The sequence below is a fragment of the Ascaphus truei genome, chromosome 5 (genome assembly GCF_040206685.1).
Source record: "Ascaphus truei isolate aAscTru1 chromosome 5, aAscTru1.hap1, whole genome shotgun sequence".
NCBI classification, from domain to species: Eukaryota; Metazoa; Chordata; class Amphibia; order Anura; family Ascaphidae; genus Ascaphus; species Ascaphus truei.
Window position 1 is genome coordinate 136,739,586 of NC_134487.1, and position 144,179 is coordinate 136,883,764.

Here is a 144,179-nt window from a genome sequence, read left to right on the forward strand (position 1 = left end):
GCCAAATTTTCTCAGCCTCTTTGTCTTTTCCTCCACCGGCAGCACAAATTACAGGAACTACTTTCTGTAAGGGTGCGGCCGGTTCACCAGCTCCTTGCTCAGCTGAATCCGTTCCCACTGGGCATAATTGGAAACCACTCCCCCTGGTTGATATTAGGGGGAGGTCCCACAGATTAATCGGGTGACCCAGCACTGGGGCTGAGTTAGTCATTGTCCATGAGGGCGTGGCCTCAGGTTTCACGCCATACCCCCCAGCAGGATGGGGTTTTCCAGTTGGCGCCACTCCTGGCCAACTTTCTGTAAGTCCAGGATCTGAAGAATTTTCTGCACTTGCTCCACGCGGTCTCCCAGGGAAGCGGGAGCCGCCATTTTGATTCGCACTGTCAGTCTCTTTGAACGTTGAGGTAGCGTTTAACTGTTTGTATGCCGACTGACAGGCAACTTCATCATATTCCCCACATATCACAGTAATGTCCTCCTCAATGTCCTCAGGGGCAGTACCCCTTGGTCCTAGGCAGGACCAAAACGGCGAAGCCACAGCTTTTGCGCCACTCCACAACAGGCTTGCCAAAGTCACATCAGTAGCTTGCTCTTCAGCGGAACGCACACTACATGCGCTCCCTCCATCTGCCTCCGTCCGCCATTTTGGACCTTCCGCACCGCGCGGATCCTCCATTCCTGCGGTCGCCATTTGGTTGCTGTTTTTACTGTGATTGTACATAGAGCTCCTCTCTGCGGGGCAGCCACCATACCGGTACAATAAAGATTGCCTTGATGCACCACCTTGTGTACCTAATGTAGGTCTGACTCGTGTTTGCACTACCTCAGGCTAGGCTCACTCTCTCTGTGTATGCTGTGTCTCCTTCCTCCCAGTCTGTGCTCCCTTCAGTAAGTGGTCTGGAATGGGCTAAAGTACTCTGGCTCCTCCATGCAGTACTTGGGCGTCTACCTACTGTTGGCTAGCCTAGGCAAGACCCTTTCCAGAATTCCTGACCACGTTAACAGGCTATCCCTCCAGGCATCCTACTACTAGCACTACCTCAAGGTGACTAGGACAGCTATAGCCAGGCTCCAAACCTCCAACTCCTTTCAGGCCCCTAGGTCGTCCCTGTGAGCTGACAATACTCCATCAGCCCCCTGACTACCCCTAGGCTCCGTCCCAACACAGCACAAAGTGGCAGCATACACTCTCCTGTAATATAGATACGGAAGTTAAAATCAAACATACTGATTTTAAAACCCAATCCAAGTTTTATCCCGCACATTCCAAGGGTCATCATATTGATACATTTTTTAATATGGTCATCAATGATTTTAACATTTTATCTAGTAATTTTAAGTCAGGTGATATTAAACACAACCTCAGTGCAAGTGAGTCCTTAGCCCTTAAAACTTTGCGTGATGACGAAAGCCTCATTATAAGACAGGCAGATAAAGGTGGGGGCGTAGAAGTCCAAAATAGGTGTGACTACGAAAAAGAAGCTCTAAGGCGTCTCAACGATACAACGTCCTATGTAAAATTACCTAAGGACCCTACAGCTGAATATCTAAGGGTGCTTAAAGCACTATTAGACAACGCAGTAGCCCTGTCCGTCATCAACACAACAGAGTTTGCTTTTCTATTTTCTGAATTTCCTAGGATACCCATATTCTAACACCTGCCGAAAATTCATAAGGCTCTGGTTGACCCACCTGGACGCCCAATTGTGTCAGGTATACAATCTATGTCAGCCAACCTTAGTCAATATGTGGATTTTTTTCTCCAACCGTATGTTGGAAAATTAACCTCTTATTTGAAGGACTCTACAGCAGTTCTAAACTTATTTAAAGATTTTGAATGGAAAAGTTCATATGTATGGATTACATGTGACATAAAATCCCTGTATACTAATATACCTCACCAGAAAGGGTTGGATGCTGTTAATTCCTTTCTGGAATCAGACTCTGATCTGCATCCATTAAATAGGGAATTTATTCTAGAGTCTATCAGTTTTATATTGAAACATAATTATTTTCTGTTTCTCTCCACTTTCTACCTACAGGTTTGCGGAACTGCAATGGGTACTAGGTTTGCCCCCAGCTTCGCAAACCTGTACGTGGGAAGGTGGGAGTCTCAGTTTATCATGCCCGACCAACCATACCACAGGAATGTCGTTGTGTGGAGACGCTACATAGACGACATCCTGTGTGTGTGGGATGGTGATTACGATTCAGCAAGTGCATTTGCAGCCAACCTTAATAGGAATGACTACAACCTTGAGTTCACACACAAGGTGGATGCCACCCAGATAGATTTTTTGGACTTAAGATTAACTTCCAAAATGGATGGCACCGTGGAGACTGAGACCTTCTTTAAGGAGGTGGATACCAGCAATGTGCTGATGGCGAATAGTAATCACAAAAAGACATGGATAAACAACATACCAGGGGGGCAATTTGTGAGACTCAGACGTAACTGTAGTAGTTTAGAGGTTTTCAACCAACAGGCTAACAAATTATTTTGGAGATTTAGAGAGAGGGGATATCCTAAGGAACTTCTAGAAAGAGAGATCATAAGGGTACGTAATATGGATCGTAAGGATATGTTAGTTCAAAATAGATCCACGATTAAAAATAAAGAAGGTCAAAACACAAAAAAGGACACTCTTAATGTGGCTTTCATTACAGACTTTAATTCGGTTCATAGAGACATTGAAAAGGTTTTTAACAAACACTGGGGTATATTGTGCAATGATCCCATTTTGGGATCACATCTTGACGTTAAACCACGGTTTATTTACAGGAGAGCAAAAAATATCAAAAACTTGTTAGCTCCTAGTGATGTTTTTATAAGTAAGAGCAATACTACATCGAAAAAGAACTGGCTAGGGCCTAAACCAAAAGGCAACTATATCTGTGGTAATTGCACGATTTGTAAATACCAACATCCTGACAAATACACTTTTTATTCACAAGTAACGAAGGAAGTTTTTAATATTGATGACTTTATTCTATGTACCTCTACACATATTGTATACCTATTGGAATGTGCGTGTGGGTATCAATATGTAGGCAGAACCAAACGCAGCCTTAAAGTTCGGATTCAGGAACATGTCAGAAATATTAAAAATGGTTTTGAAAAACATAGTGTATCTAGACACTTCCTGATACACCATAATAAAGATCCGTCAAGTCTCACTTTTAAGGGGATTCAGTTGATTCCTATAAATAGAAGAGGAGGGGACAGAGTTAAAACATTGTCTTCTAAAGAGACATATTGGATACATAAGTTAGATACTATGTCCCCTAAGGGGTTAAATGAGGATGTGGATATTTGGGCACTTTATTGAATCTTTAGCTCACCACCCCTCTGTACCTAGGGGATGTATCATTTATCTCTGTATCTCTGTTTTCCTTTCTTTATCCTACGCTTTTTTCTAGTTACATCTTTTTATGCAAGTAATGATGGTGTCTATTTTAAGTCGACTAATATTGTGTTTCTTTTATTCCAGCATGTTTTTAATTATTTATGCTAGATTTTGTCTATATGTAAGTTTATATTAAATAGGTATTGTTTTGTTTTTGTTTTCTTGTTAATAAAGTTGTTGTTTTAAAAGTAAACTACACATCTTCCCTATCACGCAGACCATTACCTATTATAGATGATTGGTCTATCCCTAATTGGTTGACCAATAAGGTATCTATGTGAGGTATTTAAGACCTCTGGGTAATGGCCTAATTATTCCCTGAAGAAGTAGTTAATTCTACGAAACTAGTTGGATGTAACATTCTATTGCCTTATATCTGCTTACATTGGCCTTTGTCTATGTGTTGGCCTGTCCTGTTTTTATTTCATCCTGTGTGCTGTTTTGGACACTTGTGAGAGACTCTGTAAGACTGTTCAAACTTCCCTATTGAATCCACCACTGCTGTGAAGACAGCAGCAAGCTGCGTTTTAACCTCTCTGCAGAGGATACACCTGCCAAGGTACAGGAGCAGCTTCATATCGGCTAGGAAGCAGGAGCGATTTCACCGAGCCCCAGTACCAGCTGCTGAACCTGGCTGCATGAAGGGAAATCCCCTTGGGAGTGAAAAGACTGACGTCCTGCCCCAGAATCAACTGAGCTGCAGCAGCAGAGGGAAGCAAGCACCTGAATCTACAGCTAACAGCCGAGTGGTAAACAGTGTGATACACACTACATGCCTTTTACCAACCTTTTTTATGTACGCAGATATATTACCCCCTTTTTAAATCTATAATATATTGTTGAATTTGCTTCACTATTTGGCGTTGTGCGCTGTTTTCTTTTGTTTCCCTTCTCTTAGTGTGTGTGGGGTGCTGAGCCACCCCTGCGTTTACAGCTGCAGACGCCATTATCCCCAACACGGTTATGTGGCACTTATTATTTAATGTTTAACTACCTCACTGTGGGAGTTGTGGTTTAATTTTTTATACATTTTTTATCACTAAATTGATGGTATAGTCACTGCACTGTATATATTTATACATTTAAACTTTATAGGTAGTTAGGTAGTAGCGCACAGTTTTGTTTTTTGTGTTTACTCTCCTGTTTCCCAGTGTGCCTAGCAAAAGCCTGTCCTGTTGACAGGTATATCTCAGCAGCGCCTCCAAATGTAACGGATTTTCTGGCCTAGCCTGACCCACCCAATCTCACATTGGCCCCTGTGGTCTAACCAGTCCCCATTACATGGTCGTGTCTGGTGGTGCACCTGTTGGCAACAGGATTCCTGATTCTCCCGCATGATGGTGTATGGGGATTGTCAACCCAGACAGGCAGCTGAGGTAGTGTGGCGACGTGGTGATCAAAGGGAAGTGCAAACATGTGGAGATATAAAAAATAAAATTGATGGTGCAGTATTGTGACAAATAAGTATGTATTCTTCTTCAAGTCTGCTGTTATTTATACTCACAAGTGTGAGGATGATACTGTGTACGTAAAGGTATCTTTGGGTACAGTATATGTCTGCAGTGATGATAAACTGGCTGGAACCTCGGTGTGGGAATGTATTCCTTAAATGGTTAAACACAGAAAAGCCAATATAGCACGATCTGTTTAAAAACTGTATTCAAGTGGTTAAAAATATAACAATACACTCACATGATGTATGCTATTTAAAAGCATTTAGATACGCAATGGATCTCGTCTCCGGTGTCTTAGTGCAGTTTTTCCTTCCCTCTTCTCGGCGTGCGTCTCACTCCTGCGTTCCAGCAGGGCGGATGTGATGTCAGTGAGACTTCGGGAGTTCCGGTTTGGCGGGCTGGCTGTGAATCACCTCAGGAGGCGGGCACATCTCTGATGTCACTAATGGTGGACTCAGAGTAGGTAGCCACTCCCATCCACACATAGGGCACCTCACCAGGGTGTGAGGGCAAATCTCCATGATTACTACTGGCATTCCCATCACTTACCAGGCCTTACTGCCAGCAGAAGAGGAAACTACAGTCCATTTTACAGCATGGCTACATATGTAACCATTCAATGTACAATGACATAGATACTATGTATCATTTACTGCTATATATCTGTAGTAAACCACGTTCCCCACATAGACTCTTGGCTATAATGCGTTATACAGTAACATAATCTAGACAGCATAAGTAATACAATTTCACTTCACCAAAGTGTCATGCCCAGCAATATGTTAGCCCTGGTCACAGCGGACCTCTATAGGTGTCAAGACTTCCGTAGTAAGTCTATTCCATCTGGGATCCTGGGTAGCATGTATATACCACCTCTGCTTATATGATGGTCTCGGCGGACTCAATGGTGCAGTGATAATAAGTTGCGCAAATTCAAAGGGTAAGAAAGCGATGGCCACGGCGGACCAGTAAACAGGTAAGTGCTCTGTCTAATCACGCTGGTATACAAGCCGTATTTCCGTGGTGTTTGAGATGTCTTCTCCTGATGACGTCAGACTCGACGTCCGATGACGCGTTTCATGTGTCACCACGCTTCTTTAGATGGGAGGAGTCTGGGTTCCTAATCCTGCATCTGACTTCTGTATCATTTGGAGTAGGTGTGTCTATCTGTCTGCCAATTAGCACGGATATTCATTAACGAATCAATATGGTTAAAGGTTCCTATCTTGTATCATTATGAGGTGCCTCGTATTTAACGTATTATGTTATAAGAAGTTCATGACGCCTAGGTTAAACCTATATAAAGCTTAATCTTTGTTTGAGATTATGACTTAAATGAGTTTTTGAACAGCAAAGTGTGAATGTATACATAGGGGACACATGTATATTCTTGCTAAGATTGTATTGTAAATGTATTGTAAATCCGAATTAAGGTCTACTATAATAAGAGAAAAAGAAGCACAAGAGCCAACCGAGTCAAGAAGGTATGTATTACAAAGGTAAGTAAACAAGCAATTAGTTACTTACATATAGATAAAATGCAGTTCGTTCAAATGGTCGGGGCTTGACAATGTTACGGTAAGCTGCTAGGATAAGGGGAAGGAGTCTCTCGGTCAGAGTGATGTGTCCCGCGCGCTGGGACTGAACACTCAGTAACTCCGAAGTTCCTGTACTTCCGGGTAGTCGTGTCACTGCGGGACCCGTATGAAACCGACCCCCCTCTCTGTCTATGCAGCCTTCGTAGCAAAACTCTCCCTCACAGACGGATCAATAAATCAGTAAATGGGATCAACAGACAATAGTCCAATATAGACCTTAAGCCCAAGAGCGCAAGTAAAACCCAAACAACCACAAAAAACTCTGCTACGCATTTCGCATAATAAATATGCTTCTTCAGGCATAATGGTTGGACACCTACTGTACAAGGGGCCTTATATAGCACTACTAATTACGCCAGTAAGTGATGGGTATGGTTGAGAAATATTGCTCCCAGCTGATTAAAATGTAATTGAATCTTAATAGCTCCCCTCAACAAATTATAGTTGTGGGCTGCTCCTATATATCCAACTAATATATCAGACAATTTCGTATTGGAGCATCTGAGTGCAATAGGCCCATATTAGTAGGTTATCCAACCATATAAGGCAAAAAAATGAAATATTACATAAGCATAAAAACAAATATAAGTGTAATATACACCATAATAATCATCAATATACATAAGAACAAAACAGTAAAAATCTACCCAAATATAGAAAAGAAGGGAGGGGGGGGGAGGAGAGGAGAAAAAAATAAGAAAGAAGAAAATAAGAAAGAGGGGGGGGAGAAAAGTGAAGGAAATTAAGGGGGCGGTGAATATACGATTGGGCAAACAATACAATACATAAATGAATTGGGTGAATTCAAGACACGAACAAACCAACAAACAAACAAAAATGACAAATATACAAACAGAGAGAGAGGATGAAATCCTATTAGTGAGCCCATAAGGATAAATAAATAAATATATATAGAGAAAACAACCCCATTGGAATTTATCTCAAAAAGGGTGTGAGCTCAACATGATCATTGAGCCCCCCTGGGTACTTAGTTTGAAGGGTAAATATCCAAAACTGTTCCCTTCTAGCAATGTGTAGATCACGATCTCCAGCTCTCACATTAGATAGAATACGCTCAATTCCCATATAACGTACCCCCACTGTGCTACATCCGTGTACATCTCTAAAATGAGTCAAAAGATGAGTAAGGGGTTTGGAAGTCCCTTCTAACTTGGTTATATTGGTAATATTTCTCAAATGCTCCATGATGCGTACCTTTAATTGACGTTTTGTTCGGCCCACGTATTGTAGTCCACACTCACATTGTAAGATGTAGACCACATACGTGGATAGACAATCAATATATTTCCCTAAATTGTATTCTAAACCTGTCACATGTGAAGTTAAGGTTTTTTGTGTAAGCATACGTGGGCAAATTTTGCATCTGTTACACCTGTGATTCCCTTTTATATCCAATGTATCTCTAAGATCATTGGTTTTAGTTATGTTGGTACCCTTTAAGAAGCTTGGGGCGAGAATGGTTTTTAGATTCCTTGATTTGGTGAAAACTATGGGAGGTCTTTTGGACAAAAATGTGGTTAATATTGGATCCATGTGTAAAATGTGCCAATGTTTGGCTAGGATTTTCCTTATCAAATGATGTGAATTATTGACTTGTGTCACAAAATAAAGAGTTGTATTTTTTAAAACAGAAGTTGGAGAATGAGTTCCTATATTTTCATCTTTACTTACGTTAACACCTCTATTGGGTCCTTCTTGCTCCCTGATTGGTTTTGGCGTTGCCCTTTTTCGGATAGTTTTTTTTATTAAATGCACTCTTAATTAAATGTTCATCATACCCTTTTTGTTTGAAGAGTTCACTTAGCAGTTCTGACTGTTTCTTGAAAGTGTCTATGTCTGCGCAGCTGCGTCTAATCCGTAAGAATTGACTGAAAGGAATGTTATTAATACACTTCCTTTCATGTGCGCTGTCAAGGTGAAGAAAATAATTAACATTGGTTTTTTTTTAAATGTGTCCGGGTAAGGACCTTGTCATTTTGAATGTATGTTTCAAGGTCCAAAAAATTGATACTTCTACTATTTATTTCACTGGTGAATTTGAGATTGAACTCATTAACATTGATCCTAGAAACAAAGGCATCAAATGAGTTATTATCACCATCCCAGATGACCAAAATGTCATCGATATATCTCCTCCACAGCATCAGCTGTGGAGGATATATATCGTCACCCCATATGTGCAATGATTCCCACCATCCCATGTAAAGATTTGCAAAGGAAGGTGCAAAACGAGTGCCCATAGAAGTCCCACAGAGTTGTACATAAAACTCGTGATTGAAAAGAAAATAATTGTGAGTGAGAATGAATTGAATAGAATCGTGAATAAATCGCTGCTGGGAGAGTGGTAAAGTGCCATGCAGAGCTAAATAATAGTCAACAGTATCAAGGCCCCCAATGTTTGGTATAGAAGGATAAAGTGATTGAACATCTAACATGGCTAACTTATAAGTGCTTACCCAAGAAACGTCAGTAAGAAGGGTAAGTACAGAGGTGGTATCAAGCAAATATGATGGTAAAGTGGAAACCATGGGTTGTAAAAAGGAATCAACATAAAGTGAAAGATTGGCAGTGAGTGAATTAATTCCTGAAATAATAGGTCTCCCTGGTGGATTAGTAAGTGACTTGTGTATTTTAGGGAGATGACAAAGAATAGGGATGGTGGGAGCAGCACAATAAAGGTAGTCAAATTCTGACTTGGTAAGAACTCCAGTCTCACATGCTGACTTCAACAGTTTCTTGAGGTCTATTTGATATTGTGCGGTGGGGTCTCTAGATAGTTTGCAATAACAAACGGGATCTGACAGCAATCTTGTTGCCTCCTGACAGTAGTTTGTTAGATCTTGAAGTACGACCCCCCCCACCCTTGTCAGCCTCCCGTATTATTAATTCCATATTGGAATTGAGTAACCTCAAACTGTGTTTTTCTTGAGCTGTGAGATTGTCATTATTAATGGTTCTGGCATCATTGGGATGGCAAAGATCCCTGAAATCCTTTTCTACTAATTTGTTGAAAATCTCAATGTGATGACCTCTTGAATGGTAAGGGTAAAAAAACTGATTTAGGTTTAAGTTGGGAATGTGAGGTTTCTCCTCTTGAATATTGGTATTGCCCTCATCAAATAGTGACATTAAATCAGTAATCGCAGTTTGTTCCTTTACCGAAAGGGACTCAACATTAGTATTTACATGTATAACCTTGTTCGTTCAGTGACAAAATGTCTGCTAAGTGAAAGCTTTCTGCTGAATTTCTGAAGATCTATATACAGATCGAAATTGTTGGCTCTGCGTGTGGGTGCAAATGAAAAACCTCTTCCCAACAGATTCATACGTGTATGGTCTATTGGGAATGAGGACAAATTGAAGATTCCCTTGGAAACTAATGTTGTGTTATCGGGATAGGTTTCTTGGAGGGGTGAGGTTCTTTTTCCTCCCCCTCTTCCTCCTCCTCTTTATCCTGCCTTTTTCTTATAGCTTTGTTGGTAATCTCTACTATTGGGGGGTGATTTGAATCCCAAGTGGATATTGTCTGCCTCATTTTCTCCAACCTGTTTAAAAAATCCTCATTCTCCAATTCCTCATTTTTATTTTGTAAAACTTCAAACTTGTTTTGGAGTGGGATGGTAGAGATCTCTTTATTTTTATTTTCACATTGGGGCTCATACTGTCTATATGGCCCCTTGTGTTGCCCCTTGTAATTGTTTTGATTTCTATTACCCTGTTTATTTTGATATTGATAATGTTTTTTTTTTGTTCCAATTTGTTGATCTACAGTATCCGGGTATTCCCCTCACCTAGATTTATCTACACCATCATTTGTATAGTGTTTTGGCGTAAATCTGGTGTGTTTATCATGAAAACGTTGAGGTTTCGTGTGGTAACCAGAATCCTTAGGTGTTCTAGGTGTATTTCTGTTGGGATAAAGAACTGAGTGTTGATGAACCTTCGTCCTATCTTGTTTGTTTGTAACAATTGGAGTTTGTAATCCAGATGTTTTTTGATTTATATCCTCATTAGTCTAATTTTCATTTACAACATCCCATGATATTTGTTTATTCATGAGGTAGTCTAATTTATCCCTTAAAAAATTTTTATTTACCATTATTTGTTTTTCAGTTTTCCTCAGTTTAAAGTTCATATCTTTAGTTAACTTAGGTAATTGATCCAAACATGGTATCTCTAATATCTCATTTTTAATTAAAGTGATCTTGGTGTCTATTTTGATCACTTCTAAACATTGGCACATTTTACACATGGATCCAATATTAACCAAATTTTTGTCCAAAAGACCTCCTATAGTTTTCACCAAATCAAGGAATCTAAAAACCATTCTCGCCCCAAGCCTCATAAAGGGTACCAACATAACTAAAACCAAGGTCTTAGAGATACTTTGGATATAAAAGGGAATCACAGGTGTAACAGATGCAAAATTTGCCCACGTATGCTTACACAAAAAACCTTAACTTCACATGTGACAGGTTTAGAATACAATATAGGGAAATATATTGATTGTCTATCAACGTATGTGGTCTACATCTTACAATGTGAGTGGGGACTACAATACGTGGGCCGAACAAAACACCAATTAAAGGTACGCATCATGGAACATTTGAGAAATATTACCAATATAACCAAGTTAGAAGGGACTTCCAAACCCCTTACTCATCTTTTGACTAATTTTAGAGATGTACACAGATGTAGCACAGTGGGGGTACGTTATATGGGAATTGAGCGTATTCTATCTAATGTGAGAGCTGGAGATCGTGATCTACACATTGCTAGAAGGGAACAGTTTTGGATATTTACCCTTCAAACTAAGTACCCAGGGGGGCTCAATGATCATGTTGAGCTCACACCCTTTTTGAGATAAATTCCAATGGGGTTGTTTTCTCTATATATTCATTTTTTTTGCCTTACATGGTTTGATAACCTACTAATATGGGCCTATTGCACTCAGATGCTCCAATACGAAATTGTCTGATATATTAGTTGGATATATAGGAGCAGCCCACAACTATAATTTGTTGATGGGAGCTATTAAGATTCAATTATATTTTAATCAGCTGGGAGCAATATTTCTCAACCATACCCATCACTTACAGGCGTCATTAGTAGTGCTATATAAGGTCCCTTGTAGGTGTCCAACCATAGTGCCTGAAGAAGCATATTTATTATGCGAAATACGTAGCGGAGTTTTTTGTGGTTGTTTGGGCTTAAGGTCTATATTGGACTATTGTCTGTTGATCCCACGGACTGATTTATTGATCTGTTTGTGAGGGAGAGTTTTGCTACGAAGGCTGCATAGAGAGAGAGGGGGGTCGGCTTCACACGGTTCCCGCAGTGACTCGACTACCCGGAAGTACAGGAACGTCGGAGTTACTGAGTGTTCAGTCCCAGCGCGTGGGACGCATCACTCTGACCGAGAGACTCCTTCCCCTTCTCCCTACAAGCTTACTATCACATTGTCAAGCCCTGACCATTCGAACGGACTGCATTTTATCTATATGTAAGTAACTAATTGCTTGTTTGCTTACCTTTATAATACATACTTTCTTGACATCGGTGCACTCTTGTGCTTCTTTTTTCTGTTGTTTGGTCCGCTGCTGGAGGTTCCGTCGGTGGACGTTTGTGGAGCAGGGGTGCGTCTCCACGCACGAGCAGCAAGAGGATATAGAAGTTCCACAACAGGATTTTACTTAGGAAGCATGAGCGCGGATTGAACACCATTTGTCTACTATAATAAGGGATATATCCACTCAGCCCATCTCTATTTATACCTTTGAAATAAGTGTGTTAAGTGTAGGAGTGTTTATTGTCTCTATTGATCTGCCCCTACCGGTCAATATAGATCAAGTATTAAACTATATACCTTTCCCTCTATTTCCCAATGTATTGTATACTTCTTCTATTTAATGAGGTAAGTTGATCTTATCCATATCTATTGTGTAATATGTGTATATACTGTGTAGGAGTGATGAATATCTATCTGTAGATATGTCTTACAAATAAATCTGTGATAAATTCCTCAGTGAAATATAATAACTTAAGTGGTAAATAATAAATGGTTAACATTAGACTTAATAATCGTGTATTGTGATATGATTTTATATTTATAGATAGGCTGAATAAATAAAACCTTCATTTAGACCTTCTGGATAAAGTATATTTAGCTGGAATATCCAGCGACATTCTTTTTGTAGCAAACGTTTGTCCCAGTCTCCCCCTCATGGGCCTGGAACAATATGTTCAATACCCACAAAACGGATGATTTTGATATTACCATCATGGATTTCGTTAACATGTTTTGCCACTGGTTTGTCACGGTCATGTCGTATGTCTCCGATGTGTTGCAAGATCCTAGTTTTAAATTGTCTCCTTGTCTTCCCTATATACATTTTACCACATTTGCATACAATCTGATAGATTACGCCCATAGTTTCACAGTTTGAGACTTTTGATGTTATATGTCACTGTTTTTGAAGAGTCCATGAAAGTTTTGGTTTTGACCAAGGAATTGCATGCTTTGCATCTAGTGCAAGGGCATGATCCTACTGGCTTATTTCCTACTGGTCCGCCGTGGCCATCACTGTTTTACCCTTTGAATTTACGCAATTTATTATCACTGCACCATTGAGTCCGCCGAGACCATAATATAGGCAGAGGTGGTATATACATGCTACCCAGGATCCCCAGATGGAATAGACTTACTAAGGAAGTCTTGACACCTACAGTATAGAGGTCCGCTGTGACCAGGGCTACCATATTGCTGGGCATGACACTTTGGTGAAGTGAAATTGTATTACTTATGCTGTCTAGATCATGTTACTGTATAACGCATTATAGCCAAGAGTCTATGTGGGGAACGCGCCTTACTACAGATATATAGCAGTAAATGATACATAGTATCTATGTCATTGTACATTGAATGGTTACATATACTGCACCGACACACTTTATTCGAGCAAATACCCGGTATGTACCTGGCAGATACCTGGAATGCGCCGCTCCTCACCTCTGACAAGCCCCGTTGCGTTTGCCTTCCCAGCCTGGGTTCATGCCTGGCTGATGGGCGGCTGATCTGTTAAATGATAATGATTAGGATTTAATAGGCTGCAATGCTTCGCGTGTCTACCAGATGGCATAAATTCATGAATTGTAATGCAGTACATATATATATATACTGTGCAGTATTGCAGCCAGCGGGAAAAAAGTGCTTCAATCCCTGCCGGAAAATAACTCAATGCACTCGGGCAGAAAACAGTCACAAACCTCAATACACCCGGGTATACCCGAATTCGTGGGACTAGCCGAGCTCGAATAAAGTGTGTCGCCAGTGTAAATACTCTGTAGCCGATTTACTCTGAACGTTGACCTTAGACAGCACAGTCATCTGAAAGACACAATCTGTGGATTATCAACAAGGTGATATCAAGAGTGTATAGATACAGGATAGAGAAGTTACATGTATACATATACACTCTTTACACATAGATATACCTACCTTAGTTTGAGACATCTGTGTAGACATTTATAATCTTACTTTAGACACACATATTCATGTGGTAACAAGTCTAAACTATACTGTTTGAAGATTGATGTCTATATACTGTACTCCAATGTGGATTTTAAACAATATACACTGTAAATAAAAGCACAGAGTCACTTATAAATTGATGTAATACAATTTTATTGTTATCATTTTAAATTATGGGTTTCTGATCTAGTATCACTAGTAAGCCATTTGCATATTATTGGGAATATGCTATAACAAATAGATCAAACAGATACCTAAAAGAAACATAGAGTGCAATTATTGGAGGATTCTTTTGGATCTTCTTTTTGATCTTACCTTGTACCGTATATCAACTATTTATCCTCATGCACCATGTCACTTACAAAAAATGATTAGAATTAGGATGAGCGGTTTATTTTCAAATAAGTTATGTGTAGTCATACCTTAAATGGAATGAAGGATTTCACATTCTTCTTGAATAATAAGAATTTTCAGTTTGGATTTACATTAACTGTAGAGATAGGTGAATTTTTAGGGCGGATTTGGAACCGCAGTGTATCGGCCGGTTCCTTTGGTCTGTGGATTTCAGCGGATCAATCTCAAAATGGGCGATTCGCGGTTTGCAAATTTTTTAAATTATTATTGCCAATACACTCCACAGATTCCGCAATCCGTTGATGGATTTTTAAGAATCTGCAAACAAGTTGCTGATTAGATTCTACAAATCCGTACACGGATTGTATCCAATGGCAGTTTTTTCATGAATCCGTGCAGATTAAAACCGACCAAATCCGTTTACCGATTTTACACTGCAAAAGGGATTTTGGAGGGAAAATGTGAAAAAATTTGGAAAACTGATTTTGGCAGATTCGTCCATCTCTAATTAACTATAATTAACTGTAGCACTGAATTTGTAGTTTATATCTTAGTTTGTGGATTATAGTACTGCTGCGGCAGCTTTTATTCTAACAAATCGACGTTTTTTCACTAGCTTTTTCCTGGAATGCGACGCTCTTCACCTGGCGCATGCCACGTTCATTTTGCATTCCCAGCCATGAGTCATGCACGGCTGACGCGCTGTTGATGCGTTTATTGAGAATGGTTCGGATTTAATAGGTTGCAATTCTTCGCGTGTCTGCCAGATGGCAGATATTCATGAATTGTATTGCGCATGCGCTTCAGTAATGTGTCGACTTGCAGGTGTTTCGTTTAAAAAAGATACCACAGTGTGCTATTGTAACTTGGCCTTGAGACTGAAGGAAGAGGTTGCAAAAATGTATCAATTTAGGCTTTTCATATTAAAGAAAGACAAAGACCAGTTTCGGTTACAGTATTCTCCAGAAAACCGCCCGCCATTAGTGTTCAAGTGCAGCCCGCTTTCCAAAAACCCGACAGAAGTTACGCGTATTTGATATGGGCCGTGATTAATGCAACAGAGGATAAGATGGCAACAGTTGTTCAAATTTATCAGTATTTTATCGAAAACTATGACTTTTACAAATTTTCGCCAACTCCTCATACGTGGAAGCGTGCAATAAGGAAAAGATTATGTAGCGATCCCTGTTTTTATCGTATTGAGCCACAATTTGTTGGAGGGTATTGGTGTGTATCACCGGCTTTTTCCTGTATCTATGATCATGATGACGGCAAAAGGCGAAGGGTCGTGTTAAAACCAACTAAGAAACGACAGTCGCTGTCAAGCAATTCAGCAGCACCGGCTTCCAATGACGGTCCCGCCGTCAGTGACAACCCTGAGCCTGAGCCGGATTTCGCGTGCAGTTTCGATCAAGCTTGCATGTACCTAAGCAATATCCAGCCTCATCAGCTGACTACAGGTGGACTAGTCCCGCTGCAAACTATCGACGTGGATGATCTAAAATGCTGGACTGCCAGTGGACCGGCGCCGGCGCCAGCTGAATGGGAAATACTATGGTGAATATTGTTGCCGTATTATTTTCTGTGTTTTTTTATTTTGACAATACAGTATCAATATCGGTGCGATTGAAAAGTCAAGCGATTCTCCTGTAAGCAATATCATTGGCTGAGCGGCTTCTACAGTACTGCAGATACTGAACAATTTGTGGAACGCTAGGCGCATGCGCATTGGAGCCTTCTTGAAACGCATATTTATATTTATATATAAATTTTATATTGCTGCATATTAATAAAACAATATATTTTCTTTACATTGTAGGGAGACAACTCTACTGGTGGACAAAATAAGTGAGGAGAATGATGAGAAGAGTGCATTAGGGTCAAAAACACTCTGCAGGAAAAGCACAATCTGACTGTATGCGAGAGCAGCATAAAGAAGGTGAGACGCAGCATTGGATGGAAATATGGACATGTGAGGTTAGTACTGGACAGTACAGGAGATAAAAGTGTTGTTTAGGAAACTGTACTGTACCGCTAAAATTATTTATTCCTTGTCATTACAGAGCGTACCCCATGATACGGGACGCAAACAACATCAAAAGAGTGGTCCAGGCCCAGGCATGGATCGACAGTAGGGAGACTTTCCAGGATTGCATCTTCACTGATGAGTCTACTGTGTCGCTGAAGAGATTTGCAAGCTTTGCATTCCACAAAAAAGGCTGCATATCTTTGTAGCCACGGCCAAAACACCCCGTGAAGCTGCATGTGTGGGGTGCCATCTCTAGGCATGGAGCAGGATGCATTGTCATCTTTGAAGGTAAAATATATCAAATATAATGTAGCCTTATGCGCTGTACTTTACTAGTGTAACCTTACTGTATGCACTGTACTGTACTATTGTGCAGTTTTTTGAGCACTTTTCTTTTCTTGCTATAGGAATAATGAATAAAGCTTTCTTCCAAGACAACATTGTCCCTGCAGGCGCAGTGAGGCGATTGACGCTCGGCTAGGGACGGATTAAAAACACAATGACTAACTTCAGAAAATGAATGACTCTGTGGAGGTGTCTGTCGAATTACTCTGTGGAGAGGGGGTGTTGGGTGACTCATGCACAGTAAGCAGCTAGCTCCCATCTCAAAGAGGATTAGAGTACATGCAGGCGCAGTGAGGCGACTGATGCTCGGCTAGGGACGGATTAAAAACACAATGACTAACTTCAGAAAATTAATGACTCTGTGGAGGTGTCTGTCGAAAATAGTTTGTGTGTGCGTGGGGGAGGGATGAAGGATTAGTTGTGCTGCAGTTCAAAGAAATTACATACTTTAGAGTAGAGTACAGTAATTTCAAAAGTTAGTTCATCATAATAATTTGATCAATAAACCCCCAAATACAACCCCCAAATACAACCCCCAAATACAGTACATAAAAAGCAAGTCACTTTATCTCCCTGTGCCTCAGGCACCAAAAACATACAGTAGATTGTGAGCTCCATGGGACAGGGAGGGACCTGTGCCTGCAAAATGTCTCTGCAAAGCGCTACGTATACTGTAACTAACAGCGCTATACAAAAACATGCTATTAATATTATTATAATATCAAGGTGATGCTCTGTGCAAATCAAATTCGAGAAGGGATTTTCCAAAACGTTGCCGTAAACAAAGCCTGAAAGCTCCCGTCTCAAAGAGAATTACACACAGGCGCAGTGAAGCTTTGTACTGTAGCTCGGCTATGGACGGATTAAGAACACAATGGCAAGATTTACAAAATTAACGACTCTGTGGAGAGGGGGGGTTGGGTGACTCATGCGCAGTAAGCAGCTAAGCAGCTAAATAGCTCCCATCTGAAAAAGGATCACACGCAGGCGCAGTGAGGCGATTGATGCTCGGCTAGGGACGGATTAAAAACACAATGACTAACTTCAGAAAATGAATGACTCTTTGGAGGTGTCTGTCGAATGACTCTGTGGAGAGGGGGGGTTGGGTGACTCATGCGCAGTAAGCAGCTAACTCCCATCTCAGGCGCAGTGAGGCTTTCAAGCTCGGCTATGGACGGATTCAAAACACAATGGCAAGATTCCAAAAATTTAAGACAGGCGCATGAAGTTCAAAGCTAAAGACATAATTTAATTTCAAAAGGCAGTTCATCATAATAATACACCCCCAAATACAGTACGTAATAAGCACACAAATCAACCATGTGCAGTCAAACGCACAAGGTCACAGTCAAAAGCTACTGTACAGCACAGATTGAATATTGTAATACAGTAAGATGGTTTTTGCAGGCTTGTGGAGAAAAAAAAAAAAATTACAATCATTTTTTTTTAAAATTTTTAATTTTTTTTTTGGTCACTCACTCAGGCAAACAAGCAGTGGTGGGCGAAGTTACAGGCGCATGCGCAGTAAATTCCTGCTGACAAGCAGGAATGTGATTCAAACCAGACACACATTTAAAGGAATGGTGTGGGAGAGATGTACTGCATTGCACAGAAGATAAAAAGTTGAAATACCCTGCAGTGCAGTTAATTATCCTGAGCGAGGGGAGAGCGCTGTATATGCCGAAATGTGACACTGTTACAGTACTGTACACGCCTATGCGTTTCAGCAATTTTCAAATGAGACATACCGTACAGCAACACAGCACTGCAAATGCATGTATACTTTAAATATGCAAATTTACAATTACTGCGCGCACACACAGACTGTGTACTGCCGTAGGTTGAACCGCGAAGGTATTAGACTTCCAAGACAACAGCTCGCAAACGCCCCCCTGAGTTTTTACACAGCATTGCAGTATTGCAGACAGCGAGAATAAAATGCTAATATCACGAGCGCGAAAATAACGCAGTTCACTCCGGGCGAAAACGACACAAAACCGCACATAACCGGGATAATCTGAAAATCGCGGATCTAGCCGATTTAGACTAAAGGCGGACGCCACTGTATATAAGGTGTACTACACGGCCTTTGAATGCCTAGTTCATTGTTTTACAACCTTTTTTTGGTTAAGGAACCCTATCTGAAATTCGAAGGAACCCCAACCCTCTCTAATAGTGTGTCTGAGATCAGATGCATTACAAGGAACCCCTGTGACAGTTAACCAGGCTATACAATAAAGGTTTAAGCCCATCTGGTTACCCATGACACCATGGGGTCCCGGGCAGCTACTTAGCCCCATAAGCCAGGGACCAGGAATAATACATGTGAAAAATAAAGTGACCCTGCTTTTTTCTGTTTTCATGTTCCCTTGGCCCTAGAACTGTGACATTTCTTATGTCTAAGTTTTAGGTGGGGTATTTGGGTACAATTGCAATTATTTTGTTTGCATGAGTTCGGGGGCTGAGGTTTACCGTAGTCCATTAATTCTCCCAACCGAGCAGGCATGATTTGCCGGTATGTGGGGTGAATTACGCCAGAGCTACCCAGTATCCCCCAGATTCCTGATTTTTGAGCCCAAATATCCCAAACCAATTTCCCTTATGAATATAAGGTTCCCCAAAGTCCATACTTTATTAAAGTATACTTTGTAATGTTTTGTGCATTTACTATAAATGTCTATTCAGCCAGCCCAGGCATATACAAAGGTGCCGGGATGTCTGGATAGACATCGTAGTTCAAAGAATAGACGGGATGTTGAGAGGTGTGGGGGTGTTAAGTGACCGGGGCAGGGAGGAGTACTGGGTCCGGAGAACTGAGACCCCTGCGGGGAGGACCCTTTGGTCTGCCAGGCTCAGTGGAGCCTGCCCAGTAGGTGGCAATGGGTTGACTGGGAGAAGCGGCAGAATGTCGGCGCATTTCCCATTGGTCAATCCATATGTCCCGCCCATGGGGCATCCCGAGGCGGCTTTGCACGCCCCCTCTTCTGACATCAGCCAAACAACGAGCCCCTATTCCTATTGGCTGACAGGGAGTAATTCCCACTCTCTGATTGGTCACTCCACGTTCCTCCATGCTGAAGATAGCTTAGCGGAGGGTATGTAAGCCCCAGTCAGAGAACCAGGCCATCTTGTGACTTGTGTCAATGAAGCTAGGGCAGGCTTTTCAAAGTTGCTCTGTTGTAAATAGCAGAGCAATCGGCTTCATTTTGAAGCGATGAAAAGTCTGCCTCGCAGAGACTAAGTCCCGTCTTTTCGGCCCAACTTCTACAAATCGAACGTACAGTAGTGGTCGTGGTCAGGATTTCTTGCTGAAATCAGTTTCAGGACCATCAGGACGAGGTCCCTGTCAGGATTTTCTGCGGAATTTAATTCCAGAATACCCAGGACAAGGTCCTGATCAGGGTAAGCCCTGTCAAGTGTGCGCCCTGCACCTAGGAAAGGCTAGATTTCAACCCCCAGACTCCAGTAAGTGTGTATAGTTCTGTCATTTGTATTTCTGTTGTGTTTCCGAGGTTTACAACCAAATAAACCCCATTTTATTTCACCCACTTGTTTTGCCTATTGAATGATCCCAGTATAAATTTGGTCTCCCGTGAAAACCCCAACCCTCTCTAATAGTGGGTCTGCGATCAGATGCAAGGAACCCCAAGCCTCTCTAATAGTGTGTCTGTGATCAAATGCATTGTAAGTAACCTCAATCCTCTCTAATAGAGCGTATGAGAACAGATGCATTGTAAGGAACCCCAACCCTCTCTAATAGTGTGCCTGAGATCAGATGCATTGTAAGGAACCCCAACCCTCTCTAATAGTGCGCCTGAGATCAGATGCATTGTAAGGAACCCCAACCCTCTCTAATAGCGCGCCTGAGATCAGATACATTGTAAATTCTTTTGTATTTGGTACAATTTTAAAATTACCTGAAAATTACAGGGAACCCTATCGGGATGCCCGGGGAACTCAACGGTTCCTAGGAACCCAGGTTGAAAAACACTGGACTAGATTTATGCAACACAAACATAATATATCTAATAGCTTTCAGTCACATGGTGTCTAAACATTTTTTGAAGTGCCACCATAGGATCCTAGGTGTCTTAGAGTTATGAGTCTTGAGCGTGTGCCACTAACTGTTTGTAGAGGGGACAGATTCAGGACTCTGTGTAAATTAGAGACATATTGAATTTTTTAAATGAGCACTTTGGTGCCTGGTGGCTTGAATGAATGTAACGGCATTCTCATCAGCGACTGTCTGTGTCAGTATGTGTAACAGAATATATACTATATAGTATGTGTAACAGATACACACTATCTGGACATGCACACACTTACTGCTGCGGCCGAGTTTATTCGAGCATTTGCCCGTTCTCGGCCACAGCAGTAACCTGGCGCGCGCCAGAGGGTGCCGGACGCGCGCCGAAGACACGGAGTGCCCTCCGATCGGGGCTTTCTCTCTCCCGCTGCCGGGTCCGCCGGGTCCTCCGGAACCCCCTGCCGCCGTCCCCCACATCGCGGGACACCAGGACTCCCTCGGGAGCCCTGGACACGCGTGCAGGGGGCGCAGGCACCCAATGACGCGTGACCACACGTCGATGACGCGCGGCACGCCGAGGGAGTGCGGCTAGCATGCCGGGGCATCCCCAGGCTTGCGGAGCTAGCCGCACTCAAATAAAATGTGCCGCCTCTGTATATTGAAACATTTATATGTGTATATAAAATATATACATACATACAGATGTAGTAAGATTTACTGCTGGCATGGGCGCAAGGAGGTGCGGCGTGACACCTGTGTGAACACTTTGTTGTCCACACTTCGTCTGAGGCTCGGTTATGGTCAGCTGGAATAATTATTTGTGTGGTTATTTATGTTATTGCAGTTCAATACATGGCTGGTAGGTGGCGCACTGAATATCTTTGCCTTTGATAATCGGTAGCCATTGGGAGTCCAAAGAATCTGTGCCCTTGAATGCTACAGCAGGAACCCCACTGGTTTCTCAATACAAGATACAATGTAGATATGTTTTCCTTTAGACGCTGCCTTTCTTTGTTTAGTGACTTAGTGTTATGGTGAGGGGGTAAGTATTATGCCCGGCTGGATACGTCTGAGCCATATAGTGGGGTTTAGAGTGTCAACTTTTGGACCCCTATGTCGTACATGAAATGTATGTGATTGTGTGACCCCAAAAATGTACCCGGGAATCAGGACGGATTCTCGGATACATTGAGGCACATTGCTCCGGCAAAATCTCCCCTTGAAAACGCTTGCGCGACTCACCGCTAGGACTCCCTGCTTCAGCACAGGCCAGAAAGGTAAGCGGGGCATAGGGGTGTAAAGTATCCCCAGAATGGTACCGGGGTCCCCCCCAGTAACAGAGGGATCCCCAGTTCAATGCCCGGTTACCCAGAACCTGTGTAGAGGTGCTGGGGGTACTCCAGCCGTTTGTAAGGTTGCAAGGGTTTTTATGAAACCTAAGTCCAGTTTCCAAAGGAAAGGAGATACAGCCCTGAGAATGAACTTAAGCGGTTTTTAATTCTACCTTGGGACTTAGAAAAAATATTTTGTTTCATAGTGTTTAATAGTACATATGCTTGTGTACGGTATTATGAGCTTGGGACTTCCAGGTCCATGGTTCCAAGAGACCAATGTAACGCTTGCGCGAGCCCACAAACAAGACCTGACCCCGGCACTGAGGTGGGAAGGACTGTGCCACACACCCACAGCAGCGGGGCCGAGCCCAGAAGGTGTTTTGCAGCGTTGCTGGGTCTGGGTATGTAGAAAGGGTTAATCCAATACTTGCCGGGGTCCGTGGGTTGGAGAGATACACGTAGTTGGAGTCCGTAAGGCTGTGGTCTGGGTTGGAGAGGTATTCGTTGTCGTTATCCGTAAGCCAGGGGTAAAGAGCCAGAGAGAATCCAAATGCAAAGCCAGGTCGGTACACGAGAGGTTAACTGCAGAGAACAAGACAAGACTGGGCTGGACAAGACAGGCACACGCAAAGGCTACACAAGGTTATGTTCAGCAAGGTATGACAGGAAGAGGAAGTTTCTTATAGGAGACAGGAACCAGCAGGAGAGGGGGCGGAGTGGAGGCGGAGCCTCTGCAGATGCAAAGGATAGGCTGCAGGAGACAAGGGCTCACAGCAATCTTGACTCGCAGCTGGGGCTCGTTGCGCGACGTCACGCGTGCACGCCGCGCGCAGCGGAGGTGCGATGTGACTGAGAGGGCGGAGCTAAGGTCTGTGACCTGGTAGAAGAGGAGCGGGTGCGCACGCGCTCTGTAAACAGAGCGGGGGTGCGCGCACCAGCGGGGGGCAGATCGGAGGCAGCAGCCGCTGCAGTACTTTTATGTAAAGAGGAGGAACCGCGCCGCAAGGGACGCAATCCCCGAATCCTCACAGTACCCCCCCCCCTTGAGGATCGAACTCCGAACGATCCATAAATGGCTTGTCTGGGTACCTGGCGTGAAAGTGTCTGAGCAAGCCGGGAGCGTGAATCTGGTCACAGGAGACCCAAGAACGTTCTTCAGGACCGAAACCCTTCCAGTGTACAAGGAACTGCACCTTCCCTCTGGAGATTCTTGAGTCAATGACAGAGCGAATTTCAAATTCCTCTTGACCATGCACCAACACAGGAGTAGGAGGGGAAACAAGATCAGGATACCTGGAACTCTGTTTGACAGGTTTCAGAAGAGAGACATGGAATACCGATGGTATCTTCATAGAGGGAGGTAAGTCCAGGCGGTACGTCACAGGATTAACCTGTTCCAGGATCTTGAATGGTCCCAAGAATCTGGGGGCCAATTTTAAGGTAGGTGTCTTTAATCTGATGTTCCTTGATGAGAGCCATACCTTGTCTCCTGTCTTAAACCTGGGCGCCTCTAGACGAAATCGATCTGCCTGGGTCTTTTGTCTCCGAACGGATTCCTGGAGATTTCTCCGAATCTTATTCCATGACTGTTGAAGAGCATTGATTCTGGCATCAGCAGCAGGGACTCCAGAGGTATTAGAAGAAATGGGAAGAGAGTTAGGGTGGTAGCCGTAATTGACGAAGAAGGGCGACTCTTGGGTGGATTCGTTTCTAAGGGATTTATGTGCGAACTCAGCCCACGGTAAGAGATCAGCCCAATTATCTTGTGTATCCGAAACAAAACATCTTAGATATTGTTCTAATGATTGATTTACCCTTTCAGTCTGTCCATTGGTTTGCGGGTGATACCCGGAAGAAAAAAGGAGCGAGATATTGAGTCTTTGAGAAAAAGCTCGCCAAAACTTGGATACAAATTGGGATCCATGGTTGGACACAATTGAAACAGGAACCCCATGTATACGAAAGACTTCTTTGACGTAGATATCAGCTAGAGTTGCAGAGTTAGGGAGGCCCTTGAGGGGTATGAAATGGGCCTGCTTGGAGAACCTATCCACGATGACCAAGATGGTATTCATGCCATTGGAAATGGGCAGCTCTACAATAAAATCCATTGATAAATGGGACCAGGGACGTTCAGGAATGGGGAGCGGGCGTAGCAGACCAGAAGGCTTTTTTCGGACGGACTTATTACGAGCACAGATGGAACAAGATGAAACAAATTCCTTAATGTCGTTCAACATCTCTGGCCACCAGAAAGTACGTCTGATTAAATCGGTGGTTCTTCTGATCCCAGGGTGACCTGCCGACCTGGAAGCATGACCCCACTCCAGAATTTTTTGACGGAATTTGGTTGCCGCATATAGGCAGCCCTCAGGTACCTCCAGGCCCTCTGGAATCCAGGTTTGAGAGTCCAGAATCTTGTCCAAAATATCGAAGGAATTTGCTGAAATGATCAATCTTGAAGGAAGAATAGTCTCAGGAAGGTCGTCGGATCGGTCTCCGGAAATGAATTGACGGGATAAAGCATCGGCCTTCAAATTCTTTGTACCAGGAATGTAAGAGATTACATAGTTGAATCTTGAGAAAAAAAGAGCCCAGCGAGCTTGACGGGAACCAAGGCGTCGAGCACCTTCAATATACAATAAATTCTTGTGGTCAGTAAGAATAAGGATCGGTTTCTCGGTACCTTCAAGAAGGTGTCTCCACTCTTGGAGTGCAAGTTTGATAGCCAAAAGTTCTCTATTACCTACATCATAGTTGATCTCCGCGGGGGAGAATTTCTTGGAAAAGTAGCCGCATGGATGCAGGTGATCTTGAGAAGAACGTCTTTGGGAGAGCACTGCCCCGGCTCCAATATCCGAAGCATCGACCTCCAACGTGAAGGGAAGAGAGGGGTCGGGGTGATGCAAAATGGGAGCGGTGGTGAAGGCCTTCTTTAAAGACTCGAAAGCACGATCAGCCTCCGGTGGCCAGGAGGAAGGATCAGCATCTTTCTTGGTCAAAGCGGTAATAGGAGCAACCAGTGTGGAGAATTTGTGGATGAACCTACGATAATAATTGGCAAATCCAAGGAATCGCTGGATGGCTTTAAGCGACGTGGGCTGGGGCCAATCTAATACCGCCTTTAGTTTCTCAGGATCCATGGAAAATCCCTTCTCGGAGATTATATAACCCAGGAAGGAAGTAGAATTTTGGTGAAACATACACTTCTCCATCTTGGCATACAGACGATTCTGACGAAGCCGAGAGAGTACTAGCTTGGTATGCTGGATATGTTCAGGCAAGGATTTAGAAAAAATTAGTATATCATCAAGGTATACAATGACGAATAAATTGAGAACATCACGGAAAATCTCATTAACAAACTCCTGAAAAACCGCAGGGGCGTTACAGAGTCCAAACGGCATTACTAGGATAGGCTGCAGGAGACAAGGGCTCACAGCAATCTTGACTCGCAGCTGGGGCTCGTTACGCGACGTCACGCATGCACGCCGCGCGCAGCGGAGGTGCGGTGTGACTGAGAGGGTGGAGCTAAGGTCTGTGACCTGTAGAAGAGGAGCGGGTGCGCACGCACTCTGTAAACAGAGCGGGGTGCGCGCACCAGCGGGGGGCAGATCGGAGGCAGCAGCCGCTGCAGTACTTTTATGTAAAGAGGAGGAACCGCGCCGCAAGGGACGCAATCCCTGAATCCTCACAACCATGTGGCTAACAAGCTTGGTGCCACCAAGTCTGCTCGGGTCCCGGACATAAAAGCCTCAGAGGTTGCCAAGGTGTGAAAGTCATTTGGGCACCAGAGTTATGCTTAAGTACCTATGTCCTGGGATGAATGGCGGTCCCGGACCATTTGCCCTAGGCCAGACTGTGAGGAGCTCTGACTGTAACTCAGCAGGTGGTTTCTGACTGACAAGTGGCAGAGGTGCCAGGATGGAGCATGCCCTTGTCAGAATCCGAATCTGTGCTTGCCCGGCTTAGACTGGCAACTCTGATTGGCTGGTAGTATTTCACCCACGCTTGGATTGGCTGGAGTATTTCATGAATGAAGTTGAAATACTATAAGAAAGCCAGCAGCCAACCCGGTCGAGAGATCACCCAGATTCTAAGTGCCAAGACAGTAGAGGCAAATTCAAAATCACCAAAAGATGCTCTGAGAGAAATACCAGCGAGCCGGCTTCAGAAATTTCAAGGCGAGTGCCACTTTTTGGGGCCAAATTTTGAAAATAGAATGTAGCGGTCGCGGCTGAGATTGCAAGCCAAAAAGAGTACCAGGACGTTTGGTACTATCTCCCTCTTTCTTGATCTTTGGTCAAGGGATTTTGGCAGCTCCGGAGCAGATACAGCGGTGGCGTCAGGAACTTCATGCCGATTTGAGTTCCAGGACAATTCGGGACAAGTCCCCGTCATCCTAAAGACTTTGTTTTACCTCTTATTTCACCTAGGAAAATCTAAATTTGTAGCCCAGACCGCCAGTGTGTTTTTCTCTTGTATTTTGTAATCCATTGTGTGTACATCGTGTTACAATGAAACAAATGACAATTTGTTTTACGAACTTGTTTTGCTCAGTGAAGGATCCCGGTAAAAAGGTGTAATTACCTACTCTCCCGTGACACTTAGTTCTTCTCTACTGTAGAGTAACCCTTTACTCTAATCCCTATGCATTAATCAAATTTTCAAGGGATACTGCATCACTCAGGAAATCAAATGACGTAATTTCCGGTACATCTGGGGATCGGAGTCAAGGGGTATTTACAGAGGCAATTCAGGCAGCTTTAAAAAAAAATGTGTTTGTTTTAATATATGCAGCCTTTGATTGCCTTTATTGAAAATGAATTACCTAAGCTGCCAATCAATTTGTTCTCCCGTGATCGATCAGCAAAGATCCTACAGTACTTCCCAGGGTTCACTAAATGACTGCCTTTCAGTTTCAAATCAATCCTTCAGTCAGTGTACTGTAACTCAGCAGCTACAATGTATTCTTATATTACTAAGGTGACATTATCTATTGTTAAAGTTTTCAGCAGAAACTGCTGGGAATATTGGCAACAAATGATCACAAACAGGAAAGTGTTACAAAGTTCTAGCACTGCTGGAGAAGTGTTTAAAACCTTCTATAGAAATCAAAGGATTATCAGTATATTAAAACTCGTTAAAATGGCATTAAGAGTAGAATTTAAAAGAAAAATAACTGATTAATTAAAAAAAAAAAACACAGATGAAAGGATATTGCTTGAATTGCTTATTTAAACTGCAGTTTGTTAATTGAATGACCTACCTGATGAGACTGTGTACAGGCCTGAAACGTTGCTTTGGGGTGTGGTCTGTTCCTTTACCAATAAAAGCAATGTTTTCTTCATTATCCATGTATATTGTTTGAAGTGAATTTGGATATTCTTCTAAGAATCGTGAATGTTACAGATGCAGCGGCCATTATTTTAACAAATCACGCGGTGTATACCTCGGAATACCCATGTCATGGCGCAGGATTTCTTCCAACCGTACCGCCTTAAGACGCAAGTGCAGAAAATGGCATTTTAGTGTTCTGGCTTTTAAACACCTGAAATTGACACAGTAGCACAGTACTGTATACATTACAATTAATTTATTTCATTGCATTTAATTGCACACAATCCATGAAATTCAAACAAAGCAACCGCGATAAACACGTGTGCCTGGGGTGATTGGCCGCGTTCATGCCGCGTGGAGTACAGCAGCGCACACAACAACGGCGCCGTGATTTGTTAAAATAATGGCCGCTGCATCTGTACTTCATTTTGGGATTGATGGCTGTCTCTCTTTGCTTTCTACATATATTAGATAAAGAGCCCCCACAAGAATGTTGTGCATCACCAATTAATTGTAATTTACTACTCACAATTTTTTTTTTTTTTTTTTTTTTTTTTATAACTTGTATTTTATTATACATAAATGCATGATATACATAAAAAAAAAGACATCAGGTGCATATTTAGCATATCATATACAATAACAAAAGCATAATAAACTCACGTAGTTTTTCGAGCCCTACTTAACCACGTGAGTGGGAATCGTCATGTGTAAGGTACTGGGGTAAATAATAATAATAAAAAAAAAAAAAAAAAAAAAAAAAAGGGGGGTGGGGGGGGAGGAGGTAAAGGAGGGGGTGGGGGGAGAGGAGAGAGGGAAGGTGTATCCAAGGATAATAATACATCTGCCTCCGGGGAACACCTGGACAGCGTGAGGACTATGTATCAACTAGTGAGGCCTTTCGGTAGAATAAGTGATTGGGCGTAAGGAGTATGAGGTTCTAGGTGTAGGGTAGGTTCTTATGTCCCCAAAGGAGAACGCATTTATTACTATTATAGCCAAATTGTGTTACGCTCTACCCCAGGGATGTCTGTTTGGGCAAGCCAGGGGGCCCAAACTTTTAGATAATTGTCGCCAGTGTCATTAACTAAGCTCGTTAACTTTTCCATCTGGCAGATAAACCAAATACGATTCCGAATCTTTGGGATAATTGGAATATCGGGGCGTTTCCATAGTGCTGCGATCTCGCACCGCGTAGCTAGAGCAAAATGTGCAATTAGTTTATTGTGTGATTTTGATAGGCCCTTTAGGGGTCTGTTCATGAGAAACAGCCACGGGTTTGGGGGAATAGTGAGATCAAATATTCTCTGAATCCAATTTCTGATCTTTTCCCATAGTGGGTATATCAGCGGGCAAGACCACAGCATATGTAACAGGTCAGCTGTTCCTCCACACTGTTTAGGGCACAATGGGGAGGACCCTGGTACAAACTTAGATAATTTGAGTGGGGTGAGGTACCATCTCATAAGAACTTTATATGCGTTCTCCTTCAGTGTGGTGCATATAGAACTTTTTGCGGCTCCTAGGAATATAGCATTCCACTCTTCGTCGTCCAGGGTCTCCCCTAGGTCTCTTTCCCATTGGGTACGAAATGTAGGTGATTGGTGCTTTGAGATTGCAGGCTCGACTACCTCTCTGTATATCGTAGATATGAGTCCCTTTAGTGTCGGTTTCTGCCCGACAGAGCTTTTCAAAATTCGTTAATGGGGGGTATGGGGCAAATTTATTATAAAATGATCTGAGCTGGAGGTATTTATGGAATTCAGCGTGGGGAATGTCTTTTTCTAGTCTGAGATGGTCAAAAGATTTACATTTTAGATCATGACCCTCCAGATCTTTGAGTCTAGTATAGCTTTTTTGTTTCCAAATTGAGTGATTATGACCAATAAGACCCGGCGCAAAGCTAGGATTATTCCAAATGGGTGACATCAGGGAATTTGCTGAAGTAAGTGAGTTTTTTAATTTTGATGCTTCCCAAACAGATAAGGAGTTAGTCATTAAGGTAAGCGGTAGAATAGTGTTTTTCCTTGATGTTTTAGGTAGCCAAATCAAATTGTTAAGCTCTAAAGGGGAGCAAGCCGCATGTTCAAACTCTACCCATCTTTTTAATTTGGGGTCGGAATGCCATTGTATGACCTGGCTTAATTGAGCCGCTTTAAAATATGACAACAGGCAGGGTACTGCTAGGCCACCCGCTAAGGTAGGTCTCTTCATAGATAATTTATTTACTCTCGGTTTTTTACCTCCCCAGATAAAATTAGATATTCCAGACTGAAGTGAGAGTATGTCCTTCAGTTTGAGTGGCACAGGTAGTGTCTGGAAGAGGTATAGGATACGGGGAAGTAGATTCATCTTAACGCTGTGAATCCTTCCAATCCAAGAAATCTTCTTGGAAGACCATCTGATTAGGTCTTGTTTTAGAGTCCAGATCAGTTTGGGATAATTTGCTTTATAGATGCTTTTTGCATCTTTGGTGATATAGGTCCCCAGATATTTTATCGAGTTCTTTTGCCAGTTAAAATTGAAATTTAGTTTCAGTAATTTCTCTGTATGTCTAGGGAGGTTGATATTCAGAGCTTCAGATTTGGATTGGTTAATCTTGAAACCTGAGACCTTGGAGAATTTATCTAGTAGGCCAAACAGGTTAGGTAATGACGTAAGAGGTTTGGAGATGATTAATAGGATATCATCAGCATACAGGGCCGCTTTATGTGATTGGGAGTAAACGTTTAACCCTGAGATATCCGGGCTATCTCGAATTCGTGCCGCGAGGGGTTCAATACATAGGGCGAACAGGAGGGGAGATAAAGGGCATCCCTGTCTTGTGCCACTCTGGATTTGAAATGGGACCGAGGGGAAGCCCTGATGTATGACCCTGGCGGTTGGGCCTGAGTATAGTGACATAATCGCTCTACTCACCCGATTTCCGAAGCCAAATGCCGCGAGCGTCTCTTTTAAGTATGGCCAGTCTATCCTATCAAAAGCTTTTTCTGCATCCAGACTTAATAACATGCTTTGTGTGTTATTTTTGTTAGCCAATTCCAACAGATCAATAAATCGTCGGGTGTTATCCGCTGCCTGCCTCCCCTTAACAAAACCGACCTGATCTGGGTGTATTAGTCTGGGTAGGATATGACTTAATCTGTTGGCCAATAATTTCGCATATATTTTGATATCGGTATTAATTAGAGATATTGGCCTATAGCTTTTACAATTTAGCGGATCCTTGCCAGGTTTATGTATAAGTGATATAGACGCCCGCAGCATGTCCCCAGGAATAGGGGCTCCTGCTAAGATAGCATTAAACATTTGGAGCAGCCTCGGATCAAGTGATTCGGAAAATTTCTTATAGTAAAGCCCCGAAAAGCCATCAGGGCCTGGTGCCTTTGATGGCTTAAGCTCCTTGATGGCCTGCGACACTTCTTCCAATGTGAAGTCAGCGCCCATAGCTTCTCTGTCTAGCTCTGTCAATCTCTCCAGTTTTGAGCTGGCTAAGAAATCTCTTAGTGCGCTGCTCGTGTTATTATTGTGTGCCACCTTCTTACCGTCGTATAGGGAGCCATAGAATGAATCGAATTCTTCCACTATTTTTTTAGGGTTGGCCGTAAGTACACCCGATTTTAAGCGTATAGCTTGGATATTAAACTTAGATTGCCTATCCTTCAGTGCGCGCGCCAGCATCGTATCCGGCCTGTTAGCTTTTTCATAAAACTTCCTCTTAGACCAACATAGGGAGTTATCCGCCCGGGAAGTCAATAACATATTTAATTCAATTTTTGTATCTTTAAGTTCCTGTGTCGTAAGTGGATCGGGATTGATCTTATGACTCGCTGAGAGGGAATGCAATTTGGATTGGAGCGTCCGAATTTTGGAATCCCTCACTCGTTTTCTTTTAGCAGTGAGATTAATTATTATGCCCCTTAGCGTTGCTTTATGAGCCTCCCATAAAGTCATATGGGATTCCACAGAGCCTGTGTTTATCTCAAAGAATTGAGTTATTTCTTGACCTATCGTTTCGCAGGTTTCGGGTATTTTAAGAATAGATTCATTAAGTTTCCAGTTTGCGCCTGGTCTATTGGTCTGAATATTGTTGCACCTGAGCTCAATTGGTGCATGGTCAGACCATGAAATATCATGGATCATTGTTTGAGTGACCTTAGGAACCAAGTGGCACGAAACAAAGAGATAATCGATTCTGCTGTATGAGGTATGTGGGTGGGAATAGAAAGTGTAGTCCCTTGTCGTAGGGTGGAGCTCCCTCCATATATCTACTAGTTGAGTATCTTTTAGGGCACTGTGTAGGGAGTTTTGAGCTTTCTTGTTATCGGAATCACTTCCACCTGATCTGTCTAGTGAAGATTGCAGTGTGATATTGAAATCTCCTGCTAATATAATATATCCCTTAGCTACCGAGGCCAATAAGCGGAAGAATTTGTCAAAGAAGGACGCATCCTGTGTACATGGGGCGTAGAGGGAGGCCAATGTGATGGGCTGTTCATGTATGGTTCCGGTTAAAATGATATACTGACCCTCTACGTCTTTTTTGGTTGTCTGTAGCACGAATGGGATTGAGATACTAAATAAGATGGCTACTCCTCGTTTTTTGACTGATGCTGATGCTGTGTAAAATTGGGAGAAGCCCTTATCTAGGAATTTAGGGGAGTTACTATTACTAAAGTGTGTTTCCTGTAGGAATAACACATCCGCTTGTTTTCTCTTGTAATCCGTAAAGGCAAGCTTTCTTTTGATTGGGCTATTAAAGCCCTTCACATTGTGAGAGATTAATGTTAACGCCATGCTTTACGGTGCAAGAAATTATATGTGTAGTGAACTGTATGCTTACTTGTGATATCATGTCTGAGGTTTCCTTCGGTTGTGTCCATGTCCATCCCGTTGGCAAGATGTTCTGGGTGGGATCCATACGTCCTAGAGAGGGGGGGTAGGGGAGAGGGTAGGGAAAGGTAGACAAAACAGGGAAAGCGACAAGCGGGCTAAAACGGGAACGGGAAAATAATAATAAAAAGGAAGAAAATGTGAAAACCTTAAATATCTCCCGGAGTGAACCCCAGTCCATACCTGCTGTCTCCTCAGTGCCGGCTGTCTTCTCGACATACCCATCCTGTCAGCTACCGGTTTTCGCCTGGATCGGATCCGCATGCTAACTTTGAGCGGCAGCCATATTGACCCAGTCCTCCCCTGGGCAGAGCGGGAACCTCAATGGTTTTGGCGCGAAGGAGGTGACGTCATCGGCAAGCACCGTCTTCGCGCGAGACTTCAGCCGCACATTGATGACGTCAGAGTGGCTGCGATCCCAGAGCAGGAGACAGCCTCGGCATTGCCCCAGAAGCCATGAGAGGCGGAGGGGGAGGCTCGGAGACCGGGTCCCTCTCCCCACTCTGGGATCTCGGTCCACTCACCCAGAGCAGCTGAGGGGAGTGTGTTCATCCCCCGTTGATCTCCCCAAACATGCCCCTGTTCCCCATGAGATCCCCAATGTCCAATAAAGATTAACCCCTTAATAAGCGCTGCCCCACTTAGAGTGACACAAGGATTAGGAACAACATAAGCAATGAGTTAGACCTAAACAGTCCCATGCAGCTGAGCAACTTCTGGTTAAGTAAGATTAGATATGGTCAGTCTATGTACTACTATGCATGCACCCCTAATACAAAGTATACCTGACACCTGTAATATAATATAGGTAATACATGTTATATAAGATATTGTTATAATATTCATGGCATAATGTGTTATATGTATATGTGTGTGTATGTATGTGTATTTGTGTGTGTGTGTATATGTATGTATGTGTGTGTGTGTGTATGTGTATGTATGTATATATATGTATATGTATATATATATAAATCTATTGTTAGACAGGGTCTATAGGGTATTAATACGACACCCACCTTACGTCAGTTTGGGTGGCAAAGATAGGCTATAAAAGGATATTCTATATCACGGCATAATTGTCATATCAATATCAGAGACACTCCAGCACCAACACATTCATGCGGTACAGGTGGGTTGGTATATATCTACATGAAGGGTAGGGTATATAAGAGATATATGCAATACACTTCGGGTATTCTCTTTCTACGTGCTATAATTACCGTACGTTTTGTATGCATATGCTTTGGTACATAGGTTACTGAGCCCAGATACTGTAGGTCAACTCAGTTATTGATAAGGTCAATATATTTAATCCGGTACTTCATTATACCACATATAGCTGACAACAACCTAATCGGCTAAAATACATTGTTTATTTTAATTATCATATCTGTCATGAATGTTTATGCAGATAGTATACAGATACATATATACCTATTTCAATTCGGATAAGAAAGTTTGTTAAAAGTTGTTCAGATGCTGTTCACTTTAGATAAGTACACAAACATATAGGCTATTCGGCCTACGGTCACTGTTATTCCATCAATTATTCCCGTTATTATTAATGTTAACATCACTGTTTACGTTACAAATAGGAATCACTTGTCGCTATCAGTTGCACTATGTTATGATCACTGTCACGTTTGCTGTCACAGTCTACAAAATATGCATTTCCTTTACAAAAAGTGCCGGGGGAAGTACCCTCCCTCGCGCATGTGTCCCCTTTTTCGGTCCCCAGATTCGAGGGACCGATACCAAGACCCAGGGTGGGATGTCTCCAACACAGGAGACTGGTCCATCTTTAAGATGGAGTCAGATGACCCACCCTCTGGGCGCAAGGGCTACTCTCGGGGGCTCCCGAGATACGCCCTTGTTTTTTGTTCATACCTTTTCACATTTTCTTCCTTTTTATTATTATTTTCCCGTTCCCGTTTTACTCACAATATTTTTGATGTTCCTGGCTCCTTATAAATAATCTGAGGAAGTTCAGAAATATAATGTTTCAAAGCAGTATCACACATCAAAAAATTAAAGTGTTTAGATGCGTTTGATTTTCCCTGCAGACTGATTCAATTTGGTAATTAATAAATTGACAATACAGAATACAGTATTGTATAGCATTTCCTTTACAAAAAGTGCCGGGGGAAGTACCCTCCCTCGCGCATGTGTCCCCTTTTTCGGTCCCCAGATTCGAGGGACCGATACCAAGACCCAGGGTGGGATGTCTCCAACACAGGAGACTGGTCCATCTTTAAGATGGAGTCAGATGACCCACCCTCTGGGCGCAAGGGCTACTCTCGGGGGCTCCCGAGATACGCCCTTGTTTTTTGTTCATACCTTTTCACATTTTCTTCCTTTTTATTATTATTTTCCCGTTCCCGTTTTACTCACAATATTTTTGATGTTCCTGGCTCCTTATAAATAATCTGAGGAAGTTCAGAAATATAATGTTTCAAAGCAGTATCACACATCAAAAAATTAAAGTGTTTAGATGCGTTTGATTTTCCCTGCAGACTGATTCAATTTGGTAATTAATAAATTGACAATACAGAATACAGTATTGTATTGTATGTCTTTATTTATATAGCAACTTCGGATTTCTTTAGAAAAATTTATTCAGCACAAAATACAACGTTTCATCCCTCCTAGGGGACTTTATCAACTGACTGGCTTGCAGAGACTACAAAAATGTCCAGTATAAATAGCCATAAACACCCAGATGAAAACACTTAAAACACCACCAATTACCCCCCAGTAGTCACATGATTGTCAGCATCTTGATCCTCCATGCGGTGTGTGCTTCGGTCCGGTCGCGCTGACGTCATCAGATGGTTCCTACGCGTTGATGTCATCAACAGGTTCCTCTGCGTGGTGCAATCCGGCTGCCTGAACAGGCATAAGGTCTTGTTGACGTGCTCCCTCTGCTCCTCCTCTGGATGTTGTCCCTCCGTCGTCCCGTAGTCTCGCGATATTTCGGGGTTTCGGTGATGTCATCAGTGACAGGCTTAGATCTTCTCTATCTCCTTAGCTGGTGATGTCGTTTTTTCGCACATGCGCAATGCATCCGCATTTCTGTTAGGCTTTGATACCAGGGGGAAGAGAGCTTAATCTAGCTCGTGGATAAAACATCAGATCTGGGTGGAATAATGAAGAGAGGAGAGAGTTTATTCAATGTGAATACATCAATAAAGTGCCACTATACCCTAAAAGGCCCATTATTTCAGCAACTTGCTCTATCAATCAGCCATTGGCTATCTTTGTAGATCAATTTTTACAACCACTTGTAACAAAGGGCAAATCATACATAAAAGATATATATGATTTTTTGAGCAAACTCACAGCATTCCCGTTACAGGATAAAAATATTCTGCTGGTCACCATGGATGTGACCAGCCTATACACTATTATTCCCCATGAGGAAGGTGTGAATGCAGTGAGACAGGCGCTTGAAAAAGAACATACTACACGGCCACCCATAGATTTTATTCTCTTATTGTTGCATTTCATTTTGCATAAAAATTATTTTAAATATGAGGAGAAATTCTATCTTCAAATCATGGGTACTGCCATGGGCAATAATGTCACCCCCTCATATACAAATCTATACATGGCTGATTTTGAGGCTAAATACATTTATAACACCGTTTACTCTGACAAAATGATTTTTTACTGTCGTTACATAAATGATCTGTTTTTTATCTGGGATGGAACGGATGAACAGCTCATAGATTTTTTTACATACTTAGATAGGTTCCCGACCCCAGTTCGGTTCACCAACAACTGGAGTCCCACCCAGATATCATTTTTAGATGTACTCATCACTTATGATGGGCACAGTCTTAACACAGACCTTTATCGAAAACCTACAGATCGTAATGCAACACTTCACGCATCAAGCTTCCATCCAGAACCTCTTAAGGCAATGTTGCCGTTCTCTCAGAAAATAAGGGCTACTAAGATTGTTAGTAGACCTGAAACATTAAAAGAGACATTAACAGATATCAAACAGAGGTTTGTCTCACGAGGGCACAAACCGTCTGATATTGATAAAATACTTAGCAAGGAGGTTCAAGAGGTGAAACGTGATACAGGAACAGAAAGGATCAATATAGTCAGCAAGTATACTACAGCTAGTAAACAAATTAAAAACAGTATTTGTAAACATTGGAGGGTTCTTCAAGCTGATGCCCTAATAGGCCCTATATGCAGTGAGCCCCCACAATTTGCATATCAGAAAGGTCAAAATCTAAAAGACATGCTCATTACAGCAAGTGATGACAAATATCTTGCAGCACCACACTTTCTGAGTGTCAAAAATCAGGATGTTATAAGTGCTTTGGTCTGCAATAGCCTCACTACAGGAGATACATTTTGTCACCCACGGAGTGACCAAAAATACAAAATTAAAAGTAGAATTACGTGTTTTTCCACAAACATCATTAATGTCATTAAAGCTGCAGTTCAGTCAATATCCTGCATGTGTGTTTTTTTTAATAAATCAGTTCTGTAGTAAGAAAAAATACTTTTAGCATTTTCAGTTTTTAAAAAAACAACTTTGAAAGACCAATTTTCTTATATTCTATTTTAACAGCCATTTGCTAAGGCACTGCTCCTTCATGTCCTGTCACAAGCCCTGGCACACCCCTTTGTCAGCCCTGCCCTCCCTCTAGCACGTGTCAGTGCAGGATTGCTCATGAATATTCATGAGCTTCCACTGACAGAAAAGCAGATTATAAACAAATCCCAGCTTTTAATATGTCACCAAATTTCGACCTATCAATACATGGAGAACGAATTGACCTGCAGCTATACAGTTCTTTAGGTAATTAGAGATTGCACACATGAAACTATTGAAGTAAAAAAATAAATGTAAAAAAAAAAAAAAAAAGACTGAACTGCAGCTTTAAGTGCCCTTGTGGGTTGCTTTATGTAGGAAAGACAAGCCACATGCTTAAGACAAGGTTTATAGAGCATCGCAGCAAAATTAACGGTAAGAAGGAAGTGTAAGGAATCTGGTGTCTAAGCGCCGTCAGCGCGACCATTACTCACCTCCCGTCGGTACTCAGGCGTCCAAGCATCTGCAGCGCAATTCCCACATACCTCCGTTGTCTGCCACTGGCCCTCTGGCTCCTCGCCATCACAGGATTGCACCAACCGAAGAGGTGCCTGTTGAACCGCAGCCTCTGCGTGTGTCCCCAGCTCCGCGCTCTATGCGCACAAGTGCATCTGTCTCTGACCCCATGCGCATACGCGTCAGTCACCGAATCCACGCACACACGCATGCCAGCCCCAGACCTTATGTGCATGCATTCCCAGCTTACAGAACACACGCCTAACAGAGCACTTTTAACCACTGCTCCTGCAGTGAGGCGTCGCCCCCAAGCATCACACAGTTCCATTCCACTGGGAGTGGCGAGATGACCTTACCCAGAATTACTCAGCCTTCAAGACGGAATTCAGGCAAGTGTTTGATTCCCCCGCACGTCGGGAGGTGGCGTCTTCTTCTCTTTTACAGATTACTCAAGGGCGAAGACTGGTGACTGAATATGCCATAGAGTTCCGGACCCTTGCAGCAGAGACCAACTGGGAACAGGAGGCCTACGTCGCCGTATTCTGGCAAGGACTATCAGACAGCATCAAGGATGTACTTGCCCTCCAACCCAGGCCAGGTCTTTTGGAGGATCTCACCACTCTGGCGATTAGAGTGGACCAACGTATTCAGGTACGCCGCACGGAGCGCCAGCGCACTCGCTCGGTAACCTCTTCATCTCTCTCTCTCAGCACTACTACAGTCCCCAGGTCCACTTCACCGCTCCGTCCTTCCTTGGACTCATCCGAACCGATGCAGTTGGGGGTTCAACGGGTTCGCACACCAATATGGCAATTCCGCCACGCCGGGGAATTGTGCTATTATTGCGGACCCGCAAAAACATCTGACCCAAGAATGTCCTCCATCTCTGGAAAACGGGAACACCCAGTGAGTATGAAGGGGCTCTTCGTGGGTGTTATGTCTCCTCGTCCCCTTCACCAAAAAGGATTCCCTAAGAAACTCACTATACCCGTGTGCCTCTCAGGCCGTAAGTTCCGCGTCTCCACAGTAGCCTTCATAGACTCCGGAGCCGGAGGCAATTTCGTGGATCAAGAGTTCGCCAAACACTACCAGATACCGCTCGTGGAGAAAAAGATCCCCATCGCCTTGGTCGGAATTGATGGGCATCCACTCACGCCGGCATTTATCTCATTAGAGACGGTTCCGGTTGTACTTTCCTCTGATAATCACAAGGAAACCCTGACCCTCGACGTAATTCAGGCTCCGGGAACACCCATAACCCTAGGTTTGCCATGGTTACAACTACACAACCCACGGATCAATTGGACATCCACCAACCCCATCACTTGGGAACCAAGGTCAGGCGAACCACAGCGACTCCTAGCGAATACCACCGTTCCTGAGACGAACCTCCCTATGGTTTACCACCAGTTTCTGGACGTATTTTATAAGGTACAATCTGACCTTCTACCTCCACACAGGTCATATGACTGTCCTATTGACCTGATTCCTGGTTACACATTACCTAAGTCCAAGACTTATCCTCTGTCTCTCCCCGAAACTAAGGCTATGGACGAGTACATCCAGGAGAACCTGAAGAAAGGTTTTATTCGTCCATCTACTTCACCAGCTGGAGCAGGGTTCTTCTTCGTAAAGAAGAAGGATGGAACTTTAAGACCTTGTATTGATTATAGAGGGCTTAACCGCATCACCGTAAAGAATCGCTACCCACTCCCCCTTATCACTGAACTTTTTGATAGGTTGCAAGGTGCCAAAGTCTTCTCCAAGCTGGACCTCAGGGGAGCTTATAATCTTGTACGCATACATCAAGGAGACGAATGGAAAACGGCCTTCAACACGCGTAGTGGCCACTACGAATCCCTTGTGATGCCTTTCGGACTGTGTAATGCTCCGGCCGTTTTTCAAGATTTCATTAACAATGTCTTCCGTAAAGTACTCAACGACTTTGTTATAGTCTATCTGGATGATATCCTGATTTTTTCAAAGGATTTACAGGACCACATCTTTCATACATCTTACGTACTCTTTCGCCTTCGTGAACATCGCTTATATACCAAGATGGAGAAATGTACCTTCCATCAGACTTCGACCCAGTTTTTAGGCTACATTATTTCCAGCGATGGTTTCATGATGGATCCGGACAAATTAAAAGCCGTTACTAACTGGCATAGACCCGACTCTCTTAAATCCGTCCAGCGCTTCCTGGGATTTGCGAACGACTACCGCAAGTTTATCTGTTATTTCTCCAGAATTGTTGCACTTATCACAGCCCTTACGAAGAAGGGGGCCGATCCGTCGGTTTGGTCACCAGAGGCCAATACCGCCTTCAACACACTTAAGGAGGCTTTTGTGTCCGCACCGGTTCTCTATCACCCCAACACTGATCTCCCTTTCGTGTTGGAGGTGGACGCCTCTGATTCTGGCGCCGGTGCCATTCTATCCCAGAGACTTTCACCCCAAGAAAAATTGCATCCCTGCGCATTCTTTTCGAAGAAATTTACCTCAGCGGAGAGGAACTACGACGTGGGGAACAGAGAGTTACTGGCTGTTAAAATGGCACTTCAAGAATGGAGTTAACTTAACGTGACTTGTAAACGGCGCTAACACACCCAGGGGCCTATGCAGAGAGCAGCGAATTTTAAAATTGGCGAATTTATTAAAAAGTAGCTTTTTTGGAGAGTTTTAATCTCCATATGCAGAAAAGTGCGAATTCTGCTATGTTTAACATGGATGCGTGTGGCGAGTTTAAATTGGCGAGATGCGCGCTTCAGAAATGTGTTAAAACAAATTCGCGCCTTTTTTTTTCCCTTTGCAATGTCCGCGAGTGGCAGTTTTTTCTGGCGAGTCAAAACGGAGACAATCGCGCCATTTTATTGGCGCGAACAGCCGCTAGATGCCGTTCGCGCCTCTCTGCATACGGATATTTTTTAAACTGGCGAGATTGAGGTTCTCGCCAGCCGCGAGGCGAGTTTTACAAATAGAAAAGAAAAATTGGCGCGTTTTTCGGAACTCGCCATTTTCTGCTGCTTTCTGCGCGATTTTCTCCAAAAAATGGCGAATTTCGAAATAGCGCTGCTCTCTGCATAGGCCCCCCAATATGTGAATAAAAGTGCATATACTTTAAAATAAGTGAAAAGGTGATCTCTAATAAATTTCTCAACCTTCCAGGAATATGTATGAAATCCTTTCAGAGATAGCTTGTCCAGGGTAGGAAGGGAGCGACGATATCAGGGATACACCAAAAAATAAAGAACATATAATAGTGCAATAAATCAAAACAATCTGGATAGCAAGAAAACTTGGCTCTTTAGCAATGCCTACTTACAGCAGGTCAGAATTAAAACAGCATTGTCTACACAACTGGTAGAAGTGGATCAGGATCTTCCGAATCAGCACTGGTTTTCAACAGGGAATATGGTCAGATCAGCTCTCAGACGGGAGATGTTGTAAGGTGGATATCATGCAAAACAAGGGCAGACCATGGTACAGATCGAAATTAAATTTATAGTTGAAAAGCAACAAAAGGCATAAAAATCGTACCCACAATACATTACATTAGACATGTACACGTAATGTTTTACTTGAGGCAAAGGAGTGCCGGACCCGTGTGGTACAGCTATCAGCTACTCTTCTCCATTACTCGCATCAGACCGTGTGGAAGATGGCGTCTGACGTCACATCCGGTACGGCAGTGACGACGTCCGGTCCGGTCGAGGAGCTCTGGAGGCGGGCAGTGAGGGAACACGGCAACTCAGGGAGCCTTCAGTTCAAAGGCAGCTGCAACTGTGACTGGCTCTACGCGTTTCGCTGTCAATGACAGCTTCCTCAAGAAACCGAATAATATTTCGATCTGCCCTTGTTTTGCATGATATCCACCTTACAACATCTCCCGTCTGAGAGCTGATCTGACCATATTCCCTGTTGAAAACCAGTGCTGATTCGGAAGATCCTGATCCACTTCTACCAGTTGTGTAGACAATGCTGTTTTAATTCTGACCTGCTGTAAGTAGGCATTGCTAAAGAGCCAAGTTTTCTTGCTATCCAGATTGTTTTGATTTATTGCACTATTATATGTTCCTTATTTTTTGGTGTATCCCTGATATCGTCGCACCCTTTCTACCCTGGACAAACTTCAAGAATGGAAGCATCTCCTGGAAGGGTCGAGGGAACCGTTCACCATCCTCACAGACCATAAGAATTTATTATATATAGAGAACGCTCGCTGTCTGGGTCCACAGCAAGCCCGCTGGTCTTTGTTCTTTTCCAGATTTAATTTCCAACTGTCATATATTCCTGGGACTAAAAATGTCAAAGCCGATGCTCTCTCAAGACAACATTCTTCCGAAGAGAGACCAGAAGATTCCATGGAGACCATTTTACCTCACGAGAAGATTTTCGCCGCATCTTCCTTCAGAAGCTTTGACAAGATCGTCAAGTCACAAAGGCCCATTCCAAAGAACCTGAAGGTCCCCAGGGGCAAGCTCTTCGTGAGACCTAATTTCATACCCGAGGTTCTGGATTGGGGACATGCCTCGAGAGCAGCTGGTCATCCTGGCTACAAAAAGACTTTGGACCTTATACGTCGCAACTTTTGGTGGCCCAAGATGTCCAAAGACATTTTCGAATATATGCACGCTTGTCCGGTCTGTGCGCAAAACAAGACAATTCATCAAAGGCCTCACGGTCTTCTCCTTCCTCTGCCCATCCCAGAACGTCCATGGTCACACATATCAATGGATTTTATTGTGGAGTTGCCAAGGTCCAAAGGGATGAATACGATTTTAGTGGTGGTGGATCGTTTTTCTAAGATGGCTCACTTTATCCCGCTCAAAGGACTTCCCACCTCACCCACCCTTGCTGATATCTTCACTGATCACATCTTTCGCATTCATGGTATTCCTTCGTCCAACGTGTCTGACAGAGGGTCAGAGTTCGTATCCAGATTTTGGAGAACTTTTACCAAAAGACTAGGGATCTCTTCTTCTTTTTCCTCAGCTTACCATCCTCAGTCCAATGGTCAAACAGAAAGGGTCAATCAGTCCCTGGAAAAATACCTGAGGTGTTTCATTTCCAATTCTCAGGATGATTGGGCACAACTTTTGCCATGGGCCGAATATGCTTTTAACTCCGCTACCAACGAGTCCACCCGAGAGTCGCCATTTTTCATCAATTACGGTTTTCATCCCCCATGTCTTCCCGTCCCCAACATTCCTTCCGGAGTCCCGGCTGTAGACGACCGTGTCACATCTCTGCAATCAGCATGGTCCAAGATTCAGTCTGCTCTTCTTACCGCCTCTCAACGGGCCAAACATCAGGCAGATCGCCACCGCCGTCCAGCACCCAGATACAAGCCAGGGGATATGGTATGGCTGTCCTCAAGAAACATTTATTTGAAGGTACCTTCCCCAAAATTGGCGCCGAGGTTCCTGGGCCCTTTTCTGATAACTGAACAGATTAATCCAGTAGCATTCCGGCTTCAACTTCCTGACAGCATGAAGATACCAAACGTGTTTCACACATCTCTACTCAAGCCATTCGTATCCAGTCATTTCTTCCCCAACCATAACCGTAGGCCTGATCCGGTTATTACCCAGAATAGGGAATAATATGAGGTCCAGTCCCTGCTCGATTCTCGCATATCCAGGGGTCAACTGCAGTTTCTCATGCACTGGAAGGGTTTCGGCCCAGAAGAAAGGTCTTGGGTTCCACTTCGTGATATCCCCGCTCCGGTTCTTCTGAAGACTTTCAGGAAGAAGTTTCCAAACAAACCATTTAAGGACCGTCCTGAGGCCATTCCTGAAGGGGGGGGGGTACTGTAAGGTATCTGGTGTCTAAGCGCCGTCAGCGCGACCATTACTCACCTCCCGTCGGTACTCAGGCGTCCAAGCGTCTGCAGCGCAATTCCCACATACCTCCGTTGTCTGCCACTGGCACTCTGGCTCCTCGCCATCACAGGATTGCACCAACCGAAGAGGTGCCTGTTGAACCGCAGCCTCTGCGTGTGTCCCCAGCTCCACGCTCTATGCACACACGTGCATCTGTCTCTGACCCCATGCGCATACGCGCGTCAGTCACCGAATCCACACACACACGCATCCACCCGCCCCAGACCTTATGTGCATGCATTCCCAGCTTACAGAGCACACGCCTAACAGAGCACTTTTAACCACTGCTCCTGCAGTGAGGCGTCGCCCCTAAGCATCACACAGTTCCATGCAAATCAATGATTACACTCAGCTGGGCTGTAACACCTCCCTCCTATCAGGGAGGACTTCTTACAGTCCTCCAGGCCTGCCCCCTTTTCCCATTGGCCTGCCCAGCCTTATTATGCCTGTGCTTCCCATCACTCGTCGCTCGACATAGTTCTGTATGGAAGCATTTGACTACTCTCTCAGTGACTCCTCAGGTATTGACGCGGATTGGACAACTACCCCCTCTGGCTCTCGACTTCGGCTCTACTTGGACTTCGTGACTTCTGGCATCCCTGTAACACGGCTTATACCTTCGACCATCCGCAACTCTCCAATCCCTGATCTTGGCAACGGCAATAACTACTCCTCCTCTACTATCGGTACCGGCAAGTATTGTCTCCTTACTATACCTGGCCAGGCAACACTAACACCACACTCCGGACGCGCTCCCTTTGCTGCGGGTGCGTGTATCCCTACGTCCCACCTCAGCACAGGGGACGGGTCTGGTCTGCGGGCAGCACCGGCGTAACAGGAAGAGACTGTACTTATCACACATTGTACAGATCACAAATATACAGTAGGTTCATTGAAGGTTATGGGGATAGAATCAGTAGTTACATCTACTCCAGGTTCAGAGAGGGACATAGCATTACTTCAGAGAGAAGCCTTCTGGACGTGCACACTTGATACAGTCACCACTAGGGGACTTAATGACTATTTGTCCCTTAATTGCTTCCTCAATAGTCGCTAATATGTTTTTTGATCTAATGTGAATTTCTCTTCTAAAGTGTGTATTCACTCTTGCTGCTGCTGCTGTTCTTGAACAACCAAAAATCATGAAAGAAATTATCCATATTTTAAATCTTTTTTTAGGGTATAGTGGCACTTTATTGATGTATTCACATTGAATAAACTCTCTCCTCTCTTCATTATTCCACCCAGATCTGATGTTTTATCCACGAGCTAGATTAAGCTCTCTTCCCCCTGGTATCAAAGCCTAACAGAAATGCGGATGCATTGCGCATGTGCGAAAAAACAGCATCACCAGCTAAGGAGATAGAGAAGATCTAAGCCTATCACTGATGACATCACCGAAACCCTTGAAATATCGCGAGACTACGGGACGACGGAGGGACAACATCCAGAGGAGGAGCAGAGGGAGCACGTCAACAAGCCCTTATGCCTGTTCAGGCAGCCGGATCGCACCACGCAGAGGGACATGTTGATGACGTCAACGCGTAGGAACCATCTGATGACGTCAGCGCGACCGGACCGGGGCAAACACCGCATGGAGGATCAAGATGCTGACAATCCTGTGACTTCTGGGGGGTAATTGGTGGTGTTTTAAGTGTTTTCACCTGGATGTTTATGGCTATTTCTACTGGACATTTTTGTAGTCTTTGCAAGCCAGTCACTTGATAAAGTCCCCTAGGAGGGATGAAACATTGTGTTTTGTGCTGAATAAATTTTTCTAAAGAAATCCGAAGTTGCCCTGGATCATTCTACTTTCTCCATTGCTGGATGTTCTAGGCAGATATCCCTGAACCAGGAGCACCGGTCTCAGCAAGTATCTTATTTGTCATTGTGGTGTGCAGCTTTTCTTGTTATATTTATATAGCGCCATTAATGTACATAGCACTTCACAGTAGTAATACACGTGTTAATCAAATAAATAACAGGATATTATTTGTTACAATTATTTTAATAATTAATTTTATTTACAAATCTGTGGAACGGCGATGGTGACCACGTTCAGCCCAGTTATGCCCAAAATTTTATGGGATATTTGGAAAACTGTTTTGTCTAGGCCAATGGTTTTCAAATGGGGTTCCACAGAACCCCGGGTTCCGTCAGCATGTCCACTGGGTTCTTTGAGCTTTTCACTGTTTTTTTATACGGACACATCGCATGTTAATCAGGCGCATGACATCAGGCCGCAGACACCTCAATAAATTGTAGAATGTAGTTGTAGCGGAGATGCATCCACATAAATCTAAGATATTGAGCAGCAGAACTTAAAATTGATCTTTTGTACTGTTAAAATACAATGCATATAAATTATGGGAGAATAAAAAGTCACCTCTTTCAAAAGTTTGTTTGCAGATTTTATATATATACAGTATATATATATATATATATATATACCGTGTTAGCCGAGCTTACTGTAATAATCAAAAACAAATAGTCGATACTGTTCGGTGGCTAAAAGGCTTTTATTTGTGCGAGCTTTCGAGATATACTGATCTCTTCTTTGGGCGATGTTACAATTGATTAAGCCAAAAAAACTCTCTTAGAAACAAGGCAATTGGAATGTTATCTGTGGGTAAAGCCTACACCTCCCCTCTGTGTAGTATGCAATTTATGACTTAGGCTGTGGCCCCGTTGCCTGCGCTGCACGCGCGCCTGCCTCTGCATTCAGCTGCACACTGTTACTGCATTCAGAGTATACGGCTATACAGGACGTTTTGATTATTACATCCAGCGGGTTGCAACAAGCAGCGACTGAACCTGTGATGTCAGCGGTAGCTGGCGAAACTCTGGCACGTTTAATTGGCATTTGCCATCAGTGTGGAGGGACCACGCAACAGCGCTCACACCTCGGGAAGCCCATCAGACCAGGACTGACACCATTTCCAGCAGGAATCGGTTATTGGTAGAGAGGAGATCCTGGACACTTCATCTGACACAGCCCGTGGGATCAGACGCTCAATATGAGATTTTGCTCTAGATACCTGTAGAGGGAGAGGGGGATTGGCCCGGTATTAAAGGGGCTGCACCCCATATGGCCACCCCCTGACCTCATCAGGGAGGCAAGGGGGTAACTGGACTGCGGTCCAGGAATGTGGTTTACACCTTGCTATGTCATGAAAATGTATGTTCCCCTGTTCCCATGTTTCATTATAATGTCAGTGTCTGCACCACACACACTGGGATCCATCCGGGAGGGCAAGGGTTAATAGTTGTATAGTGATTATAGCCCTTTGTTTAATTTTCCCGCCTTTTCAGGCACCATTTTGCAGGGTGCCATAGGCTGCCATTGGAGCTCCATTCATTTCAATGGCGGATCTAGCTGTTTTGGACCTGTTTCCCTCAAAGACCAGCAGATGGTGTCCGAGAGGAGGAGCAGCGGTTTCCCATTGTAGGTCAATGGGCTCATTTACTTCAATGGAGATTCCTCGACGGCGCTTTCCAGGAACGAGTTGGCAGCCGTCCAAACCGCAAAACCGCAAAACGGATACATTGTCTGAAAGAGAGCTTTCATCACGGATTAGTCAAGTTCAACGTCAAGTGGCGTGGGAATCTTGGGTTCTAGGGCACCCAGAAATAAAATTCTTTTTGCGCCTAGTTCCTAGGCCTCCTCTCACTCGACCACCACCAGGTCCCAGAATCCAGGACCCCCGGAAAGGGTCATGCTGGCAGAGCGGGTCGCGCCATAGGTTCCAATGGCGGGGGCAGAAGCTGCACGAGAAAATGGCTAAGTCCGAAACCCTACAAATCATAAGCCCATATCTCCGGTTCTGGAGGGTCCAGAGGGCCATGGTTTGGGGTGCCTGTAGTCACTGCCCCGGCATGGCTGCACGGCGGATTACCATTGAAAGTCTATGGCGGCAGAGTCTGTTGTTTTCAATGGGGATTTAGTGAAAAACTGTGATTTATATTACAGCGGAGAATTTTGTGTTAAAGTATGACATGGTTTAAGTGGTATTTGTGTATCTCCGGTTCTGAAGTTCGCAGCGGGCTGAAACTTGGACCCTATAGTGTCCCAGTTCCGGCATTAATGTCTGGGAAGTTTGGACCCGCTGGACCTAACGGAACTGGATATTTTAATATGTGTGTGTTTTAACTTTAATATTGTATTCCAAAGCGGGGATAAAAACCCGTGAAGATTCCTTCACACAAAGGAATGCAAATGGTCAGGGGGGCGACCCAAAGTCTAAGAACCAAGTACTGATCAAATGACTCCGCCACTCTAACTGTTTACATGAGGGCGGAGAAGCATCAAACTGGAGTGGTTTGTATGTGTTATATCTTACACCTACAAACAATGAAGATCCTGCCAGATACTTCATCTGGTAGACTGTCCGGCGCCCCTGATTTAGATGTGGGACTACTAAAATGAGACCCTCAGAGTCCCAGTACGCATGGGCTAACTAGCTGGGGGGCATGGGTTAAACTGTGTTCCCACGTTAGATTGGATACAGATAATTGTTCACCAATAGTCTGTATTCAATGTTAAGAATAGGGTTACAAAGGTATATAAACTGTTGACAACCCTACAGTCCTAGTTCTTCTGATTACATCTTGAATGTCACCCGATTGCTGGAGAATTGCTATCTGATACTTCTTCATCCCCCAACCCTAAGTAAGTGTTACCTTATTGCCTGTTAATTGTACTATATTGCTGTGTTCACCTATTTAAGGAATAAATATACTTTATTATATCTAAGCCTCGTTCAGTTCAACCCAGATATTTGGTGTATATTATATCTTGTCATAAGTTACCGTGACAAGCATATAATAAACTGGTGGCAGCTGCGGGATTGAACTGAAACTGTATTACAGTGTACTGCGGGACCCTGTAATATAGTGGGAACTCGAGGGGAATTGCGAGTTCCTGGGACTAAAGATATTGAACACAAAGTAGTGCAACAGTTAACACAAGTTGTAACACCACCTCACTGCTGTGACCGTGAACCATGAGCGAGGCTGAAGGCTCATCCAACATCAGGACCCGAGCTCAGCTGAAAGACAAGTGCCGTGAATATGGACTGCCTTATGAGAACAAGGAGGCCGCAGACATGATAGCAGCAATCGGTGACGATGAAGCCCGGCTTGCAGAGCCTCAGGATATGGCTCAGTTTGCCCGTATACAGCCACCCGGAGGTCAGGGAAGGAACCCAGGGGAGGGAACGAGTGCACCTCCCGAGAGCAGTGCAACAGGAGAGGTACTGGTTGCTGCGGCTACCAGTCCGTTCACCCCTGAAATGTTGGCACAGATTACTGCGTGGGGTGACAGAGGGACACCGGAGGAGTGGCTGCAGTTTATCACTATGGCAGTGAACAGACCCGCTTATTGCCCCCCTGTCCAACCCAACAAAGATGAACTCAAACTGGACCAGCACAGTCTCACCAAGTTCGTGGAAGGTACTAATCAGATCGACAGTTTTTTAAAGAACTTTGAAACACAGTGCCGGCGGTACAAAATGCTTCCCCAGCATCGGGTTGCACGTTTGGACCCCTTACTATCCGGCTTGGCTAAGCAGACGATAATGGCGCTTCCAGATGAGTATGCTGATGACTATGAACACCTGAAAGAACTGTTATTGTTTCAGTACGGTTTTACCCCTGAAGCCTACCGGGGTAAATTCCGGCTGGAAGAGAGGCAGCCCCTGGAGTCCTATGTTACCTACGTGACCCGCATGGCTTTGTACGGGATACGTTCGGTGGAGGGCTATGAGGCACGGACTTACCAATGCCTGCTGGACCTCATCTTTCAGGAGCAGCTCATGCAGCAGTGCCCGCCGGCGGTGAGAGCTTGGGTGTACGACAAGAAGCCCAAGACTTACCAGGAGGCGGCGAGGCTTGCAGACGACTATGTGGCCAGCCGAGCCCTGATGCCCGCCAAAGCAGTAGCCAAGGCGGCGGTGGCGGTGGCACTGGCCAAAAAGTCTGCTAATACCCCCCAATGGACTCAGAGGCTGCCTGTGGGCAGCAGTCCACCGAAGGCGGGGGAGCTCCGGAACAAGCGCCGGTGCTACAACTGCAACCGCCCTGGTCACATCAGACCAGATTGCCCGGAACCCCTGCGTTCCGGCGGACCCCATCAGGGGCAACGCACCCCAGCTGCGAAGCCTGTAGCCCGCGTGCGGGTGGCTTCCACCAAAGACTCCGGACCAGTCATGGAAACAACTCCCAGTGAGACGTCCCATGCAATGCCTGTCCCGGTTTCATCGGTGCCTACAGCCAGGAGCAGAGGACATCTCAGCGCGGACCTGCAGCAGACGGACGGCCGGAGCAGACATCTCACCCCGGTCACAGTCGGTGACCGGCAAGCAGTCAGCTTCATGGATTCAGGAGCTGCAGTGACCCTGGTCCGACCTGATATGGTCCGGCCAGAGGAATTGCTCCCTGGCCCTGGGATACAGATCACTGTGGCCGACGGAGAACCACGTTTCCTGCAAGTGGCCAGAATCTTTTTGGATTGGAGGAGGGCCAGGGTGTGCGGGAGGTGGGGGTTTTACCCGGTTTGGATGCTGAAGTTCTTCTTGGCAACAATCTGGGACCAATGACCTGCACCTACGACCGAGTGCCCAAACCCGCTGCAGTGGCGGCGGTTACCTGGAGCCAGACAACGGCAATGCTGGCGGAGCCAGTCACCCAGGCTTTGGGACCAACGTTAGCGGAGGGCGCAGAGGAGCCCGGGGAGGTAAGCCAGGATCAGTTGCAACCACAGACTGACTTACTGCTCCCCCTCACCCTTCCCCATTCTCCGGACAATGACATGACTGGGGGGTGGCCAGAATTAGGAGCCCAGTTTATGGAGGCAGTGAAGGCAGACCCTACCCTGGCCGGCATGAGACTTCGGGCGTCCGAGTCTCAGGCAGGGGAAGGCACTGAGCCCTGCCTATGGCATAAGGGACTCCTGTATAGAGAAGGGAACCCAGGGATAGAGGAGGGATTGACCGGTAAGCGACAGCTAGTAGTGTCCCAGGGGTACCGACAGCAACTGTTATGGGTAGCTCACTCTATTCCGTTAGCGGGACATCAGGGGGTCCACAGAACGCGAGCCCGGTTATTACAGCGTTACTACTGGCCGGGGGCATCTCGAGATGTGGGCACTTTCTGCCGCTCTTGTGATGCCTGCCAGTGAGTGGGTACGGCAGGTGACCGTGTGAAGGCACCCCTGAAACCCCTACCGATAATAGGGGAACCCTTCCAGAAAGTAGCAATGGACCTTGTAGGACCCCTTATGATTCCTAGCAGGTCAGGGAAGCGCTACATCCTCACGGTGGTGGATTTTGCCACCCGGTAACCTGAGGCGGTAGCGCTTGGCACCATAAGTGCCAAGACAGTGGCAGCAGCTTTGCTGAACATTTTTTCTAGGGTAGGTTTCCCTAGTGAGATCCTAACCGATCAGGGGTCGCAGTTCATGAGTGAACTGTTACATTGTCTCTGGGATGCCTGCGGTGTACAGCACCGGCGCACTACCCCTTACCATCCCCAGACAAACGGATTATGTGAAAGGTTTAACGGTACCCTGAAGCAGATGCTTCGGACCTTTATAGAGGCGGAGGGAAAGACTGGGAGATTCATTTACAGCACCTGCTGTTTGCCTACCGAGATGTACCGCAGGAATCTACAGGTTTCTCCCCCTTCGAGCAACTATATGGCCGCAGGGTACGTGGACCTCTGGACCTATTCCGTGAGGGATGCGAAGGGGAGGCTACTGCTACTGATACTTCAGTGATCCAGTATGTAGTAGATCTCCTAGACCAGTTAGAGATGCTCATGGGGGTGACCCAGGACCACCTCAGGGCCGCTCAGACCAAGCAGAAGCAATGGTATGGCCGGAATGCCCGTAGCAGAGAATTCACCCCAGGACAGCAGGTGCTTGTTCTCAAACCCACTTGGGAGAACAAGTTGATGGCTGCCTGGTCGGGACCGTACCCGGTCACCTGAAAGGTGAATGAGTACACCTACGTTGTACAGGTAGAGCCTGAGAGGCATAAGACATATCACGTTAATATGTTGAAGGAATACAGAGCACCGAGTATGGGAGCAGTAATGGCCATTTGTAGCCCACTGCTGGAGGATCTGGCGAGCAATGCTCTGCCTGATCTCCTAGGGGAGGCTAGGCAGGGAAACACTGTGGAGCAGGTGGAGATAGGGGCACAGTTGAGTGCTAGGCAGCAGGAAGAAGCCAGGGACATGCTAGCTAAATTCAGCGTCCTCTTCACTGACATGCCAGGGACCACAAATCTCACAAAACACCCAGTGCACACAGGAGATCTGCAGCCTCTGCATAAGCACGCTTATAGTGTCAGCAGAGGTCAAGACCAGTATGGAGAGGGAGATAGAGGAGATGCTGACCCTAGGGGTAATTACTCCGACCCAGAGTCCTTGGGCAATCCCGGTAGTTCTAGTCCCTAAGAAGGACAAGACCACCCGGTTTTGTGTGGACTACCGCTTGCTCAACGCTGGGACGGTGTTAGATGCCTACCCCATGCCCCGCATAGATGAGTTACTGGATGAACTCGCGGGGGCAAAGTATCTGACCACTATGGATTTGAGCAAAGGCTATTGGTAAATCCCACTGACCCTGGAGGCTAGGGAGAAGTCAGCATTCATCACTCCAAGTGGCCTCTATGAGTTTTTAGTGATGCCATTTGGGATGAAGAATGCCCTGGCTACCTTCCAACGCCTGGTCAATAGGTTTCTGGAAGGGATGCAGAGCTATGCCCGGGCTTACTTAGATGACATTGCTGTCTTTAGTAATTCGTGGGACTCCCACTTAGGACATGTAGCTGCGGTGCTGGATAGGATCAGGGAAGCTGGGCTTACCTTGAAACCCACTAAGTGTACTGCTGCGGCCAAGTTTATTCGAGCATTTGCCCGTTCTTGGCCGCAGCAGTAGCCTGGCGCGCGCCCGAGAGTGACGGGCGCGCGCCGAAGCAGCGGAAGAGCGCCCTCCGATCGGGGCGCTCTCCCTACCGCTGCCGGGTCCGCCGGGTCCCCCGGAACCCCCTGCCGCCGTCCCGCGATCGCGGGACACCAGGGCTCCCTCGGGGAGCCCTGGACGCGCGTGCAGGGGGCGCACGCTCCCGAAGAAGCGTGACCGCGCGTCTATGACGCGCGGCACGCCGAGGGGCGGCCACTAGCAAGCCGGGAAATCTCCCGGCTTGCGGATCTGGCCGCAGTGCGATAAACTGTGTCGCCACTGTATGGTAGGGATGGCAGAGGTCCTGTACTTAGGGCACAGGGTGGGTGGCGGGCACCTCAAACTAGAGCCAGCCAAGGTAGAAGCCATAGTTCAGTGGCCTGTTCCAAAAACCAAGAAACAGGTCATGGCATTTTTGGGCACCGCAGGGTATTATAGGAAGTTTGTCCCACAGTACAGTGCCGTGGCCAAACCCCTGACTGATTTGACTAAGAAGCAATTGCCTGTGCTTATCACCTGGACTCCTGCCTGTGAGACTGCATTCCAGGCACTGAAAACTGCGCTTGCTGGGGCCCCCATACTGGCTGCCCCGGACTATACCAAACACTTCCTTATACAGACTGATGCCTCGGACAATGGCATTGGGGCTGTGTTGAGCCAGGTGGGGGATGATGGCAGAGCACCCTGTGGTGTACCTCAGCCGAAAACTACTCCCCAGGGAGGTGGCCTATGCCACCATTGAGAAAGAGTGCTTGGCCATTGTGTGGCACCCAAAAAGCTCCAGCCCTATGTGTATGGAAGGGCTTTCACGGTCCTCACAGACCACAACCCCCTGAGTTGGCTGCAGAGGGCATCAGGGGAGAATGCTAAGTTGCTAAGGTGGAGCTTGGCCTTGCAAGAATTTGAGTTTACTATTCAGCACAAAAAGGGTAGTGAAAACAGCAATGCTTATGGACTTTCACGTCAGGGCTATCCCTCTGAGACTGAGTTCATTAATGGTGCCAGCAGTGCCCCACTCCCCATTAGGGCTAGTGGGCCACAGGTCACCCATTAAGAAGGGGAGGTGTAGAGGGAGAGGGGGATTAGTCCGGTATTAAAGGGGCTGCACCCCATATGGCCACCCCCTGACCTCACCAGGGAGGCAAGGGGGTAACAGGACTGCGGTCAAGGAATGTGGTTTACACCTTGCTATGTCATGAAAATGTATGTTCTCCTGTTCCCATGTTTCATTATAATGTCAGTGTCTGCACCACACACACACTGGGATCCATCCGGGAGGGCAAGGGTTAATAGTTGTATAGTGATTATAGCCCTTTGTTTAATTTTCCCGCCTTTTCAGGCACCATTTTGCAGGGTCCCATAGGCCGCCATTGGAGCTCCATTCATTTCAATGGCGGATATAGCTGTTTTGGACCTGTTTCCCTCAAAGACCAGCAGATGCGTCCGAGAGGAGCAGCGGCGGTTTCCCATTGTAAGTCAATGGGCTCATTGACTTCAATGGAGATTCCTCGACGGCGCTTTCCAGGAACGAGTTGGCAGCCGTCCAAACCGCAAAACCGCAAAGCGGATACATTGTCTGAAAGAGAGCTTTCATCACTGATTAGTCAAGTTCAACGTCAAGTGGCGTGGGAATCTTGGGTTCTAGGGCACCCAGGAATAAAAGTCTTTTTGCCCCTAGTTCCTAGGCCTCCCCTCACTCGACCACCACCGAGTCCCAGAATCCAGGACCACCGGAAAGGGTCGTGCTGGCAGAGCGGGTCGCGCCATAGGTTCCAATGGCGGCGGCAGAAGCAGCACGAGAAAACGGCTAAGTCCGAAACCCTACAAATCATAAGCCCATAACTCCGGTTCTGGAGGGTCCAGAGGGCCATGGTTTGGGGTGCCTGTAGTCACTGCCCCGGCATGGCTGCAAAACCATTCCTGACCCTCTCTGACCAACCCGACGGAGTATGGACCACAATAAAGGTTCGGGAGTTTTTCCAATAGACTTCAATGGCGGCCGGTTCCCATTGACCGGCTATGGCGGAGAAACCCCATAGGCTTCAACGGCGGCGATGCCCCGCTGAAAGTCTATGGCGGCAGACTCCCATAGCCGCCAGTGGCGGCGGATTACCATTGAAAGTCTATGGCGGCGGAGCCTGTTGTTTTCAATGGGGATTTAGTGAAAAACTGTGATTTATGTTACAGCGGAGAATTTTGTGTTAAAGTATGACACGGTTTAAGTGGTATTTGTGTATCTCTGGTTCTGAAGTTCGCAGCGGGCTGAAACTTGGACCCTATAGTGTCCCAGTTGCGGCATTAAGGTCTGGGAAGTTTGGACCCGCTGGACCTAACGGAACCGGATATTTTAATATGTGTGTGTTTTAACTTTAATATTGTATTCCAAAGCGGGGATAAAAACCCGCGAAGATTCCTTCTCACAAAGGAATGCAAATGGTCAGGGGGCGACCCAAAGTCTAGGAACCAAGTACTGATCAAAAGACTCCGCCACTCTAACTGTTTACATGAGGGCGGAGAAGCATCAAACTGGAGTGGTTTGTAAGTGTTATATCTTACACCTACAAACAGGTTCACGTGTTTTTTCAATTTTTTTGTTATCACTAAGATAAGTGCCTAAACTCCCTACCCTAAGCCCTCACGCTAAAACCCGCTACCCTAACCGCTAAACCCCTTAAATTAACCCTCTACCGTAAGTGCTTAAACCCCTTAAATGAACCCCCTACCCTAAGCACTAAAAGCCCTTAAATTACCCCCTAAGCTACCCACTAAAACCCTTTAAATTAATCCCCTACTCTAAAAATTAAATAAAACTAACCTTAGACAAGGCCGGCGGCAGGGATACAAGCAATGGAACAGCTGCGGCGTGAGTCACGGCAAAGCGCCGGTGGCTATTTGTGTGTGGCGAAGTTGCCATGACCAAATGTCCCATTCCGCTGTGCGATGCGCTTTCTGACCAGTGGGTTTAGGGAGGATTTGTTCCTATAAAGTACACCAGGTTTGGCGTAAGTTTTGGATGTCAGGGTATCAATGTACAACACAAACGTTAAATGGAAGTCAAACCATATGCCCAGATATTTACAACTAGTGACAGGGGCTAGGATGGTATTAGAGTTGGTTCTGATCTGTTGTTCTGTCATTGGTAGCTTTATAAATGTAGCCTTTGTCCCAAATACCAGTGTTACAGTCTTCTCACTGTTTAAAAAGTTTGTTCTCGGAAATCCAGTTTTCAAGTCTTGAGAACTCAGATTGAAGTATGTTGCAAAGGTCAGAGAGGCTAGTGTATGCATATAAGATTGTGTCATCTGCATACATGTATATTGAAGCTCCCTTACAAGCTGTAGGAAGATCATTAATGAAAACTGAGAAGAGTAGGAGCCCAAGAATACAGTCTTGCGAGACCCCACAGTTGACATCCCAGGGGTTGAAGTTAAAGCCTGAGATAGACACATACAGTATTGGAATCTACCCGATAGGTAGGAGTAAAACCAGTTTAAAGTGTGTTCCCCTATTCCAGAGCACTGAAGCATGTAAGATAACATAATAAACCGTATCAAAAGCCTTTGCAAAATATAGGAATAGTGCACCAGTAAGTTGTCCCAGTTCCATTCCACACTGGATCTCATTTCAAACTGTTAAGAGGGTAGTTACTGTGGAGGGTTTTGGGTGAAAGACAGATTGGAGTTGGCTAAGGAAGTCTTGATATAGTAATCATTTAATTGGGACTGGACACATTTTCCCATGACTTTGGATAGTATTTGGAGAAAAGAGATTGGCCTGTAGTTGGAGACAGTGCTTTTGTCCCCACTTTTGAAGATTGGGACAACTCTGGCAGTTTTCCAGATCTTAGGGATATGGCCTGCAGATAAAATAGTTGATAAGGGAGACAAGCGGTATGGCAATGGCTGGGGCACAGAGTCGTAGGAACTTTGATTGCAGTAGGTTAGGTCCACATTGACTTTTTACTTTTAATGTGAGGAGTGTTTCTGTAATCTCCTCTTTAGTTAATGGGTCATTGAAAATGGTAAGCACTGATGGAAGGGTGTGGCACTATAAATAATAAAAATAAAGAATTGTTCTCATTTATCTACCTAAATTGCCGTTTGGGCCTTTTTCGGGTGAAAATCAAATGACCCCTTCAGCAGATATAGAAATACCCCCTTAGTATTAATGTAGGGTTTTAGGCGTCACAATAAGTATAAAGTAATTCATTTCCGATTATGTTCAAATGTGGTATAGCAGGATTCTATTTGCAGGAATCACCCACAACTCAAGTGAAAACTACAGCAGAGATTTCAACTTCCAAAGACTGAAATCAGTGAGATTTGGGGTTCTGTACCAAACACATTACATTGCAATAGAAAAGTGCTAATCTTGATCTGAAAGGCTCCATTAAAGTCTATGACATTGTCTGCTCTATGCTAAAAATCAATGAGGATGACAAGAAATCAGTGAGAGGTGACATGTATTTGTTACAATATTCACAAATGTGTAAATGTACTAATTCATATGTTTGTTCGTCTCTTTATTTCCCGTGTTTTGTTTTGATGATGGCAATAATCAAATCATTCAAATATAACATAGCACTCACACTGCGTTTGCCATCGTCACCAACTTGGTGCCTGCAGACAGCCAACACCAACTAAAAAAAAATGTGATGTTTTTGCCACAACAAATATGGCCGCCAAATTCAGCCGTCGCAGATATGACGTCTCCCGGAAGCGACCGCAATGCAAAGGCGGAAGTGTCTGCTCAGTGTGTCCCTGAAACCCTTCTCCACAGCAACAATAACACCGGGTGGAGGTGGCAGGTGAGGGGTCAGTGTAGGATACGAATAGTCCATTACAGGAGTGAGGGGGAAACAAGATGTATTTGTGGAGAAAGGGAATAGCGTAAGCGGAGACTGGACTCTGGGGATCAAAGCCTGGGGTGAGAGCTGAGGTCCGGGGGCAGAGAGACCAGCACTGACTCTGCTCATGTGATAACAAAACACCTGCACCTTCGCCTTGTAATAACAGATCATTATAATGGGATGCCTTCACCATAACTTGACGTTATTAATAGAAGTGCTGCCTCACTAATAAGGCCTTTCAACCCGCCTCACAAGTGTCAGCTGCTGGGAACATAACATGGTAATCGCTGTGTGAAAAGTCATGTCCACGAGTGATAGTTCGTATTGTCTGTGCATTGTCCTAGAAAGTCGTGCAATTTCTTCCAAAAAGTAGCAGAGGCTGAAATCCTTTTATAGTACATCATTTGTAATTTGTATGCATCAACAGATCTGTGTGAAAGAGACAACTGCAATCTAGTGAAAGGGTTAAAAAGAGACTGGTTTGTCACTAAGTTGTCAGAAACCGCAGCAGGTAAAACAGAAATGTGCCAAAAGGAAAGTGCATGTTCTTGTCTCATTTATTTAGTGAGCTTTGAGTGAATTGTGTTTTCAGATACCTGTATAAAAGGGTGGAATTAATTTATTGATAAACCAGTAATAATTTCATGTTTCCCATTTTATTTTGTTTTTCCTTAAATGTAGTCCCCCCCCCCTTATAGGACCATCTGATCTGAATTGATCTGAATTGTTTCAGTTTTATCCAGTACATCAGTGTAGCAGAGTTAAGAGAATATGTTGTACAATGGGAAGTTTGGGATATATTTATCAAATGAAGAGATTCCTCTTGAAATAAACTTGTTTTTTTTATGTAATCTGATGCAATAAATCTGCACTGGTTTGCCGCAGTTTTGCAGTGAAAGGACTGTAGTTAATAGCTCTCATTGTGTGCTAATGCTCTTGTATCGCTAGTGTTACTATGTAGCGTTTTGTTTCATTTCACTGTATTTTTTTATTTTTTTTTCATACTCCTGTTCTATAGTTGAAAGAGCTGAGCAAAGGATTTCACACCTTGACCATGGGGCCTCGACGGAAATCAGTAAAGCCGTGCAGAACATTTATGGAAAGTGTAGAGAACTGTAAAGCCAATGACCCTAAAGATTACATGAACCAGCTGTCCCATGAAGTACTATGTCATATTTTTAAGTAAGAATTTGTCACTGTTATTTTCAGTTTCTAAACAATGAAGGTGAAAAGTGTTAACATTATTTGGTTCACGATGAAAGAACAAGGAAGCGTTTTTACTTATTTACCCATCCTTGTCATGCGGTTATCTGCACCATAGGGGTATACATTTAGAATACTTTTTGAGTATTCAATAAAATACATTACATCCAGTTGCCTAATCCCTTGTTCTCTATTCATAGTTTCTCTTTATATAGAGATAAATTAAACCCAATTTTCATCCACATACAGTACTTGGCTAACCTTAAGAACTAAAAATTCAATTTTTAGAATTTTAGCCGCAAACAATCAGATCAGCATGTTATATCACATAAATTAACAAGTAGAGGATTCGTTATCATACTCTCTAATAAAACATTTAAGTGTTAAGTGAAAACAAGTGTTAATGTGGTAGTATTAGAAAGTAGACTAAATACACAGGTTTATATCTTATCAAATATATTACTTAGAAGAATGTGTGTATTTTACATTTTAGTATTCAATATTTGTATTCTGTTATGTGGAGGTTGCATGTTATTTTATTATTTTAGTGACACACTGATAATGTATTCTATGTATTCACACTTTTTTTATTACTGAATGCAGCATTTGTAAATTCATTTCGATCAGTGGTATATTTGACACTTCATTTTTTAAAGTTTTTATCTGAACATATCTACTCCAGTCTGACTCTGCTCTGAACTATATTAATAGCAGGAGTATTTTCAGTCATACCAATGTCGTTTCATTTACATGTTTGCGATTCCATCAATGTAATTAAGGGGTGATGTACTTCCAGTATCACTTGCTAGCTTCTTTTGTTTGGAGACACCTTGATATTTTTGATTCTATGCTATAGTATATTTATTTTTTGGGGGGGTGGGGGGTTTGTAGAAGTTATGAATATGTTTATACTGGAATGTGTGTGATATACACTATACATGCGCGCGCACACCGCATATATGTGGCAGCAGACTTTCTTGGCTCCTAATGAACCACTACCATCATTAATATGGTATGGGACGTTTCTATTTGAACAGTCAGGCTAAATTTAAAAAAAATCTCCTGTGTAAAACTGACATACAGTAATCGCAAATTACAAGAAACTTTATGTATATTGCATGTGCAAGTGATTTCCAATGTACTTTGGTTTAGGAACCTTTAACCAGTATCTGAAGATAAACTAACAGGTCTCATTTGTGTTTATAATGCAGGTACCTCCCCCTGCAGGACATCATGTGCATGGAATGCCTCTCCCGTAAGTTGAAGGAAGCCGTGATACTGTACCTGCGTGTTGTGAAGGTGGTTGATCTCTGTGCAGGACGTTGGTGGGAGTACATGCCCACAGGTGAGTGTCATTCAACTGAAAAGATCAGATGGAACTAAGATTGTGTGACGAGATAAGTAGAAAAATGGTACTGGAGATTCTATATACTGGGTTGCAATGTAGGTAGAGGTCGCTAGAAGGATATGACCAGATCATGTTCTGCTAATAAAGTTCACACTGATCTGTTTGAAAGGGAATGTTAGTTAAGAATCATACATAAGATGTGAAATGTACACATTTGGAAAGCCATCATATTCCGGGTAATAACCGATCAGGTGTAACTACGGTGTAGAAGATTACTTCTATCTAAATGTTTATGCTTGTTGATTATATAACATAAATCGCTAAGTGGTACTCAGAAAATGTAAATACTGTATATATGCACAATCAAAATGGACCTTCGGGTGATAAATCAGATGTTGAATCTTAAAATCTAGAGTCTTGTCCTACTTGTTTCTTACAGCATGCATTGAACATTTTTGGCTTCCAAATTACTTCAAGCCGTAGTCCCGTCCTGCGTTTTCTGTCTTTATTTTTTATTTTTTGTCCACCTGAACTGAGTAACTCATACATGGTCCCCTGACGTGTAGGAACCCCTTTATTTCCGAGTGATCAGCCAACTGTCCACCAGGCAAGCTTGTAGAATTAAAACTAATTTTGGTCCAGGGCTCGCTCTGGGGGGCAATATAAGATTTCTGTGGGTGACACCATGGCCATATCTGTAGTGTGGTTGTTTTTTTTTTTTTCTCTCAAAAACCAGCACAATAAGCTGCAAATATCGCTGGAACTCTCTGGTTCAAGTAAGTTAAAAACGGGGAATTGCTGCTTACTTGTGTTAACAAGTTTATAGTCCCTTTTTAAAGTGTCATTGGTTTATCCCTTGCACTAGAACACACCGTGCTCACACACTGCCCTTATCCTAGACTCTCACCATGCTTTGTGTTGGAAAACATGCCCCTCTGACAGTTTATGCATGTAGTTGATCACAGCTTCTTGCACTCCGACTTCTTACCCTAGGTTTCACAGATTCTAGTTGCCTAAAGTTGCTGAAGAAGATGCCGGACATCGAGCAGCTGTATGGACTTCATCCAAGGTATTTAGAGAGGCGCAGAGTTCGGGGCCATGAAGCCTTCAGTATTCCTGGTGTTTTAGAAGCGTTGCAGTCCTGCCCAAACCTCCTGGTGAGTGCCTTTTAATCAGACATGGTGTTGCATTCGGTTCCCATTGTGATGTCTTCTGTTAAAGTTCTTTTCACAGATTTTAGTAGGCAAAATAAAATAAAAATCCAGGTATTACCTATTCACACATTTTTTTTTTGTTTGTCGTCCTCATCCTTCAGTATTTTGAATGCCATCCATATATATATCTCAAATTGAAATATAATATGCAGTCCTCAATTTAAAAAAAAAAGAAAGAAATTCGGCCCCTGCTTTGCAACGTACGTGTACTTACTGGTTTATTCCTGTATGTGGGGTTTGATCCTGATGCTTTATATGTGAGCAAAACTTTGATAATGATAACTTTAAGGTTGCAGTTGTTTTCCTAATTTATATTCTCAAAATGCCTGCAATTTCCCCTTAGTGTTTATCCAAGTGCAAATTCTATTTCCAGAAGGGTGTCTGGTGCGTGAAGAGTGAGATGAATGGCCATCTGCTGGTGCATTTTGTGATATGCATTAGGAAGGAACTATCACTGATAAAGAACAGAAGTTTTGTTGACAGCATTTGTGAAGAAATTGAAATCCTATTTGTGTTGGATTTTCATAAACGGCGGAAAAAAATTTGAGACCACCTTTGTTTTCCTTGTGATTTAAAAAAAAAAATCTATTCCATGGTCTTAAAGGAGCAAACGTGTTTGTTTTTTTTTGTTTGTTTTTTTTATACTAGGTTGGAAGCAGGGCGTTTCCTAAGCTGATCCATGTTATTTTCAATTCTGGGGACCCCCTGCTTCCGGATACTTACCTCCTGTTGGGGGCGCCGGTAGCAGTTCTGCAGGTTTAAAGCTCCTGGTTACGTGGGCCAATAGGAAGCCGCAAGAAATGACGCCACAGCTGTCTATTGGTCCGCGTGACATTTAAGCCACCATTATGTTTAGAGACACACAGCCCAGCTGGAGCTACTACCGGCACAACCTATGGAGGTAAGTATCTCGGGAAGCAGGGGGGTCTCTGGAGCTGAAATTAACGTGACACGGCCCGAGGAAACCCTGCTTCAAACCTATTTCAAAAAGAAAAACCAAGTCTAGCGAGCTTGCTGCTTTAATATCTTGATTGGGGAACCATCATTTTGTTTTCTTTTTCCTGTCAGTAGCTGGCAATCTAATAGCCACAATACCGATTTGTGAAATTATACTGTTTCACGCAGGGTGTGGAGACCTCCCATTTGGAACTTGTGGAAGCCATCTGGACATACATGCCACAGGTTCATATCTTGGGAAAGTTTCGCAATCGTAATGGGGCCTTCCCCATCCCCCCAGAAAATAAACTGAAAATTCCTATTGGAGCCAAAATCCAAACCTTGCACTTAGTGGGTAAGCAATTGTTGGCTGGAAGAATAAAGAAAAAATGTTAACTTTTTCTAGCACAAACTGTGACTCCCTTTTTGTTTCCTCCCTTTGTCTCCTTTCAACATGTGTGAAGGTGTGAATGTTCCAGAAATTCCCTGCATCCCAATGCTGCGTCATCTTTATTTGAAGTGGGTGCGCCTGACCAAACCTCAGCCCTTCAAGGACTTCCTGTGCATCAGCCTGCGCACCTTCGTGATGAGGAACTGTGCAGGTTAGAATGAGGCTCGTTATGAGGACCACGCCTTTTTCTGTGGGCACAAAGGCAGGGTGCTCTTGAGTCTAGTTTCGGGCTCTCCGTGACTGCAGAGTTAAAACTTAAACTGTTTAGTTTCAGTTTTTTACATCACACGGGGCAGCGTCACTTTATAAATCATGTGATTAGTATATATGTAACACCCCTATCCCCCCCCCCCCCGACATGGATAGGTTGCACATGTAAAAATTGAGGTGAACACAGTCTCTGTGACTTTAAACAGGATTTAGACCTGTTCAAAGGGGTGTAGTAGCTCAGCGGTTACATTATACATCTCGGGGCGATGATGAATTTGTGCCAGCTTGTGTAAAGGAGTTAATAAACAGAAGATGGCACCAGGAACTTTGTAACTTGCCTTTATTCAGAACAGCAGCATAGTCTAATAATATCAGGACTGTTTTTCAGCATCACAAAACATATCCACAATCTCTTGCATGGAGAGTAAGTTCATATTTGATCCCTACTTAAATCTTGGTGGTGGGACCTAGTGTAGATCCACCCCAGCTCCCTACTTAACCCTGCGAATGAACTGCTTCCTACAGCAATGCAGATGTCAATAGCACCTCTTTGGGGCCCTAAACATTAGGATATTGTCCCTGCTGCAAAACAATAAAAGGTGTTTGGCTGCTTTACCTGTCCCACAGTCTAGGACAGCCTGGAGACCTCCCTGATGGTAATTCAGAGTCTGGGGTCTGAAGGTCTGGTGATCCCTGAAGGTCTGAGTATAACAAGGGTGGGTCCCCCTCCTTTTATACTAAGGCCGTGATCAACACTCTGCCCCAGTATCTGGACAGAAAAACTGTTGCCACTTGGTCACACCACTAGGCATGTGACCCTCTAGTAAATTCTAGAGAAGCACAAGGCCAGACATGTGCCTGGGCAGTGCAACATATAGAAACATAAGGACTAAGCATGTCAAGCCTTGTGAGGGCTTAACCCCAGCATTGCCTGCAGGTACCAGGGCAATAAGTTTATTACTTCAGAACGATATAGGCTAACACCTATAGATAACAAGGTTCATTAACACTGCCTCAGTTAGCCTACAATTTAGTGACCGTGAAATGGTGTGGCTTCCCTCTAGCATTGTTTGTTGATGCAGGAGTCTAAATCTATCCTATCTATCTATCCTATCTATCCTATCTATCCTATCTATCCTATCTATCCTATCTATCCTATCTATCCTATCTATCCTATTATATTTCTCAAACCGTTGTACGCCAACTTCAGGCTCCTCCCCCCTCGCTCTCAACCGGCTCCCGGACGGAGGGGAAGCGCGGCACGGCCCTCTTAACCCAGCCGTCAACGCTCACTTACCTCCCCGGCGCTCCCTTACCTCCCCAGTGCTACCTCCCCGGCCGCTGGGGGGCCAAGCAGCCTCCTCGGATCTGCGCCAGTCCCACTCTCAACCACCTCTCACTCCCGTCGTGTGTGTGTGTGTGTGTGTGTGTGTGTGTGTGTGTGTGTGTGTGTGTGTGTGTGTGTGTGTGTGTGTGTGTAGAGGGACATTTTACTCCTGCCAACAATTTGTGCCTCACTTTCACCCCTACCCCTGCCCTTCACCCCCCCTACCCCTGCCCTTCACCCCCCCTACCCCTGCCCTTCACCCCCCCCTACCCCTGCCCTTCACCCCCCCTACCCCTGCCCTTCACCCCCCCTACCCCTGCCCTTCACCCCCCCACCCCCTGCCCTTCACTCCCCACGCCCTACCCCTGCCCTTCACCCCCCACCCACTACCCTTCACCACCTACCCCTGCCCTTCACCCCCCACCCATACCCTTCACCACCTACCCCTGCCCTTCACCCCCCACCCCCTGCCCTTCGCCCCCTGCCCTTCGCCCCCCACCACCTGCCCTCCCCTTGCCCTTCGTCCCCCTCCCCCTGCCCTTCGTCCCCCTGCCCTTCGTCCCCCTGCCCTTCGTCCCCCTCCCCCTGCCCTTCGTCCCCCTCCCCCTGCCCTTCGTCCCCCTCCCCCTGCCCTTCGTCCCCCTCCCCCTGCCCTTCTCCCCCCACGCCCTTCGCCCCCCACCCCCTCCCCGTCCTTCACCCCCTTTTCCCCCCTCCCTTCACGCACCCCCCCTTCCCACCTCGCCCTTCACGCACCCCGCCCCTGCAATCCCGGGCAACGCCGGGTATATCAGCTAGTTATTAATAAAGGTAAGAACATTGATGTTAAAGTGCTGTGCAAATACATATAACTAATCAATATAACTACAATTCTAATTGGGTCTCTTTATCTGTAAAGCAAAGGTTAAGTTGGCCAGCCACGGTTTGAGCTGACATTCTGCAAATCCCAAAAACATAAGAAAGTGAGCTCAAATATGGATGCAGATTGCATCATTTTTTTTGTCGTCTGTTCTGATGGGTTTTCTCTCCCCTGCTTTCGTCCAGGTCCCACAAACTCGTTGAAGTATGTGCCGCTGGTGACTGGCCTTGCCTCTGCTCGCAACCTTGAGCATTTAGAGCTTGTCAGAGTCCCTTTTCTGGGGGGACTTATTCAGCATGTGGTGGAGGACAGCTGGCGCTCTGGTATGTTAAAGCTTAAATGGTAAAGGAGTAAGAGGGAGGCACTACTGACTGTGGGTTAAAGCGCAAACTTTTGCTGCTGCGCCCCCCTGCCTTCCTTGCCACGGTTCTCGCGTCCGTCCCTCCACCTTGTATCCGCGTCAAATGGCGCTGTGGAGTCATTTGACGTGTGTGACGTCACATGGCCCCGCGGCGTCATTTGACGCCACGTTGGCATGGCGATGCGTCACACAGCCAGCTGAATTCCGGTAAGCGGAGTGTTGCAGGGGCCTCACGCGATCCCCCGGCGTTTAATTTAAATGCCTTGGGAAGAGCACAGGGCCTCTGCAACCATCCGCACTCCCCCAGAAATCTCCCGCTCCCCCAGGTTTGCGCACCTCTGGGTTAAGCCAAGATGAATTAAATCTGTTCATAAGTGTATCTGGCTAATGTTTTTTCCACTATGCATCAGACCAATATAGTGCGCAGTTTTGCATACTTTTTTTAATTTCATAATTTTTTTTATATAGCGCTGACAGTTTGTATAGAATCGTACATAGAATTTAGCAGGTACAATAAATCCCTAAAACACAGATAAACAAAGCACATGAGGCTTCATAGTGTACAGTAGTTATTATTTAATAAATGAAAGAAGAAAATAGTGTGTACTGTATATACACTCACTAACATATCGAAAAATAATCGCTCATCAAAGGTGTATGGAGCTATAGTGGAAATCTGGGGCCAGTCAGTGCTGTTCTTAACCTGCAATGACTACCTGAACTAAAAAGCTTCAAGTCTAATTATTGGCATCTGAGGCACAGTAAAATAAGGTGATTTGTTAAAGTTCACAAGCAGAGCTGACACTGATTTTAAACCAGATCACCATTTTCAAAGGCACGTTGCTTATCATTGCTCTTTGAACCTGGGTGTTTATCATTTTTTGATTGTTTTTATTTTCTTCTGCATCCATCCATGACAGCCATTATGTTGGAGGGTAACTCCTGCCTGCTGGGGGTATGACAAGAACTCTTGACACATGTTTATAAATGGAGATGTCTCTTCAAGTCTTTTATTTTCTTTTTGTTCTTCCTAAGCTGTATGGTAGAGCTACTTTTTTATATGGAGCATTTGTTTTGTTAAGGTTTATTCATTTGTGTACGGACCTCCCTTCCAGGACCATGAAAGTTTTTGATGTCCCCTGAGGCTTTGCATCTTCTCCCTAGCCAGGTGGAAGCAGAAGGGAGGTTAGCCTTCCCCTGCTGGGGTCTACTCTCTGCCACATTCATGCTGCTTATCTGGTTCAGTGGTCACATTCAAGAAAAAAAAGACAAATGTGACTGTGCAGTTGTGCATACAAATCTCAATACTTTATTCTCAATTGGTCTTTAAAATCAGCTGAAAATTGGAATTAAATCGTATGTACATTTCAGAAACACAGAGAAAGTGAACCCAGTAGCCACAGCAAGTGCTGCAGCATAGTGCTCTCTCAAGGCAGAGGGTGTCCATTAAAATTCAAGCGTTTATATACACACCGCTATAAAGTTTATATGTAAACTGTATACGTTTGTAAAAGAGCAAATATTATAGTAAGTTTTCATTTCTAATACACAATCTATAATCATATGTATTTCCATGACAATGTTGGTGCGATATTGATCAATTACAACAGTAACCATCACAAAAATAACAACTTAAAGCATTAGGTCATTAAAGTAACATGGTCCTAAAGCAGATCATTTCTGAATCCTCCAGCTCTCTCTGTAATAGGCGTCCTCCCCTATCGCCTCCCCTACTATCAGCAGGGATCATTTCTAAACCCATAAATATTAAGGCTTCTACATCTCCATTATGAATAATATTAAAGTGTAACTAGTCACAATGATGCCTCATTATTTTTTTGTTTTTTTTATAGTTCTACAAAGATCATCTATTTGATTTCTCAGAGGTCCAATAGTTTTCCACACAATTGAAATTACAGGGACATTTTAATAAGTAAGCTGCAAAATATGTTCTGTAGTTGATAGTTATTAATCTTATAACCCCTAAATGAGAGAGGGTGTTTTTAATAATTCTATTACATAAATACCGGTTTACAACATAACCAGGAGTTTTTTTTTTTTTTTATGTGATATTTAATTCACTCCTGACAACTTTATCCTTAATATTTGAACACTGTTGAAATATTATCCGTGGTAACTCCTTCCAGTAAGTTGACAACAATGGATCATTTGGTAAGATAGTCCAATTTGATTATATTGCTTAATTTCCTTTGCCTTTCGGGAATTTATCAAAGACAAATGTGTATGTTCCATCAGATTCTCTGATTTCGGTTGTAGCAGAGTTTGTATACAGTATTCATTTTTGATGCATTACATAAAGCTCCATCTAAAAGAAGTGTTTGCTATGAGCTCCTAATGGAGATGTAGAAGCCTTAAGCTTTATGGGTTTAGAAAGGATCCCTGCTGATAGCGTGGGCAGTGATAGGGAAGGCCGCCTATTACAGAGAGTGGCTGTATTCAGAAATGATCTGCTTTAATTACATGAATGCTTTAAGTTGCTTTTTTGTGATGTTCAATGTTGTAATTGATCAATATCTCACAAACATCATGGAAATATATAATATCATAGATTGTGTATTGAGAATTAATTCTTTAATATTTGCTGTTTTCCATGTTCGTACGGTTTATATATTGTTACATTATTGTTTTTAATTATACATGTGTGTGTGTGTGTCTGTCTGTCTGTCTGTCTGTCTGTTTCACACGCACACATACACATACTTTAACCCAGGGGTGCGCAAACTTTTCCATGTGCGCACCCCTGCCTGCTCTCCCCTGCGCCAAATGATGTGTGGGGTCATGTGATGTCACGTCGACATGGTAACATGACGTCACGTGACCCCACAACATCATTTGAAAAGAAAGATTTGATATATTAGATTTGAAAATAAAGTATTGAGATTTTTATGCATATTAGTGCACCATCGCTTTCTCTCTTTTTCTTGAATACGATTACTTGCAAAATCAGGAATGGATTGCACCCATTCTTTGGATAGGCATAGCGAAATGGAAGATGTTAAGAGATGGATAGTCTCCTGTGACAACATGTTGATGCCCGAGGAGCCTTCCTGCTATGTTGATATGTGAATGGATGTATGAACATGCAGAATAACCAAACCAGAGTGGTGTTACTGTATACTAGTTTTGTATCTGGGTCAGTGTTTGGTGACACGCTATAGTTTCTTGGAGCAGCACTATTAGTAGCACTAGCCAAGGGAAGTACACCCATCCCTAGTTTTGAAGTGTTTACCTCAGGGTGAATGAACCGCAGCACCACATCCCGTTTTACGGCGCAACTCACTGGAGCAGCGTGTTCCGGTAGCAGCCTTCCATGCGTCTTGGCAGAAAGCTTGTTTCAGCACGCTGTCAGTTTTTTTTGCCTGGCCACTCTGTCACTCTCTGTCGGGAAGTCAGCAACGCCGCCGATGCTAAAACATGGAAGTGTTTTCATGTGCCTATTAGAGCAGGACCCCAGGAGGTGCTTGGAGAAACCTTTTTCTGTCCTTTCTCCTCGATCAGTCTTTGTCTAACCTCTCGAACTACTGCTACTCATTGAACTACAATAAGGCTGATTTGAAGCATTGCCAAGAAAACAACAATGGTGTTAGAGAATGTTTCATCCTTGAGATATATCCTGTAGGTGGAGGCATGGCCATCCCTTTTTATTACGAAAACAAAATGGATCAATTCGTTCCACCCTAACAGCGGTGGCCGTCGGATGTATTTTTAAGGATTTGGGCAACAATTTTCCAAGAAGGAATATAACCTGCAAACCCTAGACCGCGTATAAAAATTATTTTTCTAATATGAAGGATACCTTGGATTTCATGTCATGCTTCCACAGACATCATTTGATTATTAGCAAGATGATCTGCTGAATCAATATCTGCCAGAAGTGCTCTGTAGATAAGATCTTGTGCAGCCGCTGCTTCCTTCAGAAGTAAGCTTGTTTCATTACCATGTTCAGGCTCCTTTTTTGTTTTTTATCTCGGGGTGGGGGAGGGGGGTGTAGTACATGTTGCATCAGATTTTTTTTTCAACGATTTTAGGCGGGAAGGGTAACTGTTTACCCCATGAGACCTAAATCCTCTACATTTTCAAAACCACCTCATGAAACCTTTCAGAAGACCAGAGCCTACAGACTATGGAAACCATCTTTTAGATCCTGAAATGGCCAGCCAAAGCAACCACAATTCGGCGTGTTGCAGAGGCCAGATCAGAAAGCAGAATTCCTAAGAGTCAAAGTATCCAGTTCTGGGTTTCAGTAGTGGTAGGCTGGAACAGTTTCAAGAACAATGGACCCAGGCAACTTTAGATGCGTGGTTGACTTGGGTGATTACTCTGGGTTGCACTCTAGAATATTCAGTACATCCTCAAGAGAACGTGTTCAGAGCATCAAGAATTCCCTCAGTGTTACAAAGTTGAGGCCTTGGAGCAAATCATCTATGATCTATTAGCCAAGGCAGCAAAAAAACAGTACAAGTTTATCAGAGATACAAAGTAATTCATCTGTTTCTGGTGCCAAAATGTAGTGGAAACTTTAGGGCAATGTTGGATCTAAAGCCAGTCAACAATCTTTTAAAAGTGCAACATTTCAAGATTGAATAACTGATGTCCGTGATAAAAGCAATACAATTAGGAGACTTTCTTGCAGCTATAGACCTCAAGGATACCTACAGTATTTTCACATACCAATAAGATCATCTCATCAAAAATAACTTTGTTTCTGCATGCAAATGAGTCACTTACAATTCAGAGTGTTACTCTTTGGAATTGCCTCTGTCACCAGGGTATTTACATAAATGATGGTTGTAAAAGCGGCACATTACAGTTTAGAGAGGAATCATTATTCTTCCGTATCTACACCATTTGCTGCTATTGACTTCCTCAGTAGAAGCCAGACACAATATAGAATTAGAATGTTAAAGATTTGTGACCGGGTTATAAATGAAGAAAAGAACAGGTTGATGCACACTGCAGATTTTGTTTGTTTGGTATGAATTTCAGCATCGAAAAAGTAAACGTGTTTTTGCCCTAAGACAAATGGACAAACATTGCAGAAGCAGGAGATAAAAAGTAAAGTCAAGAATTCAAATAAAAATGTTGAAACCTTCTAGTATATAGAAATCTTAAAAGGACTTTAATCAACTTTCCACATCAAAAGCAAACAGCCACTGATTAAGTCTGATCACTGATTAAATCACTGATTATGCTAAGAGAGGCAAATCTGGAAAGATGAGTCTCTAGTGTTACATGGCCTGAAATGGGCAGCCTGCCATCGGACAATGGGCAGATACTATTATCCTCTTGCTGATGAATGTCTCCCAGTGCCTCCCAAAGCTATCCAGCCAAACGGCCTCCTTAATGTGTGCTGTTGGCATAGCCAATCTTGGTCACTCTGATTTCTAATCATCAGACGCGACCAGTTACTAACTCCCCCGCAGTTTCCTCCCATTCTGTATCCTGATCTGAACCTGGAGAGTAGCCAGGGAGTCACTGATGGGTCACATCTGATTAAAGATCAGAGTGGTATGTGGAGGAGGTACGTTCCCAAAATGCATTTTCATGTACACAGCAGAACCTACCTATAAATGTTCTGGCACAATCTAGAAAGGAATTTAGAGTTTCAAACACCAAAGGTTTCATTCTATGAATCATCGGGGGACAATGTAGCAGCAATAACTTGAATAAACAAAGAATACACAGATGTTTAATTTCTGCGGCTTTCATATCTGGACCACCATATTTATTAGTTCACCAAAGCAAGATTCGAATGAAGGCGACAGTGCCTCCTTTCAGATACAAGACTGTGTCACCCTTCCACCAAAACCAGGAGTTTGTAGTACCCTTGTTTTGTCTTAATTCTTCAATTGAAAGTTTACTTTCAATGCACTGACTTATTCAGTAAGACAACTAATCTGTTTGTACTGTGAGTGTGCAGAAAAGAGAAGCTGCATCAGCAGCATTCATCTCTAGATGGATCAAGACCTGCATTTCAGAAGCACCTCTTAAAGCTGATCGGATCACTCTTTCTGAGATTATTGGCCACTCCTTTTGAGAGCTACAGCATGATAATGAGCAGAGAAAGCTCCGGCTACTCCTGAGGTGTAGTGGAAAGCAGCCACTTTGCCTTCTCTTCATACCTTTATCCAACACTATAATTTAGATCTTCAAGACTCTTTGGTTGCAATAGTTCCCAGTTCAGAAGAGCACTAGTCCCCTGCTCCTGGAACATTAGCTGTTTGACATCCCATATGTAGACTGCCATGTGGGGACACAGAAGAAAAGTGGAAATGTAACTACCAATGTTTTGTTCTCTTCTAGTCCCTCCATGACAGCATCCTTTTGGCCACCTATTATATTGTTTGTGTGCTTGTTTCTAGCTTGGAAGAAGATAATTGCCCTGATGTAGAGACACACACCTTTTATTACGAGGTGTCAAAGTTTTTGTCCTACCCGCAGCTAGGAGTAGGTGTTGGCCAATATGTAATGGCTGTCATGGATGAACTAGAAGAAACAGAATTATCAGTAAATCAATTTCAATTTTTTTCTCCTATACGTTCCTTCCCACGTTTAATCTATTCTCCTTTCACCTATTTTGTGTGTGTGTGTGTGTGTGTGTGTGTGTGTGTGTGTGTGTATACTAAATGTGTTAATTATAACGTATACTACCTAATAAGTGTTAAATAGTGTAAATGAGTGAATATAACTAATATTTCAAATTGAATATAAGTCAAAACAATGCTAATTTGGACATCAAAACAACATATAAAACAATAAACATAAATAAAACCCTTTTTATCCAAGGGAAATGTCCAATGTGCAAATCAGTCATAGTAAATAGAAATTGAAGGAGTCCAGGCTGCTTTTTAAGATGAACCACATCCAGTGACATGGACCTAAAAAGAGAAGAAAACAAAAAGCACACACTCCATAGCGCATAAATGTGTATTTAATTAAAACAATGTTTAAAACAATTAAAACAATGAACCGCTGATTTCCCTGCTCACGTTGTGGGTCCGTCATCTGAGGCGCAGTTGGATTCTGGAGCAGTCATGTTGGTGGTGATATAACATTCACACATGCTGTTTTTATTACTTTTGTAAGTGTGCCCTCCCCCCTGTTCATTCCCCTTGTTTTAATTAAATATACATTTATGCGCTATTGATTGTGCACTTTTTGTTTTCCTCTCTATCTATATTCCCTCTTGTTTAGTTCTTTCTTTGATGCTTTTGACCCGTTGACAGGTGGTTTTCGGAATTTGCACACGATTGTCTTGGGGGCATGCAAGAACGCTCTGGAAGTCGATCTTGGCTACCTCATAATTACGGCTGCGAGAAGGTGATTGTTATATTTGAAACTCTTGTATTGCAATAGATCCTTAACATCAATTGAAGCAGGCAGTGGGAATTCTTGATTGTTCTTTTCTCCAATTGTTAACGCGATGAAGAACTTTATAATATGCTACATATGGGATATTTAAGGAGGATTATTATACAACAAAAGACAAAAATACCTAATGCTACATCCAATGTGACAAAATATATAGTTAAATACCTCAATGTCAGTATTCTCATGAGGAAGGGTCATTAAGTTAAACCCTTTGGCCAAAGTGTTGTAAGCCTGCAAACCTCGCCAAGGCATGACCAGTAAGCAGGTCCTAAAACTACCTGTGAAAATTCTCATTTACCTCTGCTGGAGGGAGAATGACTTCAGTGGGTCTATCCATACAGGAACATGATAAAAACCTGCTACTTAAAAAGTGGGGTGAGCTTACACCCAGGGAGGAGGGGCCACCAACCTCCAAACAACTGATACCAGTTGAAAATTAAAATGTCAAACATTCCCCCAGATTTTTTTTTTTTTTTAAATCTCGTAGAAAGTTCTGTTTATTTCTGATCAGTTTTGCAGCCATGAAACTATAATAAATCACTACCGTGGCCGCTTTTTTCTTGTCAGTACTGCATAATATCAGGAGAGTTGAGACCTCATCATAATAGACCCTGTGCTTCTTTTTTTTTTTTTTTAAAGGTTACACGAAGTTCGCATCCAACCTTCCCTGACCAAAGATGGCGTGTTCTCAGCACTGAAGATGGCAGAGCTTGAGTTCCCACAGTTTGAAACCCTGCACCTGGGATATGTGGATGAGTTTTTGCTGCAATGTAAAAATATATATATATTTTTAACAGTACATAACCTTGTGTACGAGGCCAGTAGATAACTTGTATTTATAAACCTTAGTTCAGAATTCATCTAGATATTGGAGTATACAGAATCGAGCTCTAAACTGTGCCTTGATTAGAAGACACTGTGATTTTATACACACATTACTAATGAAGAGCCACAGTGCTATTGTAGTGCTTAAAAATGGGCCCTGAAGTGTATTAAATCTGCTGTGAAATTAAGCCCACCTGTAAATCTCTGTATTTAAAGACACACGTTGACTAATGATGCCTTTTCTCCTGCTTCAGGTAAGATGACCAATGCCAATCTGATGAAGTACGGTCTGGCAGATGTGGCGGAGAACCCAGGGATCATCACAGATATTGGGATGAAGGCTGTAAACGAGGTTTTCTCATGCATCAAATACCTGGTGATCTACAACTGCCCTCACCTTCATAACCCGAAAAACTGGATCACAGGTATTAGACCTTCAGGATTTGGCAAGCTCCTTAACCCCTTTGAGTGTCCCGTGCTGTAGCTACCACGTCATGAGGTCTGGCATTCCAGGGGCCCTATGATGTAGTAGCTACATTATGAGCTTTTCGCTGGTTTGCTAGAGGAGATCTCGTTTGCTCTAAATAAGGTCTGACCTGACGAGAAACCGAAAAGGAGGCTCCTCTTCCATCCGCGTCGTCCGTGGCATTGCAGTAGGCCTGCAGAATTCTTGTGCCTTGTCCCCTCCGGCACATAAAGGGTTAAAAATTGTCTTTTGTGATTTCGCCCATTGTATGTAAATGTGTTGCTCTTGACATTCAACGCTGATTTTTTTATTTATTTATTATTACTTAGAGCTCGTCTTGCCATTTGGAACACTGTTTTTATTTTTTTGAATCTGCTACTTTATTCAGGAGATATGTGCTTGAAATATTAAGTGTCCGGGAGCTTAAAATTGAACTCTGCCCAGAGCACAGTGCAGTCTTGGGCTACTCTTATAGTGCCGGCGACGTCAGGCTGTGGTCGCTGAAAAAAATCAAATTGAGATGACTTCCAGCGTTCGCGACCAAGCCGTTGCACTTACTTTAAGGGCACGCGACGGCAGCAATGCATTTGTTTTGATGTGATGTCGCGTCGCTGTCGCCGACACTATAAGCGCAGCCTTAAGGTTACCATTATAGCCTCAGGTGTTAGACATGAAGAAATTCATGATTTTTAACACTAACAAAACCATTTTTAGTAGCAGGCTCTGTTCTCGGTTCACAATATTAACATACAAGTAAAACTCTGAGACTTTTTTTTTTTTTTAATTTGTTTCTCAACCAGATTCTAAAACCAGCACATAGGCCCACACTGTGACAATGTTATACTATAGGAAAGACATTCTTTAACACTGTGGCTCAGCCATGCAGAACAATATGCAAAGCTTTTCAGCACCAAGGTGATGTTTTCAGAACCAGTTTGTCTGTGATTTTTTTTTTTTTTTTTTTTTTTTTGAGCAAGTATTTTTATGTAGACTGTGTGATGCTTTTTGGTCTTTCATGCCACAATGCAGTGGAGAGGCCTACTTGACGAGAAGTGGTCCCTATTTTTTTGTTTCTATTTTGTCGCTTTGCCATTTTATACCATTTTATACCAAGAGCAAATGCTTGATGAGCCCAAAACTACCAAATGTTAAGTGCACAAGTTAATGACTTGCAAGCTTAATGTAGCATGTTTAGTAGTATTTATTATTTAGAAATAATACATAGTAGTTTGTAAATTGCATGATTCTATGCAACATAGAAAAGCAGTGGTGGGACATAGAGGTGTGGGCTGTAATAGTCTCTCAAAATATAGGCTAAAGCGGGGTTCACAATCTTTTTCCCCTGGGCCCCAATACCGGCTCTCTCCCATCCTCGCGCACCCTCCTTACCTTGGCTCTGGCGTTTTAATGTCACGTGACCTCGCTGCGTCACTTGAACCCGCGTTGCCATGGCGACACGTCACCAGAAGCCGTCTGAGCCAAGATAAGTGAAGTTACAGAGGCCTTTGCTGCTCCCATGGTATTTAACTTGAATGCCTTCGGGAAGCGTGTTGGGCCTCCGTAACCACCGCGCCACCCGCAGAGAATCTCGCGCCTCCCAGTTTGCGCACCCCTGGGATAAAGTGCATTACATGCTGTGATGTTTCCTCTGTTCTGTTACTTAGCCATGGAAGTCTCAAAAAAATAATTGTCAGTCCTTCACTCTTCCCCAAAGATCACTCTCGTTGGAGCCGCCTTGTGGACCTTACTCTGGTGCGCTGTCACGCCATAAAGTTGGAGTCCTTCAGTCAGTTTGTCGAGTTGCTCCCAAGTTTGGAGTTCATCTCATTGGACCAGATGTTTCGTGAACCCCCAAAGGTAAGTGTTTTAGAACCAAATCAGTTTGGATAGGAAATTGCTCCTGGTGTTCGAGCAGTCAAACATCTTTGTTAAGAAACTATCCTAAAGTAGCTGATAAGACTGTGACCTTCAAGGAGATGGTAGAGAACCTATTCCTGTACTTCATCAGTATGGGATTTCAGATGCAGAGGCTGCAAGCTCAGGCATTTGTCTGATTCATTTAAAGGTTGTTATAATACTCTTTGCAGACATGTAATGTTTAATTGGTAAAGGACTGTAACAAAAGATGAGCCTTTACATTCTTCTTTATGTAATGGTAAGTTTATTATAGTTTTTATCTTATCGCCAACCATCTGAAGCAATGAGCAAACCTTGATTGGGCATGTTGTTGTGTTTTTCTGTTTGTTTGTTTTTTAAATGAAAATTCTTCCCCTCTTAATTATTTTTTCTTCTCATGCTGCCCATATAATATAATAAGGTATATAAAGTAAAAAAAAATCTGGTGAGCAGTGCAGAGGTTTGGTTTCATTTGAGGTGCATTGCCAGTCGGTAAGGTCTTCTCATTCGCAGGGCTGCGCCCGGGTGGGTCTCAGCGCTGGAACAGGCATCGGAGTGTCCTCCGCCCTGGTGAGCAACCAGAACTCCAATAATGAGAATGAAAATAACAACAATCACCAGAACCACAATAACAACCTGCAGCACAACAATCAGCAGCACCATAACCCACAACCCCAGCAGGAAGAGGGGAATGAGGAGCCAGAGCTCAGGCCAGAGATCCCAGCAGAGGAACAGCAGATTGCTGCTGAGGGTAAGAAGTCCACATGATCGTTCAAAGTACAGATGTTTGTATGTATATTTTTGCTTCCAGACTCGGCTGGTTATTACAGTACCTCAGTAATTTGGAGCAAATGCATATCTCTGTGCCACCTGTAATTAGTGTATCAATGTTTCCCCCTCTCACTACCAGAATATTAGAGGTAGCTAACTGCATGAAAAGCAGAGCCATATTTACTAAGCAGTCTTCTGCCATAAGACATCTTCTAATGCTTCGACATGCCTTACAGCCCAATCAAGTCAATGGACTATAAGGTGTCTTCCAGCACCAAAGGGTGTCTTATGTCACAAGATTGCTTAGTACATATGGCCCACAATGTATTAAAATCATTAAGGGCTAAAAAAGGGAAAAACTGTTTTCCCCTCCTTTTTGGACACCATTTTCATGTGTTGTCGATCAATATGCAGTGTTTGCATCTGAAGTATGAGCTAGCAAACAGTGGAAGGCACTGACCACTTTAAACCTTGTTAATCCACCACTATGCCATGCTTTTGTGGGCGGGACACACTTAGGCCTTTATTTACACACTTAGGCTCAACTTTCTTATGACATAGCACAGCTTGGTAAATGTGTCCCTCTGTGCTTTCTGCATACTGTATGTCACTGCTTTTCTTACTACTTTCAGCTCTAAATGAGATGGAAGACGTGTCGCAGGATGACGTTGGGCCTGCTGATCAGGAAAACCAAAACGAGGCAGCAGCTCCCAGTCTGGCTGTTCTACCAATGGATGTGGATGAGGAACGAGCAGGTAATATATCTGTTTTTCTGCCCCGTTCACACTTCTTTCTCTAGACTAGGGGTGCGCACCCTTCCAGCTTGCGCCCCCCCCCCTCTTACCTGTCCTCTGGCGTCTTCTGACGTCACGAAATGACGCCACGTCGCCAGAAACCAGTTGAGTGAGTTACAGAGGCCACGCGTGCACTCCCTGGCATTTAATTTAAATGCTTTGGGGAATAGTGTGGGACCTCTGTAACCGCCGCGCCCCCCCCCCCCCCCCCAGTTTGCGCACCCCTGCTCTAGACACCTGCCTGTATTTATCTGCATACCACTAGACTCTCTTCATTCGCTGTTTATCTCCCTTCCTCTAAAGACACTTTTTTTTTTTTTTGTAGGCGCGGTGTGTAGATTTTCTCCAGTGGGTACCAGTTTAACTCGTGGTTTGTTAATCTTGTTTTTTTTTTTTTTTTTAACACATTGCAGGTCCCAGTGGGTTGCAGCCTGTTGTGAAAGGTGCTCCAATCACAGTCCATGATTCGGACAGTGAGGAGGAGGATGATATTGTTAGTGCACCTAGCACATCCAGCACCAACGGCACCTCACTAAGCTATCCCAACGGGGAAGAAGAAAGCAGGCAATTGGCTGAGCCCAAAGAGAACACAGGTGAGCCAAGTGTGTGCATATGTGAGAGCAGGAAATGGCATCACCAGGTTGGCACAGGAAAGAGGAGATCTATCTGTCTGGACTTTTTGTTGAAAGAGTTGGGGCCTAAGAAGGGAACAAGTGGCCTCTTTGTAATGAGTGTTATTTGAGATGGGGTATCCCATTTTGAGCCCTTGTACCACCTCCATATGGCCTTGGGCAAGTAATTCTGTCTTCCTTGACTTCAAATAATTACAAATCAGATTGGCTGCTCCCGGGCTGCTGACGGAGTGGATTCCTAATGCCTGCAATTTAGTTTTGTCATAGAAAAAAAAAAAAGATTTTGTTTATTTTTATTGGAAAACTAATGCTGTTGGTGGTCCCAAACATTTCAGTTTCTAGAGCTTGGCGCTTTGCCTGCACAGTACCATTTTGGGAGTCCTTATTAATAATATATTCTATAATAGAAGTTTGGTTTCATCTGTAGTTTTAGTACAGGCTTTGGTGTTTCCCTGACCTACATGTTTGCGTCTTTAATTAAAGATTTGCATGATTTGTTTGTGCCGCCCCTTTATTTGTATTTCATTGTTATAAATTTGTAATTTGAACATTATTCACTCTTGGGCATATGATAACTGAAATGATGTACAGGCATACCCCACATTAACGTACGCAATGGGACCGGAGCATGTATGTAAAGCGAAAATGTACTTAAAGTGAAGCACTACCTTTTCCCACTTATCGATGCATGTACTGTACTGCAATTGTCATATACGTGCATAACTGATGTAAAAAACGCATGTGTAACAGGCTCTATAGTCTCCCTGCTTGCGCACAGCTTCAGTACAGGTAGGGAGCCGGTATTGCTGTTCAGGACGTGCTGACTGGCACATGCGTGAGCTGCCGTTTGCCTATTGAGCGAGATGTACTTACTCGCGAGTGTACTTAAAGTGAGTGTACTTAAACCGGGGTATGCCTGTAACCCAGAAAACTGTAGGATACATCTTTTTTCTATTTATCCCAAGTCTTTTAGTTGCATAGTATTGCCGGCAACCACATGTTTACAAACTCCGATAGACTAGATCTCGATGATGAAAGCCAGCAATATGTCGACGTATAATGTAGAAATCCAAAATTGTCAGAATTGGTCTATTTTGTCACATGAAGTCAACTTTTATGGTCTACCAAATGTATACTTTCAGCTAAAAGCTGGTCTTCACTGTCCTTGTTCGATTTCTGTAATTTCACTTGTGACGTCTCTTAATTTTGGTAAGGTTTGCAGATCTGACGTTTCTGCACAGGTAATTTAAGCTACATTTTTGTGTATGCAAGTTACACTGCTTAAACATTAATAGGCAGTGCATATATCCTTCATATTTGTGACCATGTATCAATGTCGATTTTCAGTGGTTAGTGGCAAAGGAAAAGCCCCATTGCGCAAGAAATGTAGTGTCGAGGTCAAGAGTTCTACAGAGCAGATGGTGCCAAGTGAAGAGAGCAGCTGTGAGAAGGGATGTCAGGTAACCAGCGAGCAGATAAAGGCCGACATGAAAGCTGCCAGTGACCTACCCGAGAGGAGCAGAGGAAAAGACTGTCCTGCTGAGGTTGAGGCAGATGGTGGAGTGATGAACGCATGTGATCCTGCCCCCCAAAATTCAGCCAATGGTCAGGCTTTAAATGGCTGTCTGGAGGACGTAGAGGTGTGCAACTGCAACAGACCTGGTGGCTTTCAGCCCGCTGCTATGCCAAGGCAAGAGTCTGGCACTGTGTGCTCCCACTGCTCCAACAATAGGATACGGGAACAGCAGCAACAAAACAGGACTAGTGGGAGTTGGGAGGGGCAGCAGCCATCTACTAGCCGGTCTTCTCCAGCAAATGTCTCAGAATACACACTCAGGACTCCGGAAAGTGGGGCTCACAGGACTAATACAGGAATGAGGGGGGATTCAAGTGCGTCGCCTGCCTACTGCCATACAGATTATGGAGAGAACCGCTCCCACAGGCCTCTAACAAGAGCACGTACAAGGCTTTCTCGGGTGCCACTGATGTCTGATAGTGGTGAGTCTTTTTAGTGACGTGTGTGTGTATGTGTCTCAGGTGATGGTGGGATTTTTTTTTTTTGTTAGACAAAGTACGTGGGAACAGTGTACATGTTCCAGATATAGGAGCATTTTATGCCTGGAGCAAAGCTCTATAGTGGTGAAGCATTGTAGAGGTGATCATTTTTGTGTGCTATTATTTAATGAACTTTAGATATTAGGGTGTTTGAGACAAGACAATCCCCTACAACTTGAGGCACTTCTACGTTTCCCAGGGCAGTGAGCCATCAATGAGACTGCAGTAGTTTTGTGCATACGAACAACCTTGTTTATCCATGCAGAAACAAACCTGAAGCCCAGGAAGGCTGTGAAGAGGAAACGCACTGCAGACAAGTCCACCAGCACCAGTGACCCTGTCATTGAGGATGACCATGTTCAGGTAACGGCTCCTAAGAAAAGGAAGGTGATTGCTAGGGATGTGGAAGGCATAGATTGTGTGTGCCTATGCAAGAAGAAACAACACTGGTTGATGTTACCGCACCAGCCTTGCATTTGCTGGTCTTCAGGTGCTCTGTGTACTTGGAATGCAATTAATCATAATGCATCCAAAAACAATAAACTTTATCAGCAGCACACAAAGATCCAGAAAGGGCAAAACATGCATTGGGTGTTGTTAAAAAAAAAAATTTAAAAAAAGGAATTGTGCTGCTTATGTGAAATGAGGGCCTTTTTACTTTCAAGGATAACATGAGCTGCTGTTGTCACATTAAGGGGAAATAATATCCAAAATTGATTATATAACATACATTGAAGCTAGAGCAGTTAATTTATGTGCTGCATGGTGAAAATTATTTTAACTTTGATTACTGATGATCAAATTATTGTGCTTAGAAGTAATTTGGTTAACTGAATTCATTTTTCTGTGCTGTTTATTGACGTCTTATGAGAAATTGCAGAGTATGAGTATTGTAATATATTTTTTTTATTGAATTATAGCAAAATATAGATATGACTAACAACAATATCCATTGATAAATATGACTAACAAACTGACAATGATGATATTGCTGCATTACTGAAATAGTCTTGAATCAACGGATGTATAGTTTGATCTAGATGGTTCTCACATTTTGGAATTGTGTATGCGGGTGGTACTCAGCTCTCTGGTCAGCATTGCTTAAGCAGGGAAAGTATAACAGATACAGCTGAACCCTGTTTTATAACGTGATACTCGGGGTCCACATAATGAGACTGCATTAAAAAAAAATTAAATGGCTGCCGCGATCATGGGTTCCGCGAGGACTTACCCGCATCTGCAGCTTTTTCCCTGCTTCATCAGCTTCGGATCGCACTATAACGGGGTTGAGCTGTATTAGAAACTTCCAAAGTGTTTAATCCTCTTAGTGCTGCAGGATACCACAGTGTAATATGGTGCGGTACCCCTACAGTACCTTAGGTACTAATTCTTTAATGTATCCCATTCTGTATATTGACCTGTTCTCATATAGATATTAGCTGAAACCATTTTAGCTGAAACCATTTTCTGTCATTCAGGTGCTGACCCTCAAGTCCAAGAACCTTGTGGGCATTACGCTGACCAACTGTGGCATCACTGACATGGTGCTTAAAGACTGTCCTAAAATGATGTTCATCCATGGTGCGTGCATGCTCACTGTGAAGTCTACTCATCACTTCACCAAAATACGGGCAGGGAAAAATTGCTACTTTCATACAGAACAACAAACTACTAGCACCACTTTACAGGAAAATACTTATGCAAAATAGTTCAGGATCAAGTAACACTAACAAAATAGAAATAAGTTTCCCTCTGCTAGTTCTGAACACACATTTAATTGTATTCTAACAGTCGTATGTCATGGTTCTGTCCTGTTCTTCCTGAAGAAGGGGAGAAGTGGGATTAGAATGTTTTCAGATGAAATCAGAGATCGCTAGTAAAATAAAATAAAGTAACGTAAAACAACTATTTAACAAAATTATTTAAGCCAAAGTTGTTGAAAGAGAAATGTGTTGTAAGTGTACAAACCTCAAACGGGGTATCCATGCCACGCACCACAGGAAATTGGGCCAGTTCCTAAAATGGAACATCGGATATGAATACAGTTTACAGAGATCTACATTAGTGGTGTGTGCTGTAAGGATTGTGGGGGCACGCCCGCATGTGGGGGGAGTGCAGATAGAAAAAAAACAACTTTATGATTACCTGATTTTTTTTTTGTTTTTTTTTTTGAGGGGAGATAGGAATTCTGATTTAGTTTGTGTTGTAGGATGCCTCTGCACTCCTATTAACAAGCATATTGAGCCAGATGCTGCAGCTTTGATTTGATACTTGAGTGCACATGCCCATTTATTTATATTTCTGTTTTGTTTCCAGCCACACGATGCCGTGTGCTGAAGCACTTGAAAGTAGAGAATGCTCCAATTGTTAACCGCTTTGACTATGCCCAATGTAAGAAGCTGAACATGGAGCAAGTGCTGGACCAGATTCTCAGGATGCCCCCTGAGAGAAACCGTATCATATACCTTCGTCCCATGCAACAGGTCAGTGGACTTTCTATGAGCAAATTTTATAAAGGGAAAAGTAGACCTGAATTGCATCTCTTCCACTCGCCGATAACTGTATTCCTTAAAAGGGCAGTTCCTTCACGGAAATTAATTCATACTCCTTTGTTACGTAAATTAACAGTAATTATTATATAGCTAACACTTGAACAGGTGACCACAAGGGGTCACTATAAGCCCCATAAATTGCACTCTAAAGTTACAGTATCCAAATAAGGACACACTGAAGTTGGAAAATTTATATTTATAAGGACCAAAAAAGGATCCATTGACCCTAAGACAACAGACTCAAAAGCCAATTAAAACCAAAGATAACAATAACATTTTAATAAATCTATATATGACAAAAACAAACACAGACATATAAAGGGAACATATAAACATAGGAAATTAAAATCCCCAGTGGGAGAGACGGCTAAGTGTAGGGATGAACTAGTATCTAAATATATACTGTTCTGGTAGGAACAAATGTCCTATGCGGATATAAGGTGTATAGGATGAATATCACAATTAATATATCAAAGCTGTTATTAGACTAAGCCTCACAAAATAGTTGTTAGCAGAGTCATAATTGCCACCAGAGAGGGCAAGCTGAGACACAAGTCAAAAAATTCCCGGTATATACGGGTAACCAAAACAGATAAATGTCACAAACGGTGATTACCTGGATAGTAACCAGAGAGGATTGTCTGTATATAAATATACACACCAAGTAACGGAGGAGATAATAATCCTCAGTGTGCAGACATCGTCACGAAATGGATAAACCAAGCATGACGCAGCTTGTCAGTTGCTGTATGTTGCGCCTCAATACCTGTTTTGGTCTAGTGAGAAAAGGATGGATATATTGCTGTGTCTGCTTCTATACTACCTTATCTTCATATCCCCGCACAAACAAGCCGTCTCCCCTTGTGCGCGTCATACGTCTTGCACCTTTTGGTTACATTATCATCATTATCACTTTAGTTTTTAGAATTATATTATATTTTATTATATGTTCACCTCACTTTGTATTATTCACCTATTTGCACTATAAATATATATATCCTTACATTAGATGGCTAACACTATTTACATTAAGGACTTCAATGTCTTATGTTGGATATACCTTGATGCAGCTATCCAGCTTGCTTTCGACATTATTATGAATTAATAATACACTTTACACAATACGAATATAGTCCTTTATTAATGAGTTACCTGAGTTCATATGTACTACTAAAGTGTCCTCATTCAACTGTGGACGTTACTTGTTCTTCATCGTGATGACTTGCCTGAATCCATATGTATTATTTAAGTGTCCTCTTCCATCTGTGGACGTAGCTTGCCCTGTACTGTGATCACCTACCTGTATTCATATGTTTGATTTAAGTGTCCTCTTCCATCTGTGGACGTTGCTCTTTATGGTGCCAGACTGACCACTATGATGGTAAAGTGTCCTTATATTGGTTTTGTATCTAATCATATTAACTATATATTTGGACACTAATACGATACCCTTAGTGGATATATGTTACGAGTTGATGTACCTAATAAGATCCCCATGTAGTTCTGGTTACATTACATCCTAGGCAATACAATCTGGATACTGATAAAAGATCCACGTTATTCTCAAAATCTCCTTTGCATTATAAATATGTCCTCTCTTGCTCTTCTCCGCGATACATTAGCACGATATGTATGTCTATATACATCTGGAGTCATCATGACTCAGATACACTCCTTGTACATATTCTTTAATTTGCCGCGAGAGATCACGCCTATTTAGAGGCTTGACCAGATACTTACTACTGGTCGGTACTGCGGCTCCTCCCTGACATCAGACCTTAAAATGCTGCATTCACAATCACGGTATGTGACTCCTCCCCCTGAAGAAGCGTGCCTAGCACGTGAAACGTAAGTTAAAAAATCACTATATGTATGGCAGTAATTATGGCACTTTTCGGCAAAGATTAAAAGGAAAAACACTGTGTCAGATAAGAGTAGCTGAGACGCACCCAGTAAAAATTAATCATTTTCTACAGAAAAGTAAGTCTTTAACTTAAAGGATGATTAGATTTTATGGCACTTGCCTTATATTTACTATGTGGGACTGCCCCTTTAAACTGTGCTTTGTAGGGTGGACAGGGAAATAATACATTTAAGAGAAGTGCCCCACAACTAAATTGATGTTAGAGGGGGAGCTTGGTGAACATTTGTTTTAAAGATACGAGCGATTGAAAAATGTTTTGGGTAAGGACATTGCATACAAATGAGACAGAAAGGAAGTAGTTTTGTTGGGTGGTGTGTGAGATGAGAGATGAACTAAGAGGCTTAATTTATAATGGAAAAAGGCGAAGTGTGGGAAGCATGACCGTGCGATTGGATAGGTAACATGGTAGATGGTCGTCAGGACATGTACAAATTTTGAATGTAGAATCTGACTTAAAGGATTAAGGACCGTGATACATAAAGGAGTTCTGACTTTTTTTTATTTTGTTTTCTACCGATTGCTCTTAGATGTCATTATGTTTTCCAAACAGGTGGATACACTTGCTTTGGAAAGGAAGATTTTCAGTGGACCATACCCCTACCACATCTGTATCATACATGAATTTAGCAACCCTCCCAATGTTAGAAACAAGGTGCGTGTCCGAAGTTGGATGGACACCATAGCAAATGTGAATCAGTGAGTAACCTCTTAAATACTCTCTATATGTTCATAGGATGCTAATGGAGGGAGATTTAAACCTGGTAACTTTACCAGTAAGTATCTCAGGAAACTGGTGCACCCTAGAGTTGAAAATGGCGACATCTGGCTGAGGGGGCCTTCTGGTTCCAACCAATCTGATTCTTTCAAAACTAAAGCGGTCTCATATTTTAATCTGGTCTGTAACTATTACATGCGCCTATAACATATATTATCTTTAACTGAGCATACAATGTCTAGTATATAATGTTAACCTTGTTCACTTGATGTAACTATGTATTTGTAACCATGTAATTGTCTTAACTGTGCTCAGGACTAGGGTTGCCAAGTGACCAGTATTGAACTGGACTGTCCTGTATTTGGATACTCTGTCCAGTAAAAAAATTGAGGTAATACTGGACGTGTATGTGTCTGATATAGTGATCTGACCGGCTTGGGGGGGGGGCGTGTGATTTCCCCGAGCAGGGCTGTTTAAAGGGGGCTGGGACGCTTCCTCCATCCTGATTGACTGCATTACCCAGCAGCTAATCAGGAGGAGGTGTCGGGAGCTTGGGTGTGGGGCCAAGGAGAGGTGGAAACAGCATGTACTGGAGGTGAGTGTGAGTGTGTGTGTGTGTCATCGCAGCTTTCACCATTGTGCCCAGTATTTTTGGAGAAGCCACCTGGCAAACCTACCCAGGACATACTTAACAACTAGAGGTAATTCTCAATGTATTACTTCCTGCTACAACATTTTATAAATGAATAGATCATGCGGGAAACAGTTCTGTTTTCTTTCTATGACTGGATTTAAAATGAATAATAAATACCCAATCATTGCTATATATTTTTTCCATTTATATAGGGCTGTACATAGTTTTTGCATTCTCAATTAATTTTTGCCCCATAGAGCTCACCATCTAATTTTGGTGCAGGGCACAGAAATTGAGTGACTTGCCCAAGGTTACAGGGGGAGCGTGTGTGCCCGCTGCAAAGGCAGTGATATTACCACAGAGCTGCTGCTTCAGCCTTAAACTTAGCATTACAGTAAAGACCACAAATATATTAATAGCAACTTGGTATTTTAAATAATTTCGCAACATTGCTCTAAAAAAAAATCCTAATTTGTTGTTTACCCAAGGGCGGAAATCTTCAAGTAATCAGAGGCACACTTAAGTGACACAAACCCTGGTTGCACAACACAGTTGTTGGGCTGTATAACAACCTCGCACTGTGCTTCTCCCATGCTAAATAATGCATAACCATTTCTCATTTCACTCCCATCATGATCACTTATCCACAGCTGTATTTTACCACACGCTCAATATACTCACATTGACACTGTGTATATACAAATATTTCTCCTCCACTCCTAAAATGTGGAATCTTGTATTTTTGTGTACATGGCTCTCTTCTACTCTTAAGAAAAACGATACACATTTTAAGTGACGTGCCTAAAACAAACTAGTTAAAAAAAACAAAAAAAAACTCAAACTGATAAATGAACAAGAACATATTTATGCCAGTAGAAAATGCAAATACTGATTGTGAATTGATGGTGAATACAGATTAAGTATACAATAAAGGCCTTGTCAAAGTGAGCAGTATTGTTTGTGGAGAGCAGTAAAACCAAACAAATTCTTACCATCTTTCCACTGTAAACCACTGATTTGATTGATTGGACCTTTTGCTCAACATTGCAAAGAGCATAATCCAGCCTGTGAGTGCCTATAAGCTGAACCACAGCGGTCTTCTTTTAATCAAGCCTGTTGTGTAACTTTCCTGCTTTACATTTCCTTTTCTCCTTGTACATCCACATCGGACATCCACACCTCTCTCCCTATGTCTGTTTTGACTAGTTGTGCCTGGCGCTTTAGTCCATTAGTCCGGTTTTTTTTTTCTTCCTCAGAGAGCTAATCAAGTATGAATTCTTTCCCGAGGCTACACGGACAGAGGAAGATGTAAAGAGATATACAACGTACCCCTGGGGACGAGACATTTACACACTGGAAGGTAAGATTTATTTATTTTCTAGTGGTGTGTGGGAAATATTGACTTGTTGGATCTGTATTACTGTTCGTGGTATACGAGAGATATTGGCAGTTGATGTTTAGGACATTAAGACCTTGAGTCAACAACCTTGTTTTGTCTCTGGGTGTAAAAATGTCCCAATTCCTGGTCACAGAGTGATGCACTTGACACCCTGTAGGCTATTTTGTTGGTGCTAGATAATAATGACCTTTTTTACACGTAGCACTGCTTAAAAAGCGCTGGGCTATCACAGGCCTATCTAAATGTAATCTGTTTGCATTCAAGTTAATTTCCGAGCACACACGCGTACATGTTGCTGGGTGAATGTCCTTTTACAGCATAAATCATGTAGAGATTGTGGAAGTATAATATTTGTTATATTAATATATGTATAACTATAAGAAAAGCCATGTTTTGTGTACAGTGTATTATGGGTAGCAGTGAAGACATATGAAAGACTTTTTTCTTCTCTGAAATTTCTGTCACCTTATAATAGCTGACCGTGTTTATTTTCCTGAGGTGGGACCCTCGAGTTCTTATCTGTTAATTCTTTCTTTTGTAGAGTTAGGCTATGACCACGCTGCCGCTGAGAGCGGTGACGTCACCAACTCTCCAAGCATGAGCGCATGCTGTCCTGCATAATTTTGCAATTTCTGTGTGTAATTTGTGTGTATGTGCTGTTTGTTGTGTGCATTGACTGCTGCTGAGCGAGCTTCAAAATCAATTTTCTTTGTCTCCCCAAGCACCGAACTTGGGAGAGCGTACGTGCAGGAGTGCACGCGCCATGTGAGTGTGTCCGTGCAGATTCACATTCACAGAAGTAAATGCACCAAGCGCCCTCAGCGGCAGCGTGGACGTAGCCTCAGGCTGCGCTTATAGTGCCGGCGACAGCGACGTTGCATCAAAATAAATGCATTGCCGCCGTCGCGTGCGCTTATAGTAAGCGCGGAGTGATGGCTTTGTCGCGATCGCTGGAAGTCATCTCAATTTGATTTTTCCAGCGACCGCAGCCTGATGTCGCCGTCGCCGTCGCGTCGCCTGCACTATAACTGTAGCCTTAGGCAAGAGAGATACAGCTGTTAGCCTTGAAGGGGGAATATATAGCAAATGTATAACCAATAATGACATATGAAATTATGCATGCCCTATCCCTTTTTTGGGGTATAAGTTAGAGTTAGACAATGACTGGGTGGGACACAGTGGGTGGGTGGCTGGGAGACGGTGACAGTGATTGGGTGGGTGGGAGACAGTGACTGGGTGACAGTGACTGGGTGGGTGGGAGACAGTGACTGGGTGACAGTGATTGGGTGGGTGACAGTGGGTGGGAGAGAGTGACTGGGTGACAGTGATTGGGTGGGTGGGTGACAGGGGGTGGGAGAGAGTGACTGGGTGACAGTGATTGGGTGGGTGACTGGGTGGGTGACAGTGACTGGGAGGGTGGGAGACAGTGACTGGGTGGGAGAGGGTGACTGGGTGACAGTGACTGGGTGGCTTGGTGGGTGGGAGAGGGTGACTGGGTGACAGTGACTGGGTGGGTGACAGTGACTGGGTGGGTGACAGTGACTGGGTGGGTGGGTGACAGTGACTGGCTGGGTAGGTGGGTGGGTGACAGTGACTGGGTGGGTGGGAGAGAGTGACTGGGTGACAGTGACTGGGTGGGTGACAGTGACTGGGTGGGTGACAGTGACTGGGTGGGTGACAGTGACTGGGTGGGTGACAGTGACTGGGTGGGTGACAGTGACTGGGTGGGTGACAGTAACTGGGTGGGTGACAGTGACTGGGTGGGTGACAGTGACTGGGTGGGTGACAGTGACTGGGTGGGTGACAGTGACTGGGTGGGTGACAGTGACTGGGTGGGTGACAGTGACTGGGTAGGTGGGTGGGTGACAGTGACTGGGTGGGTGACAGTGACTGGGTGGGTGACGGTGACTGGGTGGGTGTCAGTGACTGGGTGGAGTGATTTACCTTGCCGCCGGACGCTTTCCCCTACTGCCCCCGATATCCCCGCGGCAGCTGCCCGGGACGGGAGGTGGGCTTGGGGGCGCGGGAGGTGGGCTCGGGAGGGGGGGGCATGGGAGGTGAGCTCTGGGGGAACGCGGGAAGCATTGGGTGGGAGACAGTGGGTGGGTGGCTGGGAGACGGTGACAGTGATTGGGTGGGTGGGAGACAGTGACTGGGTGACAGTGACTGGGTGGGTGGGAGAGAGTGACTGGGTGACAGTGATTGAGTGGGTGACAGTGACTGGGTGGGTGACAGTGACTGGGTGGGTAGGTGGGTGGTTGACAGTGACTGGGTGGGTGACAGTGACTGGGTGGGTGGGAGACAGTGACTGGGTGAGAGTGACTGGGTGACAGTGATTGGGTGGGTGGGTGACAGGGGGTGGGAGAGAGTGACTGGGTGACAGTGATTGGGTGGGTGACAGTGACTGGGAGGGTGGGAGACAGTGACTGGGTGGGAGAGGGTGACTGGGTGACAGTGACTGGGTGGCTTGGTGGGTGGGAGAGGGTGACTGGGTGACAGTGACTGGGTGGGTGACAGTGACTGGGTGGGTGACAGTGACTGGGTGGGTGACAGTGACTGGGTGGGTGACAGTGACTGGGTGGGTGACAGTGACTGGGTGGGTGGGTGACAGTGACTGGGTGGGTAGGTGGGTGGGTGACAGTGACTGGGTGGGTGACAGTGACTGGGTGGGTGACAGTGACTGGGTGGGTGACAGTGACTGGGTGGGTGACAGTGACTGGGTGGGTGACAGTGACTGGGTGGAGTGATTTACCTTGCCGCCGGACACTTTCCCCTACTGCCCCCGATATCCCCGCGGCAGCTGCCCGGGACGGGAGGTGGGCTTGGGGGCGCGGGAGGTGGGCTCGGGAGGGGGGGCATGGGAGGTGAGCTCGGGGGGAACGCGGGAAGCTTGCCGCGGGGGGAAGCGAGCCACAGTAGGAGCTAGTACTTCCCCCTCCATCCCACGTAACGTGTGGGCCGCAGTAGGAGCTAGTACTTCCCCCTCCGTCCCACGTAACGTGCGGGCCGCAGAGGAGCTGGTACTTCCTCCTCTGTCCCACGTTGGGAGCGGGGGGGGGAGCCCCTCCTTGCCCTGCGCATGCGTGCGGGACCGCAGGGGGAATCGCGCCAATTTTTTTAAACTTGAGCAGGGGGGGCACCGCGCGGCCAGACTCGCTGCGACCCAGCAATTTTAGTTCCGTGGCCCGGTGCCGGGTCGCGACCCACCATTTGGGAAACGCTGAGTTAGACTGTTTTGGACTTTCAGCAGTATGTTTTGTGTTTGTCACACAGCAATGTTTGATTTGTATTAGATGCACTCTTGCATAAAGCTGTTTGCAATAAAAGTTCTCAACCAAATCACTTACCCGAAAAGTGACAAGTGTGAATTTGTCCATGACAAGATCTAGTTGCTGACTCCTTCCACTCTCACCCCTTCATTAGGTGTGGTAGATCGAGCCCCCTACTCCATGATCACTGATTTCCCATGGCTGCGCTCACTCAGAACTGCAGAACCAAACAGCTACGCCAGATATGACTTTGAGGATGACGAGAAGAGTAAGTAGTAATAATAATTATGGCTTTATTTCATATAGCACTTTTCTCACAATGGGACTCAAAGCGCTTCACAATTACAGTTTAGCGCACGGTACGCAGCACAGAGGCATTTTACAGACCGTCCCTACCCAGATAAGTTTACAATCTGTTTTTGATGCCTAAGACACAGGAAGATATAAAAAGCAACTTGCTGCAAAGTCGCACGAGGGTGACACCGGCAATTGAACCAGGTTCCCCTGATTCAAACTCTGTGTCATTGTTTACATATATCAGAGTCTTGACTCACTGAGCTACTCCTTCAACCCCTACGTCAATGAGCATAGTGGGACAGAGACTGAAGCGTGACGCAATTCTTCAATGTCTCAGCAATTCAGTGCATGTTGTCTCAGCAATGAACAGATTACAAGTGCAATACCACCTTTTCTGGAGAAAAAAATGTTTTCAGCTCTGATAACTTTCAATGAAGAATGCTGCAGAGATTTCATTTATGAGCACCAACTAGCCCCTAGCAAAAGCAGCATGTATCCTAGATCCCCTGGTATTTCTCCTTGTGCATTTTACAGATATTAAGTAAATAAAAATCACGAATTAAGAAGCAAACGTTCTAAATGGTAAATTTATATTTTTGTTGTGTGGAACTTTAAATTGGGGTTACTTATTTTATACACTACAATAAAATTAAACGAGATGTGTACTGTGCCTCATTGGTACCGTACATTACTGAGATATTATAATGTAAAACAGCAGTAACTTGTATTAACTTCTTGGGCACCCATTTCATTGGTTCTACCCTTTTTCCAGCTTGTGCCAATCTTGCATTTCATCAGAGTAGCAGTCATTTTGACGTTTATGAAAAAAAAAGACTTAGAAGGAAAAAGTCAGTGCAAACAGAAACAAGGAAAAATATAGTGTAGTGTGTTTGGTATAATGTGGATAAAAAGCAGGTACTAATACACTCACAAAAGTAGAGTATAAAAAGGGGTGGTGAAACACTCTTTCAATGGGTCTCCAACAGGTGTCGGGGCGTCTCTGTGGCCTTCCTGTAGTGACGCGTTATAGGCACTGGTGGAGATTAATCGCATGCTTTCTTTGACTCCAATGTGTCACCATGACGACATGTTCTCTTCCCTACGCGTTTTGTGGTTAATTGTCTGCTTCCTCAGGGGTCATCCCCTTTTTTTGAGGACTTTGGAATCTGATTTAAAGCCACATAATAGCCAACATACTACACTATATTTTTTCCTTGTTTCTGTTTGTACCTCCATTCTTTTTCTTACTAGGTGATTTCATGGGTTAGTTTGTATACTGCAGTATCTAAAGATATTCAAATTCAGTGTGTACTTTATTCCCCATGTACCTCATGCATGATATTTCCATATGATTTCCTGATTGAGATTCAGTTCTTCCCCTTTTTTCCTTGTTTCATCATATATAGATAGATATAGAGATAGATAGATATAGAGAGAGATAGATTTATATCATCACCCTCACTGGTTTGTATACTTTTTTTTCACTATACATCCATCTTCATTGCAATAATACATTTTACACCGGTTTTTAGGTTTTATTTTGTGTACCTAGTTGAAAATGTATGCAGTTTATGAACTGTGGTTTTTAGTGTAACATGATACTCTAATATAGAACCCCGGTGAGGTCTCGTGTGCCATATATTGATATGCCCACACTAACCTTACACTATTTCATAGTGTGAATCCAACCTTTTTGTTTTGTATATTTGGGAACAATGTGACATAATGAACTTCTGATCTAAACCGTTTTTCTTCTGTCTAAGCTACTATTTATGCACCACGGCGGAAAGGGCAGCTTTCAGCTGACATTTGCATGGAAACAATTGGCGAGGAGATCTCAGAGTTACGGCAGATGAAAAGAGGAGTGTTCCAGCGAGTTGTTGCCATATTTATTCATTACTGTGATGTTAATGGAGAACCTGTGGAAGATGACTACATATAGGAGGAGAGGCTAAACTCCTTCACATATGTTACTTCTCCTCTCACTACCTGTGCAGAAGGCTTGGAGGAATAAAAATCACGGTGTGCACTTGACTAATGGAAGGTGATCCCTTTGTTGCAAGCAAGACTTGCAATTGGAGAAAGCATGACCGGGCTTTTGATAGTAATATTTCCAGAGGAACAAGAGTATAAACGTGCAGTCAGTCCAATGTGGCACTCTGATTCCTAGTAACTCTCCCAATGGCATTGTCTTTCTGTAACCTCTAAAGCTGTTTTAGCAGTGTATCAACGATAGCGGAGGTACAACCAGATGGGGAGAAGCTGTTGGAATGGCTTCCATCTCTCTAAAAGAATAGGGCATTTTAATTCCACAGAAAAGGGCTGAGCCATCTACACAGTTCCCCTAATCCCTCATTTATAATTCCATAATGTCACCTCACCAAATCTACATTATCTGATGGAAATCTAAATTCAGTGTGCTAGTTGTCATGATGGTGACAGTGGAGCCAAATAAAAATGGACCATCGTGGTCTTAGTTCTCTAGCTCGCCCCAAAAGGTTAGCCTTTAGAGTATGAAACTGGTAGCAATTAATAATTCAGTGCGGTCTTCATGGCTGTGGGGGGTTCTCTTGAAGGAACGGGATAGTGCGATTCCTACATTTTCAGAGGAATGGTACCTGGATATATATATATATATATATATATATATATATATATATATATATATATTTATTCAAGACGAAGACTTGCTGTAAAACAGAGTGTAAATGTGTTAAACTATATAGCCAGACTTAAAGTTGTCTAGCAGTGATTGTGGTGGTGAATTAGCTGAATGTGTGCAAGGATTGCATTCAGAGAGGTGAATAAGGAGCAGCATTTTTGTGGCCTTTTATAGCAGCAGACTTCCTTTGCAAGGAATATTTTGGTTTCAATAAAGTAAAAGGTCGTATCTATGTAACACAAATTATGTTTGTTTCACATTTTGTAATCTGCATGTAACATTTCGAAATACTGCAGCAGATAAAACTAAAGGGAATGAGGCTTGAGCAGTTTGTATTATACTGTTGAGGCTAAAGTTATAAATACACAATGGTGGCCATGTTTAATAAACCCATGGCCACTGGTCACTTACAGATTTATGTGAGAAGTTTGAAATGCAAAGTAATATTTGCTTCTTTTTTTTTTTAACGCCATTTTGCACTGAATCAAAGCCACCATACTCTGCAAGGCAAATCAGATTTCAAAGAAGCAGTTCCTGCCGACTGTAAACATTTGTATATTTCTGCTTACAGAATTATTATTTTTTTGTATTTGCACACAGCAGACGGAGTTGTTTGACAGATGCTTTATTCTGTTCTTTTCAACCATACCTTTACCTCCCTCTCTCATACAATGAGGAAGTCAAGTAAAAACTCATTGAAATGTTCAGTGCGTCTGTGCTTGATTCAATGCTAAATTTACCTAGTGTAACTTAAACTATGAAGGTACGATGGGCCTCTGATGAAAGTTATTGGTCTACAATCTTATGTTCGTGCATGTTTTCATTGAGAGTTGGTAATGAGTGAAAACAGTACAAATAAGGAATCTTCTTTGCGCCATGGGTTTGTGAGTAAGTCTGCATTTGAATGAGGCCTTGTTCCGAGAGCGTGCTGATGTTGGGTCCTCTGCTGCCATGATATTCTGAATAACTTGATGCATACTTTAAAAAGGAGAAGGGGGAACTCCTACTTTATTTTTACCACTCGTCCGTCCGTGTCCCCCCCCCCTCTTTTTTTTTTTTTTTTTTAAAACATGGGTAAGAAGCGGTGGTTCTCTGGACTTGAACCCGTTCATTTCAGCATCTGGGGAACCGCATATATTTATACCTGTAAATGTAGCACCAGCCCCTCCAGGGGAAACAAATTAGCGGTTTTATTCTCCTGTGTTACGTGGGACAGAAGGGAGCCACAGTGTCTCCGGCATCTCTTAACACTGCCTCTAGACTTTCAACAACTGAAATCCTGCTTACTAATCTAGCCAGATATTACAGTACTCCATATTTTTAGAACTGTTTGATATAATTTCATTACTATAGTAATAAAAACAGAATTAAAGATTTGATGCCACAACAATTCTAGCAGATTTTGACACACAATAAAAATACAGATGGTTAAATCCCTTTACGATTTGTCAAACATCTTGCTTATAAGCACAAATTAATCACTCTGCCAATTAAGGCATAGTGCTGTAGATATACGGTCTTAGCAACCTCAAAACCCAAACTCGTGTATGTCAATCGGCGTGCTGCAGGCATAGTGACCTAATGTATACAACAAAAGACAAGAGAGCCCCAATGATACATCCAATGACAAATTATGTAGTACATTACTACGTATTGTATCCATATTCTTAAGTGTGGATCATTTAGTGCAATCCTTTTGCAAAACATTTTAAGCCTGCGACCACGTCAAAGTAAAGCCATTTTGGCAGGTCCTACACTATCAATATTATACTGTCTTATGGATTTATTCCACTGCATAGAGAGAAGCAGAAACAAAACAACATTATTGACAATTGTTATTTTGACCCTGTGCCCCTTTGTGTCACTGTATTAAGATGCTTTGCTCAGATGAAAGATTTACAGGGTTGTTACAGGAGGTGTTAGGGAAGGAGATCAATGAAATGTGTGCCCATACAAACTGGGGTATGGAGTCGCTAACTCCCTGCATCAAATAAATCCACCAGCTCCGAGATTACAGATGCAGCAAGATTTACTGTTACCGGTGCCGTGGCAAGGTGCGAGATTCATCCCACGGGAACACTTTGTTAGCGCCGTGGATAGCTAGTGAAATTACATCCTGAGGTCGGGGGGGTTTTCTTTATTTTCATTGCAATTTCATTTTGTCTGGCAGATGGCACAATGAATATCTTTGGCGATGGCCACGGTGAGACATTTGAACAGCACACACAATTTTTTTACAACTCCATTTTTTTTTTGGTCATGTTCTGCATCTGTTCTAGGGGTAACGGTTAGATTATGTAATTTTTCTTTAGCTGCAAGGTAAATATCTATCAAGAGTAGTTGTTGCTATGCAGGGGAACATTACAGGGTTTTAAACTATTGGGTTAATCCTAGAATGTAAGCCCCAAATCCAAATGTTTCCTTTTAAACCCTACCTCTACAATGCCACCCCACCCATGCCTGCCCGGCTTCATTTACAATTAACCTGTAGGGGAAAGTAGCAAATCACAGTGTTACTTTGGGGTACAATACATATGGAAACGTAAAGTGCTGAATGTATTGTTATATTGTATGCTGGTGTTTGTACTTTATACTATACACTACCTGGCTGTAAATACTGTATATATGTTTTACACCTGCCAGATCCACCAAAAAACTCTCTTCCACTGTTGCTTTCTAAAAATTGTAATATATAGGGAAAACCTGACAGCAGTACCATTCACGATTAAAATAATACTTGTTAAAGCCAACACCTCCCCCCCCCCCCCCCTTCCTCCCTCCTATTGTCCAGTGGGAGCGATAATTAATGTAGGCATGAAATTACAGATGCACACAGCAGCGCAATTACCGTATGAGTTATGCTATTAAAAACGCGAGTGAAGACTGTTACCAGCCAGAGGTGGGCCACGTGAAACACCAACCCCGCCTAAAACATCCTCCAAGCAAAGCAGTATCTGTTGAAAGGGGTATTACACTGACCGCATGTCTGTGATTGCCATCGCTGCTCTTCTGTTACTTTCCATTTCTGTGTTTCAGTATTGGGACATACCCACAAGGACTGAATGGAATCCATGTATGCGTGTCATGGCTGGTTGAACAGTTGTCTATGCATGTGTGTTAACACACATTTTATAATTTTTTTTTTTTTTTAACTTTATCTGTATACAGTACAACAAAACACCAGCCAACACAACCCCTCAACCACCATCATGCATATTGTGTTTGTTTGGGAGAAGGTTGCACAGTTCTACTGTGTGTCATCAATGAATCGGCATTGAGTTACAGAATTCTGCGTTGTAATGACACCGTAAGCGAGTTTACCTAACAATGTTGACTCAGGCAGTAGGGTATTCATGCAAACAAAGGAAATAAAAAAACCTCACAGCCCTGCTCTGCCCTTTTCTTTGTCCCACTACTCAAAAAACGGAGACTGTGGTATGCTTTAGTTGAATAAGAAATATCTATTGAGCGAGAGGAGAGAGTACCGTACAGTCACCAAGTACAAGATAAATATAAGTTTAGAGTGATGGTACCAGGAAACAATATAGGGTTAAACATTGGGTTGGTACTGATTAACACGTGCAATATATCACCGAGTATGATACCATACTGATTCAACATTGTTAAAGTCATGTTTCATGGCCCATGGGCCCAGTCTCGTTGCACTCTGGTACCATCTAGAACAGGGTGTATGAGGTGTGCACATTAAAAACAAAAAAATCTTTTTTTTTTCGTTTCTCGTTTTATAAAAAAACAAAATAAAATTAAAATGCATGACGCAGTACATTACCGCAATAAAAAAATGTTTTATTAAATTCAGTGTTGGTGTCAGTTTAATACCTGGTACCATGTTCCACTAAAGTTTATTTACACTGTAGGGTTAATAAGTGCAAATGAACAGTTGCTTTCTTTTTATGTTTTAAGAAATATTTAATTTCTTTTTTGCATGTTATGAACATTACGTATATTACGTATATTACGTACAGTATGTAGCCATGTGTAATTTTGGGGTTACATGCCTCTCTCCTCCTGTGCAGTAAACCCTGTTAAGAGGGCAGGTTTGCCAGGAGTAATGACGTTTGCCCTCATCCCCTGTGAGGTGTAGTGTGTAGCAAAGGAAGTGACAGCATGCTCTGTGTCCACTTACAGTGACACAGGGGTGGTGCCTACTGGAGCTATATATTACGCATCACTTCCTAAAGTTAGGAAGTCTGTCAGTGTCTGTTCACTGTGTCAGTTGCAGTGTGACTGTCTGACCCAACACAGTGCCAGGTCTCTGGCAAGGATTGTGGCCCTCCCTTAGGGGAGAGGTGGGCAGACTATTCCCCTTACTCTATTAGGAAGTAAGGGAAGAGCAAGGACAGCTTCTAGGGCCCTGACTAGGAGTGGTGTCCAGGGACTTCCTTGAGGTGGGCAAATATGCTGAATATGTGTGGCTAAGACCGGCCGCTATGATGGGCAGTCTGCCATGGAAGATATCAGTAAAGATTGCCTGTTGAAAAGAACCTTCTTGCCTAAGATTGGAGTCATTCAGGGAGAAGCTGCACCAAGGGGTTCTCTTCCAGAGACTCCTCCCTGCTGTCGTGCGGACCTGGAAGAGATGGAGGCGCTGTACCAAATGTGAGTAGATCTCAGCACTACCTCACGATCCAGTCCTGGTGAATTCCCCTATACCATCAAGCAGGAGACTCAGGAGTCCTGTAAGGCAGCAGGTGCACCACACTACATTACATGTGACATGGGACAGTATCCTCACATAGGGGCCAATATGAGATTGGGTGGGGATACAACCGTTACACGTACAACACCACACACCACGTACAACGCCACCCCTCCCTCTCTGAACACTCATGTACAGTCCTCTACATCAGGGGTGCACAGACTTTCTGTGCTGCACCTCCCCCCCTGCCTGCCAGCCCCTGTGCTCGTGCGCCCTCCTTACCTAAGATCCACCGTCAAATGATGCGTGGGTCATGACACGTCACGTGACCACGCGGCATAATTTCACACCGCGGTGACGTGTCGCTGAACACAAGGTAGAAGACACTGCAGAGGCCTCACGCGATACCCCGACATTTAATTTAAATGTCTTGGGGAATAGCCCGGGGCCTCTGCAACCGCCACGTCCCTCCAGAAAAATCTTGCACTCCCCATTTTGCGAACCCCTGCTCTACATGATAATAAATGCATCAAACATTTTTTTTGTAAAATGGACAGAAACAAACCCCCTCCTTCACATACTACCCCGAAGCCCCATCAATATTCCCATCTGCCAACAAACACTCTCCAATCCCCTCCCCACTAACCCCATTCCTTCAACAGTACACACTCACCCACCCCCAACACACCAAGCCCATCCACCCGCACTACCACTCAACACTCACCAATCTCTTTCCCCCAACACTACCCTTCCCCCATAATAAAGAATGCAGTGTTTCTGGGCCTGGCTGCTTGCTTCCCCAGACTGCCCGCTTCCTTCCTTCATTAACCAAATGCCTGCAGGGGAAAGGTGTAAATCACTGTGTTACTTACTGTACAATAAGTATGATATATATACATGTGCTGAATGTTTTGTTACTAAGGTTAGTTATACCTTGCACTGTACACCGTTCATATTAGGGGCAAGGTATTTGTGGTAATGGAGGTATAAGAGACCATCTCAGCAAACCTTGGTAAAAGTGCAGTACACAACTCCTCGCACCCTAAACAAATAATGTAGAATTTCTATTACAGGTACAATTACTGTATGGTTCATGTTAACAAATAAATAATTGCAAAGGGCATTTACCTTACATAAGGGAGTCAAGTGAAATCCCAAACCTGACTCAAACACCTTCCAGAAGCGGAGAGTGTGGTGGGGGCAGGAAGGTGCACCCCCATAATCTGCAGCACTTTCACCGGGCCCCCTGATATTCATGCTACAGCTGCGTCTGCCATCTCTGCTGGTTTGTCTGCTCCGGATACTACTGCTGCTGGTTCCATCTGTGCTGTTTTTGTTACAATGTAACTGTTTACCTATTAACACATAGCACGTCAAAAGCATGGAACGCATATATACACGTGTCACGGCTGGTTGAATATTTGAGTTTGCATCAGTGACCTTACATTATATTGCATAGTTACATTAACAATCTAAATGTCATTTAAAAGTAGCTTTATCTGTACATGGAAACACTACAGGGTTGACCATTACAGAATGAATACTGATTATCACCTGTAATGTGTAACGCCACACCATCAGATATGGCCCCATGCTAAGTGCAACGTTGTGAAAGTTACGTTGGTTGCCCTCAGTCACGTTTACTCTGGAACTTTCCATATCATGGTATAACAGTTGGGCGTATAGAGAAAACATTTTCGGGGATGGGGAGTCACGGAACAAGGGCCTAGATACATCAAACGATATTAAGACAATATCGCACCGGATTAAATAACGGGTGTTATTAATGCATTTGAGGACCAAAGTAATTAAGATGGTGGTATTCATTTACCAGGTTCAATATTTTACCTGTAAGGGCGATGTGGGAATTAACGCAACAGTTAATAACGCATTAATTCCTGCATCGCGATTGCACTAATAATATTTATATCATAGGGATCTGTATTATCTATTATTATAGAACCCTATGGTAGAAATTACATCAAGCCCGTTGATGCCTGTGGCTTCCAAGATATTCCACAGGCATCAAAGGGGGTTAATACACAATCAAACTACACTACCCCAAAAGCTCTATTAGCCACATTTGATTAATGGCTATATTGGCCATTAAAAAATAAACAAAGATGCCCAAAGCTACTTCCAATGTGACAAAAATACACAGTGCAATACTGTACCTATATACTGTATTCTCTTGAAAAAGGGTCATTTGGTCCAAACTTTGGCCAAAATGTCTTAAGCCTGCTAGCCACTTCAAGGCATGACCGTTAGCAGGTCCTAACACTCCCTGAGTTAAAATTCTTATTTACCTCTATAATTAGGGGAAGAATGATCAGCATTGGATCTGTCGTAACCCAGCAAAATTAAACTGACCTGCCAATTTGGAAAGTGGGGAGGAGTGAGCTTAACCCTTGGGGGGAAGGGCCACTAACCTCCCAAAAACAGCTGAAACCAGCTGCACATAGTTAATAAACACACAGATACCCAAAAAGCTCTGAGAAACCCCAAACATTACCACATAATATATGTCGCCAGGTCCCCTTTCGGTCCCCTGTTGTTGCGCCTCTCCGCTCTTACTTTCGCTGCTGCAGGGGTTAGTGTGGGTGGCGATAGGTTCGCCAGAAGCTTCGGCAGCCCTCTCTGCAGGGCACCGCCATCTTGGGCTGGGTTGCGCAGGCGTGAGGAGTGCCAGGAGTCGCAATGGCCAATATGAGGGTTGCGCAAGCACAGTGCACAGCGCGCACGCGGCAGCCCATATGCAAAGGTTCTGCAGGGACTACAAACCACGTAATGCTATGGGGCGGCAGACCATGTGACGCCAGGGAGCCTATCATGCAGCTAGGTCTCCTAAACAGGGAGTTTGCACGCTGAAAGAGGAGGAGTCAGTCGGAGCTGGAGTGAGATAGGGGTAAGAGGTGTGTGTGCAGGGGTCTGTGACCCTCTGCATTAGGCCAGATTTCCCCTAGGCCCCAGCTAGGCCTCGACTCACAGTATTAGTTTGTGGCAGCTACAGGGACAGGCCCTTAGATAGGAACCTTGCCCCTTAGCTAGTTATAAATTAGGGACACTGGTGGTCTGGGACCAGACTACTGGGCTGAAGCAGAGACTCTCCTCACGGTGGGACATTTCCGCAGGATACCACCCCACACGGAGGAGATCACACAGTGGAGGACATTGCTGGATCGCGGATCCCTTCTGATCCTTGTCGGCGCGCACGGGTGCTGGAGCGCCCGGCAGGTACCATTACAGAAAGTGCACCAACTCTAATACATTCAAATCTATAGAGAAACCCTGTTTAAAGTGACACTGGGTGGTTATTGACAACTGTAGGTTTTAGCTAATGCTACGGAAGAGGCTATGACAGTTGGGTTGGATTGATAAGGAGATCTGAGAATATTCCAGTATTCTATGTATGGAGATGTGGGCAGTTTCTTATGAGATCATATCAAGTTAGCTGTAGGACCTTAGCTGGAAGTGGAGTTAGTTATAGAGCTTACTGGGTAGTTTTCTCTGTATAAAGACTGGGAGGGAGAGACGAGCAGTTATGCTTAGAGGCAGCAGACTGGGAGACCAGGAGGGAGAGAATGATAACACCATGAAGAGAAAGAGACGGGTTAAAACCAAGATGGAGGAAAGAGAAGTTTTATCATGACATTAAGATCCACTCAGAAACAGAAAGAAAGCTGTGCAACAATTTTTAAGAATACCATAATTTATTCGGAACATCAACTGCCATTTCGTACTATTTGTATGTAATTATCTTCAAAATAAACATTTTATTTTTATGTGATGAACCAGAATTACTGAGGTCTGTTATGCTGGCATAATTATGAAAAAGACGTAAAAAGACATTTAAACACCATAATACCCACGGAAACCTTGGAAAGATATGTTGCACGCTGCAGGGAACAACAACGTAGATTTGCCCAGTTGATATTTCAGCACAATTATTCTTTGAGCTTTATAGCAAGTGGGCCAGAAAAGTGAACTTTGATGCTTTCTTGTGGTAAGAAGAGTATATCAATAAGTTGTTTGTGCTATTTTAGATGTACTTGAGAAGAGAATATAAATACACTACTGCCAATTTCAAGAACGTGAAAGGCACAATTAATGGACTATTATGGCATGCGAGGACTGTGGGCTGGTTAATCAGTGACTGAAACTGAGGAACACATGACCTTTTTAAGAAATAGTTTAATATTTAATTATGTTGGCGAGGGGGCTACATAGCAGGGTCGCAGACAGATTTCTCGGAGCCCAGGACTAGAGTTATGACTGCCCCCCCATGTTGGCAACCCCCCCAACTCCTGTTTCAGCGGTTGTCATCCCCCCATGTTGGCTGTCATCATTCACCCCCCCCCCTCCGTGTCGGCGGTCATGCGAGCCCCCACATTTCACACCTCACATGCCCCCTCTATTTCCCCCTTTCTTCCCATGTATTTCTCCCCTTCCATCTCACTCCCTCTTCCTCACTTACCCATTCTCTCCTCTCACTCCCCTCCTTCATCAATTACCCCACTCTCCCTCAATCCCCCCTGCCTTGTATGTATTTCTCTCCCCTTCGTCTCACTCTTACTCCCTTTTTTCCTTCCTAACTCCCTCCCTCCCTCACCGCCTCTCTCCTCTCACTCAATCCCCCCTCCATCAATTACCTCACTTTCACTCAATCCCCACTCCTCACAAAACAAAAAACCTTCCCACTCACCAAATACATACAACCCTCCCAACCACCAAATATATACAAACCCCCCAACACCCAAATACATACAACCCCCCAAACCCCCAAATACATACAACCCCTCTCAACCCCAAATACATACACCTCTCAACCTCCAAATACATACAACCCTCAATAACATACAACCCTCCCCAACCCCCAAATATATACAACCCCACATACCCAAATACGTACAGCACTCCCACCCCAAAATACACACAATCCCTCAACCCCCAAATAATACAACCCCACTAACCCCAAAATAAATTCAACCCCCAAATACATACAACCACCCAAATATATACAAATACATACAACCTCCCCTACCCCCAAATACATTTAAAAAAACAAAAAAATAAATACAGACTTTACCTACCTTGGGGATGATCTCAGGGGCATGGTCTGCTGACCCGGCTCTCAACCAACTTGTTTTCCCGTCTTCCAGTCTTCTTGTTGCCGCTGCCAGGCCTGGCTCTCCCAGGCTGCGGGCCTCCCTCACTGTCCCACGCTGAGATTCTGATGCTGGCGTGCGCTGGGCATGCTTTCGGTGGGCGCAAACATCACATTATAAATGTCAACATCTTGTTTGTGTTGAAAATACATCCAGAGATGCAAAACATCAGTATTGTAAACTGACTTTTCAGTATTTCTTATCATTGTATTGTAGCTGCTGCACACATGCGCAATAAGTAAGTGTGTCATGGAACAAGAACTACATTTCTGACTCACCCCCCTCTCTCCTTTGCAGCTTCTGCCTGTCAGATCTTATTCCCAGCTGCATGGAGTTTGCACACACATACTGTGCCTGTGTAACTTGCAACAATGTTGCATTTCTTGCCTCCGGGCATGGAATCAGTGAGCTGCTACTGCAGTTTCTGAGATCCTCACCAGAATGGGCTAGTCTGCCCCCCTCCTGTTTGTTCACAGAGATAGTCTGCCCCTAGACTATTCCCTTTACCCACACTGCCCCTCACTTCCTTTTCCACCCTGGAGACAGTGAGTACAAGACCCTTCTCTGTTCATCCCCCATGGTGAGGCCATCTCTTTTTACCCGTTTCTAACTAATAATCACCACTACATACCATCCACAAGTATTTGTATCCTGCTGCTTTTCCCAATAAAGTGGAGGAAATATTACAGGGCTTGGAGTGATTTAAAAGGGAACTGAGTTAATACTATCGGCAGCCATTCACACATCAATCGTGACCCTGGCTTCAGAAAAGTAAGAAGAGGACCGTGTGCCTTGGGGACACACACAGATGAGCTGCTACCCACAGCCTTTATGCTAGAGAAACAAGCAAGCAGCTTACACAGCAAACTGCACACAGCCTGCAGCCTTAACAGAAAGAAGTAGCTCAAACTGCGCAGCAGCTTTGCAAACATACAGTGCTTCTTACACAAAACCTAATGCCTTTCTCTGTCTGAGCTCACCCTCTGCACAGCCCCATAGTGAGGAGCCACCATCTCACCTACCCCTGCGCACGTCCCCACGGCTAGCGCCATCAAGGGCCACGCTACCGGACACACGCCAGGACACGGGTCAGAGCCACCGGACACCTGTGAGTACAGCTACCCCTACGCTGCACGCTGCAGGACACCGCTCGGCATCATCTGAGACAGACGCCCATCGCTGTCAAGGTAAAAGGCCGCACGCCACACGCACTGGCTAAAGGCCTACACACACCTTCAGCATGGCAGAACTCAGAGCCTCACCAGAAATCACGCAGGAGAGCGATCACTCAGACACAGAGACTGCTGCGCAACTGCAACAGGCGCAGGCAGGCGCAAGGCCCAAACGGCCAGTCACACTGACACAAAAGGCCCGCGAAAAATACGAGACTGACATTGAAGCGCACCGCACTAAATTAGAGAAGGCCTGGGAGGACACTGATCGTGAGATAAGTAATGTCGCAAGTGCTAGCGATCAAGAAACCCAGATTAAGCAAGATATTACTCAGATTAAGTCAAGCCATAGACGTTACGTAACGCTGTCACAGGCATATTTCACCTATCTGACAAGAACTAACACAGAAGACAGCACGCGGGAACGCGATCTGCAAAAGGCGATTGACCTGGAGAGCGATGGCGTCGTGCAGACCGCCATCACAGACGCCCAAAGCGAGAGAAAAGAGCTCCTCCTGGAGACCGCATCGCAGCGCTCAAGCACATCCAGGCACTCATCAAGGTCAGCAAGATTCGCGCAATCTAACGCGTCCAGCGCAAACACAAACGCTACTAAGGCGCGAGCCACTGCACAGGCCGCACGTGCCAGGGCCGAATATAGTCGCAGAGAGGCAGCCATAAGAGCAGGAAGAGCGCGCATAGAAGAGGAGAAACAGACAGCTGCTGCGGCCACTGCTGCCGCCGCTACTGCCACTGCTGCCGCCGCTACTGCCGTTACTGCCGCTACTGCCGCTACTGCCGCAGCCACTACGCGTAGGAAAGCCGAATTTGATGCGGAACAAGAGGCACTTAACCAAGAGAAGGAAGCTGCCGCCATAGCCAAAGCTGAAGTCCTAGAAGCAGCCGCGCTACAGGATGGCGGGGAGCAACCGTACAGACGGATAGCCTCAGAGGATCCAGCCCAATGCACTGAAGACTACGTAAGGAGCCTCTTCAGTGTAAATACCAGCGCATCATCTCAACACGGAGGGAGTGACTCTACAGACACCGAAGACTTGCTAGGCCCACGAGGAGAAGACGCTGTTCCTTCAATGGTACATGCTGCCTTGGATAGCCACAGCTGCAACAATGATCCACACACCAGCGCGCACACGGATGCACTACAACAGGCTCGCCATCCAGGTACACCCACACGGGAAAACACAGCCCCTCACACCGACCAGCAGTCATCACACGTCCACGCCAAGGAAGAGGCGACCGCACAGACCCTCCCAGCAACTACCTCAGAACGGGACAAACACGCCGAAGCCTCAGGCCTGACAGACATAGTCAAGTACATGATCCGGCGTGACCTGGTGCAAGCAGGACTCACCAGCTTCGACGACCGCCCTGAGAACTACCGGATGTGGAAGTTCACGTTCAAAGACGCAATCAGCAGCTTGGACTTCTCAGCAAGGGTAGAGCTCAACCTGCTATTCAAGTTCCCGGGGAACGAATCCAGAGAGCACGCGAATAGACTGCGGGCGGCAAACGCGCACCAACCCCAAGTAGGTCTTGACCTAGTGTGGGAAAGGCTAGAAGAGTCCTATGGCAGCCCCGAAGTAGTCGAGGATTCACTCTTCAAAAGAGTCGACAGCTTCCCCAAGATCACAACTAAAGACTACTCGAAGTTACGAGAGCTCGGGGACCTGCTGCAAGAACTGGAGTTCGCAAGGAAAGACCATTCCTTAATAGGTCTCAACGTCCTAGACTCAGCTCGTGGAGTGAGACCCATCCTGGAGAAGCTACCCTTCAACCTCCAAGAAAAATGGATTTCACAAGCCTCCAAATACAAAAGGGAGAAACAAGTTGTCTACCCCCCATTCTCAGTTTTCTTGAGCTTCATTCGCGAAGCAGCCAGGACAAGGAACGACCCCAGTTTCATCTTAGGTGCGCAAACCACATACAGTGCAAGCAGTCTGAGGAACGAGAGACCAGCGACGAGATATGGTAACTCCCAAACACCCATCTCGGCCCGCAGGACGGACGTGCCTCCCACGACCCAAACTACTCCCGATCAGTCGGTCGCCGGAGACAAGGAACCAAGGGACCCAAACAGGGAATGTCCAATACACAAGAAGTCACACCAACTCAACAAGTGCTTTGAGTTCAGGATGAAGTCCCTAGAGGAACGCAAGAGGTTACTTGGAGAATTCAGAGTTTGCTTCAGGTGCTGCGGTTCCACGACTCATCTAGCCAGGGACTGTAAAGAAGAGATCAAATGCAGAGTGTGCGAAAGTGACAAGCATGTGACATCGTTACACCCAGAGGCGCTGACACTCCACCAACTCAAGAACCCATCCTCCGTAGCGGAGCATGGCGGGGAGGAAGGAGAAGGAGAGCCAACATCCGTCACATCTCAGCGCACTGAGGTTTGCGGAAAAGAAGGTGACAAAATATCCTGCTCCAAAATATGCCTTTTCGCAGTGCACCCCCAGGGACAACCTGAGAAGGCTATTCGGATGTACGCAATCCTCGACGACCAGAGCAACCGATCGCTGGTCAGGTCAGAGTTCTTCGATATGTTTAACATACAAGACGGTGCTTCTCCTTACACCCTCAGAACGTGCGCAGGGCGAATGGAGACCACAGGGAGAAGAGTGAATGGCTACACCATATGCTCAATAGACGGCAAAGTGAACATGCCCCTTCCCACACTCATCGAGTGCAGCCACATGGCCACAAACAGGGACGAGATTCCCACACCAGACATGGCACGCCATTACCTGCACCTCAAGGGAATAGCCAACTACATCCTGCCAGTAGAACAAGGCGCCAAGATCTTGCTGCTGCTCGGCAGGGACATCATGAGGGTACATAAAGTCCGTAAACAGCATAACGGACCCCACAACGCGCCATACGCACAAAGACTTGACCTAGGATGGGTGATAGTGGGCAATGCGTGCACCGACAAAGAGCACGGATGAGACTATGTTGACGCCCGCAGAACGGTGGTAACAGAATGTGGACACACATCCCTCTCTGAATCATGTCTTGGCCATCTCCAAGTGATAGGAGGGCCAAGTGAAGAGAAGAGACAAGGTCATACCCCTGAGATCAACAAAAACATCCTCACATCAGGGGGATGTGACAATGGCCTGGGATGCTCAGCAGTCCAGACAGCTAAGGATGATGAGTCGATTCCACCGAAGGAAGAAAGTAACCTCCCAAAGGTGACCGACAAAGGGATCGTCCAAAAGGCAATGAACGATCAAACAGTCCTCTCGCGAGCAGTGGCACGACTAAGATGTACAGTTGTTCCTCTCCACAGAGTATCAAGCGACAAAGCAACCAACTGCCATGGCTGGCATAGCCGCAAAAGATTGCGCCCCACAGGTGAAGCCACAGTGTCAAAAGGACTGTCCTCTCACACATCTAAAAAGAGACAGTCACTGAGACATTTCATAAAGGGTTTTACTAGAGCAAAAGAGACTGTTCTTCGTTACGTCCGGGGAGACAATAACCTCCCGATGGCAGTCAAAAAAGAGACACAAAAGCGTTTCACCAAACTACGCAGAGATGTTCTCGTGCAAGAGAAATGCACCGATGACCTACGGTGCACAGCGTTCCAGACAACAAGGGACGACGACAAACAAACACCATTGAGGGAAGGTAGAGGATTCCCGAGGTTAACAGTCAAGGAGCTCGTTAAAGACGGACCGGGCAGCTGGGTGAACCCGCTACCACTCTGTTCACCAAAAAGACACCTCCTGAACAATAGAGAACCTGTCATCTCTAGGCTCACTTCGCTCCGCCGCAACCCACAAAGGGAGCCGGAGACCAAAAGCAACTTTGTGGCCTTCATCCAGAAGAGACTCCTTACCGCCCATTGCAAAGCCAGCACTTCTAATGAAGGAAGGCGAAGAATGCCGGTACCTCCAATCATCTGGGGCCTACCACCCTCAGGAACCCGATCAAATACGGATAGTGTTCAGCCCCAGCACTCAGCTTCAGGGAGTCTCCCTGAACGACGCCCTCTTTACTGGACTAGATTCGACAACCAGTCTTCCAGGAGTGTTGTTCCGCTTCCGCAAGGAGCCAAAAGCTATCTCCTTCTGCCAAACGCCAGGTGATAGAGCGACAGGCTACCACGACTGGCATACCTACAAGGGGATGCATTCTGTGGGTAAAACTACAGAGACGAAAAGACTGCTCTCTCACAAGGCTAAAAGGAAACAGTTCCAGAGACCTTTACACAAAGACATTGTGGTGCAACCAGCAAACCTGGAGCTGTGCATCCACCCTGCATCCTTTGCCAAAGAACCTTGACCAAGGGACCTTGATACCAGTGATACCGGCCGGTGTCACATCGCTATGTGGACATAGACTCTTGCATCGTTTGAGAATGTGATGTTATCTTTGTTACGCATTGCACATATGTTCCACATAGTCTGTTATATAGTGGTAGCTACAGATACCAGACGGGGAGTGTCATGGAACAAGAACTACATTTCTGACTCACCCCCCTCTCTCCTTTGCAGCTTCTGCCTGTCAGATCTTATTCCCAGCTGCATGGAGTTTGCACACACATTCTGTGCCTGTGTAACTTGCAACAATGTTGCATTTCTTGCCTCCGGGCATGGAATCAGTGAGCTGCTACTGCAGTTTCTGAGATCCTCACCAGATTGGGCTAGTCTGCCCCCCCCTCCTGTTTGTTCAGAGATAGTCTGCCCCTAGACTATTCCCTTTACCCACACTGCCCCTCACTTCCTTTTCCACCCTGGAGACAGTGAGTACAAGACCCTTCTCTGTTCATCCCCCATGGTGAGGCCATCTCTTTTTACCGGTTTCTAACTAATAATCACCACTACATACCATCCACAAGTATTTGTATCCTGCTGCTTTTCCCAATAAAGTGGAGAAAATATTACAGGGCTTGGAGTGATTTAAAAGGGAACTGAGTTAATGCTATCGGGAGCCATTCACACATCAATCGTGACCCTGGCTTCAGAAAAAAGTGAAACACATATGTGTTCCATTCAGAAGATATAGTCCATCCATATGCAATAATTCAAGTAAAACGCGCTATTCCGACACAACAGCTCATTGTTTAATGAATGCATCGATTCCTTGATTATCTACAGGTGAAGCTGTACAAGAGACAGACGGGGAATGTTTGTGGAAAAAAATGTAATATCTTTTTTTAATTTTTGTTATTTGTTATTGTATAAAGTAATAAATATTGTAAACAAATCATTAATCAATAGCCTCAGAATACAGCACATTGAATTTAGTTTTCGTACACTCTAACATACCCTATGGCTTCAGCAAAGTACTACAGAAACATCAGAGCACCATTCATCAGTCGCGGTCACGGGATGCGACATGCAATGAAATGCAAAGGAATTACACGCTTTTTCCCATGGTCACGGCAACAGAAAGTCTTGCTACAGCTGTACATTAACCTCTGCTCCTAGGATCTCTATGGCAGTTGAAAGATACATGATGAACAAGCCTCATATTGTACATATGCTACTGATGCAAATTGACACAGATGAACATTTTTGCTCCCTGTTTTGGAGCAAATTGCACCATCTTTACGCATGCACTTCTTTATCTTTATTTATGACCCCATGTTTTAATTGTTGTGCAAGGGAAGGACGTCCAAATCTTCAGAAAACACTACTTTTGGTCATTTTCATAAAATTAAGTTTCCTGTACTGAGGTACAAAGAAAATAAAAAGAAGTGTTTAAAAAATGATGGTAGTACAGTATAATGACTAAATCATGTTAGGCAATCGGAAGCATAAGAGGCCCATACACAAATAGACCCCTATTAATATGGTGACAAGTCAGTAACACAACGTTAATGATGATTATTATTATCGTTTATTTGTAAAGCAGCAACATATTTTGCAGAGCGAATGCTGTAACTTACATTAAAGTGGATGTTAAATAGGGGTCTTAGAGGTTTTTTTTAAGTGTTATAGTCATTATCAATCCATTAACAGTGATTCTAGCTACAGTATCTTGCTTTAGTGGAAAATTGTCATTGCAGTTAATTTACTGGCAAATTACAGATTTTGGATCATTACTTTGGCTGCTGTGGATGCTACATTACCATATCACGCCACTAGATGCCGCTGACGTTTAGCTATGTAGCATTTCCAAATGTCATCAAGCTCACGTGACCTTTTATATTATAGTGTAGAATCATTTGTGTAATTGCAATTGATGTGTTTTTTCAACATGCACAACACTGATGTATGGCCAAGTTTCCACGTTTTCAACGACTGGGTAAAATTAGGTAGATTTTGCTGGTGTCTGCTGGATTTGTTCTACATCAACAGTCAATAGCACCTGTAAATACATAATGTAGAGAAAAAACATGCACTCTTTATAACAACAAATATTTTAAAATTCTGTATTCAAAAGCATTCATCTTCGATAAAGTCCAGCATAGGTCCTGTTTTTTTTATCTTCATTTATTTTTTTACATTGACATCTTTTCTCCAGGTATTGCAGATGTCCCTTCTCTACTATCTTAAAGATGCAGTTCCCAATGCCTTTGTTATTTTATTTTAAAGATTTAGTTAACCCGTAATGCAATCAGGTGCCCGTTTTCACCTGCTAAATTAATTTTAAATTGAAACTTTTATTCCTAATAACTGGGTCCAAAACTGAAGTTAATGTGGCTGCTAAGCCTCCCCTTTTTGTGACATCTATTGATTTATCCGCTTTTATCAGAGAAACTATTCTAGCTCAGGTTTTCATGAGAAGTCAGCGTAAAAAAACAGCTCTGTTCTACCTGGTGGGGCGGGGCAAGAAACAGCTGAGGGTTGCTATATGAATACTGCAGGCTTTTATTATACATTTTAAAAAATGTAAAACAGAGGGAAAAGGAGATTTTTCTGCTTTAAGAGCAATACAACGGATTTTCTGGCCTGGCCTGACCCACCCAATCTCACATTGACCCCTGTGGTCTAACTAGTCCCCATTACATGGTCGTGTCTGGTGGTGCACCTGTTGGCAACAGGACTCCTGAGTCTCCCGCATGATGGTGTTTGGGGATTGTCAACCCAGACAGGCAGCTGAGGTAGTGTGTGCGAGTCCTACCTATATCCAGTGCAGCGCCTCCACCTCATCAGGATCCCTGCAGCTGCGTGGGGATGATTCTGATGAGGAACTCCTCTGTGGTGCCATCATGTGTAGAGTAAGTTCAGACTCACACATGAAGATGTCTTTCCTCAAGGTTGCTTTATTGTGGCTTACGGTGCGGGCCAACTGCCCCTTACAGTGAATTTCTCTTAGCCACACATCTTGCTGTGTTATCCTTTCAAAGGTACACCCTCCCAATGGAGTGGGATCCCCTCTCCCCTCAGGGAGATCCCCCCCTGTGCCAGGTCCCTGGACACAGTATGGCTTGGACAGCTAGATGTCAATTACATAACATAGGGCCACTAGCTAAAACACTAGTGTGACACCCACTCTCAAGTCTCAACGCAGACTTGCTCCTTACTCCAACACACTACTTTTGAGCATTGCTGTGCCTTATATATCTCAAGAGGCAGGCACATCTCTGATGTCACTAACGGTGGACTCAGAGTATGTAGCCACTCCCATCTATACATAGGGCACCTCACCAGGGTGTGAGGGCAAACCTCCATGATTACTGCTGGCATCCCTGTAACGTACCAGGTTTACTGCCAGCAGGAGAGAAAACTTCTGTCAATTTTACAGCATGGCTACACAAGCAATATCCTACATCCAGTATCCTTTTTTTTTTAAATAAATCAGTCTTGCGTCAGCCGCTGTGGTTCCTGGTGGAGTGGGTACGGTGGCCTCTGCAGTCCAAAATGCATTTTGGACTGCAGAGGACACCATACCCACTCCACCAGGATCCACAGCCGTTGACGCAAGACTGATGCAAGGCAACCCGGGAAGCGAGTGAGAGACACAGAAAGGGGAAGCCGTGCACATGGGTACGCACACAGCAAGGAGCTGAGCCTGGAGCGGAGTAGGTTTGGAGTTCGCCCCAAAGTCACTCTCTGCTTTTGACCAGCAGGGAAAGTGTGAGTTGTCCTTTTCCCCCCTGTGTTGTTTGTCAATGAAAGTAAAATTTTAATGCACCATATTGCATGTATCTGTGCTTTCTTTTCTACATGAGGTTTTACAAGGAGGATCATGTTCCATGGGGTTGCAGTATACAGTAAGTGATATCAGTGTCTATTTATATTCACTAGGTTTATTGCACGGTTATATTGCACTGTTATATACACATTTATTTTGCACCACAAACACCAGTTTGTTTAGTTAGTGTGTTTTATGGTCTGGGTTACTGCAGGTGTTTAGGTTGTATCTGAGTTTGCTCACAAAATATCAATTTTATTTGTTTGCGCCTTATTTTGTCCCCTTTAAACTAATATTTTAGAAATTAACTGAGCCCTTGGAGGAAATGAGTAACATGCACAAATTAAACATATACAAAGTGCTGAAAATATGTAAATTCCCTTCTAAAAATGACAACCAATAAATACTGAGGCTTGTGTAGAGAAAGATAATGCTTGCCTGGAACCTTCAGACTTAAAGATAGCTTAAAGCTATCATACAGAGCTGCCAGAAATAACAGCTTCAGAATATTCTTCAATTGAGTGTAAATACTAGAGATGGATTAATCCGCCCAAATCTGTTTCCCGGCTTTTAACTGATGTTACCCCCAGAATCTGTTTAGCTGCGTAAAATCTGCAAACAGATTTGGGCAGTTTCAATCCGTGTTTGTTTCATCAAAATCCACCATTGGATACAACCCGTGTATTGATTTGTAGAATACAATCTACGAATTCAGCAATTCGTTGGCGGATTCTTAAGAATCTGCCAACGGATTGCTGAATCCAGCGGAGCGCAAACTGGGGGGCGCAAGATCATTTAGGGGGGGTGCAGGCAGTGTGAGGGGAAACCTGGGGGTGGGCAGAGCTGTAAACAGGAGGCCAAGAAGCAGCTCCGTGCTGCTGCTTCTCTGTGCTGTCTGCCTGCAGCGGGGGCGGGGCATTCCTTCCCTGCATACAGACAAGCCCTCCTCCTCCTGTGTTACCCGCTTTTCAGCAGCATGGGGGACAGGAGCAGGTTTACAGTAGTACTTCCTCCCCCATGTGAATGTGTGTGACTTATGATTGTGTGTTGTGTCTGTGTTGGTTGTGATTGTGTGTGTGGTGTCTGTGTTGGTTGCAATTGTGTGAGTGTGTGTGTGTTGTGATTTTGTGTGAGTATGTGTGTTTTGTGTCTATGTTGGTTGTGATTGTGTGTCTGTGTGTGTTGTGAGTACATGTGTGGGTGTGGGTGTTGTGATTGAGTGTGTGTGTTGTGTCTGTGTTGGTTGTGATTTATTGTGTGTTGTGATTGAGTATGTATGCTGTGTCTGTGTTGTGATTGTGTGTGGTGATTAAATGCAGCGGTGCGCAAACTGGGGGGCGTATGCTCTCCAAAGCTTGGCGCTTGGGGAGACAAACAAATTTGACTTTGAAGCGCGCTCATCAGTAGACAATGCGCGCGCACACACACACACACACAGCCACACAAACACACACAAAAATAACCCCGATCCACGCCCCCCCTGCTCGTGCTTGCAAAATCATGCAGGACACCCTGTGCTCATGCTTGGAGAGTTGGTGATGTCACCGCTCTCAACGGCAGCGTGGACGCAGCCTAATTTTGCAAGCGCGAGCTGTTGAAATAAGTATTTAGACATATTTGTATTTACATTGTATACCGTTTAATAAAGGTTTTTTTTTCATGTGACTTTGATTACATCAGGCAGGGGGGGAGGTCCGAGAAATTTAATGGATTAAAAGGGGCGCTCGGCATTGTATTGTATGTCTTTATTTATATAGCGCCATTAATGTACATAGCGCCATTAATGTACATAGCGCGTCACAGTAGGCATAAAAAGTTTACTCACCCCTGGCTGAATCCACGGATTGGATTCTACAAATCCTTCCACAAGTTGTGGAATCAACGAAATGCGTTGGTAATAATAATTTAAAAAACGCAAAATGCGAATCGCCCTGTTCGATAATGATTCGCTGAAATCCACGGACCAAATTAACCATCCAATTCGCTGCAGATCCAAATTTGCAAAAAACAAAAAAAATTGGCCATTTTTACTAAATACCTTAATACAGACATAAATTCCGAACAGATTGACAGTTAAAAAACCACAATACAGTTCACTCACATGTTCATGTCTGGTCATCTGTTCTATGGGTGATAGTGAAGTCCTCTGTGTGTAGATCTGCTGGATACAGAAGGAGGACGAGAAATGTGAAAGTGTAGTGCACTACCAATGGGAAAAAAAATAGGAAATAGAGAGGTGAATTCCAATAAAAAAGATGTTTTTAATTGGTCATGATAAAAAATGGAGGTAACAAACTACCTACACATTTCACACTGTAGCTCTATATCAAGGTATACATACATGTATTTGCTGAGCGCACTTGAAACCTTTCGACCAATAGCGTCTGCAGCGTCATGCGCACAAAGCGGGTTCAGACGCCCTGCCTAATATTTTATATCTTGGACAGATCAGCCTCATCAACAAGTCTTCAATGTCAGACCCAGATAAAGTTCCTCCAGAAACATTTCATCCAGAAAACAATATTCCTGGCAGGGTTCAAGTAGGGGGAAGACGGTGGCACTTTCAGGAACAATTAACCCAAACAACATCCGAAGACTGGGTAAATCAGGTAATTTCTCAGGGACACACCCTGGAATTTGAGATGTACCCCTTAAAGGATACATTCAAACTATAAAGGTTTCCAAAGCAGCCAGCCAAGGCCCAAGCTATAGTAAAATAAATTAATAAATTACTGGTCAAAGTGGGCAAAAAAGAAGGGCAATATCATCAGAGGTATCAGTAAAGATACTAAGAGAGTAGTGGGAACTTCAGATTTTATCAAATTGAATATTTATTAATAAATCATTATACATCACCGTTTCACCTGTTATTAGAAAGGCTGTAATAACAGCCAAAATGTTGATTTATAATGGTTTATTAAATAAATATTCACATTGAATAAATCCAAAGTGCTCAGTCCTCTCTTAGTATATTCCATGCAATTAGAATTGCGGCAGGACTGCTGTGGAGTTTTGGAAGCACCAGTAGATAAATCACAAGTATATTTAGAGTATTTGAGGGGTGCTCTAAAGAAGTCATACTGTTTTATCAGAGCATCTACTCTATCGTTTCTTTTTTCCAAAACACATAGGTTTCAGAATGATTCTAGACATGTTTCTATGGGTTAAATAGTTAAAAATGGAATCCCTGAGATCAATAATAAGAGCAGTAGAGGTGGGGGATCTGTTGGCTTCTGTAGACCTCAAAGATGCATATTTTCATGTGGCTAATCGACCATCCCACCAGAGATTCATATGCTTCTGTATTCAAAATAGACACTTCCAGGTCACAGCACTACCTTTTGGAATCGCCACAGCCCCCAGGGCATTGAGAAAAGTAATATCTGTAGCATACAGTACGTCAGCAAGTTATTATGTTTTTTTTCCATACCTCAATGATTTGTTTCTTCTTTTCAAAAGCGGAAGCTGTAATCAATTTAAAAATGGTCTCAGTCTTCAAAAGACTACGGATGGGTCCTAAACTCACAGAAATGCAATTTGATATCCTCAATGCAAGAACATTTTCTCAATATTAATTCACAGAAAGGAAGAATGTTTTTGCCAAATGGCTAAAAGGAAAATATAAAAAGCCAAGTATTGATCTTCAGAAAAAAGCAAGACCATTAGTCCAGCGATTTATGAGTCTGATAGGTCTCCTCTTTCCTATGATTGAAGTTGTCCCCTGGGCAAGATCCCACCTATATTCCCTCCAGAAAAATCTACTGTAGTAGCCTTATGGAGACCATATTCAAAAGGTCAAAGTCATATAATTTTACTATTAACAAAACCCGGAGCACCCTCAAATGGTTGTTGAAAAGGGCAAATCTAGATAGTGGGGACATTTTAGGCATTGTCACAAAAGGTTATCAAAAGAAGGTTGTGTAATACCGCGCTTGTCTTTTTTTTATCAGTATCAAGATATTTATTTTTCACAAATTGAATGCACTTAATATTCCCGCTGTGGAGCATCAGAAAAGGGGTAACAAATTAACTTTGTAGTGGTTGTCGCCATGATGAAATCCACCAACATGCATTTCACTTCCTCCTAGGAAGTTTCTTCCAGGTGAGGAGAAGAAGCTTCCTGGCGAGGAGCTGAAGCTTCCTGGCAACAACGACATGTGGAGTTACTGCGTAGCCAATCTGGTTTCAGCAATTTCTCATGAGAGATGGATGTTGGACCAAAGTAGTTTAACACAGTCAAGTTGCACCATTTAAAAATAATAATAACTTTACCAGATTGAGTGAACCTCTATATTATAAGAATCTTTATTCTCTTTTTTTTATGGCTAGGGAAATATGAACTTTATTTCTGGAACCAGGAGATAAAAACAGCAGATACAACAACATAGCTCATGCAGATTCAGAGTTTAAGGATCAATTACAGATACATGTCTTTGGTTAAAATACAGTGGTGACAACCTTTATTCTAACTCGGCTAGGTCCGCGAATTTCAGATTATCCCGGTTATGTGCGGTTTTGTGTCGTTTTTGCCCGGACTGAATTGCTTTATTTTCGCTCCCGTGATTCAAGCATTTTATTCTCGCTATCTGCAATACTGCAGTGCCGTGTAAAAACTCATGGGGGCGTTTGCGAGCTGTTGTCTTTGAAGTCTAATACCATCGCGGTTCAACCTACGTCAGTACACAGTCTGTGCGTGCGTGCGTGCGCGCGCAGTAATAGTAAAATTGCATATTTAAAGTACATGCATTTGCAATGCTGTGCTGCTGTACGGTACTGTACTGTATGTCTCATTTGAAAATTGTTGAAATGCATAGGCGTGTATAGTACTGTAGCAGTGTAAAGGGAACCCTCGCTGCTGACATTGTTTGAGTAGCCCTTTTGGCAATATTGTATCTCCTTTCACATGTCAGTGCTACACACTGTATCAAACATTTAGAAACATTTACTGTAGAAACCATACACTGTATCATTGCATATACTTACCTGCCCTGTTAGAGGGTATAGAGCTACAGTAGCCTAGAATTTATTTGGGATACATACTCTTTTTTGGTCTACCCTTCCTCCACCTTATTTTTAATTTGCCGCTAACATAGGATTTATGTATTGAGGATTGTATATTTTAATTGAGGATCTTTCCCAATAAATTTGTTTTTAACTTGATTTTCATAACACACATTACATCTCTCCCACACTATTCCTTTGAATGTGTGTCTGGTTTGAATTACATTCCTGCTTGACAGCAGTAATTTGCTGCGCATGTGCTTGTAACTTCGCCCACCACTGCTTGCTTACTGTATCTGAGTGATTGACCAAAATACAATACATTCTTTAATATCTTTAAAATATAAATATATAAATATAATTTAAAATAATCCGTTCTGTGGGTCTGAGCGTGTTGAAATTTGCCTGGTCCTCATGCGGAAGGACCCTTGCAATAGTGGCCAAATATCAGCCTTCCACGTCCCCCAGAACCGGAGATACAAAAATACAGTTTAAAAGCACATTACAAAAGTGGCTTTTTTCTGCCATGCAAGTCAATGGCAGAAACCTATACTTTACCATTACCCTGACTCCGTTCTGTTGCCATGAGAGGGTCGCTATTTGCCATGCAATCCTGCCGGGACTAGGACTACATGGTGACCAAATCTGAGCCCTCTAGGTTGAACAGAACCGGAGTTATGGGTTCCAGGTTTCTGCTCATTCTGACTTAGCCGTTTCAAAGCAGCGCGGCTTTCTTCGCCATTACGGTCAATGATAGGACCCTCCTTGCCGGCGTGACCCTTTCTCGCCGCCTTTACTGCTCGGACCCTGTTGGGGTCAAGTGAGGGGGTTCCTAACATCTAGGGGCAAAATGAATTTTATTTCTAGGTGCCCTAGAACAGAAGTTCCCACGTCAATTGGCCATGAACTTGACCGAGGCCCTAGTTCCCACGCCAATTGCGCGATCATTGCTCTTTTTTGACAATGTTGCCGATCTTGCAGCTTTGCGGTCTGGCAGTAAAAAAACACACAACAAAATCTCCTTTATTTATGTACAGTACAGCAGGTCAAAACATGTACTGTACAGTACAGTAGAGAACAATACAGTCCAGCACAACAGTATGGTCTTACCTGTGATTACCAAATTTTTTTTTATGATAAATGTTTTTATTTTTCCTTTTTCCACAAGCCTGCAAAAACCATCACACTGTATAACGATATTCAATCTGTGGAATGTGAATAAATATTAATCAATAATACAGTATATACTGTAATGTACTGTAATATATACTGTATATATATATATACTGTATATAGAAATATTATTTTTCCGTCTGTACAGTATCTTGTTCCTCATTCTGTGAATAGTACAGTACTTCATTGAAAAAGGAGAGGTTTTGTGTAGAGTATACAGTACGTGGTGCTTTGCTCATTTTCTGCAGTTACTGTAGTCATTGTGTTTTTAATCCATCCCTAGCCAAGCGTCAATCGCCTGACTGCGCCTGCGTGTACTCTAATCCTTTTAGAGATGGGAGCTTGCTGCTTACAGCGCGTGAGTCACCCAAGTCCCTCTCTCCACAGAGTCGTTAATTTGTGTTCTTAATCTGTCCATAGCCGAGCTACAATGCCTCTGTGCGCCTGCGTGTAATCACACCACCCCCCCCCCCAACCCTTAGATGCTTTGTTTACGGTAACGCTTTGGAAAATCCCCTCTCGAATTTGAAATGTAAATCTGATGTGCACGGCATTGTGAGAATTGAGAGTAAAAAAACCATTAACTGATTCATGTTGTTTTTTCATTCATTCTTATACTGTCCGGGGGGGGAAGGGGGGGTTGTTGTCAATGATTACGATAACCAGGAATGTGAATAAATATTTATTGTATTTCATCAGGGAAAAAATACAAAGATAAAAATAATCATGAATAATACATACTGCAGCCTTTATTAAATTCTTCTGGCAGATTGAAATCGGAGAAACATTTACAAAACATTTGTAAAACATGGAGTTACATGAAAAATGGACATTTATATGAATATTAATTAATAATACATACTGTAATGTACTGTATAATATATATACAGTATATATAGAAATATATTTTTTTCCGTCTGTACAGTATCTTGTTCCTCATTCTGTGAACAGTACAGTACTTCATTGAGAGAGGAGAGGTTTTGTGTAGAGTATACGTGGCGCTTTGCATATACATTTTGCAGGCACAGGTCCCTGCTTGTCCGGTGGAGCTAACAATCTACTGTTTGTTTTTTGTGCCTGAGGCACAGGGAGTTAAAGTGACTTGATTTTTATGTACTGTATTTGGGGGTTGTATTTGGGGATTTATTGATCGAATTATTATGATGAACTGCCTTTTGAAATTACAGTACTGTACTCTACAGTATGTTATTTCTTTGAACTGCAGCACAACTAATCCTTCAGCCCTCCCCCACGCACACACAAACTATTTTAGCCACACACCTCCAGAGTCATTCATTTTCTGCAGTTACTTTAGTCATTGTGTTTTTAATCCGTCCCTAGCCAAGCGTCAATCGCCTGACTGCGCCTGCGTGTACTCTAATCCTTTTAGAGATGGGAGCTTGCTGCTTACAGCGCATGAGTCATCCAACCCCCTCTCTCCACAGAGTCGTTAATTTTATGAATATTGCCATTGTGTTCTTAATCTGTCCATAGCCGAGCTACAAAGCCTCAGTGCACCTGCGTGTAATCACACCACCCCCCCCCCCCAACCCTTAGAGGCTTTGTTAACGGTAACGCTTTGGAAAATCCCTTCTCGATTTTGAAATGTAAATCCGATTTGCACAACATTGTGAGAATTGAGAGTAAAAAAACCATTAACTGATTCATGTTGTTTTGTCATTCATTCTTATTCATTGGTGTACTGTAGGAGTGGGACGGGGGATTTGTGGTTGTTGTCAATGATTATGATTAGCAGGAAAGTGAATAAATATTTATTTTATTTTATCAGGAACCAAAAAAATACAAATATAAAAATAATCATGAATAATACATAATGCAGTCTTTATTAAGTTCTTTTGGCAGATTGAAATTGGATAAACATTTAGAAAACATTTCTAAAACATGGGGAAACATGAATAATGCACATTTATAAGAATATTATTTAATAATATATACTATAATGTATTATATATATATATATATATATATATATAGTAATATTTTTTCCCCGTCTTTAGCTTGTTCCTCATTCTGTCTACAGTACAGTAGTTCATTGAGAGAGGAGAGGTTTTGTGTACATCATTACTGCTGTTTATATACTGTACATTTTACTGTACAAGCAGATTAGACTGGACAAAAAACCCCACCTCCCCCCAGGCCACCCTTTTTTCCTGAAACGACAAGAAAACAGAAAACAGTGCAGTTACTGTATGTGCGTACTGTATTATGGCATTGTGTGATGTGTAGTACTACTGTAGATGGCTGGTGCTGCTTTCTCTGGAAAGAAAAAATTGAGCAGTTGTAGGCAGTTACTGTAGTACTGTCAAACTAGTCTATACTGGAACTACTGTATACTCTGACTACTGTTAAATTCTATGTACTGTAACCTGATGGCTTGTGCTGCTCTCTCTGTAAAGAAAAAACTGTAACTACTGTATACTCTGACTATCTGGAAAGAAAAAATCTGTGCCATACTTACCTGTATCATACTGTACTTACAATACTACAGCACAGTACTACTTTCCTGATGCTTGCCCATTACACGCGATGACAATGGGCAACAGAGTGGCAAATGGTCTATATATTTATTGCAGCGTTCCACGGTGAGTACATCGTTCCAAAAACTCATTATGCCTTTCAACAACTCGTCCTTTTTGGAGGGTTTCGCCACTTTCCGGATATGGTCCTTCAGCTGATGCCAGACCATTTCGATCGGATTGAAGTCTGGCGATCTGTCATTGGAAAAAAAGGACAATTGGTTTAAGAGATAAAAACAGTGGGGAACAAAAATGGGACACGGTCTACTGCACTCCGCTGGCGTCTTCACCCAGTTGATGCCGTGCTCAAGGATATGCGCTGTTGACACGGCGTGCTTCGGATCGTTGTCCTGGTAGAAGCGGTGACCATTGGGGAACTCGCGTGTGATGTATTGCACTATCTCGGGCACAATGTTGTCTTGGAAGAAAGCTTTATTCATGTTTCCTATAGCAAGAAAAGAAAAGTGCTCAAAAAACTGCAGAATAGTAGAGTACAGTGCATACAGTAAGGCAACACTAGTAAAGTACAGTGCATTAGGCGACATTATACTGTATTTGATAAATTTTACCTTCAAAGATGACAATGCATCCCGGTCCACGCCTAGAGATGGCACCCCACACATGCAGCTTCACAGGGTGTTTTGGCTGCGGCTTCAAAGATATGCGGCCTTTTTTGTGGAATGCAAAGCTTGCAAATCTCTCCAGCAACACAGTAGACTCATCTGTGATGATGCAATCCTGGAAAGTCTCCCCACTGTCGATCCATGCCTGGGCCTGGACCACTCTTTTGATTTTGTTTGCGTCCCGTATCATGGGGTATACTCTGTAATGTCTATCAGATAAGATCCTGTGACCATGTCACCGATGCTAGGGCCACGCCGAAAACAGAACAATGGTGGTTCTTTGGCATACAGTAAGCACCAATCCTCTCGTCATTCTCCAAGATACGCCACTTATCCCGGATGCTCCGTTTAATGTCATTGGAGGCAGTACTGAAAGTGCTGACAATATTAAATCTATTGGTGACCGGTCTTGTTGGCACTGGTGTCAGAAGCATACTCCTGTCGATCTGTTCAACCTTCTGTAGGGCATACTGGATGTCCTTTACACAGTAGCCCCTCTCCCGGAAGTGTGCAGCCATCTGTACAAGAGCCCTTTGGGTCTCCTCCGGATCGGTCATAATTCTCTTCACTCTTAAGAGCTGTGAGTAGGGGAGACCCTTCTTCAGTGGTAGGGGATGATGGCTAGCTGCACACAATAATGAATTGTTGTCAGTGCTCTTCCGGTAGAGTTTGGTAGCCAACATGCCACCAGATTTATACACTATTGTGTCCAAGAAGGAAATTTCACTGGTACTGTAGTTAAGAGTGAAGCGTAGTGTAGATGGAATATCCTTCAAAGAAGCCACAAACGCTAGCAGGTCCTCTTCACTGCCTGCCATAGAATAAATACATCATCAATATAGCGGAGATATTTGACAATGTGTTGTCCATAAGACAAATCAGACAGGATGTGCATCGAGCTCATATAGGTCCATGTACAGATTTGCATAGGACGGCACCATGTTTGAGCCCATGGCCATCCCGGTGATCTGTAAGTAATGATGTTTCTCGAATCTGAATTTTTTTTGTGTAGAATAACTTCAATAAGTAGCATGAGAAATTCCACAGGAGGACCTTGCTGTACACCAAATTCTTCAAATTTAGTACGGACCGCTTCCAAGCCTTCAGTATGGGGGATATTAGTGTACAAACTGGACACATCTAAGGTAACAAAGATACAGTCTGACGTATCAACGGATAGGTCGCTAAGCTGCCTGATGAAATCCGTTGTATCTTTGATATATGAGCCCATCCTGGCTACCAGTGGCTGCATGTAAAAATCCACAAATTGTGAGAGAGGATGGCATAGCGACCCCTGGGCTGAGATGATGGGTCTGCCCGGAGGTGCAACACTAGACTTATGTACCTTAGGGAGAGTGTACAACACTGGCATCACTGGATGATCTTGGGTCAAGAATTTACTTGTTTCTTCTGAAATCCAGGCGTTGTTCAGTCCAAGCTGGATAATGCCATCAATTTGCCTCTTGTAGGCTACCGTCGGGTCACCAGACTATCGTCTATAGTGATGTGTCACCGAAAGCTGTTGCTCAATCTCTTGTTTGTAGTACTGATAATTGAGTACAACAATCCCCCCACCTTTTTCACCAGCCCTCACTATAATCTTACTATTGTCCGGTAGTGTTTTGAGGGCTGATCGCTCAACTCTGGACAGATTATAGAAACTGGTCTTATGTTTCTTCAAGATGCTGCGAGAATCCTTAGTTAACAGATTCATAAACGTGGCGATATTCGGATTGGTGGAGTGAGGATCAAATGTACTCCTAGGTTTAAATGGATTTATGGATATGTCAGTCGTGCCACTCTTTGAGAAGAAGTCTTTAACTTCAGATGTCTGTGCAGTCTGTACATGTCCACCTCCCATTTAAAAGCATCTTGGGTGTGAGTAGGCACAAAGAATAGACCCTTTTGTAGGACACTTCTCTCGGCAGCAGTTAATAAATAGTCCGAAAGGTTGTGTCTCACCAGCTGTGTCTTGGATCCCCTTGTCGTTTTGCCTTCGTGCATGGGATATCGTCGATGTCCGGCCACCTCTCCTGATGGTTTTCCTTGTGTTGCACCGTGTGGAGGTATCTTGACCCGACCACCGTCACCTGACCCTAAAAAAGGCTACATAGTAGCACTGTCTGGGGCATCCGATTGATCACTGGTGGTGTATCCCATCTTGACTGTACCACCACGTTTGGACCAAGGCTGATACCGGTGTTGTCGCCCACTTCTGGAACCCTTGGTGTCGCCCAGACCCAGTAACTACCGGTATACATTCCGCTCCTTGTAATCAGCAGTTACCTGCCGGAGCTTCTCCATCTTAAATTTAATTAGATCGGCCCGATATGCATCCACTGTGGTCTGTATCTTTTTAATCCAATCCGTGCCAGTGTCTGCCGCTGGGGTCTCCTCATGCTTGATGTCAATCAGGCCAATATCCCTCTTATACTTGGTGATTTCTTTGCTTGATTGATCAATGACCAGGATCATCAGATCGAATGAGCATTTGTTTAAGATGGCTATCCAGCGCTTGCAGAACTCCACATCGCTTCTGCCTATAGTGGGTTGATTTTTCACCCTGAAACCCCTGGTATATATATTTGCATTTCATCCTGTGTAAAAGCTGTATTTAAAGCAGCATGCATTGGCGTTAGGATTTTCCATGTTATGTGGGCTTGAGACAGAAGGTGGCACTGTGTGCTCATTTGCATGACATTTCCCAGAATCCATTGCTGCAGTGGAAGCACTGTATGCTAGGTGATAATGGTGAAAAGCAGGGTTGCAGACATGTGAATGTGCTCACAAGTAATATTTGTATATGCTATATGCTATACGCTATACGGTGGAGGGTTTTTATTCACCTTTTCACCCACTATAACTTAAATAATATACAGTGGCAGGTTTTGTCACTTTTTTACCCACCATAATCTGAATAAGTGTGGTGAAACCTATCCCATGCGTCATTTTGCAAAGCAAGTATAACCAACCTCACACCGATGAGACCCATTAAGGTCAAAACGGCTGTCTGTGGGTGAGTTTACTGGCTATGCATCTTAACCTAGGCTATGCTCAAAAGCTGTGAAATGCAGCAAGCATACGCTTATAGGGGACCATGCTGTATGGTTTTGAAGCAAAAGGTAGCACTGTGTGCTCATTTGCATGTCATTTCCCAGAATCCCTTGCTGCAGTGGAAGCACTGTGTGCTGGGTGATAATGGTGAAAGGCAAGGTTGCAGACCTGTCTAAGACATGCAAATAAGCACACGGTAATATTTCCATTTGATATATATATACTGTATATATGTTGAAGAGGAGATGGACAGCTTAATTGTACTTTGTATAGGTCTGTTTTGATTATATTGTGTAATGTGATGGATTATGCATATATACATTTGTAACTTTTCTAACTGAGGATAAATTATTTATATAGTGCATAATTGTAGGGCAAGATACTATGCTCTATAGTCCTTTTTAGTCCCCTTTTTACCCTTTTGATATATTATTTTTATCATTACTTAAAAGACCAGCACTATTTGACAAAAACTTTGGGCAGATTATACATTTTCTCTTTTCAACAAAACAACCTAACAAGCAGACAACAATTAGTGTTATTGTACATGCAATGTTTAACCAAATATCATCAACTATCTTGGATGCCTAATATTTGTCCCTCTACTGCTGGAGTGACCTGCATCGCATTGCCCTGCAAAGCATGCCTCTCTGGGACTGAAGCTAATAATGATCAAAACAGTGAATATCTTTTAAAAGCAGCAATGTTACTTTCCAACTTTTTTTTTTCTTTTTTTTTTCTTTTCTTTTTTTAATTATTTTTATCTTATACTATATTAGTGAAAGCACTGTATGCCTGTCTGGATGTCCGGTGTCCCTAGGGGAAATCTCATTGGTCCCTTGGGCCGCCCGCCCCCGGACACCTCTCATTGGCCTGAGGCGGAGTGACGGGCCAAACACACACACACACACACACACACACACACACACACACACACACACACACACACACACACACACACACACACACAGACACACACACACACACACACACAGTAGGGGGGGGGCGCCCCCTTGGGGGGCCGCACGATTATGTAGGGGGGGGCGCGAGCAGCTTGCAGGGAAACCTGGGGGCGGCCAGAGCTGTGCACGGGCGCTCGTGCTGCTGCTTCTTGTCTGTGTCTTGCAGAGGGGGCGGGGCCAGAAGATCCGTGCTGCTGCTTCTATGTCTGTGTCTTGCAGAGGGGGCGGGGCCAGAAGATTCGTGCTGCTGCTTCTATGTCTGTGTCTTGCAGAGGGGGCGGGGCCAGGAGCTCCGTGCTGCTGCTTCTATGTCTGTGTCTTGCAGAGGGGGCGGGGCTTCTCTCTGCACACAGACAAGCCCCTCCTTCTCTTCCTGTCTGCTTCCCGTTTTCAGCAGCATGGGGGGTTGGGGGATCGGAGCATGTCGCCCCCCCCCCCCCAGGTGAAATTGTGGACTGATTAAGTGTGTGTGTGTGTGTGTGTGTGTTGGTGGTGGTGGTGGTGGTGGTGGGAGTGATTGAGTGTGTGTGTGGGGGGGATTGAGTGTGTGTGTGTGTGGGGGGTGGGGGGTGATTGAGTGTGTGTGTGGGGGGGGTGGGGGGGATTGAGTGTGTGTGTGTGTGGGGGGGGAAGTGTGTGTGTGTGGGGGGATTGTGTGTGGGGGGGGGGATTGTGTGTGTGTGTGTGTGTGGGGGGGGATGGGGGGATTGTGTGGGAAGGGGGATTGTGTGTGTGTGTGTGTGGGGGGGATTGTGTGTGTGTGTGTGTGGGGGGGATTGTGTGTGTGTGTGTGTGTGGGGGGGGGATTGAGTCCCCCCCCTTCCCTGCCCTTTGCCCCCCCCCCCCCTCCCTGCCCTTTGCCCCCCCCCCCCTCCCTGCCCTTTGCCCCCCCCCCTCCCTGCCCTTTTTGCCCCCCCCCCCTCCCTGCCCTTTGCCCCCCCCCCCCCTTCCACTCCATGCCCCCTGCCCTTCCACGCCCAGGCAACGCCGGGTATATCAGCTAGTAAGTAATATGACAGTGTCTAATTCTACATTTTTACCCATCTAGCAATCGTTTGGTGCTCCTGTTATAAATCTGTTAAAATCCTGATTCTGTATCTAACATAATGACAGCTTCAGTCAGTGCAACTCAGCAGCTACAATGTATCCTTATATTTATAAGGTAACATTATCTATTGTTACAGTTTAGAGCTCAAACTGCTGGGAACATTTGCAACAAATTATTCCAATTATGAAAGTGTTGCAAAGATCTTATATTGCTTGTAAGGCTGAGATTATATTAGGCGCATGCACGCCGGTCGCCCGAGCGATGTGTGCTTTTAGGATTGAGGCGATGGGGAGGCGTGGCGGAGACATCCTCATTGGCTGAACCGCTCAAGCAATGCCCGTCGCGCGAAAAAACAAAATAATTTGTATTATCAAAAATCTGCCGCACGGTTGCTCTTCATCGTGCGCGAGCGGACAATGGTCGGCCCGATAGAGCTGCTGCAGTTTGTTCACGTGCGCGGCGCTGTTGTGCACGCCATTGCACGCACCATCGCCTTTAAGTTATCTCAGCCTAAGGTGGGTTAAACCCTGCTATAGAAATCAAAGGATGCTTTAAAACTCATTAAAAATGGCATTAAGAGTTGAATGCAAACAAAAAATCCCAAGAAAACAGTCACTATTACCTAACACTACAGAACTGATTTATTTAAAAAAAAAAAATATATATATATATATATATATATATATATACACGATGTCACATGTTTTGCTGCTTTAATATGTTTGCATAATATAATCCTATGTTTTGCCACATAGGTTTACTCAAGTGACGTACCAATATGCAGAAATTAATGCCCAACAGTGTAAAAGGTGGGCTGCATAATTGCTCAACATTTCCACTCTGCAAGTCACTGAATGAAAAACATTAGTTTAAAGCATCCAGAATGCACGGTATTTTGACACAGTGATTGAGGCTCATCTTCCAATATAAAACCAAAACGTCTGCTTCCATGGCATGCTAAATTATAACAATTACTAACATTTCTATCGACGTTGTTATTTTCTTTTTCGTTATTACGGACTAACATATTGGCCAATGCAAATTGATGTAATTGTATAGTGACTCCAATTATTTTTTCAAGGCAAACTTTAAGATACTGTACTGCCTAAATGTGTGAGATCTGTATTTGGTCTCATCTTCACTAATTGGTGCTATTCTATAAGACATTATCTGTGACTGGAAGACCTCTTGTATGTATGTATGTATGTCTTTATTTATATTGTGCCATTAGTGTACATAGCGCTTCACATTAGTAATATACGTGACAATCATATAAATAACAAATAATACAAATAACAGATCATGGGAATAAGTGCTTCAGTCATAAAAGTAACATTTCGGAAGAGGAGTCCCTGCTCCAAGGAGCTTACAATCTAATTGGTGGGGAGAACGTACTATGACAGTAGGAGGACATTCAGGTAAGTGCATCTGCAGGGGGCCAAGCTTTATGTATCGTGTATAGTATTAGCCACGGTGCTACTCGTGTGTTTCTTTAAGCAAGTGCGTCTTAAGGTGAGTCTTAAAGGTGGATAGAGAGGGTGCTAGTCGAGTATTGAGGGGAAGAGCATTCCAGAGGTGCGGGGCAGTCTGTGGGAAAGGTTTAAGATGGGAGAGGGCTTTAGATACAAAGGGGGTAGAGAGAAGACATCCTTGAGCAGAACGCAAGAGTCAGGATGGTGCATAGCGAGAAATTAGGGCTGAGATGTAAGCAGGAGCAAGAGTGTAAAGCTTTAAAAGTGTAAGGAATCCACACCTCGGTTTACTGCTTACCTTGCCTTACAGACGTGTGCAGTCCTGGAACACTCCCCATGATATATTCTGCAGCTGTGCAAGCTATTACTGCAGCCCCAGCTTTGGTTCAGTCATTAGAGCAATGCTATCACATGCCCCTTTTGCTATAGGTTCGCTGACCTTTAAATACAGCTTTCCCACAATGCTTCTCTGCCGAGCATAATCCTTCTTGGATGTTCACTGTGTTTGCCACTACCACCTGTCTTGGCCACCTCGTTGCTGTTGTCATGTTCATGTTCCTTGTTCCAAGTCCATGCTCCTAGTTCCTGTGCTGAAGCGTTGGATCTCCAGTGTAACTTCAGCTTCCTGTTTCCTGAGGCCTGCTACCCATCCCATAGCAGAGGCCTGTCTCTGGTTTTTGGGGCCTGTTGCTCTCTCTTTCCTTTGCAGAGGCCGTATCCTTGTTCCTGTGCTGAAGCGGTGGATCTCCAGCGTAACTTCAGCTTCCTGTTTCCTGAGGCCTGCTGCCCTTCCCATAGCAGAGGCCTGTCTCTGGTTCCTGGGGCCTGCTGCTCTCTCTCCATTGCAGAGGCCGTGTCCTAGTTCCTGTGCTGAAGCGGTGGATCTCCAGCGTAACTTCTGCTCCTTGTTTCCCGAGGCCTGCTGCCCTTCCTTAGCAGAGGCCGCTCTACTAGTCCTGAGATCTGTAGCTCTCTCTCCTTGCACAGGCTCGTTCTGGACTCCTGCGCTGAAGCATTGGTTTACCAGTGCTGCCTGGCAGTGTGCCCACTCCGGCTTGCCTACCCTTCCCGGAGACCGGTACCATGGGCCATGGTCGCCGCTCGCGCAGAACCCGCTCCCGCCCTGCAGCTGCTTCGCTGAAGCGGGACTTTCTGTTACCGAAACTCCGCTTTGATAACGTTCACCCTGATGTCTCCTATCCTGACCCTGGCTCGTCCATTGACTACGCTGCTCTCTCCAGTCCCGACCCTGATATGTACGACTACGAACTACACATTCCAGATCAGTCTGCGCGGTCTAAGGTTGGTGATTATACAACCCCACCTCAGACCCGCGGTCCGGTCCTGGTTTGTGGCGAGCACAACCATGACAAAAAGTGAGGAGGATAATTGAGTGTGAGATGCGAGATTTGATAGGAAGCCAGGAGAGTGATTTCAGCAGGGGAGACGCTGAGACAGATTTAGGAAATAGTAGAGTGATTCTGGCAGCAGCGTTTAGGATAGATTGTAGGGGAGACAGGTGAGAGGCAGGAAGGCCGGACAGCAGGAGGTTGCAGTAAACGAGACGGAAGAGAATGGGGGCCTGAGTCAAAGTTTTAGCAGTCGAGTAACAGAGGAAAGGGCGTATCTTTATTATATTGTGGAGGAAAAAGCGACAGGTTTTAGATACGTTTTGAAAGTGAAGGGCGAATGTGAGAGAGGAGTCGAGTGTGACCCCTAGGCAGCGTGCTTGGACTACTGAGTGAAATAATACATTTATTAAAAACAATGATGATTAAAAACAGCTCCTCTCCTCACGGTGGCAAATAAAAATTGGAATCCTACTTACTAGACCCAAGTAGGACATGTGCAGTACAATGTCGTAATATCACAGGAGCAAGCACTTCATGCCCCTGAAGAAGCGGAAGGATCCGTGAAACGCGTAGGGTGGAGTTTGCCCCACTCCCACGCGTGCGCAAAACTGTGCAGTATCTACGTGCACTTTACTTACAACCATCCGGGATCTCCCAAGATGCGACGTCATACCCGGCTTGTGTCTGTGACACCATCGCTTCTCGCGAGAGAAGCTACCGGACATCCGGGATACTGGAAGACCCAGAACAAGTAGAAGGGAAGTGAGCCGTCCAACCGCCCAGCTAACCACGCCGGAAGATCATCACGCCCCAGCGGGTCTGGAGAGCGTAGTGTTGGGACTTCGGGAACGATTGCTGTTAGCGTGTAAAGCTTGCTCCTGTGATATTACGACATTGTACTGCGCATGTCCTACTTGGGTCTAGTAAGTAGGATTCCATTTTTTGTTTGCCACAGTGAGGAGAGGAGCTGTTTTTAATCATCATTGTTTTAAATAAATGTATTTTTTGTTCATCTCACCTTCTTGCCGAAACCGTTATTACGGAACTCACCATTCCCTACCCCTTGACGTATATAATGTAATTTGGCAGTATTACACTATGTATTTTTGTTTCCCTTTCTCTTTTATGTGCTGAATCCCACCAATTCATCTTCCACTGGATCCAAGGAACATTGAACATTGAGATTCATTTGTCAGGGACACTTAATGAAGGACTTTTGATATTGGTACCATTTGTATTTCACATTATTTGTTTATTTTTGTTTTTCATGCACATTTATGACATTTCACTTTGGCGCCGTTAGGCAACTTTTTTTTCGTGTTATTTATAAATAGAGTTATTTATGGGAATGAGCCATAGGGTGTCTTTTGGGATATCACCAATTCGTAAATGTTGGTGCATTATTTCTGTCCTTGTCACTGCACGGTAACACAGGAAAAAAATCTGTGTCCCACCTTCAACTCAGGTAACAAAAGAAGGAAACAAACACGTGGGCCACTTATTCTCAGCACCCACCTTAAAGTAACAAAACCGCACACACCCTTGTGCCTACCCTTAGGCTGGGGCCATGGTACAGTAGTCCGCTGAGCGAACAGAACAGCCTTAAGGCAGTGTTCGCGTCTATGCGGCGTGCGGGCACGTACGCACGGAAGGGGGAGGGGGCACGCATTGCGCAAGAAATCAGTTCAAACTGATTTCTTGGCGCGACAGGCCAGTCACTTGAGCGGTTCGCCCAATGAGGGCGAACCAGCTCCGTGATGTCCCTCGGCTCGCCCCCCATGGCCTGTCCACCATGGCAACGTAAGCACCCGCTCACTGACCAGCCTTTGCACGCCTCCACACGGGAGAAGGCACCATGGACCCAGCCTTACTGATAAAGTGCAGGCTTAATTAACCTTGTATTGAGTTGGTCTCCTTCCGCAGCAATTAACACAACTTTCACAATGAATACTTAATATGTAAAAATCACACATTCTTCTCCCTCACAGAGTCTGTCCCAGACATCAATCCATCTAATCTGTGCCAGGGCCAGAGTTATAGTCTCTACCAGACACCCTCTCTACCAGCCCGTAGGAACTTGTTTTGATATTGCCTGGTGCTGGCATTTTTACAGCGACGTGTTTGAGAGCAGACACTGTAGAGTAGGACTTTCAGGGATTATTCAATCTTTTTAGGATATACTGCTTCCATTTCAGCAAAAGCTGTAGAAATGTAGAGGCAAGTACAATTAATCCTGGCCCAGCAGAATTTATAGCATCATTTGGCAGCTGGAGATCAGTGCAATGAAGTGGTTTGACCCATCAATTCATTAGGCAGGTAAACATTGTATGTGTTAAGATTTCGCAGTTGTTTAAAGATTGAGTTTTCTGCTCAATTCATACAGTAATTGCAGAGTTTAGCTCACTAGCTCCCATTTCTTCTTAGTCACAGTGAGCATGTGCATGGGACAAAGCAAAAACAATGTTCTCTTGCCATTTTATACCATGGTGATATATGATTCTCATTCCAATCATAGCATCTGGTTCAATGTTATTGCAATTAATATTAACAGTTTGTGTAAGTCTGGTTAAATCTTGACCGTTTGGTGCATTCCAGCACAAAGGGTTGGATAACACCGCATTTGGTTTTGGGATGCATACGTTAACTCTTTTCCTCCCAATGCAACTTGCAATGCATAACTGAAAAGAAGTGAGGATGCAGAAAGCATATTGACAACACAGCTTGGAAGCTACTTTCTACCAAAAACTCCAGATAAATCAAAATAGTTATTAAAGATACAAAAAATGGGGATAAAGAGGGGGAAAAAAAACGCTGCCAGTCACATTATCTGTCACTAAGGAAGGGATGAAGTTCCAGGTAGTCATTAAAGCCTTTTGGTGTCATTGTGTCATTTGTAAGTCCTATATGCCTCCCACTGTAAAAGCTATAGATCCCTATTACCTCCCCTGTGTGGGTGATGTACATGCTCAATCCCCATAAGACGATGTGAACAAATGCTATGTTTGTACTCCTTACAGTGTTGAACCAGCACCCAACGCCTGGTCTTCTCCTTTACTAATTGTGCTTCTATCTATCTATATATATAAAACACAAAATCTGTTTGTTTGTGGGTTTGTGCGCGCTCTCATTGGCTGTCATTGGCTGTCAAGCTCTCCCATTGGCTGACTGCAGGGCGGGCCTTGGCTGTCATTGGCTCTCATTGCCTGACTACGGGGCGGGCCTTGGCTCTCATTGGCTCTCATTGCCTGACTAAGGGGCGGGCCTTGGCTCTCATTGGCTCTCCCGGTCTCTGAGTGCAAGGCAGGGTGACATCATTATATACACACAGAGAGAGGGGAGATACATATATTATATATACACACAGAGAGAAGGGAGATACATATATTATATACAGGTGCGCCGACGAGTATTCTAAAACGTGCCTTTTACTGTACTTGAGTTTTGAAGATCCCCATTAGCACTTAACGATGCATTAACTGAGTTAACGTATCATTAAGTACTTAATGGAGTTCTTAGGATCCCAATGTATCCCTGACTGATTATACATGAGAAAGGAATACAATCAGTCAGAGGTACAATGTCAACTGATCCAGAATATACAGGCCTTCCTATTGATTATTTCATTCTGTCACAACAAATTGTTCTAATAAAAAATATTTCAAGTTTGAAAACTCCTTTTACTTACAAATCAAGCGAACTGTCATGGGCAGTAATTTGACTCTTTCTTATGCCAATCTCTTCATGGTCAGTTATGAAAAGAAATGTACTGTACTGTATTTTTGTAAATATACTGTAACGAGTATATTTAAAAAAAAATGGTTTTGCTACATAGATGATGTCTTTTTGATGTGGCAGGACCCAGAATAGTCTAAAGGAATTAATTGACTATTAAAAACCATCTTTCATTTGTTTCTCAGGATCTCGGACTAAACACACATATTTCTTTTCTGGATGTTATGGTAAGGATAGAAAATCATAACATCCAAACAGAACGTTACACTAAACCAACAGTGAGAAACACAATTCTCCCATAACATTTATTTTGTCCACCAGCATTACTTAGGGCAGTATGTTATAGTCAAAATATTGTCTATGAAACACATAGGGGCATATGCACTAAAGGTTCATAAAATAAAAAACGGCCATTTAAATCACCGTTTTTATGAGCGTTGCTATCACGGTATTCAGAAAGCCTTCATTACCTGTCATAGCAAAATTCACAAAACGGGCGATTAGCCAGTGATCTGATGAACGACCCTCTGAAAAGGCCTTACTCGGCGAGTTGTATCCCCTGCAGAGACAGCTGCAGTGAGAGAGTGGTCTCTCCCTGTGCAAATATCGCCCGAAATTTATGTGTATACATTTTAATTTTGTTAATATTTTAGATGAGCAGGAGGTCTCCTGAGCTGAACCGCATTGTTTTCAGCCTCAGGGACCCACTACTTCCCGAGATACAGGCCCCGTTATGGGGTGCCGGTATTTCCTATGTATTTTATTCCCATGGTAACGTGACGAGGACATTTTAAATGCATAGGAGATACTGTCCCCCTGTAACAGGGGAGTAATCCCTGTTCAAGTAATGTGCCTTTAATCTAGCAGTGTGGTGGTTAACTGCTGGTAGTCAATTAATAAACACCACCTGCCTGATCTAGATTGCTTACAAAAGCCTGTCTGTTGAGACAGGAAGTGACTCCTTAGCTCTGACTGAGAGCTGACCTTTGGAGAGACAGAGCAGTGTTCTTGAGTCTCCCAGGAGAGACTGACCAAGAGAACACACATCTCTGGAGCTGACCGGTCTTGAGCTCTGCCCAGCAGAGCTGATTTCAAGACACAGGGAAAACTACTACACCTGAAGCTGAACAAGGAAATGAGAAGATTTTCCCTCCAAGAAACAGATAAGACTTTTATTCTTAAGAGACTGCTTATATCTGCTTATTTCATGCTATATGTTTTGGGGCTGCGAGACATGCTTGACTTAGGGAGTTGTGAATTAATTGCATGGTATTTTCACTAGAGATACTCCCAAGTGAATAGAAGCTTTGTCCCCCCCCCCCCCTGTGTTTGGATGATTTCCTGATAAAAAGGAAAAGGCACAATAAAGCCTTATTATAATTTCACCTTATAAAAGCCTCCAATTGTGTGCCTCTGTGAACGTCCGTCAACATATGGTGTCCAAAGTGGGACAAGAGGTGTCTTTGAAGTTGAAAAGGACCGGAGATTTTTATGTGAAATTTTTGTTGTTATGCTTTTTGCCTACAAACAGTCTGAGCAACTTAGAAAAAAAAAAAAAAACCTCATGCAGCAGAGATCAGAGTTAAAGGGATACACACCACTGAAACCACACTGCACTGAAACTTACAAAAACCCAGAAGAGACTGCTGAAGTAGTTAAACCTTATTTTGCCTATCACAAAGTGTAATATGTTCATTGAAATAGGGGTTTTGCCTTTCAGCCATAGTCAGGGTTGAAGAAGTGAGTCAGCCCTTAAAAAGGGAAAGGTGTTTGTTGTTTTCAAAAGTTTTGCTGAAGCAGTGAATACAGATGTTGACCCACCAGTGGTACTGATTTTGCAAATAAAGGTTGCCACACCGCATAGGGCTACCAGCTGTGAATGGAGTATATGCAGAAAAGTGTGAAAATTGATACAAGACTGTGCTGAAGCAGGGGAATTTTTAGCAAACAAATGCTGAGTGTAAAATTGCCCTATAGGGGAAAAAGTGATTTCTGAACTGTGTAATAGGTTTTTCAAAACCAATTGCTGAATGTTGAGTCACCCTGCCGGGAATGCAAGAAATAGTCCACTGCAAAGAATGTTTTTTTTTCTGCAAGTAAAAAAGTCTGCCTATATATATCTTGGGAGCAAAAACAGACACCCAAAGTGTGAAGTGTGAATGCCATAATACCCAAAGATGAGACTGAAAATGACTGAACTCAGGCAGAAAACCAAATTCTGTTGCTGAAGCGGAGGAATTGCACCTAGCAAGTAAATGGTGCAAAGCAAACAGAAGTTTTTTCCTAGCAACTACACATTCAGAATACCTAATGAGAGATTATACCTAGCAAGTAAATGGTGTAAAGCAAATAGACTTTTTTACCTAGCAACTGCACATCTTGTATACCTGATGAGAGAAAATGCATGCACAGTACTGCTGATATTGTAAAACTTATCCAAGAAAGAAAAATTCTACAGAGATGCCTGCGAGAGCTACGACCTCTACAAGCAAAATATGCCCACCTGTAGGACTACCACAATTAGGGGTTCTAGCAAATACAGTGGCAACAGCTGCAATAGCGCCTCCTGAGGTCAGGAAGATAATTACACCTGATAGCCTAAAAATGGAGGACAAGATGCAGCGTTCCTGTAATGAACCCTACCCCACGGAAGAGTGGCCCTTCCAGTCCAATAAAGAGGAAGACATCTCTTATGGGGAACCCAAACCGAGTCACACCCACAAAACACCCCAAGAATGGTGAGGGTGCCTGAACTCGGCACGAACAGAAAAGACCGCTCCCTTTGATGATGAATATGATCAGCAGGAGACAGAGCGGGTGCAGTGGATCACCGAATATTTCTGTCAGCTATTACAGTTGCAAGAAAAGCCGGGTGGATCCAGTGACGCTGCTAAAATTTCAAATGAAGATGGAGACCCCAATATCCCTGAAGGAACGGTGTCATCCAAATCAAAAAGGCGAAAAAATAAAAGCGGTTCTTCACTTACCGTGGAAGGAACAGACACATCCGCAGATCCTGTGGAGGAAAAGGGGAACCGAGTTGCCCTGCAGCCTAGCGAAAATGGAGAATTCATCCCACGGTTAACCGAATATCCAGAGGGCCAAAGGCAGAAGTCGTGTACCCCAAAGAAGTGTCTGTCCGGTGCCAACAGTGAGGAACCCTCAACCAGTCATCCCAGGGAAGCGGAGCCGGAACCAGTGAGTGACGATCCCTTGACCAGCCCTGAAGACGCCCTGAAAATTGCCAGGCGTGACTGTGATCTACTTCGAGAACAATTGAAACTTGAGAGAGCAGATAATGCTGAGTTACAGATGACAGTGCTCGCAATGTACTCTGAATCTGGGACAGAATTGGACGATCTCAAGACTGAGCTAGATACTGCAAATGCTACTATTTCCGCCATGGATGAAAAGCAGAGCCAATTTGATAAAATGGTGGCTACGCTAAAGCGGAAGTATGAGGAGGCACTGAAGCAGATGACAGTCTTCCAGCAAGAGGTTCACACTCTTCGCATAGAACTGAATGCCTCACAACAGGAGGTCAACAGTGTCCGGATAGAGGTGGACGTATCTCATAAAAAGGTTCAGACACTCCGCAGAGCACTGGATGCCTCACATCATGAGACCAACAGCTGCCGCACAGACCTGGAAGTTACCAGAAAGGAACTACACAGTCTCACTGAGGAGCTGGACATTGCTAAAGAAACTATTGTTAATCTTGATACAGATCTCAAAGTCTCTCAGAAGGAGCTTCAGACCCTCAACCTAGAGAAGGAAGTCTCACGCCAGGAGATTGTCATTCTCAAAGCAGATGTGCGTAAATGGAAGGTGGACTGCAAAGAAGCCCCGAAGAATACAGAGACTGAAAAAGGAGAAAATTCAAGATTAAAAAGAGAAAACTTAAAACTGAAAGAAGAAAATTTTCAGTTAACAGAAGAAGTCAAGGAAAAGTTTGAAGCAGAGCACCGACTGCAGAACCAACTGCAAGGTCTGCGTACGCACCTCGAGAAGGCAGAGGAGAAGCAGCGAACTCTGCAGGATGACAATCTGCAGGCTGTTAAAGAAATTCAAGTGCTGCAGGAACGTCTGATGACCCAGTATGTCCCCGCAAAGCAGCATGAGAAACTGAAGGCTACCCTGAGCATGTCAGGAATCGGCGTTCTCCTCGCTCCCCACACAGAGCACTCCCTCCTCGTAGGGAGTCCCTGGACACACAAAACAATCTTGCCTTACCGGCCTCCACGGCTCCTCGCCCTTGCCGCCGTCGCGAGATCACTCCCCTCGGCGATTCCTCTGCTCAGCGCCGGGCACGCCCACGCCCTCCTGCACGCACACCTGCACGCACACCTGCACCATGCACTGGCTTGGTTCACAAGCGTACACGAGTTACGGAGCACGCTCAGTCTGCACACTCTTCTTCCTGTCCCCCGGACCTCAGGCTCCGCCCCCGCACACAGCACGGGCATACTCAGGTTACTAACAAGACTCACCTGGCCTGTTATGCCTGCACCAATCTGCAGTGTCTCCCAGTAGCTCTTCCTGTCCCGCCTCCGTTCCTAATTGGACCTTCCTGCTTTATCTAGCTCCTCTCTGCTCTCAGTCTTTGCTCGACATAGTCTCTGTATGGAAGTACTTCAGGATTCTCTCAGTGTTTTCACAGGTTCTGACGCAGTTCGTACGACTACACCCTCTGGCTCTCGATCTCGGCACTACTTGGACAACGCTCACTATGGTAACCCCTTGAACACGGCTTGGACTATGACCTATCTCCACTCTCCACTCCCTGACTTCGGCAAGGCATCATTCACTCTATCTCTACAACCGGTACCGGCAAGTATTGTCTACCTTACTACACCTGGCCTGGCAACGCTTCGTACCACACTGTGGACACGCTCCCTTGGCTGCGGGTGCGTGTATTACCACTTCCCCCTTCAGCTCAGGGGACGGGTCTGGTCTGCGGGCAGCACCGGCGTAACAGAGCATCACCAAAGCAACGCTAAAAGCCAAGCTTCGAACCCAGGTGATGCGGCACAAAAGGGAGCACAAGAAGGTCCAGAAACTGAAACAAGTAACTGTGGCCCAAGCAAAGAAGTTCATAGTGCTTCACAATGCAATAAAAATGTGGAGGCAAGCTCAGAGAAAGCAAAGCATGCAGATAAATTCCCTGAGAAGAGACTTGCAAGGCGCACTCAAAAAACAGGGATCTCTCGCGGATGAGATTACAGTCCTACAAGGATAAGTATTGACCCTGACTAAGCGTCAGTATCCCACAGCCTCAAAAACCCATGAAGACAAGGGTACAGTGAGAGCTGGGAATACCGCTCATCTGAAAGACAAGGTTGCAAAATTTGAACCACCTAAACAAGCACTAGCAAAACCTTCAGCCACCCAACAGGCAACAAAAGAAGGTACACGTGCTGAATTAAAACCAGAAGAATACTTAGCTGATGAAGCTGAAAAGATGGGACATTCTCTGGAAGTTGGTGTGGAATTGCAACTTAATCTCAAAGAGGCTGAACTAGCAACCCCATTGAGTAGGAAAAGGGCAGAGCGACAGCTTCAAGAGCGGAAAACTCAAAGTGCTGTTTTTAAACGCTCTGGAACTGCTGCCAAACAGTATGCCTACAATAAGACGAGCACCCGACGCGAGGGAAATCTCATGACCGCGCACGTAGAAAAAAGACTATACTTGGAAAAAGTCCTCCTCGAGCGACTGAGGGATGCTGATCTCAAACACCTTCAGGAGGAGACACGAATACACTAAATAAAGGGCTCCAATCCCAACAGGACTGAGGGTTCTCTTCCTCCATCCACTCTCATTCAAGTCACAGAGATATCTAGAATGAGAGTGGTAGGATGAGCTTTGGCCGTGGCAAGCCCGAGCTTCCACAAACAGGGGAGGTATGTAACAGGGGAGTAATCCCTGTTCAAGTAATGTGCCTTTAATCTAGCAGTGTGGTGGTTAACTGCTGGTAGTCAATTAATAAACACCACCTGCCTGATCTAGATTGCTTACAAAAGCCTGTCTGTTGAGACAGGAAGTGACTCCTTAGCTCTGACTGAGAGCTGACCTTTGGAGAGACAGAGCAGTGTTCTTGAGTCTCCCAGGAGAGACTGACCAAGAGAACACACATCTCTGGAGCTGACCGGTCTTGAGCTCTGCCCAGCAGAGCTGATTTCAAGACACAGGGAAAACTACTACACCTGAAGCTGAACAAGGAAATGAGAAGATTTTCCCTCCAAGAAACAGATAAGACTTTTATTCTTAAGAGACTGCTTATATCTGCTTATTTCATGCTATATGTTTTGGGGCTGCGAGACATGTTTGACTTAGGGAGTTGTGAATTAATTGCATGGTATTTTCACTAGAGATACTCCCAAGTGAATAGAAGCTTTGTCCCCCCCCCCCCCTGTGTTTGGATGATTTCCTGATAAAAAGGAAAAGGCACAATAAAGCCTTATTATAATTTCACCTTATAAAAGCCTCCAATTGTGTACCTCTGTGAACGTCTGTCTACACCCCCCTTAACGGGGCCTGTATCTCGGGAAGAAGGGGGTCCCTGAGTCTATCCGCTAAGGTAATGAAGTTTACTGTAAATGCATTTTTATTGCATAGGATTCATGCCAGGGGTCTCTGGTGCTAATATTAGTGGATATCAGCTCCAGAGATTCCCGGCATCAATCCTATGCAGGAAAAATTCATTTTTCTAAGTCCCATCTCGTCGCTTCGCTGCAGGTTTCCAACACCTTCACGCCAACTTTTTCTGGCGTGAGGATTTGGTGATAAAATCACCATTCTAGAGCAGTGATAGGCATTCATAGCCAAATCACTGCTACTAGAATTGTGCGAGTTTATGAACATACCGAAACGCGGCTATAAGTGGCTTATCACCGCTCCCTCTGTGATTTTTTTTATGAGCAATTATTTTTTAGTGATTCAGTCTTTAATCACCGCTTACTGAATAGCAGTAGGCATTTTGGGCGATAAGTGCTTGATAAGTGGCTTATGAACGCTTATTGGATAGACACCATAGTATCAAATTAAACCCTATGGGACATCTATTGAGTCTATGAAAAAGAAATTTATTGAACGGGGCCAAACACTGACCCAACACAGACTCCTAGCCATGCTAGACTTAGCAATACACAAGGGGTTAAAGATAAATCTGATAACAGGTTGGTCTGGCCATTACATTTTAATACTTTTAATACTGCCACTCATAACATTAAGAAAATAAAAGAAAAATATTGGCCCACCTTACAAACAGCATTTGGTCAATTCTGCAAAGAGAAACCAATGATTGCGTACAAAAGGGGCCAAAGCATTTCAGCGATGTTAGTGAAAGCTAGTGATGATTCCATATATAAAATTTAAAACATTTTATCTGCCCCAAAATCTGATTGTTATAATTATAAAAATTGTTCAGTGTGTAATTCTGTCATTGAAGGGGAATTTTGTAACCATCCCAGACAAGGTAACAAATATGGGATCTTGACACGTATCACCTGCAGCACTACACATGTAGTGTATATGATTTTATGCCTGTGTGGTTTTGTATATATAGGCAAGACATCGAGAGAAAGGAAAAAAGCTATTTCTTGAGCATAAAAGCACAATTTGTAAAGGAGAAGGCAATATCGGGTCCTTGTCCAACGCGGTAAGGAGTACAAACATAGCGTTTCCTCATTTAGTCTTATAGGGATTTAACATGTACATCACCCACACAGGAGAGGTAATAGAGGTCTATTGCTCTTACAGTGAAGGCCCTAATGACCACCTTAAACTTCATTACTTCCTTAATGACAGATAATGTGACTGACAGAGTTATTTCTTGCCCCTCTTCCCCCCTCCCGTCTATTCCTTGGGCATTATTTATATATATATAATATACAAGAAACAAATAGCGCAACTCTCAACAATTTGTTAATACAGTAATCAGTAAAAAAACTGCAACCAGCCAACTCAATTAATATACGAGAGGTATTAACCCTTTAAATTCCTGATCCCAGAGTGGATAAAAGGCTAATACTTACTTAAATAACTGTAAGTGCATATCTCACCAATTAATTATTCGAATTGTTTGACATACTACCCTATGATGTCTCTTTTCCCCTTTTTTTCTTTCTCTCCCTTTTTTATTTGTACCAATGGCCTTCTTTCATATATATATATATATATATATATATATATATATATATATATATATATATATATATATATATAACGGGAATAGCCGTCTTAGTCCAGTTATGATAGTGCAGAATAAATGAGTTCTTCAGTATTAGGTGATACCTTTTTTATTTGGACTAACAATTTATGACATAGGATAAGCTTTCGAGAGTTTTCCTCTCTTCCTCAAGTCAGCACTACTGATATGCAAAGGTTTCTGTGATATATATATATATATATATATATATATATATATATATATATATATATATATATATATATACATATATATATATATATATATATATATATATATATATATATATATATAAAATTGTTTTTATCTATTACTTTCATTATTATATTGAATAAAAAACTTTTTTTTATTGTTCCATTTTAAATGTTTACCTCAGTACATAATATGTATGTATGTATGTATGTTAATCTTTATTTATATAGCTCCATTAATGTACATAGTGCTTCACAGCAGTAACACACGTGACAATCATATAAATAACAAATTATACAAATATCACATAATAGGAAGAAGTGCTTGAGACATAAAAGTAACATTTAGGAAAAGGAGTCCCTGCCCCAAAGTGCTTACAATCTAACTGGTAAGTAGGAAGAACGTACAGAGACAGTAGGAAGGTGTTCTGGTAAGTGCGTCTGCAAGGGGCCAAGGTTTATGTATGAGGTGTAGAATATCAGCCACAGAGCTACTCATATGCTTCGTTAAGCAGGTGTGTTTTAAAGTGGGTCTTAAAGGTGGATAGAGAGGGTGCTAATCGAATATTGAGGGGAAGGGCATTCCAGAGGTGTGGGGCAGTCAGTGAGAAAGATTTAAGGTGGGAGAGGGCTTTAGATACAAAAGGGGTAGAGAGAAGACACCCTTGAGCAGCACACAAGAGTTGAAATGGTGTGTAGCGAGAAATTAGGGTTAGTTTAATACAGACAGGGGTGTATGGTGAGTGATGTACGGCAACGGTGTCTGATGGATGCGTGGCATCCAGGAGTTGCTCCAAACACTGTCCCTAGCTCTGCAACCGGATGTGCGTCACCGGGGGTGGGTCTCAGGCTCTCCATACGCTGTCTGCCACTCTGTGGCCGGAAATACGTCACCGGGGCGGGTCAAAATGCCGAAACCCCCTTCTCCTACTGCTGCACCTCCAACAAACTCCTGTGGGTACTCTGCCTTAGTCCAAATAAAGTCTGACAAACTGCCCAATGCGTTTCGTGCGCTTGCGCACTTCTTCAGGGGAAGGCCTGAAGCTAGGGACAGTGTTTGGAGCAACTCCTGGACGCCACGCATCCATCTGACTCCGCGGCCGTACATCACTCACCATAAACCCCTGTCTGTATTAAACGAACGTCCTGTAAGTAGGATTCCGGTTTTACCACCGGATCCGTCATCTGCCTTGTTCATTTTATTATTTATTTTTTGTGTATTAAATTAACTCTTGTATTATTTGTCAGCCTTGCTTGTGTTTGTCTAGTATTGTCTTGTCCTGTTTGTCTTATGTGTTTATACTGTAGCATTGTTGCACTATGATTTTTCTCTCTTTTCTCTCTCTTTGCATCACATGCTTCTTGTAACATCTTGCTGTGGAACGTGAAGTGCAAGATTGGATATTTCTGGACACTTCTTTACCATTGGACTGAACTTTTTTCCTATATGGGACTCTGTAGGCGCCGGTTTGTATTGTTGTTTTTTGGTTTAAAAAAAAGTTACTGACTGTTTCCATAGTGACCAAAGATTCTTACTTTCTACCAGCCCCCAGCTCTGCGCTTCTGTCACACTTACTGATGTCACTGCGCTTCGGTGTATGCAGTTTCGTCCTGTGTCTCGTGATGCGGTCATACACTGTGAAGTGACTCGACCACGTGTTGCTGCTGATGCCCTGCTCCCCAGGCTCTTGCAATCTCATTAAATCATATCTCATTTATCTGGTGGGGGTATACAAGGTGGATCCCCTCACCCCTTGCCCCTTATGCCCTGAAGAAACATCAGCATCCCATTTTTTGGATCTTTAATAAATATATATTCATTTTTTTGGTGTGCTAACAAATTTATCTGGATTTTTTCATTCAATTTTGTTGGACTACATAAGGGAGGCCTCTAAGCTAGAGCACCAAAAACCACATCTTTCCTTTTTTTTGTATGAATGTGAATAGAGACTACAATATCTTTTTGTGACATTACTTTCTACAACAGTAGATTTTAGTGAACAAGGCTAGAAATCAATTGACATCCCAATGCTGAAATTATTATAAAGCTAAATTAGGCCTCACTTCCCTATTCGATAGAGCTATGTGTTAGTATACTGTACATACAGTAGTACTTATTCATTCGTGTACGTTCATCCTAAGGAGTTCCACCATGCCATTAAAACAGACACACACATATTCCAGCCTGTCAGTTACAAGAATTTGAAAGTGTCATCTACTGTGATAATGTAGCCGTAACAGAATTGATGAACTTTGAGAGTTCAATTATTAATCCGCTATCTAAGCAAATGATCAATGACTTCACAGAACACAGTGGCATTAAAAAAGTAAAGTAGCAACACGGTGGTTGTTTTGTGCATGTTATTGTTCATTGGAAGTTGTGATATCTTTTACAGCATCTACATGCTAGTCCTTGATAGATACAG

At 43.8% G+C, this 144,179-nt stretch overlaps 1 protein-coding gene and 1 long non-coding RNA gene across 3 annotated transcripts; one reads left to right on the plus strand and one right to left on the minus strand.

Moving 5' to 3' along the window:
- Nucleotides 1-34,910: 34,910 nt before the first annotated feature.
- LOC142495431 (uncharacterized) lies at nucleotides 34,911-56,969 on the minus strand. The gene is made up of 3 exons (XR_012801736.1): nucleotides 56,843-56,969; nucleotides 55,070-55,233; nucleotides 34,911-35,467 (listed from the first exon to the last, which is right to left on the minus strand). It is a non-coding gene; the product is annotated as an uncharacterized LOC142495431 (long non-coding RNA).
- A 3-nt stretch (nucleotides 56,970-56,972) lies between these two features.
- Nucleotides 56,973-94,000, plus strand: FBXO38 (F-box protein 38). 2 transcript variants are annotated; one of them, XM_075600933.1, is made up of 22 exons: nucleotides 56,973-57,061; nucleotides 58,122-58,285; nucleotides 59,518-59,651; nucleotides 60,648-60,811; nucleotides 61,994-62,159; nucleotides 62,269-62,406; nucleotides 64,837-64,974; nucleotides 72,260-72,353; nucleotides 73,044-73,174; nucleotides 73,484-73,654; nucleotides 75,410-75,552; nucleotides 76,105-76,342; nucleotides 76,995-77,117; nucleotides 77,570-77,749; nucleotides 79,136-79,786; nucleotides 80,109-80,206; nucleotides 81,322-81,424; nucleotides 82,160-82,326; nucleotides 84,870-85,015; nucleotides 86,925-87,028; nucleotides 90,491-90,604; nucleotides 92,397-94,000. In XM_075600933.1, exons 2-22 carry the CDS (start codon nucleotides 58,158-58,160, stop codon nucleotides 92,573-92,575), a joined length of 3,510 nt encoding a protein of 1,169 aa, XP_075457048.1. In that variant the 5' UTR covers nucleotides 56,973-57,061; nucleotides 58,122-58,157; the 3' UTR covers nucleotides 92,576-94,000. The 2 variants fall into 2 exon arrangements, with proteins under 2 accessions (XP_075457048.1, XP_075457047.1); XM_075600932.1 differs by having other exon boundaries at nucleotides 56,993-57,383.
- The last annotated feature ends 50,179 nt before the right edge of the window (nucleotides 94,001-144,179 follow it).

What these genes read in the sequence shown, in the direction of transcription:
- FBXO38 (XM_075600932.1), top strand. An exon ending in GGAGGACAGCTGGCGCTCTG is followed by an intron (nt 64,975 to 72,259) that starts GTATGTTAAAGC and finishes ACCCGTTGACAG; the next exon opens with GTGGTTTTCGGAATTTGCAC. An exon ending in ATAATTACGGCTGCGAGAAG is followed by an intron (nt 72,354 to 73,043) that starts GTGATTGTTATA and finishes TTTTTTTTAAAG; the next exon opens with GTTACACGAAGTTCGCATCC.